Source organism: Rana temporaria, chromosome 8, assembly GCF_905171775.1.
Source record: "Rana temporaria chromosome 8, aRanTem1.1, whole genome shotgun sequence".
Lineage (NCBI taxonomy): Eukaryota > Metazoa > Chordata > Amphibia > Anura > Ranidae > Rana > Rana temporaria.
Window position 1 is genome coordinate 12,448,507 of NC_053496.1, and position 144,179 is coordinate 12,592,685.

The 144,179-nt window shown below is 46.2% G+C and overlaps 1 protein-coding gene across 1 annotated transcript; it reads left to right on the forward strand.

Annotated features, from left to right (window-relative positions):
- The first annotated feature begins 18,426 nt into the window (after window positions 1–18,426).
- Window positions 18,427–63,368, forward strand: LOC120946683 (C-type lectin domain family 2 member D-like). The gene is made up of 7 exons (XM_040361309.1): window positions 18,427–18,617; window positions 41,344–41,403; window positions 46,416–46,535; window positions 50,051–50,098; window positions 52,793–52,962; window positions 55,861–55,967; window positions 62,009–63,368. Exons 1-7 carry the CDS (start codon window positions 18,566–18,568, stop codon window positions 62,145–62,147), a joined length of 696 nt encoding a protein of 231 aa, XP_040217243.1. The 5' UTR covers window positions 18,427–18,565; the 3' UTR covers window positions 62,148–63,368.
- Window positions 63,369–144,179: the final 80,811 nt, after the last annotated feature.

The following is a 144,179-nucleotide window of genomic DNA, read 5'->3' on the forward strand; positions in this document are numbered from 1 at the left end:
TCCCTTAAAGCGGTTGTATTCCCTCATAGCATACTTTCACCTACAGGTAAGCCTACATTAAGGATTACCTGTAGGTGCTTGCAATATCTCCTAAACCCACATGGTTAAGGAGATATTTGCAGAAAAGGGAGCACTGATGTCACTCTGGGTATCATGGCGGAGACAGAGAACGTGTCAGATGACCGCTGCGGGGGCTTCGATCTAAGGTAAGTAATTGATAATGAGCTAGTATGCTAGTCATACTAGCTCATTATGCCTTTGCCTTGCAGGTTTTTTTTTTTAGGGGTATACAACCGCTTTAAACACTTCAATTCACTGTATTATATACTCTGCGCTATATACACTACACTGACTGCACTACATACTCTGCAATGTATTATATATACTACACTGACTGCACTATATACTCTGAACTGTATTATATGTGTAGCACCTGGTTACTTAAAAAGTACCGGTGCTAGTTAAATTTAGAGAGGGATCAGAGTGTTAACTGACTCTGATCCAAGTTTTATGTTCAAAACTGGTCTCTGTCTCATCTTGGCTGTGCTGTGGGCTGTCTATTGTTACTGGGGTGTAGTTCCTACCCCAGGGCAATAGGTGGCAGCAGTGGAGTCGAGGTTTGGGTGCTCTTCCCCAGCAGCCTATCAGGAGGGTTGAGCCTCGCTGTGCATGCTGGGGGAGGGTATTTATGGGGCAGACGTCATTAGTCTGGGTTCTTCTTCGGAGTGCGGCACCCACCTTTAGGGTGACTGCGCATTACGGCGCCCTGGTGTAATGGCCTTCAAGGCCGGGGTGCGCGTGCCACGCGGTGTTCCTGGTTCCAGGACCATGTTGGTCCGGAACATTTAAGCTGTGGCAGGGAGACCAGTAGTCGACTCGGTTCCCAATACTGAAGATCCCAAGCGAGGTAGCTGTTCGGTGGGGAGTCCATCTGAGGAGAGCCAATAAGAGGCTGGCGATCCAATAGGGTCTCGACAAGCCACCGGGGATCAAGGTAGCGGACACTGAGAGGCTGGTCACCTGTCAGTCGGTACCTGAAAACTATCTGAAGGAGATCCAGACGCAATTCTATCAAGGAGGATCATCTCCGTAATCACAATCACAGAGAGGGCCTGTGATTTTCCCTGAGTCCATTTCAGGAGGGTCTGTGGCAGAGACTTTTCCTTCAAGTTCGAGTGATACTCTGGCTGCCAGGTCAGTGAGAGAGGCCTGTCCAGGTACGCTATACCCATTCTGGCTGGAGTGGCGGAGAATACAAAGCATTGTTGGGAGCAGGACTGTTTCCTTATTGTTGCGCCTAAGTCTGCTACTTCTTCTTTTGTTTCACCTCTACTCTTCATCACAAGTTTTTGTGGGCTGGGTAATAAAGAGCACAGAAAAAGACACCTGTCGTGGACATTGCGTTACTGCTATATTCACTATACACCCCTAGGCCGGAGGAAGAGCCACAAGGTAACGTGCCACCCAAAACAAACCAGCAGCTCTTCCGGGGGTAGTGCTACACGTGGTGGTTCAACAGCCAGTTTACTTTGAACTTTACCCTCAGAGTTTTTCATCAGATCAGGTCCTGGGGAGTCCTTGACTTGGGCTATCCAACTATGGGAAAAGAATGATCAAGTAATCTCTAACCTCTTCAACTTTTTGTCCATTTTCCAGCACCCTTTCGAGGAAGGGAGGTGAACTACATCTACTGCCAGCACTCTGTTACATCTCCACCAGGAATCCACCACTTTGAAGCAATACACACTCCAGCTTCACATCTTCATGGCACAGTTAAATTGGAACAGCAAGGCCTTACAGAAAGAATCAGGAATGAGTTAGTGGTAAGAACCATTTCTATGAAGCTGGATGTATTAGTATCTCTATGTAATCAGATCGACATTTACTTTAAAGAAAGGTCCTTGGAGAGGTATTAGAAAAGCTTACTTCTGAGTAATGCTTTAGACGTCGAAACCTAGGCCGATGAATTTATAGCAAATGATTTTTGCCCAGTTCTTCCAGGAAACTCTGAGGTCTAAAGCCTTGTACACACGACCGAGGAACTCGACGGCGAAACACATAGTTTTGCTCGTCGAGTTCGTTGTTAGGCTGTATAGGAACTCGACCAGGCAAATTTCTCCATTCCCGTTGAGGAAAAAGAGAACATGCTCTCTTTTTGGCTCGTCGAGTTCCTCAACAGTTTCCTCGACGAAAATGTACACACGACCGGTTTCCTCGGCAAAAAAAAATCTCCCACCAAGTTTCTTGATGGATTCTGCCGAGAAAACCGGTCGTGTGTACGAGGGCTAATACAAACAGACAAACAGTCTTGCCTCCTTTTGACTCACTCCTTTTGATTCCAATCCACTCTCTGGTTATTTGATCAAAGATTGTATGACTCAGTACAGTGGAAAACAAAGTCTTACTTTGGAAGTTTGCAGTCAGGGTGTCCAAGCTGAGGTGTCCTCCCACACACCAATAGACAAATGGTCATTGAGAAAAAGAAGCAGCCGACAACTCCATATGCTTCTTTTACTCAATGACCACTTTCTAGTTAGGCCTACATTAGTTCTGGGGCCATTGATTGCACCCATGTGGCACTACGGCCCCCCCCCCCGTGCCACCGAACACATATACCGCAATCGTAAGCATTGGCATTCCATCAACGTACAGGTGATACCCGATGCCCAATGCCTCATATGGCACGTCCGTGCCAAACACCCAGGGGCCAGCCACGACAGCTACATATACCGTCAAAGCACCATCCCAACGGAATTTGAACAAAACGTTTATGGGGACAGCTGGCTGGTTGGTAAATGACATGGGAGTCAGGCATGACTGTCCGACCCCATGATGCAGACATCACGAGGGGCACATGCACGACTAACATCCTCCTGTCTTTTCCCTTCCAGGTGACTCTGCATATGCACTTGGACCCCATCTCATGACTCCATTACGGAATCCCCAAACCAGAGGAGAGAGAAGATACAATGATGCACACACACGTACCCGTGCAGTGGTGGAACGCACATTTGGCCCGTTTCCGATGCCTGGATATGTCCGGGGGGACCCTGTTGTATTTCCCAAACTTTGTGTGCCAGATCATCGGTGCATGTTGCATTCTACACAACTTCGCCATGAAAAAGGGCCTGGAGATTGACTCGGAGAGTGTCTGCATATCTGGGAATAAGCTGTTGATTTCTGACTTCTTCAATAAATTCTTTAAGATTCCATGGCTGCCATCCATGCTGATATTATCTGAGATCTGCCATCCATGCTGATATTACCTGAGACGTATCTCTTCCCTGCTCGGATTATGCTGTTATATGCCTGGGATTGACCCTTATGGGAAAGCGATTTTTTATTATCTGTGAGGTGAGCGGCCATTGTTACTATTGGTGGAGGTCTCCTGCTATCCCACGCTACATCACCTGCATGCCTTATATTGTCAGTCACTTATAAGAGGATCACCTGGATGATTTCTATTTGGACTATTACTCTAGCGCTGCACTACCTATTTTACATTGACTTTTCAGGAATTTATAAATTGAATCCTAGTGCACAACTGCTGTTTGTGTTTTACCTGTATATTGCGCTGATTTTCCTTCTATTTTATTGACATACGTGATGACCTGACCCCCGAGCCACACAGTCCCCCCCTAACCGAGGCTACCCAGTCTGCTGAGGGAACAGCAGTCAGGAGATGCCTCACAGTAGGCATGTTTGCATGTTAAACACACACATTCATCATGGCACAAGGAGAATGCACGCATGCACACCACTGGGGTCCCTAGCACACACACACACACATCACATCCACATCATATTGGATTAGCCCAAGTCCACCATTCAGAACTTGGGAGCAGCCACGCCACAACAAGGCTCCAATTATGTTACTGTACATTCATACCACATAATAAAATAATAAGACTCATTACCTGAGTATAATAATAAAATAATAAGACTCATAACCTGAGTATAATAATAAAATAATAAGACTCATAACATGAGTATAATAAGCAAATAATATAACTGGCACTCATTTGCCCTGACGTGGGCTACGCCTAGTGCCAAGGCTCCTGATCCTCTGTTGCCTGGGGGGAGCCACGGGTGGGTCATCGGTAGGAGGATCATCCCCCGGTCTCTCCCTGGCTGGCTGGCTTCCCTCCAAAGCCAGGGCTATGTGTGTGAGGACCGCATTAGTCTGATTCCCCACCGCCTCAATGGTAGCTGTATTGGCCTGTATGGCCACTGCCAGGCTCCTGACCTCTGCCACAAGGGCTGAAGTTGTGGCCTCCAGGTCCCAGAAGCAGGTCACTATCGCTGTGCTGTTTGCACTGACCTCCTGCACACTTTCCGTGATGGCGGTAGTGTAAGCAGCCTGCTGGGTAAGGGCCTGCTGGGCTGCCAGTGTGCAGGCAGTCTGGGTCTGGCCCAAGGAGGCCAGACTGTCTGCCACCCGGCGCATGTCACATGCTACAGAACCAACATGGCGGGTCTGCCTGACCTGGTTCCTCGACAAAGTCGCTTCTAAGGCCTCGGGATCACCCCTCCTCTTCCTCGTAGCCTTCCTGGGTGGAGGAGAGGCTTGGGGCTGTCTGTATGGGGATGCCTTTGAGGGTACTTCCCTTATGGAGGAGGAGGAGGAAGGGCTTCCCCTGATGGTGGAGGCCCTTGGGGGGCTATCCCCTATGGAGGTGGAGGTATGGGAGGGTCCTGGGATGGTGGTCTCGTCCCCAAGGTATATTCCTTCCTCCAGGTCCCTGTGCTCCTCCTCTACTTCCTCTAAAGGAGAGGTGTGGACACTGTCTTCATGGGATGGGGTTGGTCGCCCAGCAGCCGAGGATGGGCCAGCTTCCTCCTGGACATCTGTGGATGACACAAAACATTCACATGTTGGTGGACCCACACACTTGTCACATGTTCCCTTCCACCCCCACACATGCTACACACCAGATAAGAGATAAAACACACTTTCCTGTCCTCAAGGGCTGATCAACAGAATCAAATCCCTCCAGGCCCTCCACCTGCTCCCTCTCCAGGCACCTGGCAATGACCTGCTCATCAGGAGTTAGCGTGATATTCAGGGCTGGTCCACCTCCGGTGCCCCTGCTGTGCCTCCTCATCTTGGCCACCTTCTCTTTCACGAGACGCCGCAGGTCGTTTATTTTCTTGCCTATGTCGTTTGGGGACCGATCCTCATGGCCAAGGGCATTGACCTGTGTTGCAATCTCAGCCAATATCTCATCCTTACGGACCTTGCTGGTCGTGCCACTCTCAGAACCATGGAGGTACTTGTTGTGCCTTGACATGGCATCAATAATTAGAGCCTTCTCCTCTCGTGTGAAATTGTTCTTCCTCCTGTTCCTACGCCTAGGCACTGGTGCAGACATGGCTCTGAAATATGCAAGCAAAAGTTACAACACCAAACCAACAAAAGCTGCTGGTGTACTTTTGCACTCGACGGGCGCATGTCTGGGCGTATTTATGCCCTGGGCGTAAACGGTGGGCCGGCTTATCTTGGAGTTGTGAGCATGCGCAGAGGGAAGCGGGACATGCCATCACGTCACGGCGCATGCGTCGTTCGTTCGACCCTTCATTTGCATGGAGTCACGCTTCATTTAAATGGATCACGCCCACTTCCTTCCCACTTTGAATTACGTCGGCTTACGCCAACGAATTTAAGTTACGCCGGTGCAACGCTGCGAGCATTTGTTCTGAGAATATGCTGCTTGCCTCTCAAAGTTACGTCGGTGTAGCGAATCTCTGATGCGCTACGCCGGCATAAACATGCGCCGAGCTACGTAAATCTGGCCCATTATGTTTATTTTTCTCAAAATTTTCGCTATTTGTGCAAAAAAAGGGGCATACATTTTGTTTGGGAACAGAGTTGCGCGATCGCTCAATTCTATTTTCTCCATTAGTTCATTCCAAAGTAATTACCTTTTTGTATCACCTGAACGCGTCCGTGGGTCAGAGCACCAGCAAAGCCCTACCCCTCCCTCCCTGCCCACAGAATCGCCCACCTATGCGCCTACACAGCCACCTTCACCTGCTTCCCATCACTGGAGTGCCCACATAGGCAGTGGCAGTGCTGCACATGAATTGTATAATAATTTTCTTGTCTGCTCTCATTGGTGTAAAGTGCTGCGCAGACTGTTGATGAAATTATAAATCCTGTACAGTAAATAAATTGATTGATTATTTATTAAAGTGTGTATGCGGACACCTCAAGTTCATTTCATCGGTGTACTACACAGACAGTTGCATTTTTCCTTAAATAAATAAATACATACAAAAATAAATAAATAAATACACACATAAATAAATACAAATAAATACATACAAAAATAAATACCGTATTTATCGCGGTATAGCGCGATCCCGCGTATACCGCGCACCCCTAAAGTTGCCCCGAATCCTGTGGAAAAAAAGTTTTTTTTGTACTTACAGTTTTGGTGTCTTGCGCGGCGTCCATCGGCGGACTCGTCGGGTCCGGCGTCCGTCTGCGGCTTCGGGTGTCCTCTTCGTCAGGTCCAGCATCCTTCTGCGGCTTCGGGTGTCCTCTTTGTTGGGTCCGGCGTCCTTCTGCGGCTTCGGGTGTCCTCTTCGTCGGGTCCGGCGTCCGTCTGCAGCTTAGGGTGTCCTCTTCGTCGGGTCTGGCGTCCTTCTGCGGCGTCCTCGCGTCCTCCCCCCTCTTTTCCCGCGCCGAGTTTGAATACTGCACCGACATATACAGAGCGCAGTACACTTGTGTATTGTCGGCAATGCTCGGCAACTCTCGCGCTGATGTCCTGTACGTCCAGGACGTGAGCGCGGAAGGAGCCGAGACTGCCCGACAATACACGAGTGTACTGCGCTCGGTATATGTCGGCGCAGTATTCAAACTCGGCGCGGGAAAGCAGGTATCGGCGTATACCGCGCACCCACGATTTTGCCCTGATTTTCAGGGCAAAAAAGTGCGCGGTATATGCCGATAAATACGGTACACATAAATATATGATAATAAAAAAAAATCTAAATATCTCATGGTACTCTGACCCGCGGACACCTCGGTTTAAAGTTGCCGCCGCTCAGAGAAGTGGCCTGTCGGCAACAGGCGAGTGATCGGGACCTACCTCCGTCTCCCAGGGACTGTGAAGCAATCTCGACTTGCCCTGAGCAGGCCGCGCTGCCTGTGACAAAAGTCCCGCCCTCCTCCTAGACAAGCTCTTGTGATAGACAGAACACTGCGTCTATTAAATGAGCTGGTCTCTTAACGACTTGCTGTCACAACGGATCTTCCACCTTTGGCAAGTAAATATTGCCCCCACCCCTCTCCTCCATGCGCAGCACCGCCACTGCCTATGTGGGCGCTCCACTCCAGTGATGGGAAGCAGGTGAAGGTGGCTGTATAGACACACAGGTGGGCGAGTCTGTGTGCACGGAGGGAGGGGGGTGGGGCTTTGCTGGTACTCTGACCCGCGGACACCTCGGTTTAAAGTTGCCGCCGCTCAGAGAAGTGGCCTGTCGGCAACAGGCGAGTGATCGGGACCTACCTCCGTCTCCCAGGGACTGTGAAGCAATCTCGACTTGCCCTGAGCAGGCCGCGCTGCCTGTGACAAAAGTCCCGCCCTCCTCCTAGACAAGCACTTGTGATAGACAGAACACTGCGTCTATCAAATGAGCTGGTCTAGGAGGAGGGCGGGACTTTTGTCACAGCGCGGCCAAACTTTTTACACTGAACTTACTCCATGCTTGCTGTGTGTGACGGGAGGAGGGAGAGGAGCGGGGCAGCCATGCACAGCCGCGGCTTACCTCAAACCGGCCCGAGAGCAGGCAGCCTACCAGGGAATCTCCCGGTATCCCGGTAGGCCAGTCCGGCCCTGGGGGGGAGAACAAAAGAAAGGGAGAGAAAGAATAAGAGAAAGAACAAGACGGACGACTAGAGAGGGATGGTGAAAACAAATAAGAAATGAGGATAGAGAGATAAAAGGAAAAGAAAGGAGAACAAAGAGAAAGAGTGGTACATCCTAAAATGTACTATAAGGGGTTTTAATATTGTACGAGTGGAAGGGACTCGGGGAGCGCTAAATGTCCATGGGTTAGGGGTGCAAATTACTTGTGCCGACAACCCACGATAGGAAAATAATTTTACCGTTAGGGGTCCCCACAACTTGAGAAATGTTATCAAGGGGTCACGGCACTAGAAAGGTTGAGAATCACTGCTCTAAATGTACAGTATAACCAAAGTTCCTTTGGGCAAAGAAGCTTTTACTCACCTCTACTATGGCTCTTTGCCTTTCAGCTCTTTGCCATTGAGATTCTGTTGTGGCTTATCTTGATGACATTCTCATCTCCGAAACTCTGGCTTCCCCTAGAACCCAAGTCCACATCATACTTTAGCGTTTTAGAGCTAATATGTCAATATTCTCTACGTCTGAAAAAGTGTTTCTTCTCGTGCCCTGAGTTACATTGTCTCTGGCCTTGGGGGTATCAAAGCCTCACAAATTAGGTTTTGCTAACTACTACAGACAAATTATACAGAACTATTCTACCATTGCTGCACCTATCAATCTCTTATCATTGCCCTAACAAAAAATGGTGCCAACGACAAGGTGTGGCCTCTTGGGACCATTTTTGCATTACGAGACATGAAACAAACTTTCGTTATGGGCCTTTTGCTCAAAATGGGTTATTGAGGTGTGGTGTCACCTCCTAGAAGGTTTTCTTAATTCCATACCCACCATTTACAGTATGGCTCTTTTGTGCTCAATCGAAGTCCTCTACTGCCTGCTGGTCATCAGTGCCCTTGCTTGTTCCTAAAGAACCCTGGTCTTACATAGCCATGGACTTTATCACTGGCTTTGAAAAATTAATACCGGAATTTGAGTCATCATTGATCGATTTTCCAAGATGGTAAACTATATTTAATTTCCTGGCCATCATTCTTCTCTTGCATTGATCCCCCGCTTTATCCAGGAAATCTACTGTCTTCATGGGCGTCCATCCCACATTGTCATTGTGCTAATTTGCACAAACCCTTTTTTGTGTGTGCATGTTCCGATGTAATACTAAAAGGAGAATTCAAGTGTATGCATTTGTGATACATTTGCCTATATGTCTCAGTTAACTGCTCCCTGCTAGCCAGGTTATTGATGTGCTAATGTCCCCTCACTATTTCTAAAGGTTAATTGATCTATTGTGTTGTGTGAAGGAGAGCTGGGTTTAAGTGGCTTGTGTTAATTATTCTGATTGCTTCATTGTGGTAATTATCTCTCTATATGCGGGGTCGAGCGGTCTGGTTGATGTATTCAGTACAGCTAGTGCTCAGCGTCATTGATGTCATTGTCTAAAGAAAATGTGTTTTCAGCATCGGCCCCGTCGTGTCTACCTACTCATCTGTATGGAAGCCCCAGTGTGAGGGGGGCGGAGATTTGTCATTGTAACAGTTTTGGAAATGACATATAAGCTGTGTGTTATACTATTAAAGTCTGTGTTGTTCAAGCAGTAAGCTGGTCTCATGTGTGGCTTTCTGGGCGATTCCAGGGATATCCCTCCTCGTGGAATATTGGGGTGATTTTCGTTATGGGAAGAAGGGAACGTTGACGGGGATATCATACCGATACCGTCACAATTGGTTGGTAGCAGTGGGATTTTTCCCTTCTATTCCCCTTCACACCCGGATTCCAAGCAGACACTGGAAGAACTACTGGAAGTTCGTGGAAGGATTGCTAGCAACAAAACCAAGCGTGTCATCATAGCAGAATCAATGGAGCTAGACCAGGAGGACGGGATTGCAGCAACGCCAGCAGTACAAGAGATGGAGACACCAGTGATTCAGGAGGAGGAATCGCCAGCCAACAAGCTAATGAGAGAGAAGCTAGCGTGGTTCGGCCCGAACCCAACGGCAGATGTGGTGCTGAGAGTGATGGACCTGTTAGCGGAGGAGGCTAAACAAATAAGGGACGCAGAACTACAGTTAAAACTGGCAGCAGTCCAACAAGCAGCCGCACATTCTCCGAACAGTGAGTACAGCACAGCAGACGCAAGGAAGATTCCGTTTAGCGCTTTTAAAGCTTTTGATGAAAAGGACTGTGAGATTGATAACTTCCTGGCGGATTTTGAGCGACAATGTAACCTGCACCGAATAGCTAGAGGAGAGTGGGTTGCAATATTGTCAGGCAAACTGTCAGGCAAAGCTTCTGATGCTTTCCGTACCGTGCCAGATCAGGATATCCATAGCTACGCCCGGGTTAAAGAAGCGCTCCTGGCTCGTTATGCAGTAACCCCAGAGTCCCACCGACAGAAGTTCAGGGACTCACGCAAAACCACGAAAGACTCTTATGCGGAATGGGCATGCCAGTTGTCCCTGTCGGCCTCTAACTGGGTTAACAGCAGCCAGGCCACCACCGCAGAGGACATTTTGCAACTAATGCTCCTGGAGCAATTTTACAATCACATCCAGACGGACGTCAAGAATTGGGTGAGAGATCGCAGGCCCATGACTCTACCAGAGGCCGCGAAGTTGGCGGATGAATATGCAGATACTCGCAAGACGAACCAGGTCACACCACAGGAACAACCTCCACCACAAACGGTGCCCTCACACCCACCAACCGCTAGATACCAACCTCCTAACAGACCGGTGACATCTAGCCCTCGCTATCATCGCCAGGAGGGCAACGAACAACGCTGCTTCCGGTGCAAACAGCTGGGTCACTTCAAGCAGAATTGCCCCATGAATGACAACACCAGGTCAAATTGGTCTCAACCTGGGTACCGCCCACCAGCAGCAGCCCATTGTGTAGACTCGGCTTGGGATCCAAAGGAGCTGGGTCAGGAAGAACCATTGGGCACCCCTTACGAAGCCCTCATGGTACAATCTGTTATTACGGACAACAGGGAACACCATTGTCAGCTGGTCATGGGCGACAGCCCTGAGCCGGAGGGGCCCTGGAGGGAGCTGGGCAGAAAGAGGCACCGCCGGCCACCCTTCAAGAAGAAGAGGTCCTGGAAGCCGTATAACAAGCTGACCTGGGAGGAGAAGAAGCGACTGGAGGAGAGGGAGTCGCAGCGGGCGTCCCAGATGCGTGCCGAGATGTTCGCCAAGGGCCCACCGGTGGCCCCTTACACCACCACCCAGTTCCTGATGATGAAGGACCACGTGGAGAGCCTGCAGGACATGAGCAAGCAGGATCTGATCCGTGAGTACATAGAGCTGGAGGAGTGCATAAGCCGCATGGAGGAGGAGAACAACCACCTGAGGTCACAGCAGCATGAACTGGAGATGGAGCTGGAGAAGCTCCAAGAGGAGAACCGGCGGCTGCGGAGGGAGCAGGGGGTGGCTGACCTTATGGGGCTCTGATTCCCCTCCCCCCCCCCCGGACTCTGAGCACCAGTGCTACAGCATTTCAACAAATATAACTTTTTCTTTTTATGAATCTCCTGGGATTGTCACTTCAGAGCCATAACCTGCCCCCTCCCATAGCGGGACACCTAGACGGCGGCGCACAGACCCATTCGCTGTCTTCACACTGACTTCTGGTGACTTTGCAGATCGCACAAAGACTTGGGGACTGACCGGCGTGTGATCTGACGACCCGGTGACATACCTGAGTCTGAAGCAGTTGCCAAGGGAGGTCAGTCATGCCAAACGGAGTTAACCTCTGACTAATAGCTCTGAACCCGTCAACCCTACTGGACCAGGGAAGGTCCAACCGGGTTTGCCGGAGCAGGGAGCAAAAGGGGGGCCATTGTGATACATTTGCCTATATGTCTCAGTTAACTGCTCCCTGCTAGCCAGGTTATTGATGTGCTAATGTCCCCTCACTATTTCTAAAGGTTAATTGATCTATTGTGTTGTGTGAAGGAGAGCTGGGTTTAAGTGGCTTGTGTTAATTATTCTGATTGCTTCATTGTGGTAATTATCTCTCTATATGCGGGGTCGAGCGGTCTGGTTGATGTATTCAGTACAGCTAGTGCTCAGCGTCATTGATGTCATTGTCTAAAGAAAATGTGTTTTCAGCATCGGCCCCGTCGTGTCTACCTACTCATCTGTATGGAAGCCCCAGTGTGAGGGGGGTGGAGATTTGTCATTGTAACAGTTTTGGAAATGACATATAAGCTGTGTGTTATACTATTAAAGTCTGTGTTGTTCAAGCAGTAAGCTGGTCTCATGTGTGGCTTTCTGGGCGATTCCAGGGATATCCCTCCTCGTGGAATATTGGGGTGATTTTCGTTATGGGAAGAAGGGAACGTTGACGGGGATATCATACCGATACCGTCACAGCATTTTTTTAGGAGAAAAACATTTGTCCGGTGACAATTCTTGAAGTGGTTGTAAACCCTTACATATCACTTTTTGCTACAGGTAAGCCTATATTAAGGCTTACCTGTAGCTATCCTGGATATTTCCTAAACCTGCACAGTTTTGGAGATATCCCCCTGTATCTGCGTGTGCCAAAGACATCGGCACATGCACACTGAAGCAATCGCACGTCGTGCTCCCACTCGCATATGCGGGAGTGACGTCACGCGGCTCCGGCGAATCACAAAGCCGGAGTCCAAGGCCCCTGGAAGGAAGAGGGGCCAGAAGATGAACCCAGCCTGCACAGGGGACAGTGCTGGATTCGTTTGCAGGTAAAGTCTTGTACACACACGGTTTTCTTGGCAAGAACCAGCAAGAAAACTGCTGGCAGAGCTTTCTTGCAGAGTAAACTGAGCGTGTGTACGAGGCTTATGCCACGTACACATGACCATTTTTAATGGTCTAGAAAAAACAAAGTTTTTTTCAACCCGATTCTTGTTAAAGCGGAGGTTCACCCCTAAATTACACTATTTCCCCTTAGATTAATGCTCGTTTTGTCTAGGGGAATCGGCTATTTGTATTAAAATATGAGCCGTACTTACCGTTTACGCGATGCATCTTCTCCGCCACTTCCGGGTATGGGTCTTCGGGAGCGGGCGTTCCTTCTTGATTGACAGTCTTCCGAGAGGCTTCCGACGGTCACATCCATCGCGTCACGATTTTCCGAAAGAAGCCGAACGTCGGTGCGCAGGCGCAGTATAGAGCCGCACCGACGTTCGGCTTCTTTCGGCTACGAGTGACGCGATGGATGCGACCGTCGGAAGCCTCTCGGAAGACTGTCAATCAAGAAGGAACGCCCGCTCCCGAAGACCCATACCCGGAAGCGACGGAGAAGATGCATCTCGAAAACGGTAAGTACGGATCATATTTTAAAACAAATAGCCGATTCCCCTAGACCGAACGAGCAGGAATCTAAGGGGAAAAGAGAAAAAAAAACTAATTGGGTGAACTCCCGCTTTAAGCATGCCTTGCCTACACACGATCGTGAAAAAAATGCTCTAGCAAAGCGCGATGACGTACAACACGTACGACGGCACTATAAAGGGGAAGTTCCATGCGGATAGCGCCACCCTTAGGGCTGCTTTTGCTAATTTCGTGTTTGTAAAAGTTTGGTGAGAGACGATTCAAGCTTTTTCAGTCTCCGTGCTTTTCAGTCTGTTACAGCGTGACAAATGTGTTATCTTCATTACAAACGCTACTTTTACCAGAACGAGCGCTCCCGTCTCATAACTTGCTTCTGAGCATGCACGTTTTTTCACATCGTTAAAGCTCACACACGACCATTTTTTACGATGTTAAAAACAACGAGAAAAATTAGAGCATGTTCTAAATCTTTAATGGCCATTTTTAACATAGCGAAAAATGCTCTGGAGCCCACACACGATTGTTTTTAACCACTTAAGGACCGCCTCCTGCAGATATACGTCGGCAGAATGGCACGGCTGGGCATAAGCACGTACCTGTACGTCCTCTTTAAGTGCCCAGCTGTGGGTCGCGGGCGCGTGCCCGCGGCGCGCACCCGCGACCCAGTCCGAAGCTCCGTGACCGCGGGACTCGCGCACCCGTTCGCCGCTGGAGTCCCGCGATCGGTCCCCGGAGCTGAAGAATGGGGAGAGCTGTATGTAAACACACCTTCCCCGTTCTTTACTGTGGCGCTGTCATTGATCGTGTGTGTTCCCTGATATAGGAAAACACGATCGATGACGTCACATGTCCAGCCCCGCCCCCCTACAGTTAGAAACACAGATGAGGTCACACTTAACCCCTTCAGCGCCCCCTAGTGGTTAACTCCCAAACTGCAATTGTCATTTTCACAGTAAACAATGCATTTTTTGCTGTGAAAATGACAATTGTCCCAAAAATGTGTCAAAATTGTGCGAAGTGTCCGCCATAATGTCGCGGTCACGAAAAAAAAACGCTGATCGCCGCCATAAGTAGTAAAAAAAAAAAATTATAAAAATGCAATAAAACTATCCCCTATTTTGTAAACGCTATAAATTTTGCGCAAACCTTGAACAGACCCTGTCCACCTATGCTGCCTATAACGGGGGAAACATAGTGATAGGTATAGGACCGGTATATATAGGTAACAGGCCACAACGGTTTTTGAGTTATACAATGTAAAAGGATCCAGGGGCCTTTGATTAGGAATATCCCGATATCTCTCGTCCTTGATACCTTAAGCTACTTCCACCTTGGGAGATATGCGATAGTTGAAAGTTTTTAGGGGGTTATTGACAATGCTGTATGACTCTAACCATATATGTTTTGCTGGTTCCTACATCTCAAGCATAGCAATATGTTGTGTCTCTCCTGGAGATCGCTTGTCATATATAAGGTTGATGCTATATTGTCTGTAACACTGTTCTCTTTTTATTCTCAATAAAATCTTTGTGGAAAAAAAAAAAATAATAATTTTGCGCAAACCAATCGATAAACGCTTATTGCGTTTTTTTTTACCAAAACGCTATAACTTTTGTGCAAACCAATCAATAAACGCGATTTTTTTTTAACGAAAAATATGTAGAAGAATACGTATCGGCCTAAACTGAGGAAAAAAAATGTTTTATATATTTTTGGGGGATATTTATTATAGCAAAAACTAAAAAATATTATTTTTTTTCAAAATTGTCGCTCTATTTTTGTTTATAGCGCAAAAAATAAAAACCGCAGACGTGATCAAATACCACCAAAAGAAAGCTCTATTTGTGGGGGGGAAAAAGACGCCAATTTTGTTTGTTTGGGAGCCACGTCGCACGACCGCGCAATTGTCAGTTAAAGCGACGCAGTGTAGAATCTCAAAAAGGGGCCAGGTCCTTAACCTGCATAATGGTCCGGGGCTTAAGTGGTTAATGAGGGAAAAAAATGATCTTAAATGATTTTATCAAATGGCTGCAATATAACAAAGAGTGAAACATGTAAGGGGGTCTGAATACTTTCCGTACCCACTGTATATATATATATATATATATATATATATATATATATATACACACAAATAAATAAAGAAACAAATATTTTATTTTCCACTGAATAACATTGAAAGTTGCTGCTTTGGCTTAATATTTTCTCTCCAGGATTTTACACAGATGGAATTAATCACGTGCATGGATCTTGGGAATTGTATGTAACAATTTCTTTTAGTTTCATTTCTCTGCAGTCTTGTTTCTTCATTACAAAGGACTCTCTATTCACTCAGCACATGATGGAGAATGGAGAATGAAAGCTCTAGCCTGACAACAAGGTGGCAGTAGAGTAGGTCAAACAAGACCCCTTTCACTGTAATCAGAGCAGCTCCCCTGAGTACTTATTCACATGTGTGACAGTGCTTGTCGCTCCTCTAAAAAGCAATATGCAGAGGATCACTTTTCAGAGGACTTTGATAGGCAGGGCCGGCGCTACCACTAGGCAAACTAGACAGCCGCCTAGGGCGCACTGTTGCCTAGCAGCGCCCGACCACTGGTGTTCCTAGTCTTCTATCTGCAGCAAGCAACTTAATCTCAGAATTATCAGGCAGCTGCCGCTCCGTTTCGCACATAGTGTCAGGGGCGGCGGAGGACTGCGCCTGTGTCCCGACTCCCAAATGAATGGAAGCAAGCAAACATTCATTGATGGGTGCTGGTGAGGCTGCATTTGATGGGCACTGATGAGGCTACATTTGATGGGCGCTGGTGAGGCTGCATTTGATGGGTGCTGGTGAGGCTGCATTTGATGGGCGCTGGTGAGGCTGCATTTGATGGGCGCTGGTGAGGCTGCATTTGATGGGCGCTGGTGAGTCTGCATTTGATGGGCGCTGGTGAGGCTGCATTGATGGGCGCTGGTGAGGCTGCATTTGATGGGCGCTGGTGAGGCTGCATTTGATGGGCGCTGGTGAGGCTGCATTTGATGGGCGCTGGTGAGGCTGCATTTGATGGGCGCTGGTGAGGCTGCATTTGATGGGCGCTGGTGAGTCTGCATTTGATGGGCGCTGGTGAGGCTGCATTGATGGGCGCTGGTGAGGCTGCATTTGATGGGCGCTGGTGAGGCTGCATTTGATGGGCGCTGGTGAGTCTGCATTTGATGGGCGCTGGTGAGGCTGCATTTGATGGGCGCTGGTGAGGCTGCATTGATGGGCGGTGGTGAGGCTGCATTGATGGGCGCTGGTGAGGCTGCATTTGATGGGCGCTGGTGAGTCTGCATTTGATGGGCGCTGGTGAGGCTGCATTGATGGGCGCTGGTGAGGCTGCATTTGATGGGCGCTGGTGAGTCTGCATTTGATGGGCGCTGGTGAGGCTGCATTTGATGGGCGCTGGTGAGGCTGCATTGATGGGCGGTGGTGAGGCTGCATTGATGGGCGCTGGTGAGGCTGCATTTGATGGGCGCTGGTGAGGCTGCATTTGATGGGCGCTGGTGAGTCTGCATTTGATGGGCGCTGGTGAGGCTGCATTTGATGGGCGCTGGTGAGGCTGCATTGATGGGCGGTGGTGAGGCTGCATTGATGGGCGCTGGTGAGGCTGCATTTGATGGGCGCTGGTGAGTCTGCATTTGATGGGCGCTGGTGAGGCTGCATTTGATGGGCGCTGGTGAGTCTGCATTTGATGGGCGCTGGTGAGGCTGCATTTGATGGGTACTTCATTAAAAAGGGTATACATGGGCAAGGAAAAGGGGGTGGAGTCAGGGGTGGAGCCAAGGGGGTGGCAAAATGAGGTTTCGCCTAGGGTGTAAAAAATTATTGCGCCAGCCCTGTTGACAGGCAATGTCACCTCCTCAACGCCTGCTTTCACCATTGATATTGCGTTTTGCCACACCGCAACTGCCTTGCATGAGGGGTAGTTGCGATGCAGCCCCATGCACTTGTACAGCGACAGTACCACCGAATGCAACATGCTTTTTACATTTTTGCCACCATTGCAGCATGGCTACAGCCTTGAGCGACTGTATTGCTGTGATCAGGTGGGCAGGCGTGGGGGTGGTAAAACTGAAGCTCAACCACCTGCTTTTATTGCTGTCCATGTGAGGGAGCTCTACGACAGAAGGGGACAAAATCATCGGCCACCGCACTGAAAATCAGAGGCGGCCAGTAATGCAGGGGTGCCGACCCCCTAATCTATGCGTTTGGCCCCCTAATCTACATGCCCTTATTCCAGCTCTAAAACGAAAACTACCTTAACTACATACTCAAAAAAACAATGGGCTAGATTCAGGTACCTTTTGCGCTTTTTTTACGTAGGCGCAGGGCACCGTTTTTGCCCTGCGCCCACGCAAATTTTCTGCGCTACCCGCGATTCACTCCGTAAATTGCGTGTGCGCTCCGGCAAAATGCCCGGCGTAAGCGCGCGCAATTTAAATGATCCCGTAGGGGGCGGGAATCATTTAAATTAGGCGCATCCCCGCGGCGATCGTAGAGCGCATGCTCCGTCGAGAAACTTTCCCGACGTGCATTGCGGCAAATGATGTCGCAAGGACGTCATTTGCTTCAAAGTGAACGTGAATGGCGTCCAGCGTCATTCACGAATCACTTACGCAAACTACGTAAAATTAAAATTTCGCGACGCGGGAACGACGGGTATACGTAACATTGGCTTCCCCTGCTAATAGCAGGGGCAGCCTTACGCGAAAATCGCCGTACGGAAACGACGTAAACTGCGTACCCAGGGCTCGCGTAACGTTGTGAATCGGCGTTAGTATGCAATTTGCATACTATACGCAGAACACAATGGGAACGCCACCTAGCGGCCATCGCAAGAATGCAGCCTAAGATATGAGGGCATAAGAGCCTTATGCCACGCATATCTTAGGCTGCAGTCGGCGTAATGAGGTTCCTGAATCAGGAGCATTCGTTACGCCGGGGCAAGTAAGCAATTGCGCTGTGTAACTATGGTTACGCAGGCGAAATTGCTCTCTGAATCCGAGCCAATATTTACAAGTTCTGCAAAGCAAATTAAGAGTTTATGCTTTGGCGAAATGTTTCTCACATTTTTCTATTTTAATTCAAGGTGTGAATGTTGGGAGAAAGCTGTGCAAATAAAACATAAAAAAAAGCTCAGATTTCTTTCTTTTTACTTCCCTTTGTAATCACTTTGCTGTGTTTTCAGTATCGTTTCTTCATTTCTACGACTCCTACACAGGGGTGGAGTTTGTTTCACCAACTCCTATTACACAGACAGACTGTGACTCAGAGACCAACTACATTCTGTACTCTGTACATCAGTTCTGTAGCAATCACCAATATTTCAAGGCTTTATACCAACCTTTAAGATGCGAATTGGAGAACGCCAGCCAGAGTCTGATGCCAAGGCAGCAGAGGAGGGTAAGCAATTAAGAGTGACAGTTGTCTCAGCTCCTCTAAGACAAAGTACCAATTCTTATGCCGCGTACAGACGGTCGTTTTTTGTGATGAAAAAAAAACAAAATTTTTTAGCATGAAAAAAAAACGACATTTCTCAAACTTCATTTTAAAAAACGACATTGCCTACACACCATCGTTTTTTCAAAATGCTCTAGCGAAGCGCGGTTACGTTCAGCGCGTACGGCGGCACCCTGTTCCATTCAAGCTCCCGTCATGACTTGCTTCTGAGCATGTGCGCGTTTAAAAACGTTGTTTTAAACGTCGTTTTAGCCTACACACGGTAATTTTTTATGACACAAAAAACGACAGCGCAGTTCGAACTCAGCGCAGGACTCAGAGACAGCGCGGGAGGACACCACCGAGGCCGCAGACGGACGCCGGACCGGACAAGGCCGCCGATGGACGCCGGGCAAGACACCGATGAGGGGCATTCAAACTGTAAGTATTTATTTATTTTTCTGAAATTTCCCTTCTAGGTTGGGGGTGCGCGCTATACGCGGGTGCGCGCAATACCCCGATAAATACGGTAATCAAAAAGAATGTAAATGCAAAGGAAAATAATGCTCACAGTTTAGTTAGCTTAAGTCCCATACACACTATTAGATTTTCTGCTGATTTTTGTCTTGAGATTAAACCTTAAAGCCCTGTACACACGATCGGTTTGTCCGATGAAAACAGACCGATGGACCGTTTTCATCGGACAAACCGATCGTGTGTGGGCCCCATCGGTTTGTTTTCGGTGAAAAAAAGTAGAACATGTTTTAAAATGTTCCTATGGATAAAAAAACGATAGAAAAAAAAACGATCGTCTGTGTGGAAGTCCATCGGTCAAAAATCCACGCATGCGCAGAATCAAGTCGACGCATGCTCGGGAGCATTAAAATTCATTTTTCTCAGCACGTCGTAGTGTTTTACGTCACCGCGTTGGATTTTTGACCGATGGTGTGTAGGCGAGACTGATGAAGGTCAGCTTCATTGGATATCCGACGAAAAAATCCATCGGATCAGATTCCATCAGATATCCGATCGTGTGTACAGGGCTTTAGAAGGGAAATGGAAGGAAAAGGTAAGTGAACCAACAATGCACTAGCTTAAAGGAACCTATTGAGAAAATAAAAAAAAAAACCTTTACAACCCCTTTAACCACTTAAGCCCCGGACGTTTAGGCAGCTAAATGCCCAGGCCAGGTTTTGCGATTCGGCACTGCGTCGATTTAACAGACAATTGCGCGGTCGTGCGACGTGGCTCCCAAACAAAATTGATGTCCTTTTTTTCCCACAAATAGAGCTTTCTTTTGGTGGTATTTGATCACCTCTGCGGTTTTTAGTTTTTGCGCTATAAACAAAAATAGAGCGACAATTTAGAAAAAAATTCAATATTTTTTACTTTTTGCTATAATAAATATCCCCAAAAACATATATCATTTTTTTTCCTCAGTTTAGGCCGATACGTATTCTTCTACATATTTTTGGGGGAAAAAAATCGCAATAAGCGTTTATCGATTGGTTTGCGCAAAATGTATAGCGTTTACAAAATAGGGGATAGTTTTTTTTTTTTTTCTACTACTAATGGCGGCGATCAGCGATTTTTTTCGTGACTGCGACATTATGGCGGACACTTCGGACAATTTTGACACATTTTTGGGACCATTGTCATTTTCACAGCAAAAAATGCATTTAAATTGCATTGTTTATTGTGAAAATGACAGTTGCAGTTTGGGAGTTAAACACAGGGGGCGCTGAAGGAGTTATGTTTCACCTAGTGTGTGTTTACAACTGTAGGGGGGTGTGGCTGTAGGTCTGACGTCATCGATCGAGTCTCCCCTATAAAAGGGATGACACGATCGATGCAGCCGCCACAGTGAAGCACGGGGAAGCCATGTTTACATACGGCTCTCCCCGTTCTTCAGCTCCGGGGAGCGATCGCGAGGGGGCGGCTAGAAACAAATAGTCGCGCCCTCGTCCCGGATCGCTTCCCGCGGGTTACCGACCGCCGCATGTACCGGGGGGGGGTCCCGTTCGGACCCGCGGAAAGGCGGGGACGTACATGTACGCCCATATGCCTGTATGTGCCATTCTGTGGACGTATATGTACATGCGGCGGTCGTTAACCGGTTAATATCTGGTGTAACTAAATGGTTTCCATGGTGTAGTGGTACTTACTCCCCCAAGAGACCCCCAATGGGACCTCTTTTATCTCCACAGATAAAATTCTATTGCGATTCTATACAGAAAGCATCGGCTCTGCTTCCTCTAGCGCCGGCTCCAGTGCTGGACTGCGCCTCTAATTACACTACCGGTCGGACGGAGCAGCCGCCTGAGTTGGTTACATGCTGCAGCCTGCAGAGCATGCAGACACGGAGGGAAACCAGTGGGCCGGGCGCCCCTAGGCAGCAGTGCACCCTAGGCGGCTGCCTAGCTTGCCTAGTGGTAGCACCGACCCTGGTTCCAGGCCAGAAAGGGATTTCAAAAGATCCTCTGTTTTGAAAAGGTTGGGAAAGGCTGGGCTAATGAATACAAAAGTGTATAGGAGTCATCGTAATCAGATCATACTGCCTACAACAGAGAACAAGCTGTTTTGTCTCACGACTTATGATATCAAAAAATGCCTGAAGGGCGTGGTTTCCTGGTACGAAAGAAAAAAAACAAAAAACAGCACGTAGACTTCAATTGCTGCCAAGCTTTTGTTGTCTAGAGCAGGGGTCTCCAAACATTCTAAACAAAGGGCCGATTTATTGTTCTTCAGACTCTTGGAGGGCCGGACTTTGGCCAGCGGGGGGTGGAAATTTTCCTGGCATCAGTGCAACTAAACATATGGTATTAGTGGGAGAAATAATGCCCCATTGTTGGTATCATAGGAAGGAATAGTGCCCCATTAGTGGTGTCAGTGGGAGAAATGGTGCTCCACTGTCGGTGTCAGATGTCAGAATAGTGTCTCGTATCAGTGGGAGGGATACTGTCCCAAGGGCCGGGTAAAGGCAAGCAAAGGGCCGCACCTGGCCCTCGGGCCGCAGTTTGGAGACCCCTGGTCTAGAGCTAAGAAATAAGAGACCATTGATACCATATGGTGTACTATTATTTTTCTAAGAGTAATGTCATAGAAACAAAAAACACTTTGTTTCTTCCTTGCATTGTCTCTTCTACCCAGAGAAAAATGCCAACATGTGTCGTTGCCTACTGACAACGTTTATAGCTGAACCCCCAGCAACAAAGTTTTCCTTTCAGTTGATTTCTTAATAACCAGAAAAGGATATACATCCACTTTGTGTGCATCTAATGTCTTTACACATCCAGATATTACTTTTGTAAAAGTAGCAGTGATATTATTTCTGTGCTGTACATAGAGAGGAGTAGAGAGCAGAACGTTGATGATCTCATTATACTAGTTACAGTGGTAATTATAACCAGAAACCAGAAAGTTATTTTTATTTTGGTCTCCCTTTGTGACTTGTCTTGTGATCTGTGGGGGGAAAAAACAGACATGCTATTCATTACTCACAAAACTTCCCCAGGGCGTGATGGTTGTTTTTCACCATTCAGCCTCTTGGGTGTGCTGTAGAGCTCTATTGAACAACAGTTTCAATGTTTCAGTTCCACTGATACCAATGATGGGACACTATTCCTCCTACTGACACCAATGATGGGACACTATTCCTTTCACTGATACCAATGATGGGACACTATTCCTCCCACTAATACCAATGATGGGACACTATTCCTCCCACTGACACCAGTGATGGGACACTATTCCTCCCACTGACACCAATGATGGGACACTATTCCTCCCACTGACACCAATGATGGGACACTATTCCTTCCTCTGACACCAATGATGGGGCACTATTCCCCCCCAATGACACCAATGATGGGACACTATTCCTTTCACTGACACCAATGATGGGACACTATTCCTTCCACTGATACCAATGATGGGACACTATTCCTCTTACTGAAACCAATGATGGGACACTATTCCTTCCACTGATACCAATGAAGGGACCCTATTCCTTCCACTGATACCAATGATGGGACACTATTCCTCCCACTGAGACCAATGATGGGACACTATTCCTTCCACTGATACCAATGATGAGGCACTATTCCTCCCACTGACACCAATGATGGGACACTATTCCTCCCACTGAGACCAATGATGGGACACTATTCCTCCCACTGACACCAATGATGGGACACTATTCCTCCTACTGACACCAATGATGGGACACTATTCCTCCCACTGACACCAATGATGGGACACTATTCCTCCCACTGACACCAATGATGGGACACTATTCCTCCCACTGACACCAATGATGGGACACTATTCCTCCCACTGACACCAATGATGGGACACTATTCCTCCCACTGACACCAATGATGGGGATCTATTCCTCCAACTGACACCAATGATGGGACACTATTCCTTCCACTGATACCAATGATGGGGCGCTATTCCCCCCACTGAGACCAATGATGGGACACTATTCCTCCCACTGATACCAATGATGGGACACTATTCCTCCAACTGACACCAATGATGGGACACTATTCCTTCCACTGATACCAATGATGGGGCACTATTCCTCCCGCTGAGACCAATGATGGGACACTATTCCTCCCACTGATACCAATGATGGGACACTATTCCTCCCTCTGACACCAATGATGGGACTAAAAAAAGAGAAGATAGAAAACAGGAAGGTAAAAACATTTGTTATTGCAGAAGAAATGTGGTTCTGTAATAACAAATGTCCTGGCTGCAATACAAAAAAAAAAAAAAAAAACACGTTAAGCACTGGGCTACAAAAGAAGGAACTTTGAAATTCTGGGCGCGGTTTTTGTTCCAGTGTATGAAGAAGATCCGGCTTGTCTGGTTTGTAACATGAAATTCAACAGAAAATACCAACGCCTGTTATTAGTAGAAACAGCCGCAGAGTAAGCAGGAAACGGAAGAGCTGCCTTAACCACTTCAGCCCCGGAAGGTTTTTCCCCCTTAATGGACATTTTTTGCTATACAGCACTGCGTCGCTTTAACTCACAATTGCGTGGTAATGTGACGCTGTACCCAAACAAAATGTTACGTCCTTTTTTTCCCCACAAATAGAGCTTTCTTTTGGTGGTATTTGATCACCTCTGCGGTTTCTATTTTTTGCGCTATTACATTTTTTGCTATAATAAATACCCCCCCCCCCCCCCAAAAAAAATGTCTTCCTCAGTTTAGGCCGATACATATTCTTCTACATATTTTTGGTAAAAATAAATCACAATAAGTGTATATTGGTTTGTTTGCGCAAAAGTTATAGGGCCGGATTCAGATACCTAAGCGTATCTGTCCGGCCGGCGTAACGTATCTCCTACGTTACGCCGCTCTAACTTTTGGTGCGAGTTCTTTATTCAGAAAGAACTTGCGCCCTTAGTTATGGCGGCGTAATGTCTGTGTTGCGGCGTAAGGCCGTGTAATTCAAATGGGGATGGAGGGGGCGTGTTTTATTCAAATTTGGGTTGATCCCGCGTATTTGACGTTTTGTTTGAACGGCGCATGCGCCGTCCGTAAAATATCCCAGTGTGCATTGCTCTAAATGACGTCACAAGGACGTCATTGGTTTTGACATGAACGTAAATTACGTCCAGCCGTATTCGCGAACGACTTACGCAAACGACGTAAAAAAAAAAAGTGCCGGGCGGTCGTTCGTTTCTGAATCGGCGTAACTCCTAATTTGCATATTCCTTGCGTAAAACATACGGAAGCGCCACCTAGCAGCCAGCCTGAAATTGCAGCCTAAGATCCGACGGTGTAAGTCACTTACACCTGTCGGATCTTAGGGATATCGACCGAGCGCACTCAGAGATACGACGGTGTATCAGGAGATACGCCGTCGTATCTCTTTCTGAATCTGGCCCAAAGCATCTACAAAATAGGGGATAGTTTTATGGCATTTTTATTACAATTTTTTTTTTTTTACTCGTAATGGCGACGATCTGCAATTTTTATCGAAAATGCAATATTGCGGCGGACACATCGGGCACTTTTGACACTTTTTTGGGACCGTCGACATTTATACAGCGATCAGTGCTATAGATAGCCACTGATTACTGTGTAAATGTGACTGTCAGGGAAGGGGTTCACACTAGGGGGGCGATCAGGGGGTTAAAGTGGATGTAAAGCCACTCTCATCCTTTCTAAACTACTGCCATAGTGCTGATCTATAAGGATATAGATGTCTCCTGCATGTATCCTTACCTGTCAAATGTCTCCCCTCTGTCTCTTATAAGACCTGAACAACTGCAGATTCTGTGGGTGGGTTACTCCCCATTTGATAAATGCAGCTAAAATGCTGATATCTGGATTTTGGAAACCCAAAATCCAGTGTGGGTCTGTTGTCTGGAGCTCGGTGGGTGGAGTTGTGATGTCAGCAGACTCCCCGCCCTCCTCTACACTCCCCTTGTCAACATGCATTTTTTCCTGTGTATTCCTTACACTAAATTCTGCTATGATCCCTAACATCCAGTCAAAATCCAGAAAAGTAACCACATGACTTTAGAAAAGGAGTGGGGGTGGGAATTAGAAAAGTAATGCCTGTCTCCAGGCTAGTGCATGAGATATGTAAATCACCTGTCACTCACAGCAAGGGGGCGGAACGGACCGAGGTTTTTCTCTGTAAGTCCGTTTTATTTCACTGAACAATAAAAGAGGATTGCTCAGAGCTGGATTAACTCTGTGTGGCAAGACTGGGCACAGATGATAGGAAATCTTATACTGTACATTGTGACATAAAAAAAAAAACACTTTGGGGCAGATCCACAAAAGAATTACGCCGGCGTATCTATTGATACGCCGCGTAATTTCAAATTTCCCGCGTCATATCTTTGTTTTGTATCTACAAAACAAGATACGACTGCATCTGGGATCGATCTGACAGGCGTACATCTTAGTACGCCGTCGGATCGTAGGTGCATTTTTCCGCCGGCCACTAGGTGGTGTTTCCGTCGAATTCCGCGTTGAGTATGCAAATTAGCTAGTTACGGCGATCCACGAACGTACGTCCGGCCGGCGCATTTTTTTACGTTGTTTGCGTTCGGCTTTTTCCGGCGTATAGTTACCCCTGCTGTATGAGGCGTACTCAATGTTAAGTATGGCCGTCATTCCCGCGTCGAATTTTGATTTTTTTTATGTCGTTTGCGTAAGGCGTTCGCGAATAGGGATTTGCGTAGAATGACGTCACCGTCGTAAACATTGGCTTTTTTCCCGGTATAATTTAGAGCATGCGCACTGGGATACCCCCACAGACGGCTCATTCGCCGTTCAAAAAAAACGTTGTTTACGTCGGGTCACAACGTTTTTACATAAAACATGCCCCCATCACATCAATTTGAATTGCGTGCCTTTACGCCGCCAAAGATACCCTACGCCGCCGTAACTTACGGCGCACTTTCTTTCTTTGAGGATAAAAAAAAAGTAAGTTACGACGGCGTAGTGTATCTTAGATACGCTACACCCGACGCAAATATGCGCCGATGTACGTGGATCTGCCCCCTTAACTGTGTGTCCTAGGGAGTGATTCTAACTGTGGGGGGAGGGGACTACCTGGGGGAGGAGACCGATCGCCGTTCCTAAGCTGTAGGAACAACTGATCAGTCTCCTCTCCCCTGACAGAACGGAGATCTGTCTGTTTACATTGACAGACCTCCGTTCTGTCTCTCTCAGGAGAATCGTGGGTGCCTGGCTTTTTTTCAGTAAAAACGCTCTCTATAATTTAAAAACGCATTTTTTGTTTTAACAGCTCAACAGCCTCTGCTCCTGGATGCACAGGCTGTAATTTTTTTCTACTGCCCCTAAACGTTTATGCCTCCAAACGCCTCTGAAAGTTTGTGTGTGCATGGATATACAATGGCCCGGATTCACAAAGCACTTGCGCCGACGTATCTCCAGATACGCCGCGTAAGTGCAAATATGCGCCGTCGTACCTGTGCGCCGTGCCCACATACTAAGATACGCCTAAAAACAGGCTTCATCCCACCGACGTAACTTGCCTATGCCGGCGTAGAGTGTGCGCATATTTACGCTGGACGCATGTGGCGCTCCCATTGATTTTCTATTCCAATATGTAAATGAGGGAAATACGGCGATTCACGAACGTACGTCCGCCCGACGCAGTGCGCGTAAAGTCATACGTCCGGCGTAAAGTTATGTCCCATAAAGTAGGTGTAACTCAGCAGCATCCATGCAAAGGGAACACAAGCCGACGTATTTTACGTAGTTTACGTTGGACGTGAATATGACTAGGCGTAGGTTACGTTCACGCCGTAGGCAGTGATCCGACGTATCTTAGGGAGTAGTTCCTACGTGATTCTGAGCATGCGCACTGGGATGTGTCCACGGGACGGCGCATGCACCGTTCGTTACATGTATCTGTCTGGCGCTCGGCCCATCATTTGCATGGGGTCACGCCTCATTTGCATGGCTCATGCCCACTTCCACCTACGCCGGCTTACGCCTAGGAAACCCAGCGCAGTTTTGGGAGCATGTCCTTTGTGAATTTCATACTTGCCTCTCTGCGTCAGCGTAGCGTACAGGAGATACCCTACAGCGGCATAAATGTGTCTGTGAATCCGGGCCATAGTGTTTTTGATGTGTGGGAGGAAAGCGGAGCACCCGGAAGAAACCCCACACAGTCACAGGAAGAACATGCAAACTCCCGGCAGGTAGTGTCGTAGTTGTGATTTGAACCAAAAACCCCAATGCTGCTAGGCGGAAGTGCTAACCACTTGGCCACTTTTCTTATCATTTCACAACAGAACTACTTTAAAATTAATATCTCATGAATACATAACCGGGAATTCTTCTTTAAATATTACTCGGTGACATGACTCTTATTTTAGCATCATGATTACACCTAAGTCTATAATATGCTATTAATAATTATATAGTTAAATTCACTGGCCCTTATTCATAGTACTTAACGTGTATAAGCCGTGACACTTCCAGGCTTCCCTCTAAAGAATGTTATTTTATATCAGTAAATGTGAACCTGTAAAAAAAGAATTCTAATTAACAATTACATAAATAAACCTAAAGTGGATTTCCACCCAAAAGTGGAACTTCCGTTTTAAGCACTCCTCTCCCCTTTACATGCCACATTTGGCATTACAGTTTATTTATTTATTTATTTATTTATTTATTAAAATTCTTAAAAGTACAAAATGGTACAAAACGCAGTCAGTTACCCGTAGGCCTCGATGCGCCGAGAACAACAATACAGCAACAACCAAGTAAAAACACACAGGCATCGAAACAGATCAAAATTTTAAATGGTTAGCAGATCAAAGAACTATAAAAACCTATGTAATTCCATAGGCTTGACTGAAAAGCTCAGTTTTTAGAAGCTTCCTGAACTTAAAAAGATCATTCTCAAGCCTTAATTTTAGAGGCAGGGAGTTCCAAAACTGTGCTCCCTGAACCGCACTCATCCTCCCTCCGCATTTTTTCTTTCGAAATTTAGGGATCACCAAAGTTTCCGAATTAGCCGACCTTAAGGTACGGTTGGGCACATACTTGGTGAATTTTTCCTGTAGGTACACTGGCCCCTTGCCATGGGTAGCCCTGTGCACCATGCAACCAGTCTTAAACTGAACCCGTTCCCTCACGGGTAGCCAATGCAGGGCTCTCAGCGATGGCGTGATGTGGTCACAACGACCAACACCCGTGAGTAGCCTCGCAGCGGCATTCTGAATAAGCTGTAATTTGTGCATGATGTTATTAGGTAAACCCAGGTACAAAGCGTTACAGTAATCTAATCGACTTCCGATAATGGCATTGACCATGGAGATCTTATGCGATTCTTCAATGAAGCGAAAAATCGACCTCAGGAGTTTCAAGTGGAAGTGACAAGAACTCACCACCTGGTTTACCTGTGGTCGTAGCGTTAATCTCTCGTCCAAGATGATACCCAAATCCCTGACCTGGGTGACTGGTGCTGGGACCGATGAAAACGAGTCCGGCCAGGTAGGGAAACCGCCCGACCATGGCTGATTGCATAAAACCATGCACTCAGTTTTGGAGCCATTGAGCATAAGATAATTGGCCCCATCCAGGCTTGAATTTCCTCCAGGCAGGTGGCCAGAGTTATCTGTGCCCCCCCATCCTTGGGCAGAGGAATGTAGAACTGGGTGTCGTCCAGGGGAGGGCTGGCAGGGGGGGCAGGGTGGAAATCTCCCCCCTGGCTGGTGACACTATGCACAGCCACCGGCCGCCACTACCAAATGCTGTTTTTGCAGAGCAGGAATATGCCTGCTGGAGCTCTGTTAACACAGGTCACGGCCGCTGCTCACCTCCCACTGTGCAGCCGTGCCTGTGTCAGCTCTGAGGTAGATGGCTGCAGAGCTGAGCTATGTCTCATCTCACACATAGCTCAGCCTCAGCGCACATCAGCGCTGACATCCCCTTCTCTCTCTGCACAGACATGAGGAGAGAAAGAGCTCATCTGCTCCTCCTCCTTCACTTTTCCGCGCTCTATGGGCCACTTGACTGGACTTTCCCCCCAGGCCTAAGGCTGCCAGCCCTCCCCTGGTGTCGTCAGCATAAACATGACGGAGTGGGTGGGTAGTCTAGGCGACTTCTCCTCTCCACCTAGGCGACTTCTCCTCTCCACCTAGGCGACTCCTCCTCTCCACCTAGGCGACTCCTCCTCTCCACCTAGGTGACTCCTCCTCTCCACCAAGGCAGCCCCCTCCCTCTAGGCGATCTCCTGGGACACGTGACAGGTCCCAGAAGATCGCATGCCCACTCTGAGAGTGCAGCGTGACTGCGTGCCCGGCCTTGAAGCCAAAAACTATCACAGTCAGGTGCCCAGAGTGGCAATTGAGGCGCCAGCGGAGAGGAGGGGGAAGAGGAGCGACGTTCCGGACGGCCGAATCACTGGACCGTGGAACAGGTAAGTGTCTGTTTATTAAAAGTCAGCAGCCTGGGACTCCCCTTTAAAGTGTATGTCCATCCCAAACTTATTTTCCTTAGCTTTGAGTGTGTGTGGGTAGTCTTAGAACAGGGGTAGGCAACCTGAGGTCCTCCAGCTGTTGTGGAACTACATTTCCCATGAGGCATTGCAAGGCTGGCAGTTACAATTACTCCCAGAGGCATGATGGAATTTGTAGTTCTGCAACAGCTGGAGGGCCCCTGGCTACCTACCCCTGTCTTAGAATCTCATTAGATCTTTACTGCTCTTTAGGGCTTTGCTAGACAGGAAAGGGTTTGATTTACTAAAGTCAAATTTATTGTGCTCTGTAACCATAAAAAAAATACCTTATTTACTAAGCTCTGGAGCAGCTGCACTTTCGTTTTCAATCGTTTTTATTCAAGTTTTTACAACACAGAACAAAGACCTTGGCATTGATTTTTAACAGTGCAAAGTTTCCGTAGTCTGATAAGCATACATTATAGGCAAGGACATGCCGCCTCCTACGCAATAGAGGCAAGATATCATAATCTTTAGTAATAACATTTCCTTAACTACAATCTTGATTGTTGATCGGTAAAGCAAGCGATTCATTAGACGATCCGTCTTAAAGGAGTTGTAAAGGAAAATGTTTTTTCACCTTAATGCAATCTATGCATTAAGGTGAAAAAACATCTGATGCTGATGCCCCCCCGAACCCCCGTTATACTTGTAGTCAGAGTCTTCAAGACTTCGAGTAAGGGATGCGGTAACCCTAATAACCAATGGCCTGGATTGTGCCCATTTGGCCCGCCGTAGGTACGCCTGAAAGAGGGCATACCCTGAATAAGAAAAAGTAGAATGAGAATATGAGAAAGCTGAGGGAATGGGTGGGTGGGACCCAGAAATCCACCGCGACCCAGCCCTGACCGGGAGGGAGTCTTAAATAGCCTCAGACTCCTCCCACAAATACAGGCTGGCCTGCGGCCAGCCTTCTTACTTGTAGTCAGAGTCTTCAAGACTTCGAGTAAGGGATGCGGTAACCCTAATAACCAATGGCCTGGATTGTGCCCATTTGGCCCGCCGTAGGTACGCCTGAAAGAGGGCAAAAGACCCATATTTAGGTGGAGAGGGGGTAGATGAGCGACCAAGAAGAAAAGCCGCACGCACCCGGATGGCAACCGTAAGCATACCTGATAAGAAGCCGTTGTGACCGGAGAAGCTACTGACTCATGACCTGTGAAAGAAGGAAGCCCCCGCCGAACGCGTCAAGCAGCCCCTGAACTCGACCAATGCCCTGAGAAAGATTGATTCGAGCCTGCTGCCTGCGATAAGCCAGCCGAAAGCCTGAAGCGTTAATGATACAAGGATACTTGGGGCAACTGAACCAGAACTGGCCCGAGACGCCCCTGCAACCATGCCTAACAATGAATACTACAACCGGCCGCCAGACTTAGCTCCGTGAGGAAACCCCCCCAACCCCTGGCCTATCCATGCTAATATGGAAAGTGACCGGGAGAGTTGCAAAAATTGACAACTGGCAGGAGCCTGAAGTGCTGGATACCTAATGGATAACTTGACGGAGCAGAAGGACGAGGCCCATGCGCTACAGCAGCAACCTGACCTGGAACCATGACAACACACGAACCCGTTCCTACCTGATAGCCTTGGCTGAAAGTACCCAGAGAAGGGACGTCAGAGAATCAGGGATGGGAGATTCCACCACCACCTCCGACAAGGAACACCCATGACACAGACATAAACCAGAAGGTCTGCTAGACCGGACCCAAGGGGATGATGAAATGACCGGCAGAAATGGAAGAGCAGGAGCTGGGGATGCGCAGACACAACCTAGACAATACAGAAAACAGACATGCAACAACAACACCCTATGAGCCTACCTACGTATGAGCAGAACATCAAGACCGCTGCGCATGAAAGACCCCGATGACACCCCCACCCAGTGTGACTGGCATGTGAGCCTGAGTAACCTGCCGCGCAGAGACAGGCAATTTAACTGAACACTCAAGGCTAGTGTACCCACGGACGGTGGTGGGTAATCGTATAGGTGTAAGAATGAACGTGCACGTATGACGTATGTAAACAGGCGAGAAGATTGTGGTCAACAATCAATTAAAAACGAAAACCTCAGCCTGTAAGAATCTGAAGACGTGACAGATCCTGAGATGTGAGCACTAGCTAAACAACCCAGATGCAACGTGGACAACGTACAATGAGACATAGTCACCACGGAGATGACAACACCAAGACAAACAAACACAGACAGGAATCGTGGGGCAGCCACACTAAAACAGAAATCGTGGGGGCAGAAATGCTATGACAGAAATTGAGGGGGACAGAAATCGTGGGGGCAACGGTAATGCTGAGACTGAAACTTATGGCAAACCTGGGGCAGAAATGGTATGGGAGACCCGCTGAACCTGAATGCTGTGGCAAAATAAATGGACAAAGACAAACCTGGGGCATGAATGTATGAGAGCGACACTGAGCCTGAAATGCTGAGACAGAAACGCAATGACAGACAGAAATAAGACAAAACGTGGGGGCCGTAGTGCCCAGACAGAAAACGTGGGGGCCGCCGTGCCCAGACAGAAAGCGCAGGTGGCCGTAGTGCCAAGACAGAAAGCGTGGGGGCCGTAGTGCCAAGACAGAAAGCGTGGGGGCCGCAGTGCCAAGACAGAAAGCGTGGGCAGAAAAGCTATGGCAGAAACGCTAGACAGTAACCCTGGGGCAGAAACCCCTGTGACCGAAACCCTGGGGCAGAAAACCCTGTGACCGAACCCTGGGGCAGAAAACCCTATGACCGAAACATGAGGCAGAAAACCCTATGACCGCAACCCTGGGGCAGAAACCCTATGACCGCAACCCTGGGGCAGAAACCCTATGACCGCAACCCTGGGGCAGAAACCCCAAGACCGAAACCTGGGGCAGAAACCCTAAGACCGAAAACCTGGGGCAGAAACCCTAAGACCGAAAACCTGGGGCAGAAACCCTAAGACCGAAAACCTGGGGCAGAAACCCTAAGACCGAAGACCTGGGGCAGAAACCCTATGACCGAAAACCTGGGGCAGAAACCCTAAGACTGAAGACCTGGGGCAGAAACCCTATGACCGAAAACCTGGGGCAGAAACGCTATGACAACAAAACCCTGGGGCAGACACGCTATGACAGCAAAAACCTGGGGCAAACGTAATGACAGAAACCTGAGGCAGAATGGTATGATAGAAACCCCAGCCTGGAACGCTGAGGCAAAATCTGGCAGAAACCTGGGCATGAATGGTATGAGAGAAAGCTGCGCCTGCAACACTGAGGCAGATATGTAATGACAAATGTTGAAACAGAAATTGTGCGGCCCGAACACTATGACAGCAAACCTGGGGGCAGAAACGCATGATACTAGCAATGTAATTGCATGTGCGACTACCATGAGAACGCATGAGCACCTACCATGAGAGACGTCACCAAATGACCGACTACCATGCGAACCGCAACGTATACGAAAATGCCATGAGCCACGTGAATGCATGAGAACGTCATCGCATGAGCAACCACCATGAGAAACGTCATCGTATGTGAAACGTAATCGCATGAAAAACGTCCTCGTATGTGAAACGTAATTGCATGAGAACCGTCATGAAAAACGTCATCGCATGAGAAACGCCATGAACCAGGGACAGAAACGTAATGACAAAACAAACCAGGGACAGCAACGCAAAAACCGAAACCAGGGACAGAAAACGTAATGGCAGACATGAATGTAAACCCCCCCCCCCCCTGTGAGAACCGTGATCGCATGGGAACCGTCACACCTGAGAACCGTGATCGCATGAGAAACTACCATGTGAAATGTGATGGCATGACCAATTGCATGAGACACAAAATCGCATGAGAAATACCATGTGAAACGTGACGCATGAGAACCGTAACCGCATGACAATCGCATGAGACACTGAATCATATGAGACAACATCGCATGAGACAATACCACGTGAAACGTGATCGCCTGAGAAACGTAATTGCATGAGAATACCATGTGAAACGTGATCGCATGAGAACCGTAACCGCATAACAAAATCGCATGAGACACTGAATCAATTGAGACAACATCGCATGAGACACAAAATCGCATGAGAATACCATGTGAAACGTGATCGCATGAGAAACGTAATCGCATGAGAATACCATGTGAAACGTGATCGCATGAGAACCGTAACCGCATGACAAAATCTCATGAGACGCAAATCGCATGAGACACGAAATCGCATGGGACACGAAATCGCATGAGACAATACCATGTGAAACGTAATCGCATGAGAAACGTAACCGCATGAGAAAATACCATGACACAAAATCGCATGAGAAACATAATTGCATGAGAAACGTAGTCGCATGAGAAAAAACCATGAGACACAGAATCGCATGAGACACAAAATCGCATGAGAAACGTAGCCGCATGAGAAATACCATGAGACACAAAACGCATGAGACACAAAACCGCATGAGAAAATACCATGAGACACAAAATCGCATGAGACACAAAATCGCATGAGACAATACCATGTGAAACGTAATCGCATGAGAAACGTCACCGCATGAGAAACTACCATGACACAAAATCGCATGAGAAACGTAGTCGCATGAGAAACATAGTCGCATGAAATACCATAAGACACAAAATCGCATGAGAAACGTAGTCGCATGAGAAAAAATACCATGAGACACAGAATCGCATGAGACACAAAATCGCATGAGACAAATCGCATGAGACACAAAATCGCATGAGACACAAAATCGCATGAGAAACGTAGCCGCATGAGAAATACCATGAGACACCAAATCGCATGAGAAACGTAGCCGCATGAAAAAAATACCATGAGACACCTCGCATGAGACACGAAATCGCATGAGAAACGTAGTCGCATGAGAAAATACCATGAGACACAGAATCGCATGAGACACAAAATCGCATGAGACACAAAATCGCATGAGAAACGTAGCCGCATGAGAAAATACCATGAGACACAACTCGCATGAGAGACAAAATCGCATGAGAAACGTAGCCGCATGAGAAAATACCATGAGACACGTGGTCGCATGAGAAAATACCATGAGACACGTGGTCGCATGAGAAACAATGTCACATGAGAACAATGTCGCATGAGAAACAATGTCGCATGAGAACAATGTCGCATGAGAAACAATGTCGCATGAGAACAATGTCGCATGAGAAACAATGTCGCATGAGAAACAATGTCGCATGAGAAACATGAAGGCATGAAAACATAAGCAACCAGAAACCTGAGACAGGGGGAGAAGCATGACACATTGACAGTAGTGAATACAAAGCTGGATGTGAAGTGCATGGGTGACTACCATGTTCCCTGTGTGTTACTATTACAGGTTTCATACTGCATGCGATATAACAGTTGTAGCTAACCCTATGCTACTCAGTGAGCACGTGGACAAACCAGCGGGCGGGCGGTGCGAGAGGACCCGGACTAGCACCGGAGAAACCACGTGACCGCCGGCGGCGGAAGAAGGGTGTCTGACCGGCTGGAGATACAGGCAGGCAGATAGGTGGAAAGATCTGGACCCCGGGGGAAGGAAACAATCCCCTAACAGACCTGCGGCGCATGGATGGCTTGCCGGCCGCCGCCGCCCCCCCCCCCTCCTCCCTCGCTCAGCGTGAGTTGAGAACTGACAGAGAGGAGGAGCGGACGGCCCCCGCAACACGCCGGTGAGTGCTCGGAGGAGTGGGAGGGAGGTTGGATGGCCCCCCTCGTGTACCCGGAGAATTGCAGCCGATAGCCCAGGGTGGAAGGCGGCTCCCGCTCCCCCCATACCGCCAGGTACTGGCCCAGAGAGACGCTGGTGGGTCAGATCCACATGTGGAGCAGCCATGAGCGAGCGGGCGGGCGCTCGGACTACCCCTCCCTCCTCCAAATCCGACGGCTGAATGGCGTCTGCTGACGCTGATATGACACGCCCCCCTCCTACCCAGAAATCCACCGCGACCCAGCCCTGACCGGGAGGGAGTCTTAAATAGCCTCAGACTCCTCCCACAAATACAGGCTGGCCTGCGGCCAGCCTTCTTACTTACCTGACCGCCCGAGCCTCCAAAGTCCCGCACGGTCCCGATATCCTCTTCGCCGCTCAGCCTGGCCACTGATTGGCTAAAGCGGATGGATTGAGAGCAGCGCATCCATTGGCTGGCGCTGCTATCAATCACATCCAGTGGCGCTGGGCGCCGAGGGGCGGGGCCGAGTGATACAGCGATCGGCTATGGCGCTCACTGTATCACGGGATCGCGCCCACAATTACTCACCACCATGAGAGCTCTCGCATGACTGTGGTCAGGACCAAGACAGCCGCCGAGGGACCCCAGAAGACCGGGTTAGGGGACACTCTGTGCAAAACGAACTGCACAGTGGAGGTAAGTATAACATGTTTGTTATTTAAACTGAAACATTTTTTTTCCTTTACTAACCCTTTAAGTTTCTCACTATACCCTGTATCATTATGTCAACTCTATTGTATGGGCTCCAGAGTATGCCATCCATGCAGGGGCGGATCCAGAGTCTTGTATCGGGAGGGGCACTGCCAGAAAATACGATTTTTTGTGGGCAATTTATCTGGGAAATGGCTGGTGTTGGCGCTTCAATCATCCCCGTACTATGGTTGTTATGGTGTCAGGATGATTGAAGTGCATTATTTCTATTATTACATTGTTATAGAAAATGAAATAGTTCAACTCACCATAATGCAGAATCAATGGGAGCCCTGAGTGTGTCACTTGCCACGTCGCATGCCACAAGTTGCGGATTGTCACTTGCCACACGTTGCGGATTGTCATTTGCCACATCACCTGCCACATGTTGCGGATTGTCATTTGCCACGTCGCCTGCCACACAATGCGGATTGTCACCTGCCACACGTTGCGGATTATCACTTTCCTGCTAACATGGGGATTGTCACTTCCTGTGTCCCAGAGTCAGGCAGCAGAGAGATGATGCAAGCTCTCTGCTTCCCACGGCTGCCTGCACAGTGAGTGAGGGCGGAACTGCAGGGATGCAGGGTGGGCCCCGGGTGGTGAGAGATGATGTCATGATCAGATTGGCCACCTCACCCACCGAACCTCCCAGCTGCCCGTCTGCTCTCTCACCTGCCTGCCCAGCTGCGTCCGCTCTCTCACTCACCCGTCAAGCCGCCCAGCTGCCCGTCCGCTCGCAAGTCACATCAACTGTGCGAGCGGACGGTAGGGTGACCACGTGTCCTGGATTGCCCGGGACAGTCCCGCATTTTGCAGGTCTGTCTCGGGCACTTTCATTTCAGGACAATACAGTGTCCCGGAATGAAACCGACACAGCCACCCCCCGGGCCAATCTGATGCCCCCAAAAAAGGTCGGGAATGCCGGGAATGCCTGGAAGAGCACAATCCCGCCCCCTGTTTGTGATTGGAGAAATCATAAATCCAGCCTCGTGTGTCCAATCACTGTGCTGTGATTCGTTACACCACAAGCTGAATTTTGGGAAGGGGGGGGTGTCCCTGAATTGTAGTTTGGAAATGTGGTCACCCTAGTGGACGGGCAGCTGGGTGGCTCGGCGGCTCACCCACCGCACACTCACTTGCCCACTGAGCCACCTGCCGGCTCACCCACCATGCCGCCCGCACACTTATTCGCTGACTCACCTGGCCACAACTAGCTTCTCAGGGTGGGCAATAGCCCCGTTGCCCCCCCTGGATCTGCCCCTGCCTCCACACCGAGAGGCGTGTCTCCACAACAGGTAGTCGGGGATACGCCACCTTCCAAAACATGGAGGGACCCAATCCAGGTTCCACAATACCCGGGTCCCAGAGGAAAAGAAAAGGATATGAAAAATGAGTAAGGGAAAAGGAAATCAAAGCGTAAGAGAGGCGGGAAGAGCAACTGCACTTTCAAAATTGCACCGTCTATTTGTCTTTAGTAAATCCACCCCTGAAATGAAAGGAACTCTCCAACATCCCCAGAAACCACTAAAAACCTAACAAGAGTTTTTATACTTCCCCGCTCTACTTCAAACTAGGAAAAAAAATATTTGTCAGGATTTATTTTTTAGCATTTTTCACATATTATTGAGAGTATTTACACCGATTATTAGCTTGACCATTTAGAAAAGACCGTCTACTTTAAACTTCATGGAAACAAAGGATATATAGAATACAAATATGGCAGCTGAACCTTTGTATGTCATATGATATTTGTGGAAAACATTATGACATTGGATCCGTGCTTGTGTAAATATATTCAGTACTGTATGTGCGTTTGGAGATCAGGTACGCTCCGGTTACCTTTGTTTGTAGAGGTTGGGAGCAGATGGCGTCTGAATAATGAACACATAACAAGACAAGTTAGAACCTGAGGGAGTGCAATGCGCTGCCCTTTATAAGAAGCCTTGCCTCAGTAGCAGAATTATAATAATTATCCATGGAAAAAATAAAAGAAGACTTATTAGAGAAAAAAAAAAACTGCCAATCTTCAATAGGTTCTTCAATAGGCACTATACTCCATGAATTAGTTGTCCTTTGTTTCTCCTCCTCTCTTTCTGTACATTGATGCACTTCTTTTGGTTTCTTCTTTGATTCTGTTGTCTATATATTATGGGCTAGATTCACAAAGAGTTACGCCGGCGTATCAGTAGATACGCCAACGTAACTCCGAATCTAAGCCCCTCGTAAGTTTAAGTGTATGCTCAAACTGAGATACACTTAAACCTACCTAAGATTCGAAGGCCAGCGCCGTCGTATCTTAGGGTGCAATTTTTCCGCTGGCCACTAGGTGGCGCTTCCGTTGATTTCGGCGTAGAATATGTAAATGACTAGATACGCCGATTCACAAACGTACGCTTGCCCGTCGCAGTAAAGATTCGCCGTTTCCATAAGAGATACGCTGCGTAAAGATAAAGCTGCCCCCTAGGTGGCGTAGCCAATGTTAAGTATGGCCGTCGTTCCCGCATCGAAATTTGAAATTTTTACGTCGTTTGCGTAAGTCGTCCGTGAATGGGGCTGGATGTAATTTACGTTCACGTCAAAACCAATACGTCCTTGTGGCGTACTTTGGAGCAATGCACACTGGGATATGTACATGGACGGCGCATGCGCCGTTCGTAAAAAATGTCAATCACATCGGGTCACCAACCATTTACATAAAACACGCCCCCTCATCCTCATTTGAATTAGGCGCGCTTACGCCGGCCCCATTTACGCTACGTCGCCGTAACTTAGGAGGCAAGTGCTTTGTGAATACAGCACTTGCCTCTCTGATTTACGGCGGCGTAGCATAAATTCGATACGCTACGCCGCCGTAACAATGCGCGTACCTGAATCTAGCCCTATATCTCTCTGCACTGCTAGTCTATAGACGTCCACCTGCTTAGCTGAGAATCTGTCTGATCCCCGCTGAGCAGGTAGGTGGCTGGTCTGTGTCCCCTCCGCTTATGCAGAGAGAGAGTCCACTCTCTTCTCCAGGCGGCCGGATGGAAATGGACTGCCTGTCCGTTTACACCCAACTACAATCTGATCTTCTACACAGGGTACAGATCCCCCATCCAGGTACAGGATCAGATCGGATGTCAGCGGACACATGTCTGCCGCTCCATAGAGGAGTCTGGAGGGTCCGATCGGTCCGCCTGAAAAACTGACAGGCGGGCCCTATAGGTCTGCCCATGTGAATGGACACCTATTCTCAACCATGAAACCCTAAGGTTCCTCTTGAGATTGATAGGGGTAACTTGAGCAATGAGCAATTTCTGTTCTCAAATATGTAGGCAAAAGAAAGAGGACCCTCACCTTGCCAACATCCAAATTTAGTAAAATACGTAGCCACTGACATCAATAATCATATTAGCAATCTGTAAGGAGAGATGTTAGTTACGGACCACAAATGTAAAGCCGCGTACACACGATCAGTCCATCCGATGAGAATGGTCTGAAGTACCGTTGTCATCGGTTAAATAACCGATCGTGCCAGAACGTGGTGATGTAAAACACAACGACGTGCTGAAAAAAACAAAGTTCAATGCTTCCAAGCATGCGTCGACTTGATTCTGAGCATGCGCGGGTTTTTTAACCGATGGTTGTGCCTACTAACGATCGGTTTTGACCTATCAGTTAGGAATCCATAGGTTAATTTTAAAGCAAGTTGGCTTTTTTTAACCGATGGTTAAAGAACCTATGGGTCCCACACACGATCGGTTTAGACCGATTAAAACGGTCCATCAGACCGTTGTCCTCTGTTTAACCTATCATGTGTATGAGGCCTCAGGGGGATTTATCCTACTGATCATAATACTTTTTCTACCATGAGCTGTAGATAAAGTAGTTATTATCAGGGGTTACCAGAGACCAAAAGGTTATTTCAAGGGTTCCCCTGTGTTAAAGGGGTTGATAAAGGCTCCTCTAGATAAACTAAATGACCAGATGACTGTGGACACCTGACCATCACACCTGTATGAGCTTGTTGGAAATCCCATTCCAAAGCCATGGCCATTAATTTGGAGTTGGACTTGCTCTCTGTGGCTATAACAGCCTCCACTCCTCTGGTAAGACGTTCAATAAAATTTTGGGGTCCACCTTTGGGAACTTGCACTCATTTCAATTCATCCCAAAGGGGTTCAGTAGGGTTGAGGTCAGGGCTCTGTGCAGAATACTTGAGTTCCTCCAAACCAAACTATTCGCACCATGGGCCGGATTCAGGTAGGTTAGCGGATCTTTAGATCCGCGTAACCTATCTGATTTACAATCCGCCGCCGCAAGTTTTTGGGGCGAGTGCTTAATTCAGAAAGCACTTACCTAAAAACTTGCGGCGGCGTATCGTAACTCCCCCGGCGGAATTTAAATTCTGCGGCTAGGGGGAGTGTACTATTTAAATCAGGCGCGTCTCCGTGCCGATCCAACAGCGCATGCGCCATCCGCAAATTTTCCCAGCGTGCATTGCTCCAAATGACGTCGCTAGGACGTCATTGGTTTTCGGCGTGAGCGTAACTTGCATCCAGCTCTTTTCTGAATCGACTTACGCAAACGACGTAAAAATTCAAAACTCGTGCGGGAACGACGGCCATACTTAACATAGGATACCCCTCACATACCAGGGGTAACTATACGCCCCGGAAAAAGCCGAACGCAAGCGACGTAAAAAAAAAGCGACGGGCGGGCGTTCGTTTCTGAATCGGCGGAAATGCTCATTTGCATATTCGACGCGTAAAAGACACGGAAGCGCCACCTAGCGGCCGGCCTGGAATTGCAGCCTAAGATCCGACGGTGTAAGTCACTTACACCTGTCGGATCTTAGGGATATCTATGCGGAACCTGATTCTATGAATCAGCCGCATAGATCCGACCGTCGGAACTCAGAGATACAACGGCGTATCAGGAGATATGCCGTCGTATCTCTATCTGAATCTGGCCCCTTGTCTTTATGGAGCTGACCTTGTACACAGGGCCACATTGGTATTGGAATGGAAAAGAACTTTCCCCACAGTGTAAGCACAATATTGGAAGAGCACAATTGTCTACAATGTTTTTGTATGTGTCAGCATTAACCACTTCACTAAAAGGACCAGAACGCAATTATTTGGAGGGGTGTCCACAAACATTTGACCATATTGTGTAGCTGTACACTTTATTTGCTGCTCCTATACTGTACATTGATATATTGGTGTCCTAAGAATAGATGTATAAAAATGTTTTTTCTCTCTGTACAGGATGTTTAGCACCCCTCACAAACAAGGACTCTGAAAAGTCTGCAGATAATCCTAAAGAAGGTATGAAAAAACATACAGATGTACGACTGTGTACTGTACTGAGCTGTATTGCTGTTCCTTTATTGGATGTTTTATAGCTTGAGTTGGTGTTTGAACTCACCCATGACTTTGCATTGACAACTTGTAATTTAGCATTCAAATTGTACCTGTATAAACCCGTCCAAGAGACATGTAAAGCAATATATTGTGTGATCACATCTCTCTCTGTGATAATGAAAAAAAGCAAATTGTCAATTTGCATTTTAAGTTATGGCTCATCACATCACTTTGCACTGCAAATTTCTGCCTGGTCATAGAAGATTTCTGTACAACAGCTCAGCCTGTCGTTCAAAAAGTGAAGTGAGTATCAGCAGGTTGGAATGGAGGGCTTGTATGTGGAATAATTCAGCTATGGGGTCTGATGCACTATTGCACAGTAGACTACTCATGGTAATTAATTAGCTTGTGTAAATTAGGTCAGGTCCCGGAGTCAGTGTGTCTGCTAAGAGATGTCTTGAGGATGATGTGTATTGGGGGGCTCGTTAGGTAACCATTGTGTGATGTTGTGGGTGGAGTTGGGCCATTGTTCATTTGGGTACTGCTGTATTCCTTTGGTGTATATAAGAGCCTGCTTTCTCAATAAAGACTGTCAGACCTGCTTGAACCTCATACAGAGCTGTGTCTCGTATCTGGGGAAGAATTATTCTTATGGGTCTCGTTCGCCTGACTGTGGAGTGTCGGTAGCTGCCTTGTGTTCGGAAAGGGAATATCCTAAACGGCTTTAACTCCTTTCGCATTTGGGGTGCCGTTACAATCAGGACAACCAGCACCATGATGAACAGGAATCAGAAACTTTCAGATGTCACATGGAGACAAGTGAATTGGGAAAGGGTCCAGGATACAGAGCAGCTCACCAGCTTATCCTTGAACCGTTGTGAGTGTGCAGCCATTAAAAATAATACATGCAACACACAGAGAGCTAGGAAGCTGCTGGAGTGGGGCACAGTGTAACAACAGGGAAAGCTGCCAGCAGTAACTGGGAATAACAGCAACAGGTTTCCGGGCATCAAGACCCTTTCTTAAGCCTTGGGGAACACAACTACAGGAGAAGATTTAAACTCTAAATAGCAAGAAAACCAGGAGAATTGGTGGCCAGATCACCAATAAGGGAAAAAAATTAACATTTTTTAAAAATATATATATGTAGAAAATACACAAAGTGATGTAAAATGGAACTTATGAAGATTAACAAGTTATAAAAATCACTAAATGTACAGTATGTATCCTGGGTCTTAGAAATGTTCACCAGAAGAGGGAGTGCAAGTACATTGACAGCAATATGCCACATAGACACATTGAGGGTTATTTACGAAAGGCAAATCCATTTTGCACTACGAGTGCAAACTGCAAGTGCAAAGTGCACTTGAAGTTGCACTGAAAGTGCACTTGGAAGTGCAGTCGCTGTAGATCCGAGGGGGACATGCAAGGAAAATAAAAAACAGCATTTTAACTTGCACATGATTGGATCATAAAATCAGCAGAGCTTCCCCTCATTTCAGGTCTCCCCCTCAGATTTACAGCGACTGCACTTCCAAGTGCACTTTCAATGCAATTTCAAGTGCACTTTACACTTGTAGTTTGCACTTGTAGTGCAAAGTGGATTTGCCTTTCGTAAATAACCCCCATTGTATCAAAAAAACATTCACTAAAACAAAAAGATAAAAGAAAGTGGAAATAATTATTATTATGGGGAAAAATGCAAGTGGAGCCACAATAAAAAGAAAGTGCAATCAAATAAAATACGAGTAAGTGATAAATAACAAATACTACACAGAAAACGAAAAAAACTGATGGATGTTGCTAAAATTTATTTGAATGAATACCCTATTAAAATTGTATTATAATTCTGATAATAATAATAGTATAAAAGAAGATATAATTTTTTTTTTTTTTTTTTTTTACAATACTGTGTCGAGCTCAGAACTCTCATTGAGACCTTTAGGAGAACATGTATGAAGCTTGTATATCCCTAAGGTCTCCCAAAGTTTGTGAAAACGTTCTGCAGGGGGGAGACTGCTTGGTATGACTTCTATGATCCATCTCCTTAGACTCAAAGCAGAACTGCCATGCTGGAGAGGGATGGAAATGTCCCTCCTCTGACTTATTCAGCTGTATGTGTTCTGATTTGCATGTCAAATTACAACCCATTTTTTAGCATAGTAGAAAAATTATTTAGCAAATGTGGATGAGAACTGACTGAAAAGCAAAGAGGAGACAGAGCGGAGGAAGTCACTGCGAATCTCCTAAATATGCTGGGCCCCTGGCTGTCTGGCAGACCTTTTGTCTTCAAACCAGAACAATGAAGAAGTACAGAGACCAGTTTTGATCTCACTGGCTTCATGCTTGTCTTCAAAAAATGGATACAGCTAGGAAAACAGCATTTTCAGAAGGTGGTCAGCAATGCAACCCCTACTTCACCTACTGAAGGTTTCTATGAAGCAATAAAGTGAAGCTCTGGCAGCATGCAAGTGATTTGGCTGCAATGGATGAGAAAAGCCCAGGAGACAAAACATTGTGTGATTAGATTGTCACTATGCCAACCTCTGCTCTGGGGAACAGTGTGCAGATTCATACGTGCTAGACTCTAACATTTTCCTTCCCACTAAGCTCCCTTAAGGCTAAACAATAGAAATGTATGACACAAATTATTGCAGATTTCCATTTATTAAAGGGGTTGTAAAGGAAAAAATTGTTTTCCCTAAATAGCTTCCTTTACCTTAGCGCAGTCCTCCTTCACTTACCTCATCCTTCCATTTTGCTTTTAAATGTCCTTATTTCTTCTGAGAAATCCTCACTTCCTGTTCTTCTGTCTGTAACTCCACACAGTAATGCAAGGCTTTCTCCCTGGTGTGGAGAAAGCCTCTTGAAGGGGGAGGGGGCGAGCAGGCAAGTCAGGACACTCTCTACTTTGCAGATAGAGAAAGGAGCTGTGTGTTAGTGGGCGTCATGACACTCCTGCTCGCTAGGGTGACCACATTTCCAAACTACCATTCACGGACACCCCTCCCTTTCCAAAAATCAGCTTGTGCTGTAACGAATCACAGCACAGTGATTGGACACAAGAGGCGGAATTTATGATTTCTCCAATCACAAGTAGGGGGCGGGGATTTTGCTCCTCCCGACATTCCAGGCCAGGACAAGTATTGTCAGTGAGAAAAGCGACAGCAATTTTTGGGGGCATCAGATTGGCCTGGGGGGTGGCTGTGTCAGTTTCATTCCGGGACACTGTATTGTCCTGGAATGAAGGTGCCCGGGACAGACCTGTAAAATGCGGGACTGTCCCGGGCAATCCGGGACACGTGGTCACACTACTGCTCGCCCCCTCCCCCTTCAAGAGGCTTTCTCCACACCAGGGAGAAAGCCTTGCATTACTGTGTAGAGTTACAGACAGAAGAACAGGAAGTGAGGATTTCTCAGAAGAAATAAGGACATTTAAAAGCAAAATGGAAGGATGAGGTAAGTGAAGGAGGACTGCACTAAGGTAAAGGAAGATATTTAGGGAATTTTTTTTCCCTTTACAACCCCTTTAAGGCCTCGTACACACCATCAGATCGAAATCCGCGAGGAATATATCCGCGGTGACGTGTCGCGCCGTCGCCGCGACGACGTGCGCGACGCTGGAAGGCAACTACTTCCACGCATGCGTCGAATCATTACGACGCATGCGAGGGATGGGAGCGGACGGATTGATCCGGTGAGTCTGTACAGACGACCGGATCAATCCGCTGGACACGATTCAAGCGGATAGATTTCTTAGCATGCTAAGAAATTTTTATCCGCTTGAAACCGATCGGCCGGATTTTAATCCGCGGGGAAATGTCCGCTCGGCTGTACACACGACCGGATCTATCTGCTGGAACTGATCCGCGGATCAATCCCAGCGGATAGATCCGGTCGTCTGTACGAGGCCTTATACGTTGTTAAAACAGTGTTCCAGACGCAATTTTTTTTTTAAGTCAGCAGTTACAAACACTGTAGCTGCTGACTTTTAAAAGGACACTTACCTTTCTAGGGAGCCTGCGATGACGGCCCCCCCAAGGCCGATCCGTCCATTGGATCGGGTGCCGACGCCGCCATCCTAACGAAGGGAAACAGGCAGTGGAGCCCTGCGGCTTCACTGCCCGTTTCCTACTGCGCATGCACGAGTCACGCCGCGCTTTGTAAATAGGTGGCTGTCTTCTGGGACACACACAGGTCCCAGAAGACATGGTGTCCCATTCCCCAAGAGGCAACACAAGGAGGAGGACAAGACCGAGGAGCACCGCGGACTAGGAAGTAGGCAGATTAGGACGGCTGCCTAGCAACGGGCTCTTTCAGACAAGTAAAAAAAAAATGTTTCAACAAGGAAACTACTGATGTGAATTTTGTTTAGGGTGGACCTCCGCTTTAAGTGTATTTCCTTAAAGGAAAGAAATGTAAATATCTGAATTTTACCTGGTATTAGCCTCTTAGCGTCCCTGCACATCAGAGCTAGGACTGTGAGAGGGAGAAGTAAAACAATAAGCCAATCAGTCGTTCTCATGTGATGAAAAGAAATAAGCTGATAGGAGGAGAGAGCAAAGTGAGAGATGAGCTCATAGGCCCACTGCTTCTCCATTCATTGTCCTGTCACTAGCTGGAGGGGAAAAGGCAAGACCTGTAAGTGCAGGTGTGATGTCCTGGCACTAGAGAGTAATGAGTGCATGCTTGCTGTTGAGGAAAAGTAGTAACATGGTGGGGAGCCAGAAACTATTGCAGGTGGTGGTTACATGCCTCAGGAGGGGGTGGCTCACTGGGTGTCTCCCATCCTTTAGGCCCCATAGCAGCTGTGTAGGTTGATTTTCTCATGTGTACCATACAAGCAGTGGACACTGATCTCCATTCACTCTAAAGTGTTCATCCGTGACTCTTATGTTCCATCTGATTTCTACACCAATAATGATAAATATCAGATTTTATGTCCCTCTAATGTCTCATGTCTGTATTGTTTTTAGGATTTTGGCAGAAACTCAGATCATCCACAGTTACTTTGCGCTATGTTGTAGTTGGAGCACCAATATTAGTAACTGTGATCATCATCCTCATCATCCTCACTGCTCGTTCGTCTGTAAGAGGTTAGTCCTAAATTTTACTAATAAGTAAACAAGGCAGAATCTGAAAAAAAAAAAATCAATGTTTCAAAAAGCAGTTCCAATCCTTACAACCCTGATACATATAATAGTACACAGTGGGCCAGATTCACAAATTACTTACAAACTACTGATACGCCGTCGTATGTCCAAATGAGCGCTGTCGTATCTATGCGCCTGATTCTTAGAATCAGTTGCGCTTGAATTCGGCCAAGATACGACTGACGTAAGTCTCCTACGCCGTCGTATCTTGGGTGCATATTTACGCTGGCCGCAAGGGGCGCTTCCGTATATTTCCGCATTGAATATGCAAATGAGCTAGATACGCCGATTCACAAACATTCTTATTAAAATACGCTGTTTACGTAAGGCGTACGACCGGCGTAACTTTACCCCTCATAAAGCAGGGGTAAGTCATGTTAAGGTATGGACATCGGAAAAGTTGGAACAGCGTCGTATTTTACGTCGTTTGCGTAAGTCGTACGTGAATGGGGATGGGCGTAGGTTACGTTCACGTCGACTAAGCATTGAGCCGGCGTAACTTAGGGAGAAAATTCGACGTGATACTGAGCATGTGCGCGCATGCGCCGTTCGTTAGGCGCGTCATTTACGTGGGGTCATGATTCATTTCCATACAACACGCCCCCTACCAGCCTACTTTGAATTAGGCGGGCTTACGCCTGCCCATTTACGCTACGCCGCCGCAACTTACGGAGCAAGTGCTTTGTGAATACTGCACTTGCCTGTCTAAGTTGCGGCGGCGTAGCGTAAATAGGATACGCTACGCCCGCACAAAGATGCGCCCAGGTACGTGAATCTGGCCCTGTGTATGTATATCCTTGTGTGTGTCTGTTTCCTCCCACACTCCTAAGACACGCTGGTAGGTTATAGTGTATGTAGTATATGCATGACTATGAGTTAGGGACCTTAGATTGTAAGCTCCATTGGGGGGGCTGATGTGACTGTATAATATATGTGAAGTGATAAAGAATATGGAGCAGCGCTAGGATAGGGTGACCAGACATCCCCAGTTTCAGGGGACAGTCCCCTGATTGAGGACACTGTCCCCGGACCAAGTCTGTCCCTGGTTTTGTCCCCAGATTGGATTTAATACAGGGCAGGGGAATTTCAAAGACAATCAGTGCAGAATTAAAATAAAATAAAATAGAATTACATACCCCCGCTCCGCCGTGCCTATTAGCATAGGGGGGTTGTATTTTTCCCATTATCTGAGCCCCCTCCTGATGATCATGTGCTGGTAGGAGCGGAGGGAATATTTCTTCAGTTTCGGGCGCATGCCCATTCAGCTTCGCACGCATGTTCTCCTGCCTTGGCTCAAATCCTGGCCAGCCACCTGCCTATCTCCTTGCCTTCCCTGGGGGAGTGATCTTCCTCCGCTCCCCATCCTGTGAGGCGGGCAGAGAGTGGCTGATTGTTGCCATTACTAGTAAAGAAAAAATATGTCCCCGGATTTCATTTTAAAAATCTGGTCACCTTACGCTAGGAGTCTGTATCAAACAGTACACATTCTAATGCTGAGTGCCCAATATATCAATGTGTTTGTGACATAAAACAAAACAATATATTGTACACAAAATCTATAAAGTGCTTCACTATACAGTAAAGATGTAAGGTGACTCCCCCTTTGGTGACCTCACTCACCAGAAATAATAGATCCCGTACCCAGTGCTCTGTGTATTATGCATTTCTGTGCCCAGTGCTCTGTGTATTATGGAGTCCTGTATCCAGCACTCTGTGTATTATGCAGTCCTGTGCCCGGCGCTCTGTGTATTATGCAGTCCTGTGCCCGGCGCTCTGTATATTATGCAGTCCTGTGCCCAGCGCTCTGTATATTATGCAGTCCTGTGCCCAGCGCTCTGTATATTATGCAGTCCTGTGCCCAGCGCTCTGTATATTATGGAGTCCTGTGCCCAGCTCTCTGTATATTATGCAGTCCTGTGCCCAGCACTCTGTGTATTATGCAGTCCTGTGCCCAGTGCTCTGTGTATTATGCAGTCCTGTGCCCAGTGCTCTGTGTATTATGCAGTCCTGTGCCCAGTGCTCTGTGTATTATGCAGTCCTGTGCCCAGTGCTCTGTGTATTATGCAGTCCTGTGCCCAGTGCTCTGGGTAATAGGCAGTCGTGTGCCATTTGGCAATAAAAAAAATAATATGTCCCCGAAATTCATTTAAAAAATCTGGTCACCGTAAAATAATCCCAAAAACTAAAAAAAAAATATGAATATATTGCAGCTTTCTAGTTCTTGAGTGTGAGGCTGTATTAGTTTTTTTTTCTTTTACTTGGTGATCCTGGGAATAACACTCTCCCTGACACTTCATGTCTAGGCTTATCCTCCATTGTAACTGTAGCGCTCCCCCCCCGAAGGAGCCACTGGTTGATTTTTGGAATCGGCCTTCTAAGTTACCCTGGCGGTGTCTAGGGGTGTATTTGTGAGAACAGCGGTAGTGAGCGAAGGTCCAGACAGCCAATAAAAGGTTTTCAATGCTTTATTGTCCAGGCCAAACACGGCCAACATCAACACGTATTGGGAAGGTCAAGATTGATGAAGGAAAAAGAAGAGAACCTTGCGGTATTAGGCCTGGATATTAAATGGAGCAGTCAATACTGCTCTGTATAGTACCAATTGTTGTAACTCGTCGCCGCTCTACTTGGAGTGGGTGAAGTGCCCCCGGACAGACCCCTATAATAGGCCTGGCAGCCGAAGCACCACTCTGAACTAGCTGGGAGGAACAGGTCTCCCTCACAGACCTGGCTCTAGGGCCTCTGCCACAGGCCAATTTCAATAAAGGACTTAGGTGAATAAAGAGAGCGAATCCTCCCAGCAGACTTTTCTATATAGACCCCGGATGACAGCAATCATACCTGTCAGTGGTCCGGACGCCCGATCCCAAACTGGGATTCTTTCAACAGGTCATGGAACCCAGTGGAACACTGGGATCCCTTTTCTCCTCAGGATGAGGTTCGATGCAGCTTTCAGCTTTTCAGCTTTGGCCAGGTGGGCCACGCTGGCGGGGTCCATGGATGCGCGCACCCTGAAGGTGGATACCGCACCTGGAACGGGGACACCACGAAGACTATTCAACACATGACCCCTGTCACAGATATACTCTCCCCAAGCATGCCCCGCGAGGGAAAAACTCCTCCAATTGGCTGCTGGGGAAAACTTGCTCTGCCAGAACCCCTATGGCGCCAACTGCTGGCAAGGGGTGGTATTGCACCCCTTGATCACAGACTGACCCAGTGGACATTTCTGGGATGACTGAAGTCCCAAATTTAGACAAACCACGAATGGGAGCAAAGTAACTCTCCCATTCCCACTAACTTTAGCGTAGCGCCTATGCTGAAAGCAAGGGGACACTACATAACTATAGAAGGAGACACGGTGGTCATACAATACATAGTGGGTTGATGAGGCTTGTAGTGCACACAATATACCATTTTGCACGACAGACATAACATTCTTTGTTCTTTTTTAACAGCTTCTGCAGAAAGTGACGAGGTCCTCACATTTCTGGAAAAATCAACAGGTACTTTCACAGTTTGTACTACTTGAGCCCACAACAGACACAGTGTGCCTGATTTATAGATTTATTAAAGGAAAAGGGTGTGCCCACTTTTAAATTGAGTTTTCACTTATCTTAATGAATGAGGTGGAATAAAGTGAAGAATCACTTTGGAAAGAACACCCAATCATATACAAAGAAAATATAAAGTTACTGGATTTTGCTTGAATGTGATGTAATGCCTTCTGAATGGGTGATGTGACATGTCAGCATCTCCTCTTAGCTGAAATATTAGTTGTAGGGGGACTGACTAGTTAACATGTCACCTTTTTATATCAAAACGATGGAAATTACTGAGCAATTCTCTCAGGGAGAGCCCCTCAATAATGGGCATTTGTAATACTATAAGTACAATTTTTTTTTATTGTTTTAATGGTGCAGTCCTGCATTTCAGGAAGTGCTTAATATTTTATTACTTGTATTCTCTCCCTGTCAAGGTAGGGGGTGTCATGCTAAGTGTCAGGCCTCGTACACACGACCGGTTTCCTTGGCAGAATCCATCAAGAAACTTGCTGGGAGATATTTTTTTGCCGAGGAAACCGGTCGTGTGTACATTTTCGTGGAGGAAACTGTCGAGAAACTCGACGAGCCAAAAAGAGAACAAGTTCTCTATTTCCTTGACGGGAATGGAGAAACTTGCCTTGTCGATTTCCTCGACAGCCTAACAAGGAACTCGACGAGGAAAACGATGTGTTCCGCCCGTCGAGTTCCTCGGTGGTGTGTACGAGGCTTCAGACTGTTAGGCCCCCATGGAGGCTGTCCTTTTTCTGCCTGAGTTTGCTGCTAGTTGAAGATACTGAAAAACCTCATAGATGCTGTTAGAATTTCATGAAAGAAAGCTAAAGGTTTAATTAATTTAGTTTTACCATTCTCCAGCAGCCTGGATGATGTCAGTTATCAACTCTGAGCTCTGACAAGAGACCCTATGGGGACCCTCTATTAGACTCTGGGCTGACAGTTCTGCTCTGGCAAGGAGAAAATACCAATACACAGCACACACACCCATCACTGAGAGTTCAGACTGCACTAGCATCACTAATTAGAAGATTCCTATTCCTACATATACCAACAGGGCTGCTTTACCATGGGGCCCCGTACAACCTTCCTGCCAGGGTCCCCCAATCCCACCTCTACCTCCCAAGATGCAGCAGAACCGAAGTACAGGCATACCCCACTTTTAAGTACACAATGGGACCAGAGGATGTATTTAAAACGAAAATGTACTTAAAGTGAAACAATACCCTTTTTCACTTCTAGGGTGTAGTGGGGGATCAGGGGGCTGTAGTTGAGGTCTCAGGGGCTGTAGTGGGGGTGTCAGGGGCACACTGGAACAGGGCGGGCTATGCTCTCTGAGCTTCAGCTCCTTCTATTGTGGCTGCAAAATGTCTGTACAGTACTTGTGAGGCCCTTTACATTCACTCACGGGTATGTCCTTACTCGCGAGTGTATGTAAAGTGAGTGTACTTAAAGTGGGGTATGCCTGTACTGATCTTATCTGCCTACACCTTGGAAATTAATAGAAAGTCCCTCCTCTGCTCCCTCCTCCTGGGCCCCACTGTTGATAGGACGGGGCCCAGGGAAATGTAATTTAAGCCCTGGTAAGCAAAGTAGGAGTAGGGGTATAGAATAGTAATTTAGGCTGAAATAAACAACAACATTGCCCTGGGTCCCCCCTGTTTAGCTGATAAGGACTGGGCCCAGTACTACAGGACCAGTTGTACTGCCTTATCAGCGGCCCTGTAGACCAATCCCAGACAGTTTTTCCTTATGTTGGATTCACACTATTGCTGCATGCGGCTCACAGCAGGGATCTGGTGCGTCCTGGTTCACCATTTCAGGTGTGATTTTAGCCTGAATTTTTGGCTGAATTCAGACTTGAAGCGAACCAAAAGGCGCAAAGGAGTCCTGTGCAATTCGCAGCGGAGCCGCATCGGAGATATGTGAACCAGCTCCATAGAGAGCCGGTCGAAATCTCCTACTATTGCGAAATTGGATGCGGGGACCCCCCATCCAATTCCCAATAGTGTGAACCCGGCCGTAAGTGTATTTATCTACTTTTTTCCGTTCAGTGTTAGAGTCAAAAAGAGTTAATATCCCTGTCAGGTTAACTTTGTTTTTCCACCTGTGTTCCATTGGGGATTATTTCCTTCACTTCTTGTCAACAGACACATGAAAAGAACTGAGAGGAAATCTCTGCAATGTGAGAGGAATTTCCCTCGTAGAGAGAATAGGGGTCACTTGGTAACATTTCACCTCATCTACTGCTCAACAATTATGCATTTCCCAAAACTTCTGTCCCATCAATAATGTTACTAAGACAAACATTTCCCAATGGGAGAAATAGACAGATATAAGACTGTCCTAACCCCTTGTTACTCTACCCACAATCGATGCATATACTGTATAGTATCGATCTTTACTGAAGGCGACACACCCCTAGTATTTCCATTACTACTTTCTGATTAGAGGTGAAACGCCCAATCAAGCCCAATTTTTCTATCATCTCATTATACAATAATTATTTGTTGTTTGGTATTTCTGTTTGTATTTTTGTAATATCCTATTTTCTTTCAATAGTTTTGTAATTTTCTAATAACATTAGTCTATTAGTTCATAAGTAAAAGATTTGCTAAAATAAACAATTTCATCTATTTGTAGGAGAGACAACAGAAACAAAAGTGGTAGAAGTTCGGTGTGAGGATGATTGGATCTTATACAGAGGAAAATTTTACTATATCTCAGACCAGATTGCTACATGGACGGACAGCCAGAACTTCTGCAAATCACACGATTCATCCCTGGCAATTATTCATAATGCAAAAGAAAAGGTGAGTAATAATAAATTTATTTCCACCCATCACCTCACACTCACCATGATCAATATACAAATCTGTTATACCAGAATATAACCAACCACTGGACATGATCATAATACAATTCTATTACACTCTATACATAGAACACTACGCCCCCCAACATGACCTACCACTGGACATGATCATCATACAATTCTATTACACTCTATACGTAGAACACTACACCCCCAACATGACCCCCCACTGGACATGATCATAATACAATTCTATTACACTCTATACATAGAACACTACACCCCCAACATGACCCACCACTGGACATGATCATCATACAATTCTATTACACTCTATACATAGAACACTACACCCCCCAACATGACCCCCCCACTGGACATGATCATAATACAATTCTATTACACTCTATACATAGAACACTACACCCCCCAACATGACCCCCCACTGGACATGATCATAAGACAATTCTATTACACTCTATACATAGAACACTACACCCCCCAACATGACCCCCCACTGGACATGATCATAAGACAATTCTATTACACTCTATACATAGAACACTACACCCCCCAACATGACCCTCCACTGGACATGATCATAATACAATTCTATTACATTCTATACATAGAACACTACACCCCTCAACATGACCCCCCACTGGACATGATCATAATACAATTCTATTACACTCTATACATAGAACACTACACCCCCCAACATGACCCCCCACTGGACATGATCATAAGACAATTCTATTACACTCTATACATAGAACACTACACCCCCCAACATGACCCCCCACTGGACATGATCATAATACAATTCTATTACACTCTATACATAGAACACTACACCCCCCAACATGACCCTCCACTGGATATGATCAATATACAATTCTATTACATTCTATACATAGAACACTACACCCCCCAACATGACCCCCCACTGGACATGATCATCATGCAATTCTATTACACTCTATACATAGAACACTACACCCCCCAACATGACCCCCCACTGGACATGATCATAATACAATTCTATTACACTCTATACATAGAACACTACACCCCCCAACATGACCCCCCACTGGACATGATCATAATACAATTCTATTACACTCTATACATAGAACACTACACCCCCCAACATGACCCTCCACTGGACATGATCATAATACAATTCTATTACACTCTATACATAGAACACTACACCCCCCAACATGACCCCCCACTGGACATGATCATAATGCAATTATATTACACTCTATACATAGAGCTCAATATCTTCAACCTGATTGACCACTGAACACTATACCATAAATGCACTAAATATAATACCATCAGAATAAAATATCCTGACAAGGGGATTCCTCCACCCACCTTGCTTGTGTGGATGGATGAATATGTTAGTTATTTTGGCTGAAGAAAAAGAAAAAAAAACTACCCATCTATGGCCAGCTTTAGACCCTTTATAGTGTGTGCTTGTCTCAATTAAGAGCACTCATACCTCGTACAGACGGACGGACTGTCCGCTGAAAACGGTCCACCGGGCCGTTTTCATTGGACATGTCCGCCCAGAGATTTCTGTCTGATGGTTGTACACACCATCAGACAGAAATCCGCGCGTACACGATACGCGATGACGTGCGCGGCCCTGGAAGTTCAAAGCTTCCACGCAATCACTTTGACGCATGCGAGGGATGGCGGCCGATCGGACATGTCCGGTGAGTCGTACAGACGACCGAACACGTCCGACGGACAGGCTTCCAGCGGACATGTTTCTTAGCATGCTAAGAAATTTTTGTCTGCTGGAAAACGGTCGGCTGGACAAATGTCCGCTGGAAACCTGTCCGGTCGGCCGTACACACGACCGAACATGTCTGCTGAAACTGGTCCGCGGACCAGTTTCAGCAGACATGTTCGGTCGTGTGTACGGGGCCTCAGTGTAATTTCTGTCTGCTGCTTCATTCCTCTGTTAGGCCTTCGTACACATGATAGACAGAGGACAATGGTCTAATGTACCGCTTTCATCTGTCAAAATCAATCGTGTGTGGGCCCCATAGGTTGTTTAATCATCGGTTACAAAAAAGCCAACTTGCTTTAAATTTAACCGATGGGAAAAAAAACGATCGTTAGTAGGCACGACCATCGGTTAAAAATCCATGCATGCTCAGAATCAAGTCGACGCATGCTTGGAAGCATTGAACTTCATTTTTTTCAGCACGTCGTTGTGTTTTACGTCGCCGCGTTCTGACACGATCGGTTTTTTAACTGATGGTGTGCACGACGGACCATCAGTCGGCTTCATCGGTTAACCTATGACAACGGTCCATCAGACCGTTCTCATTGGATGGACCGATCGTGTGTACGCGGCTTAACAGCATGAATCATTTCATTTCTGGCAGGTTTTCCTGACACCAAGAGATAAAAGGTGACAGGGAAGGGAGCTCCAGCACACAACCTGTGGTTGACAGCCTCAGCTCTGTTCCTGTGTGTTGTGTGAAGGTGGGTGTGTCCCTTCCCTCCAATCAGCTCTCAGAACTCTCCTCACTGAGCTCTGCAGAGTATAACTTCAGCGCTCTGTCCGTTTTTCTGAACCAGCTTTAAAATTCATCATTTTGAATGGATCTAGAGAAGGTGCAGATAAACAGGTACAACTTATGTAGGAGGATTTATGTCATGTCTGTGTATCGCCTGCAGCCAGTCGCTTCATTGGGTGCATGTAAGGGTGTACAACAACTTTAAAGTTCGATGGATACCTATAATGTATAAATAACCTACATATGTAAAGAAACACTGGAGTTCATTGCAGTTCAGTATAATGTTCCAAGCAGTTTTTTATGGAAAAAAAATGTCAGTTATTTTAATTATTTGTCTTTCTGTTTTGCAGAATTTTTTAAATCTCCTGAACTCTAACAATTACTGGATTGGACTGAGCAGGACACAAGATGACTCGGGCTGGGTCTGGAATGATGGAACATTCTACTCAAAAACAATGTAAGTTCCTCACCTAAAATGTAAAGCTCAGCTTCACCTAAAACTGATATTTCAGGTTTGGTTCTACATTCGTTTGTTGAATCATCCCTCCTTGTACAACGTATATTTGCAGTATATTGGAGTGTGTGCCAAATCTTTGCTTATAGCCTCCCCAGTGCATCACTAATGGCCCGTAACACACGATCCGAATATCATACGAAAACGATCGTCCGAGGAAGAATCTTACGATTTTCGGATCATGTGTACACTACTTTCGAGAGCCGATCACGACAGTTCATTTTTTTTTCTGTCGTATGAGAATTTTCGTGACTTTGATAACCCATTAAATTTCTACTTGCAACTATTAAGCGAAATAAGTCGTACGATCCGTCGTACGAAATTCAAATTGTGTGTACGGGCCAAAAGTGAGCAGTGAAACCAGTACAAAGTCATCATTATTAGACCTACTGGTCCCAGTCTGGCACTGGTGGGAAACTCATCATCTCCACTGCAAAAAAGAGAGTGGCTACATACGACTATTAGGCCCCATACACACGAGAGGATTTATCCGCGGATACGGTCCAGCGGACCGTATCCGCGGATAAATCCTCTCGAGGATTTCAGAAGATTTCTATGCGATGGCGTGTACACACCATCGCATTGAAATCCGCGCGGAAATCCTCTGGCGATGACGCGTCGCGCCGTCGCCGCGATTATGACGCGGCGACGGGCGCGACGCTGTCATATAAGGAATTCCACGCATGCGTCAAATCATTACGACGCGTGCGGGGAATCCCTTTGGACGGATGGATCCGGTAAGTCTGTACAGACGAGCGGATCCATCCGTTGGAATGGATTCCAGCGGATAGATTTGTTGAGCATGTCAGCAAATATCCATCTGCTGGAAATCCATCCCAGGGAACATTTATCCGCGGATAAATATCCGACGGAGTGTACACACCATAGAATCTATCCGCAGAAACCCATTTGCTGGGATTTATCTGCGGATAGATTCTATGGTGTGTATGGGGCCTGAATCACAGGGATACTATTAACTACAGTAGTTCCCCTTCTACAGCATTTTTTTTAATTTTTTGTACACTTTTTAAAATAATTTTTACCTATACAATAACTTAAAGGGGTTGTAAAGGTTCAGGGTTTTTAAAAAAACAAACATGTCACACTTACCTCCTTATCTGGGATCCCTCCGCTGTGCTCTAGGCTCCTCCTCTTCTTGAGTGTCCCGTCGGAGAAGCGATCTCCTTCGGGACACCCGTGTGGGCATGCTCCCGTGTCCTGCTGCTGTGTCCATAGACACAGATAGCAGGACTCGGCACCGCCCCTCGGTATCCGTGTCATTGGATTTGATTGAGGAGCCAATGGCTATGCTGCTATCAATCTATCCAATCAGGAAACGAGACACTGGCCAGTGCTGGTATGCTCGTTCCCGTTGCGGGAAACACAGGGCCTCGGGTAAGTATAAGGGGGGCTGGGGGGGGGGGGGGGGGTCTGCTGAATGACAGGAGGTTTTTCACCCTAATGCATAGAATGCATTAAAGTAAAAAAAACTTGAGGGTTTACAACCCCTTTAAACTTCATGCATTATATAAGAAGAAACTAGAAGCTGCAATTTTTATGACACAAGTTTTGAGCAGCGGTTTATCAAAACAAAATTTTCAGGAAAAAATACATTACATTAAAATGTATTTTATTGCACAGAAGCACAATTTAATCCCCAATTTGGTAAATAATATTTTTTTTAGAGTGAATAGATACCAAATGTGTGAAGCTTCAAAATTGCATGGACCCACAAAATGGCAAAAAATTGCGTTACTTAAAATGATCAATATAAGACACTAATGCCGCGTACGCACGATCATTTTTCGTCATGATAAAAACGTTGTTTTTCAAAAACGTCATTTAAAATGATCGTGTGTGGGCTACACATCATTTTTCAGGTTCTGAAAAACGAGAAAAAAAAAATTCGAACATGCTGCTTTTTTTAACGTCGTTTTAAACAATGTCGTTTTTCGGGTTGTAAAAAATTATCGCGTGTGGGCTAAAATGACGTAAAAAACCCGCGCATGCTCAGAAGCAAGTTATGAGACGGGAGCGCTCGTTCTGGTAAAACTACCGTTCATAATGGAGTAAGCACATTCATCACGCTGTAACAGACAGAAAAGCGCAAATCGTCTTTTACTAACACGGAATCAGCTAAAGCAGCCCAAAGGCGAATGGAACTTCCCCATTATAGTGCCGTCGTACGTGTTGTACGTCACCGCGCTTTGCTAGATCATTTTTTAAAAACGATGGTGTGTGGGCAACGTCGTTTTAATGATGAAGTTGGGAAAACGTTGTTTTTTCAACATGCTGAAAAACGATTTTTTTTTTTTCATGCTGAAAAATGATCGTGTGTACGCGGCATTACTTTAAAAGCCTTTACAGATTATGGGGCAGATCCACAAAAGAATTACGCCGGCGTATCTATTGATACGCCGCGTAATTTTAAAGTTCCCGCGTCGTATCTTTGTTTTGTATCTACAAAACAAGATACGACTGCATCTCGGATCGATCCGACAGGCGTACGTCTTAGTACGCCGTCGGATCTTAGGTGCATTTTTCCACCGGCCGCTAGGTGGCGTTTCCGTCGAATTCCGCGTTGAGTATGCAAATTAGCTAGTTACGGCGATCCACGAACGTACGTCCGGCGCATTTTTTTACGTCGTTTGCGTTCGGCTTTTTCCGGCGTATAGTTAAAGCTGCTATATGGTGGCGTACTCAATGTTAAGTATGGCCGTCGTTCCCGAGTCGAAATTAGATTTTTTTACGTTGTTCGCGAATAATTTCGTTGTTCAAGTTTAATTTTGAGCATGCGCACTGGGATACCCCCACGGACGGCGCATGCGCCGTTAAAAAAAACTTTGTTTACGTCGGGTCACGACGTATTTACATAAAACACGCCCCCATCACATCGTTTTGAATTGCGCGCCCTTAGGCCGCCAAAGATACACTACGCCGCCGTAACTTACGGCGCAAATTCTTTGAGGATTCGAAAAAAAAAAGTTACGGCGGCGTAGTTTATCTTAGATACGCTACGCCCGACGCAAAATTACGGCGATGTACGTGAATCTGCCCCTATCTGTTTAGAATCAACTGTGATTGATGGGCCTAATAAGTTGCTCCCACTTTGACTTTCATTGTGATATATAACATGTGGGGTGCAATCACAGTTTACATACATGTGCACACCCTATACACACATTTGCATTTGCAGGAGTATGCGGGGTGACAAGGTTACTTTCAGTTGTTTTTTTTAATACTTTATTATTATTTTATTTGTTTTACTTTTTTTTCATTTAACTTTTTTTACTAATAAGGCCACTATGCAATAGCATTGGGCTGGTGACAAGCCATCTTTATGGATATATCAGGGGTTTGTTACATCCCAAATATCTCCTTTGCCCTCCATTCAAGCTAATTAAGCACAGATCATGCTTGATTAGCTGCTCCCCTGGCTGTAGAGGATGGAATGACAGCTCGGAAACCAGAAATACTCAGAGCTGAGCGCTTCTGGCTTCATAGACAGCAGAGGAGATAGGGAAACTCCTCCCACTTGATATTCTCAGTACTTTTACATGACATTGGGTGCTGGCTGAACAAAAAAATACGCTCGTGGCTGCTACTTGTTAAACTCTTCACTCTCTGGAGTATGTAGTACGTCCAAAGAGCTTAAAGCGGAGTTCCGGCCACAATTTCACTTTTTAAATATAAATACCCCTGTAATACACAAGCTTAATGGATTTTGGTAAAGTTAGTCTGTAAACTAAAGTCGGTTTTGTTAGGTTGTTACAGCATTTAGACACTTTATAAAATAGAAATTGACTGGGGCCATCTTAAGTGTGGGCATCATGAAGCCAGACTGTATGACTTCCTGGATTTCAGCCTTGCAGATCTCGCACATGCTCAGTGCTGCACAAGCAGTGTAATAGGTTTCAGATCAGGTTTCAGCACCTGTGCTGTCCAAGTCACATGATTCTTCGAGACTGGGGAGTGCACAGACTCCTGGAAAGTTACACCCACTACATTCCCAGGAGTCTGTGCGGTGTAGGTTAGGAAGCTTAAGCACCTAGGTGCAGGAAGAGGGAAGATTAACTATGCTGCCTAGCAACAACACGTTGAAGGCATCTAAAAAAAACTAAGGACTAATGACATTTTTTTAAAACTACTGATGTAATGTTACATTTATGGGTGGAACTCCACTTTAACAAAGAACTATAGGCAAAACTTTTTTTTTTTAAATTGGGATAGAGCAATGGAGGGTTACGACCCCTGTCAGATTTTTTGTTTTGTTTGCCATCTGTGTCCTATAGCCAAACAGTAAAAGAGAGGAAACCTCTGCAAAGTAAGGGAATTTCTTGGGGACCCCCAGGTCACCAGAACTAGTGTCCCCATTGGAAGATTTTCCATCTATTACTTTTCTGGGGACAACCCAAAATGTGGGATTTTCTTTTACTTTGACTTTCAACAATAATAGTAATCAGGAAAAATAGAGAGGGTGAACATCCTTAATAGGGGACACAGACAGCACTAAAAACTGACAGGGGGTCTAATCCCTCTACACTCCATCCAAAACTTAGAAAAAAGTTTGGTTATACTTTAACCAGTTCCCGACCGCCGCATGTAAATGTACGTCCACAATATGGCACGTACAGGCACATGGGCGTACACGTACGTCCTCGCCTATTAGCGGGTGGGGGGTCCGATCGGGACCCCCCCGCTACATGCGGAGGTCGGGTCCGCTCGGGGAGCGATCCGGGACCACGGCGCGGCTATTTGTTTATAGCCGCTCCGTCGCGATCGCTCCCCGGAGCTGAAGAACGGGGAGAGCCGTGTGTAAACACGGCTTCCCCGTGCTTCACTATGTCGGCGCATCGATCGCGTCATTCCCTTTATAGGGAAGACACGATCGATGACGTCATTCCTACAGCCACACCCCCCTACAGTTGTAAACACATACTAGGTGCACCCTAACTCCTACAGCGCCACCTGTGGTTAACTCCCAAACTGCAACTGTCATTTTCACAATAAAGAATGCAATTTAAATGCATTTTTTGCTGTGAAAATGACAATGGTCCCAAAAATGTGTCAAAATTGTCCGAAGTGTCCTCCATAATGTCGCAGTCACGAAAAAAATCGCTGATCGCCGCCATTAGTAGTAAAAAAAAAAAAAAATAATAAAAATGCAATAAAACTATCCCCTATTTTGTAAACGCTATAAATTTTGCGCAAACCAATCGATAAATGCTTATTGCGATTTTTTTTACTAAAAATAGGTAGAAGAATACGTATCGGCCTAAACTGAGGAAAAAAAATGTTTTTATATATGTTTTTGGGGGATATTTATTACAGCAAAAAGTAAAAAATATTGCATTTTTTTCAAAATTGTCGCTCTATTTTTGTTTATAGCGCAAAAACTAAAAACCGCAGAGGTGATCAAATACCACCAAAAGAAAGCTCTATTTGTGGGGGGAAAAAGGACGCCAATTTTGTTTGGGAGCCACGTCGCACGACCGCGCAATTGTCTGTTAAAGCGACGCAGTCCCGAACTGTAAAAACACCTTGGGTCTTTAGGCTGCATATTGGTCCGGGGCTTAACTGGCTAAGTGATTTTTCAGAGATCTATGATCAAGACTACAGATGGATTATCCAAAATCTGTTGTCAAGAACATATATTAGATCTGCATTTTCAGGGCCGGATTTATATTTTTTGTTAGAGATCTGAGCTCTGTAACTGGGCTTCTTCTGGCACAGTAGATAAGGATGAATGGTTAAGCGTGTAAAAAGAGACTACAGCACCACCTGCTGGTTTTATATGAGCATACAAATATTCACATGCTATAGCTCAGATTCACCTGATAGAAAGAAATATTATTTTTTTTTAGTTCGGACTATAAAAGGCATAGAAAGAAAATATTTGGAAAACCACTGTATACAGTATGTGATGATTATATAATAACAGCAACCTTTTTATGTAATGTTATGTTTTGTTCCTTTTTTTCCAGATTTGATATTCATAGAAGGCCAGTCTCCCCTGGTGAATCAGAGAATGTTTACCTGAATGGTGATGGATTTAAAAGTGATAGTGGAAGATATCCAAAGAAATGGATTTGCAGCAAGAGTTTTTTAGGTCATTCTCCCTAATACACAGGGAGGATTCCAAAAAAGGTCTTATTACATCCTCAGAGCATCTTACCTGCTCTATGAGATCACCAAATCCTGGAGTGCAAACAGTAACAACGGATACCTGGTCATGCTCTTGGCTTCCTCCTCTTTGGAGTGGGGGTAGCAATAGATTGAGTTCTCCAGATGTCAGGGCATGGGATCAGGCTCAGAGGAATAGGAGGAGTCGTTTTAGTTCTCCCATAAAGATGAGTTTGTCACCCATGGTTGAGATGCAGGACCTTTCATTCTATGAATAATGTAGAACCCACTGACAATGGGGTACTTTGACGCAGTAGTGGGCTTAAGCACTGTTTGGCCATATAGTGTGACCAAATCCCCATCTTTATGTTGAATATGTTCAGGTGTTTTAAATGTCATTTTTGTATGTGTGCTCTATAATGTATTGTTCTGTTTGTTGGTCATATAGCAGCACCATCTTTAATGTTATGAATTTTAGGGTGTTCCCCCTAGTTTGTTGTTTGTACCTTATATTCAAAACTCCCAGGATTCTCGGAGGCAGGCAGAGGCAGGGCGCGTGGGGGCAGGGGAGGCGTCAAAATTGTCACGTGACTGGCTCAGGCTGGACGCTGTCTGGAGTAGCTGCAAGCGAGTGCAAGCCAAGTTGAAAATAGTTTTGAGGAAAGGAGATAAGAACTGACAGAGCAGCCAACTTACTTTTAGTGAGAGGAGCAGCTTACCCCTCTACTACATTCCCGGAGTCTTTGTACTGGAGACAGGCAGAGGATGGGAAGAAGAAAGCCAGAGCATGGCCAGGTAACGGTTGTTATTTGCACTCAGGTTTTAGAGACCTTGGAGAGCAGTGAAGATGACCTAAGAATGCATCATGTAACTGTTCCATGGACTGGAGGAAATTGGAAAAATATTTCACATAAGTATAAGAAAAAATGAGCACATTTTACTTTACACCTCAAAAGCTAGTGCTGTGCTGTTCCCAAAACACTGTCCTCTTGGTTGGTGAGACTGTGGACAAAACTGATCCCTTTACCATATCTGATAGAACTTTCCGGCATTGTCACTCTTCTGGAAATAAATTTCATTTGATTGCTTCTGTCACCCACATCTCCTGTATCCCCAACCAAGCTATGGCACTATTTAGCATTAAAATCAACACATGGCCTCCACATACAAGATACTTTGATAGCAACAATACTTTTACTGGTAAGATCTTGTAAAAAAAAATGAAGCCCCCTAATTGTCCTCAATAGTCAGCATATTTAACATACACACCTCCTTTGAAAGCATGTTATCCCATATTCACTATGTATGGCCCGAATTCCAGGACATATGGGCTGATGGACACTAGGGGCCAGATTCACAGAGCAAGTACGCCGGTGTATCCACTGATACGCCGGCGTACTTTCAAATTTCCCACGTCGTATCTTTAGTTTGAATCCTCAAACCAAGATACGACGGCTTTTGGCTTCGATCCGACAGGCGTACGGCTTCGTACACCTTCGGATCGTAGGTGCAATACTTCGGCGCCCGCTGGGTGGAGTTTGCGTCGTTTTCCGCGTTGGGTATGCTAATTAGCTTTTTCCGTCGATCCACAAAGGTACGCGCGGCCGTCGCATTCTCTTACGTCGTCGCTAGTCGGCTTTTCCCGGCGTATAGTTAAAGCTGCTATTTTGCGGCCTATAGATAGACTTGCCATGTTAAGTATGACCGTCGTTCCCGCGTCGAAATTTGATTTTTTTTTTTGCGTAAGTCGTCCGTGAATAGGAAAGGACGTAACTCACGTCTAAGTTCAAAAAATGACGTTGGTGCGACGTCATTTCGCGCAAAGCACGACGGGACATTGCAAAACGGAGCATGCGCAGTTCATTCGGTGCGGGGACGCGCTTCATTTAAATGAATCACGCCCCCTACCCGCCAATTTGAATTACGCGCCGAGAGATACACTACGCCGCCGTAACTTAGGTGCAAAATCTTCCTGGATTCGACTTAGAGCCAGGTAAGATACGGCGGCGTAGTGTATCTCTGATACGCTGCGCCTTTCTAAAAGTATGTAAATCTGGCCCTAGATTTCCAGGATAATACAGTTTCTAGGGAAACTGTATTTTTTTTATTTTTATTATCTAATATTCTTGAGTAATTATTAGTAACTTCATCACTTTTGCCAGGTATGTCATTTTGTAGTATACAGTATGTACCTTAATTATGATCTGTATCATTCTTCTTCAATATTAATAGGATGGTGATGTCTTTACTTTGTTAAATTTAAAGTTTTCATTTCCAGTCTCTTTTTTTCCCCCCATTACCCAACCCCTCCTTGTCCTTTATTCCTATAGGTAAATTCCAATACTACCTCAGTAATTTATATTCATATTAACCCTATTTGTTGTAAAATTTATTGCAGATTTCTCAATAAAGAACAATGGGGGAAAAAGTAGCATATTTTAACTCAAAACTTTGAATGTAGTATTGCATGCAACAAACACTCTTCACGGATCAATAATCAGAGGTATAGCGTATAGCCAATATCTGAAAGTAATAGGAAATCGTACATTGGTGCAGAATGTCAAGATTGAAATCACAATGCTATGGCAGCATTTTCCAAATCAAGGGAAGTATTTTGGAAAGCCCTATATAAAAAAGTATATCTAAAAATAGTGATTCTATTCTAACAGTTTGGAACAGTGGTCTCCAAACTGTGGCCCTTTGCTTAACTTTACCTGGCCCTTGGAGCACTATTCTTCCCTCTGATACAAGGCACGATTTCCCCCCCACTGACGCCAACAATGGACCATTGTTCCTCCCACTGACACCAATGATGGGGAAATATACCTCTCATTGACACCAGCAATGGGGCACTATTTCTCCCCTTAATACCCAAGACGGGTCTTATGTACTCTTCTACGAATGGTCAGAACCCGGCCCCTCCAAAGTCTGAATAACAGTAAACCGGCCCCTTTGTTTAGTAAGTTTGAAGACCACTGCTATAGAACAATACCCCATGTTGTAAAGAGCTGTGCAAACTGTTGGAGCTATATAAATCCTGAATAATAATATATGACATATATTAATAATATATGACAATAATATATAAAAAAAATGTCAGCTGGACTACCTACAAAATTGACAGAACAGTGTGAAAATATTTTTTTTAATTTGTTGGAACAGAACCCAGACATAGTATGGAAACATTTTTTTTTCTAACAAATCATATTTAGGAGGAAGGAATCTGTGATTGAACGGTGTGAAAGCTGACAGATTGTAGTTAAGTTTGGTTAAAAATGATTTTTAGCCCTATAGCTTTTGTGGCCTAACTTACCCTTAATAAAGGACTCTGTAGAAATCTTCACTGTAGGGATGCTCTGTCCTCTTCCTGTTTCTGAACTTCCCACAATGTAATGGTGAATAGATTCAGGTCTCTGGGTTGAATTATAAAAAACTCCCAACAAAGACCTGTCCTCTCCTCTCTCTTCATTTATTGGGGAAAAAAATCTTTCATTGCTTGCACTGCTTGCAACATGATCAATGAAAGGGGAAAAGAATCCTTGCATTCATTTGACTTCCCTCATCCATAGATCATGTTGCAGGCAGTAAAATGAATAACTTATTTATGGATGAGGAGGGGATGGGTCCTCATCTGGAGCTTTTCTATGGAATTCAGCCCAGAGACCTGAACCTATTAACCATTGCATTACCAGAAGTTCAGAGAAAGGAAGAAGACAGGGCAACCCCACAGTTAAAATATCCCTTGTATCCAACTGCCTGCACAATCTGGGACATACCTCCACTAGAGGCAAGTTGGATCACTAAATCTGTAGGGCTGAAAATCATTTTTAGCTAAACTTCAGCTTTAAGACACTGACTGGAAGACATATGAGCACAAAAGAGAAATTGAAGGGGTTACATTTTCGCTAATATGATTTGTGAATATGAGGGATGTAAAATGTGCACTTTTTGGGGTGTCTGGCTCCCAATAAAAGGACGACTTATTCATAAGTGCTGGAGGTGGGTGAGCCTGTCTCCTGGGATTGTCTGGTGTCAGCATAGACTGTCAGAAGCAACTCATGCAGATAGCAGAAAAAGATAAAGCTCTACACTATAGAGGTGATGTGCTTTGATCATTTTTTATTGCAGAGGTTCACAACCACTTTAAATAATGGGGTGCATTATATACATTTTTGATACAAGCTGTAATGTGATGCAAAATGTAAACACATATGAAGTGCAAGATATAAAATAGAAATAGTAAACTAATGATATAATCCTGTATGAAACAAAATAACATTGAAATGTGCATTGGATATAACGTGGCCACAGAAATTTAATAGCAGAATTAAAGTGCCATTGGCGCCCGCTGCCACCGATCACAGATATTGAGTCAATGAGCAGAGAGAGAGGGCGGGCCGAGCAGCAGCTCTGTGTGTGTCATACAGAGTAGCGGCTTGGAAATAATCCTGCTTGGGTGCCCCCAGCAGGGCCGGACTGGCCAACCGGGATAGCGGGAAAATTCCCGGTAGGCCGCCTGCTTTTGCCTGCTGTCACTGCCTGTCAGTCAAATATAATCAGCGGCGGGCCGCAGCCGCGATCGCCGCGGCCGCCGCTGTTTTCAATTGTGCAGAGGTGACGGCTGCACTGAGTTTCCTGGGGCTGCTTTTTCATACCTGCAGACTGCGGTAGTTAAAAGCAGCCACAGGCCGGCAGGTTGCGGCCGCCATGCTCGTCGCCTCACTTCCCTGACTTGAACTAGTCCTGACGTTTTTTTTTCTCCTGCTCGGCTCCTCCCCGTAGACACATGATCAGTGATGCTGCTCACTGATTAGCTAGGTAAGAACTTACCTAGCTAATCAGTGAGCAGCATCACTGATCATGTGTCTACGGGGAGGAGCCGAGCAGGAGAAAAAAAAACGTCAGGACTAGTTCTATCGTCCCGTGCGGCGCCAACACCAGCTCCTAGTACAATGTCTCTGCAGTGTCTGCCCGGTCACGAGTGAGGGGAGAAGTGAACGGCGTCGCCACCCCTCAAGGTGAAGAAATACATTTAAATTCAATAAAAACGATTCTCTATCTTACCATATCTGCACCCCCCCGCCCCCCCCCCCTTCTCTCTCTGTCACCTATCTTTGCTGCCCCTGCAATAAGATTAAAATCTGTATAATAATTTAAGAGAGGAGGGGAGGAGGGGGGGGGGGGTGCAATGCCTCATGAGAGAGATTATTATACAGGTTTAGGTTACAATTTGCACCCCCCCCCCTCCTCTCTGTCACCTTGCTGCCCCTGCAAATTGTAATAAAAAAAAAAAACGCCCAAAAAATTCCCACCTGTCCTCCTGCGGCTGCCTCCCGCACTATAGCCCCGGCGGTACGGCACTTTACCTGAAAAATTTGGTTACTTAAAGTGGAGGTTCCCCCTAAAAAAATTCTAACAATACATTGAGAAGACTGATTACACTGCGGGTATGCTGTTGTTTTTTATTCTCGTACATACCTCGTTATCGCCGTTTCATCTCTTGGCTTCCGGGTATGATTCTAGTGGGGCTGGGCGTTCCTAGTTGATTGACGTTCCTCCGACCGACGCATACTTGACGTCACGACTTTCCGAAAGAAGTCGAACGTCGCTGCGCAGGCGCCGTATAGAGCTGACTCTATACGGCGCCTGCGCAATGACGTTCGGCTTCTGTCGGAAAGTCGTGACACGCAGTATGCGCCGGTCGGAGGAACGTCAATCAACTAGGTCTTCTCAATGTATTGTTAGATTTTTTTTTAGGGGGAACCTCCACTTTAACTGATGGCAGTATGGAGGAGTGTGACAGGCACTCCCCATGCTCATTTACGAGTGTGACCGGCCACTCAGCCAGATTGTCATTTGTTTGACTGGAGATGGCTCCACCTAAAGTGTCAGTATTTTAGCAGCGCTTTACTGTCATTTTTGCGGCGCTATTCAGCCGCTAGCGGGGCGCCTCATAGACTTTGAGCGTCCTGCCAGCACAATGCTAGCGACCCAAAAGGATAAAAAAAACGTCCGCAAAGCGCCGCTGCAGCAGCGCTTTGCTGGCGGTTCAGCACTGCTGCCCATTGATTTCAATGGGCAGGGGCGCTTTAGAAGCAGTGTATACACCGTTCCTACAGGGCCTCAAAGATGCGGCTAGCAGGACTTTTTTGAGCATCCTGCCAGCGCACTACTCCAGTGTAAAAGCTTTCGCATTGGAGTGAGAAGAGAGGCTCTTTCAGGGCATTTTGCAGGCGCTATTTTGTAGCGCCTGCAAAGCGCCTCAGTGTGAAAGCGGTCTAAGACCCCTTTCACACTGAGGCGCTTTGCAGGCGCTATAACGCAAAAAATAGCGTCTGCAGAGCGCCCTGAAAGAGTGGTTCCACTCCAGTGTGAAAGCCCAAGTGCTTTCACACTGGAGCGGTGCGCTGGCAGGACATTAAAAAATTTCCTGCAAGCAGCATCTTTAAGGCGCAATAGGAGCGGCTCCTAAAGCGCCCCTGCCCATTGGAATCAAAGTGACACTTTGCGGCCATTAAAAGCACCCCGCTAGCGGCTGAATAGTGCCACTAAAAATAGCGGCGCTTTACTGCTGATGCCCCAACCGCCCCAGTGTGAAAGAGGCCTTAAAGTCATTATCATGTGCGATTGTGCGTGTGTGCTAAGCAGACGGGGCCGCTGGTGATCCTACTTCCTCTCTCCCCCTGTACAGTGTCAGAGGCACTGGCGCAGCATTGGCAGAGGACTGTATCCATTACAAGGAAACACCCCCTGCACTGCTGCGTGTCCCTGACCATCACAGTGCCAGTGAGTGTGACCTGTCTGTGTACCACTGCGTGCAGTCACTCTCTGATGTTCCATTCCACTCTGCCTTTCTGCCCAGTGCTGTGCCCATGATACACCGCACGATTCCTCTGCATTTAAGGGTGCTGATATTACTGCATTTATGGGTGCTGATATTGCTGAATTTTTGGGTGCTGATATTGCTGAATTTTTGGGTGCTGATATTGCTGCATTTATGGCTGATATTGCTGAATTTTTGGGTGCTGATATTGCTGCATTTATGGCTGATATTGCTGAATTTAAGGGTGCTGGTAAGGCCATATTTATGGGTAATGGTAAGGCCGCAATTATGGGTGCTGATATCACTGCAATTATGGGTGCTGCTATTACTGCAATCTTGGGTGTTTTTTTTGTTATGGTTATCTGAAAGATGGGTTTCAAATGTTTTGACAGGGGCACAGTTTCAGTGCTTGCCATAGGCGCCATTTTCACTAGAAATGCCTCTGCTCTCGCCGTTGCACCCTCTCTCTCTCTCTCGCCGTTGCACCCTCTCTCTCTCACCATTGCAGCCTGGCCCCTCTCTGGCTCTCTCATGGATTTCTCTCTTTTTTTTGGGCTGGTATATTAATGCTGTGGGGCTGGTATGAAATTATTTCCAGGGCTGGTTTTCATTCCCAGTCCGGCCCTGGCCCCCAGAGCAAGTAGCAGGAGGGAGGGGCCAGGAGTGTCGGCAGAGGACCCAAGAAGAGGAGGATCGGGGCTGCTCTGTGCAAAACACAGGGCAGGTAAGTATGACATGTTTATTATTTATTATTTTAAAAATGTTCTTTACTATAACTTTAATTTTATACTGTAGACAATATATAGTATACTGCATCGCTTACTAAACCAGCACCACTTACAGCATGTAAATGTTTTTGGTCATGATGTCTTCACGAGGATTGATAAATAATCCCAGGATAGGATTCATAAAAATGACAGACTACACCCCTTAAGAAACGGTATCTGAATTCCTAGTGTGATTGGTACAGAGAAACACGTGTGGTTACGATGGATGGACCAGTAAGCAAGTTTGTTTATACAATTGTGCTCAAAATTTTGCATCTACTGGAAGAAATGGTGAACTTTTGGCGCTAATATTGAAAATCTGACTGATCATGCCAAAATCTGTTTTCTATTTAAGGATAGGGATCATATGAAGCCATTTATTATCACATAGTTGTTTGGCTACTTTTCAGTCATAATAATAACAGAAATCCCCCAAATGCCCCTGGTGACAAGTTTCCATCCCCTGGAATGTTTGGCCTTAGTACAGACACACAGGTTAACATGGCTATTAAAGGTTAATTTCCCACATCTGTGGCTTTTACATTGCAATTAGTGTCTGTGTATAAATAGTCAATGAGTTTGTTAGCTCTCACATGGATGCACTGAGCAGGCTAGATACTAAACCATGGGGAGCAGAAAAGAACTGTCAAAACACCTGCATAACAAGATAATGGAACTTTATAAAGACGGAAAAGGATATAAAAAGTTATCCAAAGCCTTTACTATTCCAATTAGTACTGTTCAATCACCTATTAAGAAGTGGGAGGTTTGGGGATTTCTTAATACCAAGCCATGGTCAAGTAGACCAAGAAAGATTGCAGCTACAACTGCCAGAAGAATTGTTTGGGATGCAAAGAAAAACACACTGGTAACCCCATGAGAAATACAGGTTGTTCTAGAAAAAAATGGTTCAGTTGTTTCAAGGAGCACAATACAATAACACTTGAACAAAAGTTAGCTACATGGTTGAGTTGGCTGAAAGAAGCCTTTACTGCGCCAATACCATAAAAATGCCCAGGTTCCATATGACACACTGTCATATGGAATAACGAGACCAAAATAAAAGTTTATGATCACAGCCATAAGCACTATGTTTGGAGAGGGGTCAACAAGGCCTATAGCAACAAGAATACCATCCCCACTGTGAAGCATGGTGGTGGCTCACTGATGTTTTGGGGATGCATGATAGAAAGATGAATGCAGCATGTCAGCAGACAATTTGCATTCTTCTGTAGCAAATCTGCACATGGGATGCTCTTGGATTTTCCAGCACAACAATGACCCTAAGCAGGCCAAGTTAACCCTCCAGTGGTTACAGCAGAAAAATGTGAAGGTTGTGGAAAGGCCATCACAGTCTCCTGACCTTAATATCATTGAGCCACTCTGGGGAGATCTCAGACGTGTGGTTCGTGCAAGACAACCAAGGACTTTGCATGAGCTGGACAAGACATCTTTTGACAAGATGAATGGGAAGCTCTACTACCTGCAAGAATTCGGGGGCCCCATAGACAACTATTACAAATGAAATGGGTTTTGCTGCTCACACAGGTTTTATTTAAAAATGATGCATAATGTACATAACAATTCTCCAAGGGGAGGCAAACTTTTGAGCACAACTATAACCCAACTAAAAACAAAATACCCTGGAACATGCTTCATAGTAAAATAAGCCTTGAAATGGAATGGACCCTTTGGACTTGGCATGACCTGGATGTCTATTGGCTATCATCCCCGAACATTCAGTACTACAGCAATGATATAGACTTGTGGAAATGCAATAAAATGACCACATTCATGACCTCCACCCTCCATACCTGCTGGACTAGCTGAATTTATGTAAAATACATTGCCTTGGTGGGGGTTAGGCATAAAAAACAAAGACATTGGCCCGGATTCTCGTAGAGTGGCGCATCTTTCTGCCGGCATAGCGCATCTCATATGCGCTACGCTGACGTAACATAGAGAGGCAAGAACAGTATTCACAAAGAACTCGCTCCCTACGTTGCGCCAGCGTAATGTCAATTATTCGGCGTAAGCCCGCCTAATTCAAAGTAGGTGGACGGTGGGCGTGATCCATTTAAATGAACCGTGACCCCATGCAAATGATGGTCCGAACGAACGGCGCATGCACGCGCATGCTTAGAATCACATCGAAGATACTCCCTAAGATATATAATTGAGCGCACTCCCAATGTGTACCTATATGTAATACATACTGGGGAGGGGGGCGAAAAAGGAGGAGGAGTGAGTGGTGAAATGACCAGAGTCCAGATAAAATGTTAGTGGATATGCATTAGTCCATATCAAATGTCCATAACACTATAATAGTAAAACTTTGCTAAATGGCAGCCAGCTGACAGATGAAGCAATCTGTAGAACAACAAAAGAAACACAAAGCGGCGCCTTCTAAGCGTAGCAGGTGAAGAATTTATTTTAAAATTGCAAAGGTATATAAAAAACCTACTCACAAAGCGAGTGTTAGGTCAGGCATAGAAGCATATGAGCTGTCATCCGCGGGAGTCCCGGTGGGGACCGAACGCTCTCGGAACCAAAGAGAAGGGAGCTGGTTTCCACAGTGTGCTGCGTGTCTGTCGTCACTTCCGGGCGCGGGAGGGTGCGCGCGTTCAAGACATTCGTGTCTCTTCATCAGGCATAGTATTGGCCATTTTGGTGAAGGGCAATATAGCCACTAATCGGCCCACCCATTACATTCCTATTGGCTAGATCATTGCAGTGAAATACGGATGCCACCCATAACAAATACATGAAATGATAACCCAAAAATTGCTAAATCCCACAGGCGGCCTGTTTACTAATAATAAAAAGACGAATACTGACATAAGCCCATGGTAAAGGGTAAACGATTATACAGGCTAACATTGATGAAAACACACAATCGCTCAATACGAGGCGCGCATGGACAAAGCCACAGGCGCATAAATAGGTGTCATATTGTTGCGAATCTGAAACACAAACCTCATACAAAGTTATGACATAATATAGATAGTACAATATGTATTTATAGCTAGCTGGGGTCATCCTTGAGTTAAAACATATACTCATGTTATCACCACCCAAATTTAACTAATAGTACTAATCTATATATAAAAGGAATAAAGGAGAAATGATTAGTCTATGCTGTGAACATCATCAGAACCTAGCAGTGGTATATGATAACGTAAAAAAAAAAATACATATATATATTTTTACATTAATATTTTACGTTAAATGGTATATAAAATATAAATGGACATATACATATATATAAAAATATCTAAAAATATATATATAAAAAAATCCATTTATATGTATTAAAAAATGCCATGGTATAAAAGCAGGTACACATAAGTACTATAATAAAATATTAATTTCTATGCCCTCATTTAGGCCACCAGGCGAGAGGCTATCAAGGGTGTATATCCAGTAATTCTCCCTCTCGCATAAGCGCTTATAGCGTTCTGCTGAGGGGAGATATCTGGAGATGGCCTCTAAGACCCATACACGGAGAGCAGCAGAGGACTGCTCGTGATGTTCTTTAAAATGGCGGGCTACACTATACTTCTCTAATCCCTGTTCCACAGTATTTCTATGCTCGCCGAAACCTTTTTCGGAGAGCACGTATGGTGCGGCCTACATAAAAGAGCCCACAGGGGCAGGTGAGGCAATACACGACGTATTCAGATCCACATGTAAAAAACTTGGGTATAATATATTGTTTGCCCTTACATATGAAATGTTTTTGTCTATGATTGACAAATTTGCAGGTAAGACACCGTGGTTTCCTGCACTGGTACATACCCTTAATATGAAAAAACGTAAGGGAAGCACTAGCTTGGGGCCTGGTATTCTTAATTTTACTAGGTGCTATTAAGGTTTTTATATTCCTAGCTCGACGGTAACTAACCAATGGATGATCAGAAATAGAGGGCTTCAAATGTGCATCCTCCATTAAAATAGGCCAATGTTTTCGTAGGATCTGCTCCATTCTACGGAACTGATTGTGGAATTGGGTAGTAAACCTGACGGGTTGTTGATGGTTGTCGGACTTTTTGACTATAATTTGTTCAGCATCAGTATGAAGGTATTTTTGAAATGCGCCTTCCACTAATGGTTCAGGGTAATCTTTATCAGCAAATTTGTTTTTTAGTATATGCCCATGTGTAATGTAATCATCTGAACGGGTACAGTTATGCCTAAGCCGGCAAAACTGGCTTTTTGGGATATTGTTGACCCAACTCGGATGATGACAACTGTTGTAATTTAAATAAGAGTTTCCCGCTGTAGGCTTGATGTAATTTTGGGAATGAATGGCATTGTCATTGTCGTGAGACAGTTCTAAGTCCAAAAAAACTAAGGATTTTTCATCTGTGACAAAGGTGAATGATAGACCCATATTGTTAGAATTACAGTACTCTACAAAAGGTGGGATGGAACTATCAGGACCATCCCAAATAATGATAATGTCGTCGATATAACGACCAAAAAAAATGAGATGTGCAGCGAAAGGGTTATTGAGCCAAATATTACATTTTTCCCAGTAGCCCATCGTCAAGTTGGCGTAACTAGGAGCAAAGTTAGCCCCCATGGCCGTTCCTTGTGTTTGGATGTAATATTCACTATCTATTTCAAAATAATTATGAGTAAGGCAAAATTTTAAGAGATCCAAGGGGAAGTGTGCTTGTCGGCAATTTAACATGGGGTCTTCGTTAAGGTAATGTTGTGTTGCCAGGAGGCCTATATCATGTGGAATTGATGTGTACAAAGATACCACATCTAGTGAAAGCCACCGATAGGTGTCTTCCCATCGATATTTTTTCAAAGTATCCAAAAGTTGGATTCCATCTTTAATATAGGACAGAAGAATGGCCACAAGGGGTTGAAGAAAATGATCGATGTATATGGAAAAATAGCTAGTCACACTTTCCATGGCGGCGACTATTGGTCTACCTGGAGGATTCTATGAATTCTTGTGGATCTTGGGAAGGTGGTATAACTGTTGTTATTTACATTACAACAGTTGTCATCATCCGAGTTGGGTCAACAATATCCCCAAAAGTCAGTTTTGCCGGCTTAGGCATAACTGTACCCGTTCAGATGATTACATTACACATGGGCATATACTAAAAAACAAATTACCCTGAACCATTAGTGGAAGGCGCATTTCAAAAATACCTTCATACTGATGCTGAACAAATTATAGTCAAAAAGTCGACAACCATCAACAACCCGTCAGGTTTACTACCCAATTCCACAATCAGTTCCGTAGAATGGAGCAGATCCTACGAAAACATTGGCCTATTTTAATGGAGGATCCACATTTGAAGTCCTCTATTTCTGATCATCCATTGGTTAGTTACCGACGAGCTAGGAATATAAAAACCTTAATAGCACCTAGTAAAATTAAGAATACCAGGCCCCAAGCTAGTGCTTCCCTTATGTTTTTTCATATTAAGGGTATGTACCAGTGCAGGAAACCACGGTGTCTTACCTGCAAATTTGTCAATCATAGACAAAAACATTTCATATGTAAGGGCAAACAATATATTATACCCAAGTTTTTTACATGTGGATCTGAATACGTCGTGTATTGCCTCACCTGCCCCTGTGGGCTCTTTTATGTAGGCCGCACCATACGTGCTCTCCGAAAAAGGTTTCGGCAAGCATAGAAATACTGTGGAACAGGGATTAGAGAAGTATAGTGTAGCCCGCCATTTTAAAGAACATCACGAGCAGTTCTCTGATGGGCTCCGTGTATGGGTCTTAGAGGCCATCTCCAGATATCTCCCCTCAGCAGAACGCTATAAGCGCTTATGCGAGAGGGAGAATTACTGGATATACACCCTTGATAGCCTCTCGCCTGGTGGCCTAAATGAGGGCATAGAAATTAATATTTTATTATAGTACTTATGTGTACCTGCTTTTATACCATGGCATTTTTTAATATATATAAATGGATTTTTTTATATATATATTTTTATATATATGTATATATCCATTTATATTTATATTTTATATACCATTTAACATGTAAAAATATATATATAATTTTTTTTTACATTATCATATACCACTGCTAGGTTCTGATGATGTTCACATCATAGACTAATCATTTCCCCTTTATTCCTTTTATATATAGATTAGTACTATTAGTTAAATTTGGGTGGTAATAACATGAGTATATGTTTTAACTCAAGGATGACCTCAGCTAGCTATAAATACATATTGTACTATCTATATTATGTCATAACTTTGCATGAGGTTTGTGTTGCAGATTCGCAACAATATGACACCTATTTATGCGCCTGTGGCTTTGTCCATGCGCGCCTCGTATTGAGCGATTGTGTGTTTTCATCAATGTTAGCCTGTATAATCGTTTACCCTTTACCATGGGCTTATGTCAGTATTCCTCTTATCAGGCTCAAAATTTTAAGTCCTGAGCTACTAGCCAGGCCTCAAGAGTTACTCGCCACCAGCTGCCCCACCTAATTCATACACTGCCCTGCGCCTAATTGCACCCGTAAACACGCCCTCGTAGATTATATCATGGAATGACAATGTTTTATGCAGAATCAAGTTCCAAAATTAAATATTACCAACAACAACTTTAACAAAATGGGACAGGGCACTGGGGGCAAACCAGAGGGACAGGGCACTGGGGGCAAACCAGAGGGACAGGGCACTGGGGGCAAACCAGAGGGACAGGGCACTAGAACTGGGTCTCTTCCCCATTCTCTTGCTGTCTCCTCTGCAACTCCCATCCATCCCCTCTTTCTCTCCCATTCATCTCATCATCAGGAGCCTGTGTGTGCGGCTCCACGCTTGCATGTCCCCACTTCCCCCTTTTATTCAGGCTTGCAGAGAGGAGAGGAGCTGCAGCACAGCGGGAGGGAGTACAATTCAGCGCTGAGATCCACACAATTGCACAGCCATTGACACCATAGCACAGCGCACACTGACAGCACACAGCACACATTGAGACCAGTCTGTTCACAGTACTCAGGCTAAACTTACATAGAGCACAAGGAGAAGAAAACTGCACAAACTAGAAGGCTGCCGCTCTCATGTCAGGGCAACTTTCAGTGAGCTCTGCACCGGAGTGGTAATTTTGGCAATCCTCCACCTCGCTCATTACTTTCTGCTCTCCAGCTACATTGGTCGGGGCCCGGGGGAGGGGGGCAGGCTCAGAGAGGTCATACTGTTGGGTTGGCTTAATGAGAATTGTAAGTAGAGCACCTGTGTACTGCTCTGCCTGTGCGCGGCTCACCAGACTACTTTTCCCGAGAATGTACTTTTCCTCTTCGGCCGCCAATCTCATCGGGACTCTAAGTGTAGGCACAGATTGGAGGGAGATTGGTCATGCAGCCCTGTCATCACTCACCCCCAGCATAAATGCTAGTAGGCGAGTGGAAATTTTGAGGGCTGCTCTTATTATTAGTAATCAGGCCACCTGTGGGATTTAGCTATTTTTGGGTTATCATTTTATGTATTTGTTATGGGTGGCATCCGTTTTTCACTTCAATGATTTAGCCAATAGGAATGTAATGGGTGGGCCGATTAGTGGCTATATTGCCCCTCACCAAAATGGCCAATACTATGCCTGATGAAGAGACACGAATGTCTTGAACGCGCGCACCCTCCCGCACCCGGAAGTGACTACAGACACGCAGCACACTGTGGAAACCAGCTCCCTTCTCTTTGGTTCCGAGAGCGTTCGGTCCCCACCGCCGCTGCCGCTTGTGGCAAGGATACAGCTACTTTCAGCACGAGTGACGACTGCCTCCACTGGGACTCCCGCGGATGACAGCTCATATGCTTCTATGCCTGACCTAACACTCGCTTTGTGAGTAGGTTTTTTATATACCTTTGAATTTTAAAATAAATTCTTCACCTGCTACGCTTAGAAGGCGCCGCTTTGTGTTTCTTTTACAACGGCTCAATGCCTACCACGTGAACGTAACCTACGCCCAGCCCCATTCACGTACTACTACGTAAACTACGTAAAATACGACGGCTGTTCCGTCGTCCATTGTAAGGTACCTGTAAAAGGTAGTGTCCGAAGTGGAAGTAGTGTGCTTGAGATCCAGGCAAAGCGTCGTCAGGCAAATAGTTCACAATCAAAATCCGGAGAAGAGTCAGGCAGGCTAAGGTCATTCACGATCTGGCGGCAAGGTACAAAATCAGCAGGCTGTAGAATAGTCGGGATATCAGGCAGGAGTTCAATACAAGGAAGATCACTGAAGTCAAAACACCCAGGGAAGAAATCCAAATAAACGGGCACTGAGTGATGACCTCACTTCCTATTTAAAGGCTGTCCAGATTGAGAATTGTCCACAGCTGGCAGCAGGTGGAGCTAGAGAGTATGATGTAGTGTTGAACACAGTAAGGACATTCCCAAAGTGTAGATCTCTTCTGTAGCACAACAGGTAAGGCTATGGTTTAAGAGACCAGGAAGATCCCGGTTCGAATACAACCCGGGTCATGACAGGGCCCCCTCCCCAATGGACCCCTCCGGGGGCCTAGCGGGGCTTAGTGGGAAACGAGGTATGGAAGTCTCGTATAAGAGAAGGGGCATGCAGATCTTTGGCTGGAACCCAGGAGCGGTCTGTGACAGGATACCCCTTCCAATGAACCAGATACCGAAGGCCACGGCCCTGTCTTCTGGAATCAAGAATCTTGGAGACTTCAAACTCATTTTGTCCATCAACAAGAACAGGAGGAGGTAGCTGTTGTGATCTGGAGTAGCGGTTGAAAATAGCTTTTTTGAGGAGTGAAACGTGGAACACGGGATGTATCCGGAGAGAAGAAGGTAATCTTAAGCGATAGGAAACTGGTCCAACTCGAGCAATGATCCTGTAAGGACCAATGAATCGAGGGCCCAATTTGGTAGAAGGTTGTTTCAGTCTCACATACTTGGTTGATAGCCAAACTCTGTCCCCCACCACATATGGAGGTATATGGCGTCTTCGTCTGTTGGAAAAAAGCCTGTACTTGCCTGCTGACTTCCGTAGTAATAAACAAATCTTCTTCCAATGTAGTAGAATATTTTTCACCCGCTGATCTGCTGCTGGTACACCAGAAGAAGGCTGAAGTAGGGGAAAAGTCTGAGGGTGATAGCCTAGGGCTGCGTAGAATGGTGTGGTATGAAGAGCACTGTGCCAACGGGAATTTAGGGCGAACTCAGCTAAAGGCAAATACTCAGACCAGTTGGAGTGTAAGGCATTGACATAATGTCGAAGGTAGGTTTCTAGGGTCTGGTTCATGCGTTCGGTTTGACCATCAGTTTGAGGGTGATGTGAGGTAGAGAGTGAGAGCGTTACTCCCAGTTTCTTGCAGAACGCTCTCCAGAATCGGGAAACGAACTGGGATCCGCGGTCTGAGATGACATTGGTAGGTATGCCATGATGTCTTACAATATGGGAAAGGAAAAGAGTGGACAGTGCTTTCGCTGTAGGTAATCCCGGAATCGGCACAAAATGAGACATTTTGGAAAAGCGATCCACTGTGACCCATATAGCAGTCATGCCCTCGGACTTGGGTAAGTCTACAATGAAGTCCATGGTCAAATGGGTCCAAGGCTGGCGAGGTGCCGGAAGTGGATGTAACAGTCCAGCAGGTAATGTGCGGGGTACTTTATTAGCAGCACAAGTTGGGCAGGAAGCCACATAGTCAGTAACATCCTTTTTCATACGAGGCCACCAGACATGACGCTGCAAGGTCTTAAGAGTGATGGTGACACCAGGATGACCGGATAACACGCCATCATGTGCCCAGAGGAGTATAGGTTTTCTGAGACTAGGGGCTACGTACAGGCGACCTGGTGGTATCTTCAATCCCTGGGGAACACGATTCTGGGTTTCTTGTAGCTGTTGGGAAAGGGCCGTAGAGATCTGTGCGACAATTTTGTGAGGTGGGATTATATACTGCTCGGCTGGTTGATCTTCTTCAGAGGAAGCGAACTGTCTGGAAAGAGCATCGGCTTTTTTGTTTCTATGCCCTGGAACGTAAGAAAGGACAAAATTAAAACGGGAGAAAAACAGAGCCCATCGAGCCTGACGTGAGTTCAGACGTCTAGCAGTCTGAAGATACAGTAGGTTTTTATGGTCAGTGAGGATAGTAAAAGGTTTGGAAGCCCCTTCCAGAAGATGTCGCCATTCAGACAATGCCAATTTGATGGCCAGTAGTTCTCGATTCCCAACATCATAATTCATCTCTGCCGGAGAAAACTTTCTAGAGAAAAAAGCTACTGGATGGATTCTACCAGACTTTGGCTGTCTCTGGGAGAGTACGGCACCTGCTCCAACCTCAGAGGCATCAACCTCAACAATGTACTGGAGGTCAGGATTTGGATGCTGAAGAATTGGAGCTTTAGTGAACATGTCCTTTAATCGCTGGAAAGCTGATTTTGCTTCTGAAGACCACGCCTTGCAATTTGTACCCTTCTTAGTCATGGCAGTAAGGGGTGCCGCAATGGAGGCAAAACTCTTAAGGGGTCTGTAGTAATTTGCAAATCCTAAAAAGCTTTGGAGTCCTCTTAAAGTGGTCGGTTGGGGCCATTGCAAGACAGCGGAAAGTTTTTGAGGGTCCATTTGGAAACCGTCAGCACTTATGATGTACCCAAGGAAAGGAATACAGCTTTGATGGAAACTGCATTTCTCGATTTTTGCATAAAGATGGTTTTCTCTAAGCCGTTGTAATACCTGTTTCACATGCGAGATGTGCTCTGGAAGAGTCTTGGAAAAGATTAAAATGTCGTCCAAGTAGATGATCACAAAACGGTTGCTGAAATCATGAAAAATTTCATTCATGAAACGTTGAAAGACAGCAGGTGCGTTACACAAGCCAAATGGCATGACCAAATATTCAAAGTGTCCATTACGAGTGTTGAATGCTGTCTTCCACTCGTCCCCCTCATTAATTCGAATCAGGTTATAAGCCCCTCGTAGGTCTAGCTTGGAGAATATAACAGCCCCCTTAAGTAGATCAAATAGTTCAAGAATGAGTGGCAAAGGGTAGGAGTCCTTTACGGTGATTTTATTTAACCCCCGATAGTCTATGCATGGTCGAAGGCCCCCATCTTTCTTTTCAACGAAGAAGAAACCTGCTCCTACTGGAGAAGAAGAGGGTCGGATAAAACCTCTTTCCAAGTTGTCTCTTACGTATTCCTCCATAGAGTTTTGTTCGGGCAGAGACAGGGGGTAGGTCTTTCCTTTGGGAAGAGGTGCTCCGGGAATCAATTTAATTGTACAGTCAAAAGGACGATGTGGAGGTAACACCTCTGCCTTTTGTTTGCAAAATACCTCTGCAAAGTCATGGTATTGACGAGGCAAGGTAGGTGGGATAGTCACAGGAGCCAACATGCAAGCAGAAAGTCTTTTGGGTTGAGACAAACAGCGAAGGCGACAGGACGATCCCCAGGAGGTTAGTTCTCCATTTTCCCAATCAAAAGAGGGGTTGTGAAGTTGTAACCATGGGTAACCAAGGATGATAGGCAAGGTAAGGGGAGAATCAATAAGAGACAAGACAACTTCCTCTTTGTGGAGGAGGCCTACCTGCAGGGTGATTGTCGTAGTCTCGAATTTCACAATACCATCTCCCAAGGGCTGTCCATTCAGGGTGGTAATGTTCAAGGGTCTAGACTTAGGAACAAACGGGATGTTGTTCTTTCTTGCAAAAGTGTAGTCCAAGAATATACCCGCAGCTCCGGAATCCACAAAAGCCTCACAGAAAACAAGCTTAGAAGATAAATGGATAGTAGCCGGGACAGTAATCTTGGTCTTGGAGGATCTACCTGTAAGGTCTAAGCCAGCTCCTCCAACACTGGTTAGACCCTGCCTTTTACGGGAGGGGCAGACAGATACTAAATGTCCTTTAAGTCCGCAGTACAGGCATAGGCCCAATGAACGCCTCCTTTGTTTCTCTGACTCAGTTAGGTGGAGACGGCTCACCTCCATGGGTTCCACAGGTGTCTGGGGTTCAACAGAGGTTTCAGGTTCTGGCTGAGGTGGTGCTTGGAAGTTAGGGGCCAAACGGTAAACTGGCCTAGGAAACTTGCGGGTTCTAAGTCTCTCTTGGCACCTTTCATGGTACCGGACATCCAGACGAACACACAGCTCTATGAATTTCTCAAGGTCTTCTGGGAGATCCTTATAGACTAATTTGTCCTTGATGCGATCCGTAAGACCTTTTCGGAAGGCTGCGCGTAATGCCCTTGAGTCCCAATTTGTTTCAGCAGCAAGGGTGCAGAACTCAATAGCATACTGTGCCACAGATCTGGTGTCTTGTTGTATGTCCAAGAGGGAGTACTCAGCTGCAGAAACTCTACCTGGCTTGTCAAATACAATCTGGAGAGAGGCCAGAAATTTTTCAGCATCTTGGAGTACAGGATCGTTGCGTTCCAAATAAGGAGAGACCCAGGCCAGGGCCTTCCCCTTTAACAAGGAAATTACAAAAGTCACTTTGGCAGACGAAGTGCTAAAAGTCGCAGGGTTGTTGTGGAAATGCAAACGGCAAACATTTAAAAAGCCTCTGCAGTCCTCAGTATCACCACCAAACTTGTCAGGCAAGGGAAGTTTTGGTGGTACAGAAGAGGCGGGTTGGACCGTAGCAGGAGTAGGATCCGGAGTCTGAACCGTTGCAGAGGAACCAGGCAAACAAGATTTGAGCATGGTGCAGAGTTCATCTAACTTGGCGTCCAGGGAAGAAAGATGCTGTTCATGAGCTCCGATCAATTGTCCCTGACGTGTAATCGCCTTAACAATCTCAGCAGGGTCCACTGCCATTGTGGCCCGTTTATTATGTAAGGTACCTGTAAAAGGTAGTGTCCGAAGTGGAAGTAGTGTGCTTGAGATCCAGGCAAAGCGTCGTCAGGCAAATAGTTCACAATCAAAATCCGGAGAAGAGTCAGGCAGGCTAAGGTCATTCACGATCTGGCGGCAAGGTACAAAATCAGCAGGCTGTAGAATAGTCGGGATATCAGGCAGGAGTTCAATACAAGGAAGATCACTGAAGTCAAAACACCCAGGGAAGAAATCCAAATAAACGGGCACTGAGTGATGACCTCACTTCCTATTTAAAGGCTGTCCAGATTGAGAATTGTCCACAGCTGGCAGCAGGTGGAGCTAGAGAGTATGATGTAGTGTTGAACACAGTAAGGACATTCCCAAAGTGTAGATCTCTTCTGTAGCACAACAGGTAAGGCTATGGTTTAAGAGACCAGGAAGATCCCGGTTCGAATACAACCCGGGTCATGACATCCATACCTTTGCATGGGATGCGCCTCCTATAGGTGGAATAACTTTACGCCGGACGTACGCCTTACGTAAACGGCGTATATTACTGCGACAGGCGCAAGTACGTTCGTGAATCAGCGTATCTCGGTCATTTACATATTCAACGCATAAATCAATGGAAGTGCCCCTTGCGGCCAGCGTAAATATGCGCCCAAGATACGACGGCGTAGGGAACTTACGTCGGTCGGACGAAGCCATATTTCAGGCGTATCTTGCATTAAGAATCAGGTGCATAGATACGACGGCGCATCTGTGCACTTACGCTGCGTATCTCAAGATACATCAGCATAAGTGTTACCTGAATCCAGGCCATTGTTTATATTACACAGTGCACCTTTAAATTATAAAGTGTCTTTCCCAATGTTCACCATACATTAACCACTTGGGATCCGCCTGCCGTCAATTGACGGCTACAGTGCGGATCCCAAAAGCCAAACCGCCGTCAATTGACGGCCGCCCCTTTGGGCGTTCCCCGCGCGCGCTCCAGAGCGCGCTGCGGGGAAAATCTGTGTTGGCCGTGTCCCTCGGACACAGCCAATTACAGATCGCCGCGAACGGCCAATCAGAGTGGCCGTTCGCGAGGCGATCTGTGCGGCCAATGAGAGAGGATCTCATATGTAAACATATGAGATCATCTCTCATTGCCGTTTTACACAGAGACAGCGGTGCTGTCTCTGGAGAGGAGACCGATCTGTGTCTCTTGTACATAGAGACATAGATCGGTCACCCCCCCTCCACCTACAGTTAGAACACTAAGCAGGGATACATTTAACCCCTTCCTCACCCCCTAGTGTTAACCCCTTCAATGCCAGTCACATTTATACTGTAATTAGTGCATATTTATAGCACTGATCGCAGTATAAATGTGAATGGCGCCAAAAATGTGTCCGATGTGTCCGCCATAACGTCGCAGTCCATTAAAAATCGCAAATCGCCGCCATTTCTAGTAAAAAAAATAATTAAAAAAAAATAATTCTGTCCCCTATTTTGTAAGCGCTATAACTTTTGCGCAAACCAGTCGCTTATTGCGATTTTTTTTTTTTTTTGTTTACCAAAAATATGTAGAAGAATACGTATCGGCCTAAACTGAGAAAAAAAAATGTTATTTTTTTTTTAAATTGGGATATTTATTATAGCAAGAAGTAAAAAATATTGTATTTTTTTCAAAATTGTCTCACTTTTTTGTTTATAGCGCAAAAAATAAAAACCGCACAGGCGATTAAATACCACCAAAAGAAAGCTCTACTTGTGGGGAAAAAAGGACGTCAATTTTGTTTGGGAGCCACGTCGCACGACCGCGCAATTGTTAGTTAAAGCGATGCAGTGCCGAAAGCTGAAATTTCACCTGGGCAGGAGGGGGGTATATGTGCCCAGTAAGCAAGTGGTTAATACGTAGTAAACCACGTAACATTGGTCTATAATTAGTATACACTAAACCATATATCAATCACAAAAATTTAAAAAAATGTCCATGCAAACTTGAAAGTTCTTGCAGTATGCTCTTATTTTATCACCTTTTTAATTGGGCAACTTCACCCATGTGTCACCACCATCAACAATCCAGAGAACTCTCCATAAACACAGGACCCCTCGATTTGAGTGGGTCACAATGCGCACTATCCCCTCTGAGGATCACTCTTCCAGGAACTGGACCAAATATGCACTCTCCAATGCCATCAAACAACCGGGTGAAAAGAAGTGCTCCAATAGTGTAAAACACTAAACCATGGCATAGTGACATCATCATAAAGAAACGTACATCGATATAGAGTGATAGGAAGTGACATCAAACTGCGCGAGACACCCAGAAGTGGTGAGAGGCCTACATTGATCGGGTACATGTCCCACACTCACATGATACAGTGGAGTGGGGACTGCAATGCAATAGAATAGAATGTGTAATGCCGGGTGTAAGGAAGATTGCACTATATAATGTAAGCGGTTAAGATGGTAGCTTTATTATGGTGATTTTTATTAAAATAGAAAGGTTTTAAATTATTGGAGCTTTTTTTTCCCCTGGTTGTTTGAAGGCATTGGAGAGTAAATATTTGGTCCCTGGAGGGGATAAGGTGCATTGTGACCCACTCAAATCGAGGGGTCCTGGGTTTCTAGTGAGTTCTCTGGATTGTTGGCGGCCAGTGGCGTACCTAGGGGGTCCGCCCTGGGTGAAAGACATGGGGGTATCAGGCACTGCCCAGGGACCCTGGTGCATGTGGAGCCCCTGGGCAGTCCCTGTCATTGCAGCTTTTTAAAAAATTGATCTGAGAAGCACAGAGCTCAGCGGTGTGGGAGAGGCTGTCAGTAACTCCCCTGTCATCTCATCTCAAGTTAGGCTGTCCCTTGGGGATGTTCACGATCTCCCGAGGCAGCTGGAGTTGGTGGGCGAGTTCGGGGTGTGGCTTCCTCCTCCACTGCTCCTACAGACTCCTCCCCTCAGGCAGGAGAAAGAGGAGGAGAGACCACAGCAGCCCGGGAATCTTCATCACTTGACATGTTGTAAGTGACTGTGCAGTGCATATTGTCACAACATGCAGACCTAATCTGTGTCTATATATCACCCTAACTTGTCCCTATATACCATCCTAACCTGTCGCTATATATCACTGTTCTGTCTCAGCAATCGGTTGTACCTGTGACAAGCTTCTTGTAGACCCAGTCTGTAAGGATGTATGCAGCAGGTTGAATGATGACTTTAACAGACAGTTTACTCAATGAATAAAGACTCCAGAGGTGTTTTCCAATGCTTCTTTATGCTTCAAGGTAACAAGGATATGAACATAGAGGCTTTTTCATAGGTAAATTTCCAATGAAGTTACACAGCTCCCACACTCTGCAGACTTTCAAAGCAACTAAAGCAAAATGGAGTTTAGAGCAGGAAATGGAGGGTGGGAACAACCAAACTAGCCAGAACAGCAGGGGGGTAAGGATCATACCAAATAACATAGTAACATAACATGAAATAACAACTGCTAGACAGTAAAAGCTGCGTGACAGCACACTCCCCGCCTGGTATCGTGAGATACCACTATACTCTACATTGTTTTCTTTTAACATACTATTAACATTGCATACAGTAACATGCTATCTAACCTTCTTAAGTCTAAAAGCTAGCTATATTATATGTCTTAAGTGGCTCCTTCACATAACGCTGATCAGAATTTTTGGAAGCAGGCATTATTAGGACTGTCTCTGTGACTGGTCTCAGGAAGGTTTTTGAAGCCCCATCCTTAACGATCCTGACTTCCACACTTCGGACTCTTCCATCATCACTGGTGATGGCCTTTGTAATAAGTCCAACTGGCCACTGGATCTGGTGAGCTTGCTGGTCTTTTAGCAGGATCAGATCCCCTTCCTTTAAGTTTGGCTTCTGGGTTTGCCAATTTTTACGTCCTTGAAGAAGTGTGAGGTATTCCTTCCTCCATCTGTCCCAGGAACAACCTGCAAGGTATTGAGCGTATCTCCACCGACGTCTATATATGTCCTTTTCATCGAAGATACCCTTTGGCGCTGGAATCTGTCCAATCTTCCGGCTCAATAATGTAGCTGGAGTTAAGATAGTCAGAAATTCTGGGTCTGTAGATACTGCAGTCAACGGTCTTGAGTTGATTATTGCTGCAACCTCAGCAAGAAATGTGGTGAGCACTTCATGGGTAAGGCGTGAAGAACTCACATCAAGCAACATTGAATCCAGTATGTGCCTTGCCATCCCAATCATGCGTTCCCACGCTCCGCCCATGTGAGAAGAGTGTGGTGGGTTGAATTTCCACACGCAGCCTTGATCACTCAAATAACTTCCAACTTGTTGTCGGTCTATCTGTAACTCTCTACAAGCACCAATGAAGTTAGTCCGATCTCAACATCTTCACGGGACCTCTTAGAGCAAGAAATCTCCTTAGAGCATTGATAAAACTTGAAGTGTCCATTGATTCGATCACTTCAATATGTACAGCTCTAATGCCCTGTACCCACGATCACTTTTTGTGATGAAAAAAAATGTCATTTTTTATCATGAAAAAAATTACATTTTTCCAACTTCATCATTAAAAATGATGTTGCCTACACACCATCGTTTTTGAAAAATGATGAACAAAGTGACGGCACTCTAAAGGGGAAGTTCTATTCGCCTTGAGGCTGATTTTAGCTGGTTACTTGTTAGTAAAAGACAATTTGTGCTTTTTTGTCTGTTACATGAATGTGCTTACTCCATTATGAATGGTAGTTTTACCTCCCGTCTCATAACTTGTTTCTGGGCATGTGCGGGTTTAAAATTACATTTTAAAAAATGACATAAAAAATTGAAGCATGTTCTAATTTTTTTTTTGGTCGTTTTTCAGAAGACAAAAAATTATGTTTTGCCCACACACGATCATTTTAAATGACATTTTTAAAAATGTCATTTTATTTCATTACAAAAAGTGATCGTGTGTACAGGGCATTACACTTAAGCAGGTGAACATTACAGCCCATCTTTTGCTATTGACTTGACCACCACGAGTTCTTCTTGCCGTTACTGTCCATGGACCAAATATATCGATTCCGACATATGCAAAGGGTGTATATTCACTCAGTCTGTCTGCGGGTAGGTCTGCTATCTGTTGACTCTGCTGTCTGCCTCTTAACTTCTGACATCTATCCAGAACCCTGCAACTCTAATAGCACCTTCTGTGTAGTGTCTTCCTTGATGTCTGATTCTCTCGTGGTAATGCCGAATAATCAAGGTTGCCAAATGGTGGCTTCTTGGTACTATCAAGGGGTTTTGTTCTCTCTTTAGCAAGTTTGACTTATTTAGTCATCCACCGACTCAAAGCATGCCTTCATTGTCGATTATTGGGTTCAGTTTGAGTAGTGGGCTACTCTTTGAGACTGGTCTATTGTCTCTCAAGCATTTAATCTCTTCTGCAAAGACTTCTTCTTGCACAAGACGTATGACGAACAATTCTGCGTTCTCGTACTCTAACGCATTGGGTGACTTCTTGCAAGTGTGCCATCCATGACAAGACGATGTCTGATTGGGCTTGTGGAAAGTCTGGGCAATATGTCTCAATCTTGCTATAGTCTTGACCAATCTTTTCCAAGAAGAGAAACGTTCAAAGCATCTCGCTTCCAAGTTTCTTCTTGAGCAGATGTTGGAACTCAATGTTATCACTTCAGGGCGGATTTCTGGATCAGTATCTGGATCCACCAGGTGGAAATCAATATCTTCTGTTGAATTTGTAGAAGACTGGTCCGATAAAAACTTGGGTCCTGAAAACCAAATGGTTTGCGTGAGGACAACTGCTGGCACTGACATCGTTGCAATGTCTGCGGGATTCAAAACAGTCGGGACATAGTTCCATTGTTCAGGTCTACTGACTTTTCTTATTCGTTCTACCCTGTTAGCCACGTACACATAGAACCTCCTTACACTGTTGCATATGTAGCCAAGTACGACCTTGCTGTCAGTGTAGTACTTAACCTGATCAATTTCAGCGTCCATTTCATTTTGCAGGAATTCTGCGACGTCGACGTTCTAGGGTTGCGCCACACAATTCTAATCTTGGAATAGTGTGAGCAGGTTTTGGAGCTAATTTGGCTCTTCCTAGTAGAAAACCGACATAGGATCTCCCGGAGGGATCTATGATCTTGAGATAGGCCACAGCCGCTATAGCCTCGGTAGATGCATCGCAAAAGACGTGAATTTCCTTCCTCAGACTTCTTGAAGTTGAAGTGGGTGAATAGCAGCGCGGGATATTAAGTTCTTTCAGCACTTTCATGGAGTTTCTCCATTTCTCCCATCTAGGCAGCAGGTCTACTGGCAGAGGGGCGTCTGTCACTCGCTCAGTAAGCTGGCGAAGTATGGATCTCCCTTGGACGGTAACTGGAGTCACAAAGCCTAGGGGATCGTAAAAGCTATTAACAGTTGACAGGACTCCTTGTCTGGTGAATGGCTTCTTGGAGTCAGATACCTGAAAGGTGAATGTGTCTGAAGTTATATTCCAGAGAAGACCGAGACTCCTTTGAGTGGGTAGGAACTGAGTGATTGAGTCAAAGACTATTCTGATTTGCCCCGGTTTACGAGGATGGTAGACTCCAAAGGATGGAAGGTACCAGCATTCTTCACCTTCCTTAAGGTCTGGTGCTGGTTCAGCATGAAGGTTATCTAAAATCTTCTGCATAAATGCTAGAAAATGCTCTTGCATCTCAGGTTTGTTACAGAGAGTTTTCTTAAGTGAAGCAAATCTGGTTAAAGCGTGTCCTCGATTGTTAGGGAGAGTAGGCCTTGGTACTCGGAAGGGTAATGGAGCTACCCAACTGTTGGAATTGTCCTTGAAGAACTCTTCATCCATAATCTTGATGAACTCCTTGTCTTCGACTGAAGGGGCAATCTTGTTGTCATCGCAAGTAGTCTGGTACACTGAATCATCAAGGTCCTTCTGAGAAGTGAGCTTGCAGTTTATACCTTGGAGTGCTTGATATGGAACTTCGTTTTTAAAAATCAAGTCTTTCCTTCACATAATAATGCAATGGACATTTCATCGACCGATAGGCAACATTGGTTTTGTAGGAAGCTACATCCAAGAGCTTGTGAGATTGATCTAAACAGACTTCTCCTATTATCACCCATCCAAGATCTAGTTTCTGGGCCTGAGGAGCATCGTCTGGACCGTTACATAACTCTCTTATTTTATGGACTCTAGGGCCCAGATTCAGAAAGGACTTACGACGGCGCAGCGCCATGTACGTCGTCGTAAGTCCTAATCTGAGCTGTCGTATCTATGTGCCTGATTCTTAGAATCAGTTACACATAGATATCCATTAGATCCGATAGCCGTAAGTCTCTTACGCCGTCGGATCTTAACTGCATTTTTTTTTACCGCTAGTTGGCGCTTCCGTCGAATTCCGCGTCGAGTATGCAAATTAGCTAGATACGCGAATTCCCGAACATACGCGCGGCCGACGCAGTACAGATACAAAGTTTACGTTAGGCTTTTCCCGGCGTAAAGTTGCCCCTGCTATATGAGGCGAAGCCAATGTTAAGTATGGCCGTCGTTCCCGCAACGAAATTTGAAATTTTTAAGTCGTTTGCGTAAGTCGTCCGTGAATGGGGCTGGACGTCATTTACGTTCACGTCGAAACCAATGACGTCCTTGCGGCGTACTTTGGAGCAATGCACACTGGGAAATTCCACGGACGGCGCATGCGCCGTTCCGTAAAAACTTCAATCACGTTGGGTCACAGTTGTTTTACATAAAACACGCTCCCTGATCCAAATTTGAATGAGGCTGGCTTACGCTGGTCGATTTACGCTAAGCCGCCGCAACTTACTGAGCAAAAGCTTTGAGAATACAGCACTTGCCTGTGTAAGTTGCGGAGGCGAAACGTAAATCAGTAAGTTGCGGGGCTGTACGTGAATCTGCCCCTAGGATCGTCTCTCCCTAGTAGAATCAAAATCTTAACATCCTTGTTAAGTGGTGGAATGTAGTCAGCAATGTGGCTTAAATAGGGGTTATGACGTGCAGCCTCTGGTGTGGGGATTTCTTATCTGTTGTTCGGCAGCTGATCACATTCGATTAGAGTTGGAAGAGGAAACTCTATGTCCTCATATTCTGATGCCACTATGAAGCCATGGGCTCTTCTTCCAGAAGTATTGATCGTTCCTGCACATGTCTGCAAGGTATAGGACCAGGCCTCTCCATGAATGTTGAATAGGTCGAAGAATTCTCTGTACTGGCCAATGAACGATTGCTCTGATCATCGAGTATGGCATACATTTTTATGGAATTTTGTGTGCATCCTTCAGGAAAAACCCATACAAGACATATCTTGCTACAAGACTTGCTATGAAGCCCTTCTCCACATACCTCTGTACACCTTGTGGTTACAGGGTTGGCATGTTGCTCAGTTCTCTCCCTGCCATCATCTGATGTAGGGTTGGAGTTGCTGCCGGGTGAAGGTTTCCTTTTGAACAGGTCTGAATGAAGAGCGTCCACATGTTTGGCACTGTTACACAGAGAACATCTGATGGTGATCTTACAGTCTCTTGCTAAATGATCGGAGGATGCACAACACTTGAAACAGATATTATGCTCTTTGAGAAATGACTTGCGTTCTTCAATAGGCTTGTCCTTAAATGCATGACATTTGGAGAGAGAATGTGGCGCATTATGGATAGGACACTGTTGTTTGAGATTGTTTGCCTTAATGCCTGTAGCCAAGACGTTGGATGCTATCTCGGTCTTCCTCACGGCAATAGGATGCTTTAAATCCTTAATCCTTTACTATTGGTGGCAATGCCCCTTGAAGTGGTTAAAGGAATGGTGGTGGTATCTGGATAGAAGAAGCTTGGGTCAATCTTGGATTTTGCAACGTTCCGGATGACCTCTGCAAAGTAATAAAAAGGAGGGAAGGAAACATGATGTTCATACTTATATTTTGATCCTACACTAGTCCACTTTCCCTGAAGATGACTAGGCAACCTTGCTACAATAGGATTTACGCCCTGAGCAGTGTCTAAATAGCTAAGACCTGGTAAACTAGGATCTAACTTAGCAATTTCAAGTTCATGAAGGAGGTCACCTAACTCTCTAAGCTTATGATTGTCTTTAACAGAGATCTTAGGAAAATCGTTTAGTCTCTGGAATAAGGCAGATTCAATGACTTCGGGACTCCCATAGTCCTGTTCCCAGGCAGCATCAAGGCCTGCTTTAAATTTATAGATGTAAACAGATTTAAGTCTCTTTACTTGTTCTGAAGATTGTCGCCCCAAATACTTTATTAGTAAGTCGAGTTCTGATTGAGGTTGAACGCCCAAGCTCTTGATTACCGCCTTAAATGTAGATCTCCAACTCCTGTAGTTCTCTTGGCGGTCATCAAATCTAGACAGTCCAGTTGTAATCAATTCTCGTAGAGCCATACACTTGCTGAGCTCCACAGCGTCGATGCTTTCAGTTTTTATAGCCACGGGGGATACTGATGGTGCGCCAACTTGGACCATGGTTGGTATCTGATGTTGGCTGGTAGGTGGAGCGAAAGGTGTTGCAGATAGGTTTAATCTGACGTCTGAAGGTCTCCTTTTGAACAGGTCTGACGTCTGAAGGTCTCTGAGCATTTGAAGTTGAAGAGAGCTGTATCACAGGGGTCATAGAGTTCATCCTGTAGTATTTTGCTGTACCCTTGTAATCTCTATTCGCATAGGGTTGCGGTGGCACCTGAGTCGCGTAGGTTGACTCACTTTATTTTGTGACATTTGGTAGTTGCGGAGTGTCTCTGTTAGCAGGTGGGTCTAGTTGACCAGCTTGATTTGGTGACACGTTGCCTTCTGGTCCACATGCTGGATGATTATGAGAAAAATCTCCAATTGTAGGTGGGACTGTAATGTTGTGGTTCTGGCTTAAGACGAACTGTAGGGTCATTTCAACTGGGTCTTGACAAGCAGCCAAGCTGGGACAAGCTGCTCCTTCTTCTTCCAATAGGGCTTGTTCCAAGACGGATAATTCCGCCAATGCTACTTCCTTTTCTTTACTCTTCTGAGGGATTTCTAGCTGAGCCTCTGTTTCTGCTTGAATGCGTTTTAGCTTCTGCTTTGATGGCTGCTTCTCTTTCAGAGCAGGCGGCTTGAACCTGGGGTGCTGCGACCTTCTGGCGAGCTTTGACTATTTGGTCGCTCAGTGTTGACCTTACAGAGCAGGACCGCAGTGACTTAGAAGAGGATTTATGATAGGAGCGGGCAGATCTAGAAGATATTCCTGAGTGTCTGGAAGAAGCAGATTTACAGGATTTAGTTTCATGTAGCTGTTCTAATCTACCCTCTATCTGTGCCTTTGCTTCAAGATATGTGCTATGCCTCTGCTGGTCAGTAGAAGTAAAGTCCTTTAATTCCACTGCGGCTTCCTCAATGATGTAATGCGACAATAGGGAATAGTACTTCTCAGAAAGTCTTTTATAATTCTCAAATGCCTTCTTAACCCTTGAGAGAGCAGTGTTCAATTGCTCAGGATTGTTGCTAGTTTCATTACTGGTTGTTATACAACTTAAAGTCTTATCCCATAATGCAGTCAGGTTACTAGATGTTTCTTCCTTACTTGCTTCATTAACCTCCCTTGCCTTCAAGGATGGATGAGGGCCTCTAGCAGGATGAGCAGAATGAAGTAAGGAGTCTGCTTTATCTTGATTAAATGCAGGTAACTCTGTGGGATCTCTGTCAGACATAATGACAAGTGCTGTAGTTTTGGTGTCTTGTTAGAAATCTGCCAGAGCTGAGCTCTGTAGGTGGTGACTTCTGTTGTTAAGCAGATGAACTGAGGAGCTGGATGTTTGTGACAAAGAGCCAGCTAATGCTGCAACTGGTTCAGACTGGATAGCTCAGCTCAATGCAAAGTTCACTATCACTTTATACAGGCAGGAATATACAGTTATTTCAGTAGATTCACAACCAAAACAGCTTGACAATGATGAATCCTAGGGACTTGATATAGCTATGAAACACAGTCCTTGAGCAGTTCAAAAGGTACTTATTGCTCCCTAATAAAGGTAAAACTTATTTAAGCTGGTATTACTAGAGAAGTGGGTCTACAGCACGGACCAAAAATCCCTGGCAGTGAAGTCTTTAACAGTTATGGAGCATTGAGTAGGAGGCTGGCTTCATACACAGAGTAATGCTTCTGGTGGCTTCAGGAGTCACACACAGGCCCAACTCTCAGAGCACAGCCTGCAGATGGTATCCTGTCTTAGGATGTTTGTTCTTCACACACACGTGGTTACTCACGTTTCTGAAGCTGCAGAGATAGCTGTGTGATGGATTCTTCTGGAAATGTACTGTTCTGTCTCAGCAATTGGTTGTACCTGTGACAAGCTTCTTGTAGACCCAGTCTGTAAGGATGTATGCAGCAGGTTGAATGATGACTTTAACAGACGGTTTACTCAATGAATAAAGACTCCAGATGTGTTTTCCAATGCTTCTTTATGCTTCAAGGTAACAAGGATATGAACATAGAGGCTTTTTCATAGGTACATTTCCAATGAAGTTACACATCTCCCACACTCTGCAGACTTTCAAAGCAACTAAAGCAAAATGGAGTTTAGAGCAGGAAATGGAGGGTGGGAACAACCAAACTAGCCAGAACAGCAGGGGGGTAAGGATCATACCAAATAACATAGTAACATAACATGAAATAACAACTGCTAGACAGTAAAAGCTGTGTGACAGCACAATCACCCTAACCTGGCACTGTATACCACCCTAACCTGTCTCTAGATACCACCCTAACATTATATACCACCCTAACCTGGCTCTATATGCCACCCTAACCTGGCTCAATACAGCACCCTAACCTGGCTCTATACAGCACCCTAACCTGTCTCTCTCTCTATATATATATATATATTGTGATGGTGTGACTCTGTCCTACATGAATGATGGCGGGTTTTCGCCATATTTTGGAGAGACAGACACCTTTATTACACAGCTGTGTGGTCAGCTTTTTAAGTCTGACCTGAACAGCATTCAGGGCCCCACCCCACAGACCAGAGGTCTGTGCTAAGGAGTCAGGTGACTCCCAAAGCTCTGTGAGAGAAGTCACAGAGTGAATGCATCTCTGCAGGAGGCATAGGTCATTAATATTGGAGCAGCAAGACGTAAGCTAGATGTGTGCTTATCTTTGGAACTGGTAGTTCTGAGGAGCAGAACTTGGGGCCTAAGCTAAAGGCCTGAAACAGCAGGACGGCTAGTGTGAAAGCCGGGAGGCTGAACTGTTGATTCTTTTTCAAGATACAAGAATGATGGAACCCCTGCGAGGGCTGCTAATGTATATGTGAACTTTTGATGATTTTAAATAAAAGTGGGCTAACAAGCCCTTAAAAAACGCACCTACCGTTGCAGTCTGTTCCCGCAAGGTTACATATGGTGTCAGAAGTGGGATTGGCTGCGGGCAGTTTGGAAGAGTTCCAGATCCATGCATACCAAAAACAGTGAGTAAAAGAAACTGTGGGCCAGATTCAGAAAGATCAGCGGATCTTTCTGCTGGCGTAACGTTTCTCATTTACGCTACGCCGGCTCAAGTTTACAGGCAAGTGCTTTGTGAATAAAGCATCTGCCTGTAAAGTTGAGCCGGCGTAGCGTAAATCCCCCGGCGGAATTCAAATTCCACGGGTAGGGGGCGTGTAGCATTTAAATCAAGCGCGTCCCCGCGCCGGACGAACTGCGCATGCGCCGGCCGCGACTGAATCCCAGTGCGCATGCTCCAAATGACGTCGGGAAATCGTCATGTTTTCGATGTGAACGTAAATTCCGTCCATCCGTATTAGCGAACGACTTACGCAAACTACGTAAAATTTAAAAACTCGGCGCGGGAACGACGCCCATACTTAACATTAGCTACCCCTCATATAGCAGGGGTAACTATACGCCGGAAAAAGCCGAACGCAAACGACGTAAAAAAAAAGCGCCGGGCGGTCGTTCGTTTCTGAATCGGCGTAAATCCTCATTTGCATATTCCTCGCGTAAAACATACGGAAGCGCCACCTAGCGGCCAGCCTGGAATTGCAGCCTAAGATCCGACGGTGTAAGACACTTACACCTGGCGGATCTTAGGGAGATCTATGCGTAACTGATTCTCTGAATCAGTCGCATAGATACGACCGGCCGGACTCAGATATACGACGGCGTATCAGGAGATACGCCGTCGTATCTCTTTCTGAATCCGGCCCTTTGTGTTTTGCAGCAATGCTGTGTGGCAGCCAGGCGAACTACATTGCACAGGAGTTCAATTGAAGGACTGTGTTGCATACAGGTGCTGTACCTGTGGAAGTGAATCCACTTGGGAAGCTCCAGTGAGTGGATGGTTCGAGCGGAATCGCAAAGCGTGACGCCTGCTTGTGAAAGGGTGCTGTTTGCAAGTCTTGGAGTCAGTACGCCAAAATTTTCCTGTGTAAAAAAACAACTGTGTTAAAGAAACACTTGCCCTTTTGCAGTGATGGGGAGGTCAAAACGCAAAAAGGAAGCAATGTTTGCTGACATGAGAGTTGGTGTTGTTCCCAGCAACACAGCTGAAATGAGTGCACAAGTGATTGCGAGTATGGAGAAGACACCAGGGTTTGAGGCTGCAGTGGATTGGTGCAAGCAAGTAAGCAAGAAACAAGTGTGCTGTTTGCGGGGCAGTGAGTAGGGGAATGAAGTTTCCAAATGCCTTTTGTCGCAAGCTTCAGCAAAACAAAGGTATGAGAAGTCTGCTCTAAGTGTAAAGAGTAAGCAGATGGGTGCAGTTGCCCATAGTGACGTCTATGATGTCAGGTCAGTGGACCGCAAGACAAGGATATTGCCGACAGAGGATCGTGGCAAGTTGAAAGCAACAATGCTTCAAGAAACGCAAAGTCCCTGCGTTTGGGAGAGTCGCCTGGCACCGTGCCTGGAATGTGGTCAGCTGGGGCACGGCATATTTTCTTGCCCTAGATTCTGGGGTACAGCTGGAGGGGATGCTAAACAGTGGGAGATGCCGGCTGTAATTTAATCCTGTGGCCACCTGGGGGAGTTGGCCAGTGATTATGCAACTGAGAGACAGCGCACTCAAGTGAAGATCGACTACGGAATATGGTAAGACTTTTGCAGTTTCTGTTTCAAGTGAAGTGTGTCCGGTGAGGAGATCGGCAGAAGTTGTAAAGATGGACTTGCTGCAGTGTGTTACCCAGATCAGTGGGGAGACACAGGTTAAAGCCCTGCTTGCAGCAGGGTCAAGGTCTGAAATGGACTATGGGTGCACCTAAGGTAGTCCAGCAGAATGTTGAGAGAGATGTATTAGGGGTGACCAAAACAGTTGGTGTGTCATGTTCCCTAGCGATAGAGACAGCTGCTGCGGAGTTGCCAAGGGAAACCGCCAAGGAGCCTGTATTGGTAAGGCAAGGGGTTTCCCAGGACAACTGTGAAGCCGCCCTAGTGGGCAAAATAGTTCCTTTGGAGAGGAAGGGTGATGTGATGAGTCGCATGCAGGTTGCCATGCATTCTAACAAAAGTCAATCTGATAGAGATTATAAAACTGCTATGTTTTTGAATGCTGATGTTGAATATATTGCTGGTGATACTTGTACTTATGGCATGGCTCAAAATTTCAAGCCCTAAGCTACTAGCCAGGCCTCAAGAGTAACTCGCCACCAATTGCCCCACCTAATTCATACACTGCTCCACGCCTAATTGCGCCCCTAAGCACGCCCTCGTAGATTATCTCATGGAATGACACTGTTAAACGTTTTATGCAGAATCAAGTTACACAATTAAATATTACCAAAAGCAACTTTAACAAAATGGGACAGGGCACTGGGGACAGACCAGAGGGACAGGGCACTGGGGGCAGACCAGAGGGACAGGGCACTAGAACTGGATCTCTTCCCCCATTCTCTTGCTGTCTCCTTTGCAACTCCCATCCATCCTCTCTCTCCCTCTCCTATTCATCTCATCATCAGGAGCCTGTGTGTGCGGCTCCACGCTTGCATGTCCCCACTTCCCCCTTTTATTCAGGCTGGCAGAGAGGAGAGGAGCTGCAGCACAGCGGGAGGGAGTACAATCCAGCGCCGAGATCCACACAACTGCACAGCCGTTGACACCATAGCACAGCGCACACTGACACTGCACAGCACACATTGACACCAGTCTGCTCACAGTGCTCAGGCTGAACTGCTGGACACCTACATAGAGCACAAGGAGAAGAAAACTGCACAAACTGGAAGGCTGCCACTCTCATGTCAGGGCAACTTTCAGTGAGCGCTGCACTGCCTACCTTGGACACCTGGAGTGGTAATTTTCGCAATCCTCCACCTGACTCATTATTTCCTGCTCCCTGCTCTCTGCTCTCCAGCTACATTGGTCGGGGGAGGGGGGCAGGCTCAGAGAGGTCATACTGTTAGGTCCCATGGCTTAATGAGAATTGTAAGGAGAGCACCTGTGTACTGCTCTGCCTGTGCGCGGCTCACCAGACTACTTTTCCCGAGCATGCACCTTTCCTCTTCGGCCGCCAATCGCATCGGGGCTCTTAGTGTAGGCACAGATTGAAGGGACATTGGTCATGCAGCCCTGTCATCACTCGCCCCCAGCTTAAATCCACTCGCCAAATGCTAGCAGGCGAGTGGAAATTTTGAGGGCTGACTTATGGTAATGTGAGGCTTAATAAGGTAGGGGTGATCGTCAAGCAGGATATGTGATTCCCCTTAGCAACGGTAGATAAGGCTGCAGAGTTGTCCTTAGAAACCTCCAGGAAGCTCTGTGTGTTGGAGTCAGAGGTTGCCGGGGACAACTGTGGTGCCGCTCTGATGGATAAGAGGGTACTTGACCCTGGTGATGAGGAAAATGGTAAAACTCAAATGTTTAAAATTACTTGTAGTGATAATGGGTTATTGTGATCTGTCACTGCTGGCAGGAAAAGTTCTCATGAGTTTAATGAAGCGCCAGCTGAGCAATGTGGTGTAGTTATGTTATTGTAGCCTGCTGTGTTTAAAAATGTGTTTGTAGTGGATAACTGTGAAGTGGACACAATTTCTGCTGTGCTAAATGGAGAGACTGCAGGGCCGGTAGACACAGGTGCGTTGGCTTTTGCAGAAGTTAACCCTCTCCCATTGGAAGGATCTGAAAAGGGCGCGTGCATAACAGAGGTTTTGTCCACAGCCAAAGAGATTAGGAATGTTGAGCTTCAGGATGATCGGGTAATGGATAGCGATTTGGAATCGCTCAGTGTTGCTGAAAGTGAGAGGATGAGTGTGACACGTGCGATTTGCAGTGCTCAGGGGAAGCCGCAAGTTTGTCAGTTGCCTCTGAGGTAGAGGTCTCTGTAAATGACTCAGTCTCTCACGCTTTAGCAAATGAGCCCCTCCACATCGTTAGTTAAGGAAAAGTTCCTAGAGTTCTGTGTTTAGATGTGGCATGCCTAGAAATAACTGAGGCCTCGTACACACGACAGAGTTTCTCGGCAGAATTCACCGAGAAACTCGGTCAAACCCGGATTCTGCCGAGAAACTCTGTCGTCTGTACACTTTTGGCCCGATGGAGCCGCCGAGGAACTCGTCGAGAAAATAGAGAACATGTTCTCTATTTTCTCGTTGTTCTATGGGAGAAGGCGGCCCGCCGAGCTCCTCGGCGGCTTCATCCCTGAACTCACCGAGGAACTCGACGTGTTTGGCACGTCGAGTTCCTCGGCCGTGTGTACGGGGCCTGAGATGTTGCAATTGGTGAAAACCTTTCCGATGTACACCTGCATGTATCCACAGCAGAGGAGTGACGTGGTACTGCATAGTACCAATCGGTGGACACAGGGGGTACAGGCGTTGTTAGCCAGTGTTGATGAAAATTGGTTGCTGTACTGTTGGTTAATTTTGTGTAAAGTTGTCTCAGGCCTCGTACACACGACCGAACATGTCTGCTGAAACTGGTCCGCGGACCAGTTTCAGTGGACATGTTCGGTCGTGTGTACGTCCGACCAGACAATTTTCCGGCGGATCGGACAGGTTTCCAGCGGACAAATGTTTCTTAGCATGCTAAGAAACATGTCCGCTGGAAGCCTGTCCGTCGGACATGTTCGGTCGTCTGTACGACTTACCGGACATGTCCGCTCGGCCGAAAGCCCTTCCAGGGTCGCGCACGTCGCCGCGTCATCGTCGCGGCGACGGCGCGGCCAGGACACCGCATATCCTGTCCGCGGGGATTTTGGTTTGATGGTGTGTACAACCATCAGACCAAAATCCGGCAGCGGACATGTCCGATGAAAACAGTCCGACGGATCGTTTTCATCGGACAGTCCATCCGTGTGTACGAGGCCTCACAGTTCTCTTCGAGAGTGCTTCCAGCGGCGGTTGTGTGCGGAAGGCGCTCAGGAGAATTGTTAGAGAAATCAGAAATAATAGACATAGTGAAAGTCTCTCCGTCTGCTGATATAATGGGGTGCATTCCTACTGGTGCGGTCCGAGGTACGGCTGAGCAGTGGTTGGTACAGGGCGCGCATACTGTCTCACTCTCTAGACCTCATGTAAAGGAAGGGCTCGGAATGGACGTGACAGTAGTGGGAATTCAGTCCATCTCTCACAAAGAGGTGCAGTTTGAGGTACCCGGAGACACGTTGACAGGAAATAACAGTAGTAGTAACTGTAACGAAAACGTGTGTGAGAAGCACTGTAGAGCACTGTCAGACAATTCTGAGCTATTGTTTGAGGTACCAATGGACACAAAAGTGGTTAAAGAGAGTGGTATGGAAAAATGTGCGTTGGTAGGACAATTGCTATCGGAGTGTTGGACAACAGGGGCGATGTGAAACTGCGTGACTGTCCCAATACGGATTAACTGCTTGCCTGTAGGTGGTCCCTCCATAGACACTGTACTAGCAAACAAGGGGACAAGAGGTCCCAATGACTATGTTGAGTTGAGTAACCCTTTGTGGAACAGTGCCAGTGAGGTTACACAGAAGGGTGTGGTGTTGATCTCAGATGGTTTGGTTGTCAAAGGTAACCACGTGGGGGTTAGTAAACCTGAGAAACAAATGTTGTTAGTTAATGTTGAGTCAGGTAGTGAGAGCGGTCAGTCCCTGACAGACCCCATGGAAGTAGGTCCCCAACAGTCCCAGGAGAGTAGGTCCGTGGGATGAAAAAGAAGGATCTTGAGGCCAGCAGATAGAAGGGCTAGAGACATTAGTGGGAGCCCACGGTTCAGGAATAAGTGCTGGTGGAAGCACACCTGGAAGAAGAGGTGGGTGGAGTGCTCCTTTAGAGAAAAGGTTGGGTAGATTAGGACTCCTGCTGCTGATAGCTGGCACAGAGGCGCCACAGTGAAGTGTTGGTGGAAACATACCCGGAAAAAATGGGCCTATGCAGCCAAGGGCTGGCACAGAGGTGTCCCATTTCTGATGATAGGTCTATGTGTTCCTCCCTCCGGTTCGAAACAAAGGGGGAGGGTATGTGATGGTGTGACTCTGTCCTACATGAATGATGGCGGGTTTTCGCCATATTTTGGAGAGACAGACACCTTAATTACACAGCTGTGTGGTCAGCTTTTTAAAGTGGAGGTTCACCCGGAAATAACATTTTTTAACCTTAGATTCCTGCTCATTTTGTCTAGGGGAATCGGCTAGTTGTTTTAAAATCAAAGCTGTACTTACCGTTGTAGAGAGCTATCTTCTCCGCCGCTTCCGGGTATGGGCTTCGGGTCTGGGCGTTCCTTCTTGATTGACAGTCTTCCGACAGGCTTCCGACGGTCGCATCCATCGCGTCACGATTTTCCGAAAGTAGCCGAACGTCGGTGCGCAGGCGCAGTATAGAGCCGCACCGACATTCGGTTTCTTTCGGCTACTCGTGACGCGATGTATGCGACCGTCGGAAGCCTGTCGGAAGACTGTCAATCAAGAAGGAACGCCTAGACCCGAAGACCATACCCGGAAGCGGCGGAGAAGATCGCTCTCTACAACGGTAAGCACAGCTTCGATTTTAAAACAACTAGCCGATTCCCCTAGACAAAATGAGCAACAATCTAAGGGTAAACATTTTTTTATGGGTGAACTCCCGCTTTAGGGCCCCACCAGCCACCAGCATTCAGGGCCCCACCCCACAGACAGGAGGTCTGTGCTAAGGAGTCAGGTGACTCCCAAAGCTCTGTGAGAGAAGTCACAGAGTGGATGCGTCTCTGCAGGAGGCAGAGGTCATTAATAATGTTTTTAAATAAAAGTGGGCTACCAAGCCCTTAAAAACGCACCAACCGTTGGAGTCTGTTCCCGCAAGGTTACACCAGGTAAAGATGTAAGCCCTGTCAGTGGTGACAGCGTGCCACTGGAGGGCTTCAATTTAAGGTAAATTTCACATAATGTGCTAGTAAGTGATGCATACTAGCACATTATTACATTGCTTTGCATGTTTGTTTATTTTTTTTTTAAATGGCAGTTTACTACTGTTTTAATAATAAATAATAAAAATGGGGTACTCAAGGGGTTAAATATGTTCTTGTCCTCCAAAAGCTAAAAATATCTTGTAACACTGTTAAAGTGATACTTAGCAATGTCCTTTTTTTCTAATAATAACCCATACACATCCAATACTAAGGGCCCTATAATACATTTTTCAGTAAATTGTTTCTTCTTGTGTTTTTTCTGCCTCCTTGTAACATGCTCAGTGTGCTCTTCTTTTCCCTCTCCCTACCTTTTGTTTGGCGATATGTTAGTTGTGGTCATGTACACTGCTCCATGTACACTACAAATCCCACATTCCATAGTCCATCTCGGGAGCGAGCAAGAGAGAGTGGCTATATTCCCTCTCCATGGTCCCACCCTCTCACATGAAGTCAGATTAAAAAAAGTGATTTGGAGATTTGGAGAAGGCTGAGAGCAAAAAAGGGACATTTCTGTGTTAAGAATACATAATTTAATAGAATTGTATTTTTCAAAATCGAAGTTTACTCTGATTGTCACTTTAAATCATTTGAGGATACCATGGCCCGGATTCACGTAGCACTTATGCTGACGTATCTACAGATACGCCGCGTAAGTGTAAATGTGCGCGGTAGTATCTATGCGCCGTGCCCATAGAACTATAGGCTTCCTCCGACCGACGTAACTTTCCTACGCCGGCGTATCTTGGGCGCATATTTACGCTGGCCGCCTCATTGCAAATATGCAAATGAGTGAGATACGCCGATTCACGAACGTACTTGTGCCCGGCGCATTCCTATACGCGGTTTACATAAGTCGTAAGTCCGGCGTAAAGTTAAGCCTCATAAAGCAGGTGTAAGTCATGTTAAGGTATGGACCAGGGAACAGCCATCGTATTTTACGTTGTTTACATAGTAGTAAGTGAATAGGGCTGGGCGTAGGTTACGTTCACGTCGTAGGCAGTGATTCGACGTATCTTAGGGAGTATTTCCGACGTGATTCTGGGCATGCGCACTGGGATGCTTCCACGGGACGGCGCATGGGCCGTTCGTTTGGCCAATCATTTGCATGGGGTCACGCGTCATTTAAATGGATCACGCCCACTTCCACCTACTTTGAATTAGGCCGGCTTACACCGAAGAATTTACGTTACGCTGGCGCAATGTTGGGAGCAAGTGCTTTGTGAATACTCTGCTTGCCTGTCTGTGTTACGTCGGCGTAGCGCATATGAGATGCGCTACGCCAGCAGAAATATGCGCCGATGTATCTGAATCCGACCCCGTGTGTGTGTGTGTGTGTGTGTGTGTGTGTGTGTGTGTGTGTGTGTGTATATATATATATATATATATATATATATATATATATAAAAAATAAATGTCCTACAGAAAAGTGTTACAAAGTCGTTTTTTTTTATATTTTTGGTATATTCCTATTTTAAAAATCCAATCCAATATGTAGCAATATTTTAGGCATGTTACAGAAGTATAGCTTGCAGTATACAGTATCTTTGTAAATATACAACTGAAACTAGAAACACATTAGACAGGTTCCCTTTTCTGACTAATGGTGAATGTGCTGGATTAATATTTTTTTATTTATATACATCATATACCTGTTGTGTTGTGTAGCAATACCCCGAAGGAGCTGCTGGTTTGTTTTGGGTGGCATGTTACCTCCGTATCGCCGCCGTCTAGGGTACTTGATGAGAGTTGTAGTAAATGGAATGTCCACACAACAGGTGTCTTTTCTGTGCTTTTATTACCCAACGGGGTAAAATGGTAGAACTTGGTGGAAGGTGAAGAGATAGCAGAAATGGTGAATGACAGATTCAGGTGTAACTGGATAGGGAAACAGTCCTGCTTCCAACGACAACTTTTACCTCACCATTCTAGCCAGAGTGGGTACAGCAAACCTGGACAGGCCTCTCTCACCAGCCTGGCAGCCAGAGTGTCACTCGGAATTTCGGGGTTAAGTCTCTGCCACAGACCCTCCCAAAGGTTGGAGACAATAGCGGTCCGGAATCCTCTTTAGTAGATTCAGCACCCGGATTTTCTTCAAGTAGCTTTGGTCAAATTAGCGACTAACAGGTGACCAACGTCCAGCCTCTCAGTACCAAGTTCCATCCTCCGATGAATGGACCGGCCCCTCCTGGGACACCAGCCTCGGTATCTTTTGGACGGACTCCCCATCGATCAGCTTTCTCCAACTGGACGGACAGCTCAGGACCTCCTTCAGATTGGGGACCCAGTCGATCAATGGGCCCACGCAGTAGACTAATTGCTCCGGGCCAACGTGGTCCCAGAACCAGGAACACTGCGAAGCACGCACACCCTGAGCCCGGAAGGCTATTTTGCCGGGGTGTCGTGGAATGGCTACCCTGAAGGTGGGCGCCAAGACGAGAGCCCAGAATGATGGCGTCTGCCCCCTAAATACTCCTCCCAGCATGCAAAGCGAGGAATCCTCCTCCTGATAGGTTGCCAGGGAGAAACATACAACACGCTTGACTCCACTGCTGCCACCTGTCGGCCTGGGGTGGAATCAGTACCCCAGACAACGAACAGCATGAACACACAGCACAGCCAAACCTGGGACAGGGGCTCCAAATTTAAACAGATTAAACATGGCCAGAGTCACTTAACTCTCTGACTCCCTCTAAATTTACATTAGCACCGGTTCTGAAAGTAACCAGGCGCTACAGTTGCTTTTGTGAATACATTTGTAGTGGCCTGCCCCTGTTGGGCTGGCGCTGCTTTAAATTTAGGTGGAAGTCAGAGAGTTAATTGACTCAGACATGTGTGATTTTGAGCAAATTTGACTTCTGTTCCAGCCATGGCTGTGCTGTGAGTGACCACTATTGTTCGCCTGGGGTGTCGTTCATACTCCAGGCCAAGGGTGGCAGCAGCTAGGTCAAGGTGATTGGAGTATTTCCCCTCGGCAGCCAATCAGTGGGGTTGATCAGCCCGCTGTGCATGCTGGGGAGGGGTAGTTAAAGTGGTAATAAACTCTGTACTACCACTTTAACCTACAGGTAAGCCTATAATAAGGCTTACCTGTAGGTATAAAGAATATCTCCTAAACCTGTAAGGAGGACACGTCAAGGAAAGATGACATCTCCCTCGGCGTGGACCAGGTAAGTTCCTCTCACCTCGTTCCAAGGTAAGTATTTCATAATCAGCTAGTATGCGGTGCATACTAGCTGATTATGGCCTTTGCTTTTCAAGTTTAAAAAATAAATAAAAATGACAGCGGGTATACAACCGCTTTAAGGGGCAGACGTCATTGGACAAGGGTCATCGATCCTGGTCTGTCATCCCACCACCCAGTGTGTGGCCCTCCTGGCCGGGGGTGCGTGTTCCTGTAATACTGGCTTCGGATCACGTTGGTCCGGGGTTCTGATCTGCTAAGTAGGCCCAGTAAGCTAGGGTGACCAGACATCCCCGGTTTCAGGGGACAGTCCCCGGATTGAGGACAAGTCTGTCCCCGGTTTTGTCCCCAGATTGGATTTAATAGGGGGCAGGGGCAATTTCAAAGACAATCAGTGCAGAATTAAAATAATAAAATTAGAATTACACACCCCGCTCCACCGTGCCTACTAGCATAGGGGGGTTGTATTTTTCCCATTATCTGTGCCCCTTTCTGATGATCATGTGCTGGTCGGAGCGGAGGGAATATTTCTTCAGTTTCGGGCGCATGCCCATTCATCTCCGCTCGCATGTTCTTCTGCCTTGGCTCAAATCCTGGCCAGCCACCTATCTATCTCCTTGCCTTCCCTGGCGGAGTGATCTTCCTCTGCTCCCCACCCAGTAGTAGCCGGGGCCCGAAGAGTAAGACTTGAGAGGCTGTGAGGCGGCGGCTACGGGCAGAGAGTCGCTGATTGTTGCCATTACTAGTAAAGAAAAAATATGTCCCCGGATTTCATTTAAAAAATCTGGTCACCTTACAGTAAGCAGATTGGGTCTATGTTTTCGGGGGTGATCCTGTGCTGTCTGTCCTGAGGGAGGAAGCCGCTTGATGAAGGACCTGTTTTGGAGAGGACCGAGCACAAGGCTGGTGTCTCAAGAGAGGCCTTACACTTCTTCGAAAGATGCACCGTTTACTGAAAGGCTTGATGGTGGTCGCCTGTCAGTTTCAAGTTCTGCAAGAAGTTAATCTGGTGAGATCCGGGTGCTGAATCCTGTGCTAGGAGGATTCCGGACCAAAAGTGTCTCCATCTGTGGGAAGGTCTGTGGCAGAGACTGTACCATTTTCCGTGCGACATTCTGGCTGCTAGGTTAGTGAGAGAGGCCTATCCGGGTGCACAATACCCGCTCTGGCTAGAGTGGCGACGAAAGCTGTGTTGCTGGAAGCAGGAGTGTTTCCAGAATGAAACTACGCACCTTAACCTATTACCTGTTAGCCTTCCACCTCTTCAATCACTTATTTTATTCTTTTACCAAGTTCAGCAAATAAATCTTTAAAAAGGAAGTGTAAACTGTGGACATTGAACTCTCTCTACACTCATCCATTACCCTGGACGGCGAGGAAATAGAGGTAACATGCCGCCCGAAAATATCCAGCAGCTCCATCGGCGGTAGTGCTACACATTTTAAAATTACAGTTCTGAACATAGATTGGTTGAATAATAGTGATGATATTGGATGTAATCTTCCTCTATTACTCTGTATTGTGGGTGATCTGTGGTCTGTACAGTGTCTGTATGTTGGGAGGAATCTGTCAGATCTTCAGGACTCTCTTCTGACAAATCCAGCTGTGTTTGGATTGACAGGGATCCTTATTATATACAGAACCTGTTCCCAACCATACACAGTCTCCTGAGTATTCCTCTGATATTTTGAATCTGTGTAATAAATAACAATGAGGAGTTATGAGGATCTTTTGTTTTCTGGATGAACAACATTCATATTCTCAGTGTAGATGAAGAGTCACTTACAGGCTGGTATTATAGAGCCGACCGTCCACCCATCTCCATCCATCTCCATCTCTGTGCAGACCCATCCAGAACCTTCTATCTGTGTGTTGCTTGATGGATCTGTTTATAAACTCCTGGAAGAACAGAACAAAGTATGTTATAATACAGCTTAGAAGTATACATTAAGCAAAAACTCCCCTCACACATTGACACAGATATAACAGAACAATCTTTTTATTCAATCTGGATTTTTATTCTTGTCAGGAAAATACTAAGCTTACAGTGACGAGGAAGACTAGAGGAAGGAGGCAGTTTTTGTTACTGCTCCTTCCATCAGACAACATGGCGCAGGTAGATAGGATATTAGCCAGGCTCAGGGCGAAGGCAGCGGAACAGGGGCCTGACTGGCTGGAGGCCAACGTGGGGGGCCTTATTGAGGATCAGTAGGGGGGGGTCACAGGAGGAAGCCATTCCACGCGCTCTGCGGTTTCGGCTGCCGGTGAGTTACTCGCCGGCACCTTCCGGGCGAATTCAGCGGCAGCCACAGAGCCCGATGGCGGACCCGTCGCCCCCGCCGGCTAAGCAGTCGCAGACTTCTGCTGGGGGGGAGGCAGGAGAGCACCCTCGTGGACGGGGGAATCCCGGGGTTCACGGCCTCCAGGTCTCCATCGCCTGCAGGGCTACACATGCCAATTGTGACGGCCGAGGGAGATCGATCCGAAGGAGAAGTGTCGGAGATCGAGGGAGAGGACGGCAGCGTGATTCTGCCAGCGGTGGATGTAGCGTCTGCGGCTGTTGGAGGGGTTCCCAGGCAGCTAGGTAAGACAAACTCATTGCACAATGTTGATTTGTCTAATGCATTATGTAGTTTGTTGGGGGGTGGGGGGTGTGGGGCTGGGGGGTACCAATGTGGTTAGGGCCGCAGTGGTTACGCACGGGTCAGGCCCAACCGGGGCTGCGGGCAGCTTGCCTGCCACGCCAGGGGCACCGGGCCAGCTACAAGACCTGCTTGAGGGGCTGCGGGACCTGTTGCAGTGCTTTGCTGGGGGTCCTGCGGTGCCACCGCAGGTGGCCCTGTGGGTAGGGGGGGCGAGTGGGGGGGACGCAGTTACTCCCGCGGCGGTGGTGGTCGACCCCCTCGTCAGCGGGCCGGTGGCGGTCCCGGCAGACAGCACAGCGGGGGACAAGAGTAAAGAACAGTCAGCTTCCACCAGAACCGATATAGTTAGGATTGCGGATGTGGATAAGTGTGAGGTTTATGTCTGTATCTATTTATATATGGAGGTGAGAGTTCTGAGAGATCAGACACGCTGGGGATCAAACCACTTCTTCGTTATTTTGGGCTTACAGATCAACGGACATCTATTTTTCCATTTATACATTTATATTCTTCGTTTTTTCAGCAGTTTATCGGCCTTATATATATGGATAATTTTTTGGTGTTAAGAAGAAAACTGGGGTTGGGACTTTAAATGAGGCGTATGAAAAACACACGCCTCCAGTGGCGTCACTAGGGTTGGTGTCACCTGGTGCGGTAAAATATGGTGTCACCCCCCCAATAACATTTTTCAAATATTTTTTACCCTACTGTTTGCTCTCTGTTCTCCTTTCTTCCCCTTTTCTCTCTCTCCCTATCCATATTTCTTGTTTGTTCTATCCCTTCTTCTTTCTCTCCATTTTTCTTTGTCCCCTCCCCCCACCTCTCTTTCTCCAGGACCGGAATTCACATCTCAGGAGCCTATAGGCCAGGGGCGTACCTAGAGCATTTGGCACCCAGGGCGGATCCAATATCTGGCACCCCCCCACGTTAAAATGTAAAAACACCCCACTGTGCCCCCTGCATCCTTCAATATCTTTTTGTTACTACTGTGTACCCCCTCTCCACAACTGCACCTCTGGACCACTTTACATTGCACAGCACCCTGCATCACTGGACCCCTTTATATTAAACAGCCCCCTGCATCACTGGACCCCTTTACATTACACAGCACCCTGCACCTCTGGACCCCTTTACATTACACAGCACCCTGCATCACTGGACCCCTTTACATTACACAGCACGCTGCACCTCTGGACCCCTTTACATTACACAGCACCCTGCATCACTGGACCCCTTTACATTACACAGCCCCCTACATCACTGGACCCCTTTAAAATTACACAGTACCCTGCATCACTGGACCCCTTTACATCTCACAGCCCCCTTCACCTCTGGACCCTTTTACATTACACAGCACCCTGCACCTCTGGGCCCCTTTACATTACACAGCACCCTGCACCTCTGGGCCCCTTTACATTACACAGCACCCTGCACCTCTTTACATTACACAGCCCCTGCACCACTGGACCCTTTTACATCACATAGCCCCCTGCACCTTTGGACCCCTTTACATTACACAGCACCCTGCACCTCTGGACCCCTTTACATTACACAGAACCCTGCATCACTGGACCCCTTTACATTACACAGCACCCTGCATCACTGGACCCCTTTACATTACACAGCACCCTGCATCACTGGACCCCTTTACATCTCATAGCACCCTGCATCTCTGGACCCTTTTACATTGCACAGCACCCTGCATCACTGCACCCCTTTTACATTACACAGCCGCCTGCACCTCTGCACCCCTTTACATCACATAGCCCCCTGCACCTCTGGACCCTTTTACACTACACAGCCCTCTGCACCCCTTTTACATTACACAGCCACCTGCACCTCTGGACCCGTGCATGTTACACAGACCCCCCTTCAGTGCAGACACCCCCTCAGTGCAGACACCCCCCCCTTAGTGCAACCCCCCCTCAGTGCAAATCCCCCCTCAGTGCAACCCCCCTGAGTGCAAACCCCACTCAGTGCAACCCCCCAGTGCAAACACCCCCCCCTCTTAGTACAACCCCCTCTCAGTGCAAACCCCCCTTAGTGAAAACCCCCTCAGTGCAAACACCCCCTTAGTACATCCCCCCCACCCCTTCAGTGAAATCCCCCCAGGTGCAAACACCCCCCCTCCCCATTCAGTACCTCAGATCATCGCAGGCAGCGCCACGGCACATGGACACAAGGTCCCCTCGGCCCCTCCCCCTCTGTACACACAAACAGGGAGGAGGGGGCTGTGCCTGTGTGCCGACTGCCGACCACCGCTAACAGCCCGTGGCTGTGAGAGGAGGGGATGGATGGTGCTGCGGTGTCACCCCGCAACCCCCCCTCCTCTTGTACCGCGGCGCTCGGCGCTCCCATTCCGCGGCGCTCATCGCTGCAGTCGCGGGGGGAGCCGCCCCCCCCCCCCCCACGTCAGCTTAAAAAAAAAAAAAAAATTTTTAAATCGGGATGGTGTCACCCCTTTAGCGGGTGTCACCTGGGGTGGGCCGCACCCCCCGCACCCCCCTAGCAACGCCTCTGCACGCCTCCATCCCTATTGAATACAAAAAAAAGTTTTTTTTGGGACTTTAAATGAGATGCGTTTTTAAACAAACAGTAGTATAAGTAAAATAGTGAACGTTTAAGCACTACAGGTTTCATTTGTCTTTATGAGCACATATATAACCATTCCGCACCCAAGCCAGAGGAGCCCTGGTCAAATGAGCGGCCGGATGAAACCCCGAGCGGGTGGCCCCCCATGCCCAATGAAGCCCTGGAAAAATGAGCGGGCGGGCGGATGGACACCCCCCCCCGTGCGGGCGGCTCCCTCCTGCCACGTGGATGGATGCAGACAATCCGGCTGGGAATCCTGAGGAGAGCACAGTAGACACCTGCAGCAGCAGCAGCAGCTGCCGCCATTGCTCTGGATGGAAACAGGAAGTGACGTGCCAACCCCACACACCAGAAAACCGACGCCCAGAAGGAGGAAGGAGGGCGGGTTTAAATACCTCCCGACTCCTCCTACAAATACAGGCTTCCCTGCGGTCAGCCTTACAACATATTGATCTAAATTAGGGTGAACCATGATACCTAAATATTTAAATGTATTCACAACTTTAATCTGGTCAGCAATCTGCGGCAAAGGTCCCAAGAGCGGCTCCAGTGGAAGGAGGTTGGACTTATCCCAATTAATTTTAAAACCGGAGAAAGTTCCAAAAGTATGGACCAATTCCATAAGATGGTTCAGGGATGCAGACGTGTCACCTAGAAACAACAGCGCATCATCTGCATATAATGCCAATTTGTCCTCTAGTTCTCCCCGCTTAAATCCCTGTATTTCTGGATTCCCCCTTATAGCCGCCGCCAAAGGCTCTAAGTCCAAGGCGAAAAGCAAGGGGGACAGAGGGCAGCCCTGCCTCGTTCCCCTATGTAATTCGAAGGCGGGTGAAAGGGTGTTATTTATTAGAATACACGCTTTAGGTGCCTTATACAGTAGCTTAATCCAAGAGATAATATTCCCACCCAGTTTAAACTTCTCCAACACTTTCCATAGATACTCCCACTCCACACTATCAAAAGCCTTAGCGGCATCCAGCGAAAGTATCGCTCTGTGTCCATGGTTATCAGTGGGAATCTGCATATTAAGAAAAAGTCGTCGCAAGTTATTTGCCGTAGATCTATCTGGTATGGAACCGGACTGGTCCGGGTGCACCAGTGCAGTCACCACCACCGAAAGTCGCATAGCGATTACTTTCGTGAGGATTTTCAAGTCCGTATTCAACAGTGAAATAGGCCTGTATGAATCGTTTTTTTCAGGGTCCTTCCCCGGTTTCAATATTACTACCACTACAGCTTCATACATAGATCTAGGTAGGGCACCCGAGTCAAATGCGTTGTAACGGCTACCCACTGGTAGTGAGGGGTATCGGCCGTTGGAGACGTCCTTTTTGCTGACAAGTTATGATATGCAGGTACCGCCGGTATATCCCATCGAACGCCCTTCCAAGAAACGAGACGGGCTACGTTTGAAGGGTCAAACAGACTGACTTTATTTGGCATATTTCACCTGCTTATATCTGCTTACAACGGTTACAAGAACAATGACAGTTTCCGCCCCCCCCCCCCCTTCACCCAGTAGGGGGCTTCAACACAGACCCCCTGAAACAATGACATCTCCTTGAATTAATCACTTGACCAGTCTCTAGACGCTTCGGCACCGCAAACCACTTAACATTTTCTGGCCAGGCACATTCCTTTCTCAATAGAATTCAATTAACCTTTAAAACAATTATCACTCACACATAATCCCCATCAGCATACACCTCACAGGGGGCTGTTACCTACACAAGAGAGAGTTCATTAGCTATGCGAAGGGAACATTAGCATTCAGCAATGAAAGAGACTTTTCCAATTAACCCTTTGAGCTCAGAATACAATGTGGTACATCCAATTGTGACAAGCCATGCAGTTCCTTGTAGTCCTCCCTGCACGAAGATTATAACTGTCCCGGCAGCATGCATATGTCCGTTACACTACTCCCCTTTTGTGGAACACTCCGGCAGACCCGGATTGATCTTTTTCGGATCAACTTGGTGATGTCCGGTCTGCTGTTAGGGTAAAAGTTCCGTTTGCCTGGACAGTCCGTCGGCATTCCCATTGAATCTGCCAGGGCGGTATTGGATAGAAAAATTGTAGGGTTGTAGGGCCAAGCTCCATCTTAGCAGGCGCCCATTATCTCCGGCTACCCGGTTCAGCCATACTAGGGGGTTATGGTCCGTGATCAGGGTGAATTCCTGACCATACAGGTAGGGTGTGAGCTTCTTTAAAGCCCAAACCAGGGCTAAACATTCCTTTTCCACGGCCGCGTAGCTCACTTCCCTGGGTAATAGTTTTCTACTCAGGTACGCGACAGGGTGTTCTCCTCCATCCTCCCCGATCTGGCTTAGAACTGCCCCCAGTCCGTACATGGACGCATCTGTATGAACGACAAACCTTTTGTTAGGGACGGGGGCAGATAGAACAGGTGCGTTGATCAATGCTTGTTTCAAGGTTTGGAATGCTGTTTCACAGGCGGGAGACCACAGGACTACTCTAGGCAAATTCTTCTTGGTCAAATCCGTCAGGGGTTTGGCAATGGTACTGTAGTCAGGGACAAATTTTCTGTAATACCCCGCTGTCCCTAGAAATGCCAGTACCTGGGTCTTAGTGTGGGGTGTTGGCCAATTGGCTACAGCCTCAACCTTAGCGGGTTCTGGTCGTTGTTTCCCACACCCCACTCTGTGTCCCAAGTACTGGACTTCTGCCATCCCGAAATTACATTTTTCTGGTTTCAGGGTTAGGCCCGCGGCCCTAATCTGATCCAGTACAGCCTCAACATGCCTCAAGTGTTCCCCCCAAGTCTCACTATAGATCGCAATGTCATCCAGGTACGCGCAAGCGAAATCCTGGAAGCCATCAAGGAGGCGGTCCACTAAGCGCTGAAATGTGGCTGGGGCGTTCTTCATCCCAAATGGCATGACCTTGAACTGGAATAAGCCAAATGGGGTGACAAATGCCGACTTAGGGATAGCCTCCTTGGACAGGGGAATCTGCCAATACCCTTTGCACAGATCGATTGTGGTCAGATAACGTCCCCTGGCAATACGATCTAATAGCTCGTCTACTCGGGGCATGGGGTAGGCATCTGTCACGGTTTTGTCATTGAGGCGTCGGTAATCGACACAGAATCGGGTTGTTCTGTCCTTTTTGGGTACTAGGACAACGGGCGAGGCCCAGGGGCTGTCAGATGGTTCTATGATCCCCAGTCTTAACATTTCTTGTATTTCCTTCCTCATCTCCTCTTTTACTGCCTCCGGGATTCTGTAGGGAGTCTGTCTGAGCGAGTTTTGTCCTGGGGTCTCTACGTAGTGAGTCGCTAAGAGAGTGTACCCGGGCTCCTGGGAAAATGTCAGTCCTTTCTCAGTTATCAATTGTCGCATCTGTCCCTTTTCTGCGGGAGGTAACCGCTCCCCTAGCTGTATCGTATTGAGCAGAGTCTTAGGTTCCGAATCTGCTAATAGATCTGGGATGGGTAAGCTGTCAGGGTCTTCAGTGGCTGGAATACATATGGCTGCTACATCCTCTGGTCTTTCCTGATACTCTTTTAATAAGTTTACATGAAAGGACTAGTGTTGAGCAGAATATGCCATATTCGATTTCGCGATATATCTCGAATATATATTCGAATATTCGAGATATATTCGCTAAATTCGAATATTCGTGATATTTTATCGAAATTAATTGAATGCGATTTTTCGCTATTGCGAATGCGAAAATAATTGCGATTTTTTTTAATAACTGCGGTAGGAGCGCTCTGATTGGCTTAGAATATTCGTGATATTTTATCGAAATATCGCAACATGCGAATGCGATATTTATTGCGCAATTTCGAGATATGCTGGAGGAGCGCTCTGATTGGCTCAGAATATTCGTGATATTTTATCGAAATATCGCAACATGCGAATGCGATATTTATTGCGCAATTTCGAGATATGCTGGAGGAGCGCTCTGATTGGCTCAGAATATTCGTGATATTTTATCTAAATATCGCAACATGCGAATGCGATATTTATTGCGCAATTTCGAGATATGCTGGAGGAGCGCTCTGATTGGCTCAGAATATTCCTGATATTTTATCGAAATATCGCAACATGCGAATGCGATATTTATTGCGCAATTTCGAGATATGCTGGAGGAGCGCTCTGATTGGCTCAGAATATTCCTGATATTTTATCGAAATATCGCAACATGCGAATGCGAAATTTATTGCAGATATTTCGAAAACTGCTGTAGCAGCACTCTGAAATCGAATATGTATGATATTTTAACCAAAATACATATTGCGATTGCGATTTTTCGATCGCGCATGCGCAATTGCGCGAACAACACGCGACCATTTCCTGGAGCCTTGCCAGTTTCCCAATATTACAGCAACATGGTGGGAAGCAATTTCACAAAGTCTGAGGAAAAGTTGCTGATTTGTGTAAGTATTTTGACCACTGTTATTTCATCATCTTCAACTGCATTTAAGTCTAGTTTAAAAGTTAGTATATATGATCAGATATTAGTATTTAACCAAAAATGTGTCTCCTGCTTTTACAAAACTACAAGTCCCAGCATGCCTGGACAGCTGCAGACACCCTGGTTGGCAAATGTGTATTTAGGCACTTTTCCTTGTTATTTAGCATAATGAATTTAAAATTTTTTTGGACATAGGACGTATGCGAACGTCCTGACTTCAGTGTCCTCAAGGCCCAAGGACGTTCGAATACATATTGCCCTTTAGATGTTGCAGAACTACAACTTCCAGCATGCCTGGGAATGCTGGCACTTCTAGTATTGTAAGTTCTGCAGGCCCACATTTTTCAGGCCTTTATGCACGGGTCTCTAAACTGTGGCACCCTAGATGCAGCAAAAGTAAAATTCTTAGCATGCACTGAAAGACCGTGGCTGATGGGAGTAGTAGTTTTGCAACAGCTGGAGGTGGACTGGTCTTGAAACCCAGAGTTAGGTAACAAACCCGTAGTGTTTTGCAACCATTCTGCCTCCAGCTGGTTATTTTCTGTTGAAAAGCCTGTGGCGTGCAAAACACAACCCAAAAACTCCACCCGGTGCAAGGAAAAATTTGCACACACCTAAAGAGTGACATCACAAAAAACTGCGACGGTTGCATACGTCAGTGGTCCTCCGAAAAGGTCCCGTCTCTGACCCCCCGGGGCGTTAGGCTCCTAGGCTCCTGACAGGGAAAAGAGTTACTGTGGTCCATACAGCCGAAGCCATATGGACCCATCTCGGTCCAAGCAGCGCAATCAACACGCGAACAACACGCGACCATTTCCTGGAGCCTTGCCAGTTTCCAACTTATGATCGCAGCGCAATCACACAGCAACATGGTTGGAAGCAATTTCACTAAGTCTGAGGAAAAGTTGCTGATTTGTGTAAGTATTTTGACCACTGTTATTTCATCATCTTCAACTGCATTTAAGTCTAGTTTAAAAGTTAGTATATATGATCAGATATTAGTATTTAACCAAAAATGTGTCTCCTGCTTTTACAAAACTACAAGTCCCAGCCCAGCCCAGCATTTAAGTCTAGTTTAAAAGTTAGTATATATGATCATATATTAGTATTTCACAAAAAATGTGTCTCCTGCTTTTACAAAACTACAAGTCCCAGCATGCCTGGACAGCTGCAGACACCCTGGTTGGCAAATGTGTATTTAGGCACTTTTCCTTGTTATTTAGCATAATGAATTTAAAATTTTTTTGGACATAGGACGTATGCGAACGTCCTGACTTCAGTGTCCTCAAGGCCCAAGGACGTTCGAATACATATTGCCCTTTAGATGTTGCAGAACTACAACTTCCAGCATGCCTGGGAATGCTGGCACTTCTAGTATTGTAAGTTCTGCAGGCCCCCATTTTTCAGGCCTTTATGCACGGGTCTCTAAACTGTGGCACCCTAAATGCAGCAAAAGTAAAATTCTTAGCATGCACTGACAGACCGTGGCTGATGGGAGTAGTAGTTTTGCAACAGCTGGAGGTGGACTGGTCTTGAAACCCAGAGTTAAGTAACAAACACGTAGTGTTTTGCAACCATTCTGCCTCCAGCTGTTTTTTTCCTGTTGAAAAGCCTGTGGCGTGCAAAACACAACCCAAAAACTCCACCCGGATGCAGTGAAAAATGTGCACACACCTAAAGAGTGACATCACAAAAAACTGCGACTGGTACATACGTCAGTGGTCCTCCGAAAAAGGTCCCGTCTCTGACCCCCCGGGGCGTTAGGCTCCTGACAGGGAAAAGAGTTAGCAACGCATATCTCCCCTATACGTGTATCCTGTGTTGTTAATAATATATTCATAATTATGCAAATGATAATGGCTGCTATATTTATGCAAAAAAGGTGGCGACCGAAATGGCAGGATATAAAATCTTTCATGTTACCCCTGTCATTGATTAATAAGGCGAGAATGCTTCCAATTGTTGAATAGCATACATTTACGTCATATATCCATAAGGCTGTCAACAGAAGTATTACAATATACTTTGTTCTTCATCTTGCAGAAGTTCCTGGAAACAGGATACGATGAGCTGCGGCGGCAGCCACAGAAAAGGGCTGTGGTCAGCGCCCTAATCGCTGACTTTGGCGGCCAACATGACCACAAGGCCATTGTTAAGAAGTGGTCTGACCTGAAGAGGCGCCAAATGGGTAATGTCAGACGTCTTCGGGCTAAATATCATCCAGGTAAGTTATTGTTGACAGTTATGTTTTTTTTTAAAAAAGTGTATTTTGTGCGTGAACTCGAAAGAGAGAGGAGCCGGCCTGCAGGAGTTGGGAGGCCTCCCCCAGAGGCAATCTGCCACCTTTCTCCATGCCCCGGTTGGCAATGGCGGGTGTGAGGGGGTCCTCCCAACCCAACCTCGCATAGCACACCCACCAGTGGCGGGGCTGAGACCACCAAACTCAATTCACAGGTAGCCGAGAGCGGGATCCGAACCCCTAGCTGCAGAGGTGAATCAGTTGTCAGTGCAGTGGCAATCGCGTGGAGCCACCGCAGCTCCTTTGGTGACAGTTATGTAAGGTCATATGTAATTCATGTAAGGTCAGATGTTGTTAACCAAGATGCCATGTTGTGCTAACATATATCACCACCGGCCAAGGTATTCATAGTACTGTTGAAAAAAGACATGGGGCAGCAGACAGGAACACAGAAGTTATGTGGGAACATAATTTTCCCATTGCTTTGCATGGGACTTTAAAGAAAAACCCCGACCATGGCAAGTGGGGGTGGGTAAGGTTTAAACCACCTATCCTATGTTTGTGGCTGACATATAAGTAACCTGTGTGCCAAGTTTCATATAAATATCTTTAGCCGTTTGTACGTGATGCTGGAACATACATACATACATACATACATACATACATACATTTATGCACACACACACATGTTGAGTTTTATATATATAGATTACCACTAAATTCCTGTGTTAGGAGTGGGGTTGTTATAGTAATCCCGTGTGCTCCATCAGGCCCTTTTTTTAACATGAGATGGTCTGAACAAAACAAAGTAGACAAAAACAGCTCATTTTAACATGGTTGCATCCCAGCTCACGCTCAGTCCCCTGTAGTGCCCACAAGACCCTTTAATATAACATTGTCCCATTGGTTAACTGTCTATATAAATCAATTTGTATTCATATACAATACAGCAGAGTACACAGAATTTGCATACGTCATTAGAAAACATTTTTATAATATATGAACATTGTGTTATTATAGGAGCTCCAATGCCAGTTATCCGCGCCAAGCGCAGAAGGCGCCAGGCCGATGAGGAGGAGGAGGAGGAGGATGCGGCAGAGGAGGATGCGGCAGAGGAGGAGATGGATGAAGAGGAGCAGCCAGGGCCCTCCCACTCCCCAACCCCAGCTCCTGCTGAGGAGCAAGCTGAGGAGATTCCCCCCCCCACCACCCCAACTTCTCAAGCGGAAGAGCAGGAGGAAGAGAGCGGTCCTGTGAGCCTCGCTCAGGAAGGTAAATATGTGCACAATGATTAATAACATTTCAACAACAAAATGTAGATATAAAAATGGACAACATATAAAGCGCACCTGTCAGATTGTAGAACCATAATATGGTATTGATGCTAGAAGTATACAGGTAGTGCATAATTATTAGGCAAGTTGTATTTTTTGAGGATTCATTTTATTATTGAACAACAACCATGTTCTCAATGAACCCCAAAAACTCATTAATATCAAAGCTGAATTTTTTTGGAAGTAGTTTTTAGTTTGTTTTTAGTGTTAGTTATTTTCGGGGGATATCTGTGTGTGCAGGTGACTACTATTACTGTGCAGAATTATTAGGCAACTTAACCAAAAAATAAATAGATACCCTTTTCAATGATTTATTTTTAACAGTGAAACCAATATAACATCTCAACATTCACAAATACACATTTCTGACATTTAAAAACAAAACAAAAACAAATCAGTGACCAATATAGCCACCTTTATTTGCAAGGACACTCGAAAGCCTGACATCCATGGATTCTGTCAGTGTTTTGATCTGTTCACCATCAACATTGCGTGCAGCAGCAACCACAGCCTCCCAGACACTGTTCAGAGAGGTGTACTGTTTTCCCTCCTTGTAAATCCCACATTTGATGATGGACCACAGGTTCTCAATGGGGTTCAGATCAGGTGAACAAGGAGGCCATGTCATTACTTTTTTTTATTTAATACCCTTTCTTGCCAGCCACGCTGTGGAGTACTTTGACACGTGTGATGGAGCATTGTCCTGCATGAAAATCATGTTTTTCTTGAAGGATGGTGACTTTTTCCTGTACCACTGCTTGAAGAAGGTCTCTTCCATAATCTGGCAGTAGGACTGGGAGTTCAGCTTGACTCCATCCTCAATCCGAAAAGGCCCCACAAGCTCATCTTTGATGATACCACCCCAAACCAGTACTCCACCACCACCTTGCTGGCGTCTGAGTCGGACTGGAGCTCCCTGCACTTTACCAATCCAGCCACGGGCTCTTCCATCTGGCCCATCAAGACTCACTCTCATTTCAGCAGTCCATAAAACCTTAGAAAAATCTTTCTTGAGATATTTATTGGCACAGTCTTGACGTTGCAGCTTGTGTGTCTTGTTCAGTGGTCATCGTCTTTCAGCCTTTCTTACCTTGGCCATGTCTCTGGGTATTGCACACCTTGTGCTTTTGGGCACCCCAGTGATGTTGCAGCTCTGAAATATGGCCAATCTTGTGGCAAGTGGCATCTTGGCAGCTGCACGCTTAACTTTTCTCAGTTCATGGGCAGTTATTTTGCACCTTTGTTTTTCCACACGCTTCTTTTGTTTGATGATCACGCTTCAGAAGCTTTGCAACTTTAAGAGTGCTGCATCCCTCTGCTAGATATCTCTCTATTTTGGACTTTTCAGAGTCTGTCAAATCCTTCTTTTGGCCCATTTTGACAAAGAAAAGGAAATTGACTAATAATTATGCACACCTGATATAGAGTGTTGATGTCATTAGACCACACACCTTCTCATTACAGAGTTGTACATTACCTAATATGCCTAATCTGTAGTAGGCTTTCGAGCCTATACAACTTGGAGTAAGACAACATGCATAAAGAGGATGATGTGGTCCAAATACTCATTTGCCTAATAATTCTGCACTCCCGGGATGTGTTAGACACATAACAAGTGTATACACATGATAATGATTGATTAATAAGCAAAAAAAAAATTTTATTTATTTGGTAACGTTATTTTAAATCCAATTTTTTTTTTTATTATATCCTAACAGTATCAGGAAAGATGAGGAGGCAGACCGCGCTGATAAAGACAACCCACCAGAGGATCCAGGCAAATCAGCGCCAGATCCGCTACCTTATTCAGCAAAATGTGCTGCTGGAGCAGCAGCAATTAAAAAATATTGAGAAGCTGGAGCGCCTTCAGAAGCTCAATCAGAGTTATATCTGAAATTATGTTTTTATTAATAAATATTATTTTTTGGAAATGTTTCATTTCTTTTTGAGATAGATTTGTAGGTTTTTCAACACATCTAACTTAACATCAAACAAATCAACATCAACACATTTAACTTCATAATAAGCAAAAACATTTTATACTATTATTTTATTTAACAGTAACCTAGGACAAACTAAAGCACACGACACAGACACGACGAACACAAAATAAACAGTTGAAAAATGAACATAACAAAAGCAACAATATATATATATATACAAAGAGAGAGAGAGGGAGAGCAAGAAAGAGAGAGAATGCAGATGAGCTCTTGCAGACAGCCCAATGGTTGCAGTATAAATGCCGCAAAACAGTGTTTAACATAAGGTTCATTGTTATAGTTACACTTGCTGTTTAGATCCGGTCTGGTAGCTTGTAGCGGAGGCTGTTGGTGGATCCGCTGTGCCAGAGAGGTCATGAAGCTTTACTCAGCATGGAGGCAGCAGCAGGAGTATTAAAATATAATATAACTAGACAATGCATTTCCTGAGGAAAATGCGAGTGGGAATGCTGAATAGCTTAATTGGTAAGCCCCTTGCCAAAGACATTCACCATAACCACTACACTATCTTTAGGACACACAGCTTCTTTCTCTATCTGCAAAGTATAGCGTATGCTGACTTCCTGGTCGCCCCTCCCCCCTCAATAGGTTTCCCCTCCCCCCCAGGTCAGTGAGGAGGAATATTGCACTGAGGTCAGGAAAGTGATTTATAGAAAGAAATAACATTACAAACGCTTTTAATTCACAGATCTAATACATGATTTAAGCCTCCAAACAAAGCTTAATAAATCCTCAAACGTACATGCAATTGATACAACGACTACACCGTTTGAAATACACGGCCCTTGTAAACGCATCGATATGAAATTTATGTAGATAAACTTAAAAATGTGGCCATGTCTGCGATTTAGAAAAGAGCGTCTTTGTGAGTTCTGCAGCAACATTTTTTAGATAATTTAACATGAGAGTCTATGAGACATAATTTCTGGCTGTTGCTCCAATAACTAAAACTAAAATACGTATCGCAGACTTGATCACATTGCCATAAACCAGACAAGCATAGCTACGTTTTGATCTAAAAATTGTGTATGAAAAGTAGATCTTGTGGGCGTGAGACCAATTTGTTTCCCCTTTTTGTAAAGATATTTTTAATTACAAAGATCTAGAATGTTAAGGTCACATGACAGACTCTAAATCCCCTCCATAGGATTACATTATAACCTATCGCATTTTTGTGAAAAATTCGCAAAACGTAAATTGCGTTTTCACCAAAAAATTGTAAACGCTAACTATCTGAAAAGTCATAGCCGGATAGCTAAATATTTTGTGACCGCTTTACAGTTTTTTCAGTGTCTGTAAGTGAAAGTATGAAGTAGCTGAAACTTTTGGCAGGGCATGTGAATTCAAAGGGGAAAAGGATGTTCTCATTGACTTCAATGTTAAAAAAAGGGTCTTAAAAGCTAAAAATTTATAAAAGTGTAAAAAGTAGGAAAAAACTTGAACAAGTCCCATCATTTGCTGAAAGAGACGAACATTTTTACAGTTGAATGGTCTCAATAGCTGAAAGTATGCCGAAGTTACGCTGAACCAAAAAACGTAAGGAATAATAAGATTACTAAATTTACGGATATCAATACTGGAAATGTTTATTAAAGCATTCACACTAATTAAGATTAATACATTTACGGGTATCCATACTAGGAATGCTTATTAAAGCATTCCCACTAAGTATCACACAGGCACGATTTACAAGCAGTAGTGGTAATAGTAATACATAGCATAAAAACACTTGGGGAATACTTTACAGCATTAGTAGTGGTCATAATAGTCAATAGTGTACCAAAAAATTGGGACACAGGTGTCTTGACTGAGCTGTAATAGTAGTAGTAGACATTGACAATACAGTGTCAAATCACTCGGGCAAGAGGTGCCATGATGAACAGCAGTCTTAATAAGAGTATATAGGGTGTGAAATAACTGCTGACATAGGTGTCTTGACTGGGCAGCAGAAGCAGCAGTAGTAGTATTAACAGTAGTAGTTGATACAGAGTCATATCACATGGGCAGGAGGTGCCATGATGTACAGCAGTCTTAATAAGAGTATATAGGGTGTGAAATAACTGCTGACATAGGTGTCTTGACTGGGCAGCAGAAGCAGCAGTAGCAGTATTAACAGTAGTAGTTGATACAGAGTCATATCACATGGGCAGGAGGTGCCATGATGTACAGCAGTCTTAATAAGAGTATATAGGGTGTGAAATAACTGCTGACATAGGTGTCTTGACTGGGCAGCAGAAGCAGCAGTAGCAGTATTAACAGTAGTAGTTGATACAGAGTCATATCACATGGGCAGGAGGTGCCATGATGTACAGCAGTCTTAATAAGAGTATATAGGGTGTGAAATAACTGCTGACATAGGTGTCTTGACTGGGCAGCAGAAGCAGCAGTAGCAGTATTAACAGTAGTAGTTGATACAGAGTCATATCACATGGGCAGGAGGTGCCATGATGTACAGCAGTCTTAATAAGAGTATATAGGGTGTGAAATAACTGCTGACATAGGTGTCTTGACTGGGCAGCAGAAGCAGCAGTAGCAGTATTAACAGTAGTAGTTGATACAGAGTCATATCACATGGGCAGGAGGTGCCATGATGTACAGCAGTCTTAATAAGAGTATATAGGGTGTGAAATAACTGCTGACATAGGTGTCTTGACTGGGCAGCAGAAGCAGCAGCAGTAGTATTAACAGTAGTAGTTGATACAGAGTCATATCACATGGGCAGGAGGTGCCATGATGTACAGCAGTCTTAATAAGAGTATATAGGGTGTGAAATAACTGCTGACATAGGTGTCTTGACTGGGCAGCAGAAGCAGCAGTAGCAGTATTAACAGTAGTAGTTGATACAGAGTCATATCACATGGGCAGGAGGTGCCATGATGTACAGCAGTCTTAATAAGAGTATATAGGGTGTGAAATAACTGCTGACATAGGTGTCTTGACTGGGCAGCAGAAGCAGCAGTAGCAGTATTAACAGTAGTAGTTGATACAGAGTCATATCACATGGGCAGGAGGTGCCATGATGTACAGCAGTCTTAATAAGAGTATATAGGGTGTGAAATAACTGCTGACATAGGTGTCTTGACTGGGCAGCAGAAGCAGCAGCAGTAGTATTAACAGTAGTACTTGATACAGAGTCATATCACATGGGCAGGAGGTGCCATGATGTACAGCAGTCTTAATAAGAGTATATAGGGTGTGAAATAACTGCTGACATAGGTGTCTTGACTGGGCAGCAGCAGCAGCAGAAGCAGCAGTAGTAGTATTAACAGTAGTAGTTGATACAGAGTCATATCACATGAGCAGGAGGTGCCATGATGAACAGCAGTAGGAATAGGAGTATATAGAGTGTCAAATAACTGCTGACATAGGTGTATTGACTGGGCGTCAGCAGCAACAGCAGAAGCAGCAGTAGTAGTATTAACAGTAGTAGTTGATACAGAGTCATATCACATGAGCAGGAGGTGCCATGATGAACAGCAGTAGGAATAGGAGTATATAGAGTGTCAAATAACTGCTGACATAGGTGTATTGACTGGGCGGCAGCAGCAACAGCAGAAGCAGCAGTAGTAGTATTAACAGTAGTAGTTGATACAGAGTCATATCACATGGGCAGGAGTTGCCATGATGTACAGCAGTCTTAATAAGAGTATATAGAGTGTGAAACAACTGCTGACATAGGTGTATTGACTGGACGGCAGCAGCAGCAGAAGCAGCAGTAGTAGTATTAACAGTAGTAGTTGATACAGAGTCATATCACATGGGCAGGAGGTGCCATGATGAACAGCAGTAGGAATAAGAGTATATAGAGTGTTAAACAACTGCTGACATAGGTGTATTGACTGGGCGGCAGCAGCAGCAGAAGCAGCAGTAGCAGTATTAACAGTAGTAGTTGATACAGAGTCATATCACATGGGCAGGAGGTGCCATGATGTACAGCAGTCTTAATAAGAGTATATAGGGTGTGAAATAACTGCTGACATAGGTGTCTTGACTGGGCAGCAGAAGCAGCAGTAGCAGTATTAACAGTAGTAGTTGATACAGAGTCATATCACATGGGCAGGAGGTGCCATGATGTACAGCAGTCTTAATAAGAGTATATAGGGTGTGAAATAACTGCTGACATAGGTGTCTTGACTGGGCAGCAGAAGCAGCAGTAGTAGTATTAACAGTAGTAGTTGATACAGAGTCATATCACATGGGCAGGAGGTGCCATGATGTACAGCAGTCTTAATAAGAGTATATAGGGTGTGAAATAACTGCTGACATAGGTGTCTTGACTGGGCAGCAGCAGTAGCAGAAGCAGCAGTAGTAGTATTAACAGTAGTAGTTGATACAGAGTCATATCACATGAGCAGGAGGTGCCATGATGAACAGCAGTAGGAATAGGAGTATATAGAGTGTCAAATAACTGCTGACATAGGTGTATTGACTGGGCGGCAGCAGCAACAGCAGAAGCAGCAGTAGTAGTATTAACAGTAGTAGTTGATACAGAGTCATATCACATGGGCAGGAGGTGCCATGATGAACAGCAGTAGGAATAAGAGTATATAGAGTGTTAAACAACTGCTGACATAGGTGTATTGACTGGGCGGCAGCAGCAGCTGAAGCAGCAGTAGTAGTATTAACAGTAGTAGTTGATACAGAGTCATATCACATGGGCAGGAGTTGCCATGATGTACAGCAGTCTTAATAAGAGTATATAGGGTGTGAAATAACTGCTGACATAATTGTCTTGACTGATCCAAAGGAGTCATGGGAGAAAATCATGTGGTCAGATGAGACTATAATATAATTTTTTGATCATAATTTCACTAACCGTGTTCGGAGGAAGAATAATGATGAGTACCATGCCAAGAACGCCATCCCTAATGTGAAGCATGGGGGTGGTAGCATCATGCTTTGGTGGTGTTTTTCTGCACATGGGACAGGGTGACTGCACTGTATTAAGGAGAGGATGACCGGGGCCATGTATTGCAAGATTTTGGGCAACAACCTCCTTCCCTGAGTTAGAGCTTTGAAGATGGGTCGAGGCTGGGTCTTCCAACATGAGAATGACCCAAAGCACACAGCCAGGATAACCAAGGATTGGCTCTGTAAGGAGCATATCAAGGTTCTGGCGTGGCCTAGCCAGTCTCCAGACCTAAACCCAATAGAGAATCTTTGGAGGGAGCTCAAACTCCGTGTTTCTCAGCGATAGCCCAGAAACATGACTGATGTAGAGAAGATCTGTGTGGAGGAGTGGGCCAAAATCCCTCCTCCAGTGTGTGCAAAGCTGGTGTAAAACTACAAGAAATGTTTGACCGCTGTAATTGCAAAGAAAGCCTACTGTACCAAATATTAACATTGATTTTCTCTGATGTTGAAATAGTTATATTCAGCACTGTAAATACATCAGGTCCGGGGCTTCATCAGGGAATGCATGGCAAGGGACCCTTCAGCGCCCTGAACCGACGACGGGTGCCAGAAAGTCACCGCCGATCCAGGACTCATTCATCTTTATGAATGTGAGTCTGTCCACGGAGTCTGTGGACAGACGGGTCCTCTTGTCCGTGACCACCCCACCTGCCGCGCTGAATGTCCGCTCAGATAGTACGCTGGAGGGGGGGCAAGACAATAACTCCAGCGCATACTGAGCGAGCTCGCGGCAGGTGTCCAATCTGGCAACCCAGTACTCCATGGGGTCGTCGGTGCTCATACTGTCAGAAGCACCGACGGACGCCATGTAGTCTGCCACCATGTGGGCCAGCCGCTGGTGGTGACTGCTGCTGCTGCTGCTGGTGGTGGTACTGGGTCGCTCGGTTTGGAAGAACATCCTCATCTCTTCCATTAGGTCCCCTGCTCGGCTGCAGCTGGGTGCAGCCACCTGCTGGGTGAGATGAGGGGGGACAACTGGAGGCCGGGGAGTTGCCTGCTCCAACCGTCTGACAATGGCTGCCTGCAGTTCCTCCATCCGGTGCTGCCTCCGGCTGGCTGGGATGAACTGCTCCAGTTTCCCCTTGCACCTGGGATCCAAAAGGGTGGCCATCCAGAAATCATCCCTCGTCTTGATGGTCTTAACCCGGGGGTCCCTCCTGAGGCATCTCAGCATGTGGGCAGCCATGGGGAAGAGCACAGCCCGCTGTGACTCCTCAATGCTGGCCAGGTGAATGAGGTGCGACTCTTCTTCCCTGAGGCGCTGCTGGTCAAACTCAGACATGCCCAACCCCCGGACTATCGGTGCCCCCAACACCGGCTCTCCCTCCTGACCAGGCCCTGACTCCGGGACGACACCAGCAACCACCTCCTCCTCCTCTTCATCATCATCCTCCTCCTCCTCCTCCTCCTCCTGGTCCTGGCCCTGGTCTCGGTGGAGCATTGCTGACTCCTCCTGCTCCACCAAGGCACTCTCCCCAGCCTCGAGCAGGCGATCTAGTGTCCTCTCCAGCATGAACAGTATTGGCAGCACGCTATTGAGGCCAATTTGCTCACTGCTGACCATCTTGGTCGCCTGCTCGAAGGAGGACAACACTTGGCAGACCTGGTTTATCTGCCCCCACTGCGCACAGGCGATGAAAGGGAGTTGTGGTGAAGCCCTCTGAGTGCCTAGTTCCATCAGGTACTCCCTCACCGCCCTTTGCTGCTCCCACAACCTCTTCAGCATGTGGAGGGTGGAGTTCCACCGCGTCACACTGTCCACAATCAGCCTGTGAAGGGGCAGATTGTACTTCCGCTGCAATTTGGACAGGGACGCGGTAGCGGTTGGGGAGCGCCTGAAGTGGCTGGCAATCCTACGCGCCTTTGCCACAATGTCACTCAACCCTGGATAAGTGCGCAGGAACTTCTGCACCACCAGGTTGAGGACATGTGCCAGACAGGGCACGTGCGTCAGACTGCCAGCATGGAGGGCGGCGAGTAGGTTGCTGCCGTTATCGCAGACAACCATACCTGGCTGGAGCCTTCGGGGTGTCAGCCACTTCTGGACCTGAGCTTGAAGTGCTTTCAGCACTTCTTCTGCAGTGTGTCTCCGGTCCCCTAAACTAACAAGCTGGAGCACGGCCTGACAGCGCACGTGCCCCACACTTGAGTAGCTACGGGGGCGCTTGCTGGGAGGCTCAGCAGCTGCGGAGACAGTGGCTTGAGGGAGACCAGCAGTTCTCCCCTGGACACCCCGGGGCGGCACCACAAGATCGGTTGCCGACGATCCCTCACCGACGCCTCGGAGGGAAACCCAATGGGCCGTGAAGCTGATGTAGCGTCCCTGCCCATGCCTGCTGGTCCAGCCATCCATTGTCAGATGAACCCTGTCGCTGACAGCGTGATCCAGCGACAGGGTTACATTCTGCACAATGTGCTGGTGTAGGGCAGGGACACCAGTCCTGGCAAAGAAATGGCGGCTGGGGACACGCCATTGGGGTTGGGCCTGCTCCAACATCTGCCTGAAGGGGTTGCTGTCAACTATGTTGAAGGGCAGCAGATGTTGGGCAATAACCCTTGCCAGGAGCCCATTGAGGGAACGCACACGTCGGTCTCCAGGGGGGAAGGGAGTGGTGCGGTCAAAGGCGTCTGAAATCGACGCCTGGCGCCGGACGGCAGTGCGGGACACAGACGTGGAGGGTGCTGTGGAAGTAGAGGTCTGGCTGCCGGTACCAGTACCTCTACTAGAGGGAGCGGGGGGGCATGACCTGCTGGAAACAGATGAAGATGTGGCAGGGGCTGCTGTACCCTGCTCACTTGTGGTGGTGGCGCTGCTACCACCACCACGCTTCATCTCCTCATACAACGCCCAGTGGTTTATCCTCAGGTGCTGGTTCAGGGCTGTGGTACCCACCCGAGCCAAACACTTCCCTCTCTTCACCCTCACTTTACAAATCCGGCAGATGGCCACGGTAGGGTTGTCTGCCACCAGGGTAAAGAAATTCCAGACAGGTGACTTCAGCACCGCCCTCCTGTCAGATGGGGTGACGCTTACTTGCACCTGCTGGGATTCGGTGCGCACAGGTGGAGCTGCCTGCTGCTGCTGCTGCTGCTGCTGCTCCTCCTCCTGACACCTCCTGCTGCCATCACCAGTGGAGACCCTGACGATGGTCTCCCTGGTGGTGACCTGGCGCACCGTTTCACCAGGGTGCCTACCTTCCCCGTCGTCACTGACGTAGTGAGCCGACGCGTCAGATGGCAACCATGATGGGTCACCCTCTTCGCCCCCAGAGATGTCAGACCAAGGGCTGAGATGTGTTGGTCTGAGGGAACCACGTGACATGGAGCCTCTAGCCTGGCTCCGCTGTCCCCTCACCCACGCCTGGGTCTGACTAGGTGCTGCTGTTTCCTGCACCAAAACAGCAGCACCAGTTTGAAGGGATGTCTCTGGGATACTGCCAGCAGGTATCCCATCCTCCTCATCCATCCCTTCAAAAAGGTCCTGACCATCAGGACAGAGCTGGAGGTCTGCCTGATGCATGGCCTCCCCCAAGAGATCCCTATCACTGTCGCTGTCGAACAGTAAGATGCTGGACTCTTGGGGGCTGGGGGGGGGTAGTACAGGCAACGGTGTAATGGTGGTACTACTGTGAGTCGGGACCGACGACTCAGTGGCACTGCTGTGCCCCATGTAGTCCACCACTACTTGAGCCTGAGATGGCAATATCGGGCGGCTGCCCGATGGGAAGAACTCCCGGATCAGGCGTACTCCCCTTGCACCCGATCCTCTACCACTAGTAGGGGCACGAGAGGTACCCCGTGCTGGCAGCGATCCAGCACTGGGAGTAACTCCCCTACCCCTACTGCCACGGCCACGGATGCCGCTCATAATTGCTGATATGTGTGTGGGGGGGTTAAACTTTATTGGGGGGGAAAATGTGAACAAAATGTGTTTTTGTGTTTTTTTTACAAGACAGGCACGCAGACAAAGACGTACACAGACAGCTACTAAACTATAAGAAAAGTAGTACACCAGACAAGGACTACAAAATTAAAGAAAAAAAAAAAAAGCACTAAACAAACACTAACTTTTTTTTTTTTTTTTTTTTTTAAACACAAAACACAGACACTAAACACACACTAAGCTAAGCTAGATGAAATAAATGTACACTAACAGTGTGTACACTTACTACACAAAATTTAACTAAACTGAACACAAAACTTAGCTTTTATAAAAGCTCTTTAGGGAAAACTAAACAAAATTTGAACTGAGATGCCTATCAAATATCACTGAACAGCGAACCTGCAAGATCTGACAGTAACACAAGATGAACAAAACTTAGCTTTTAGAAAAGCTCTTTTATAAAGCTCAGATCAATATGTGTTCTGAAATCTCTTGCAAATATAACTGAACAGGGAGGATTGCAGGATCAAACAGTAACACAAATGAAAAAAACAGCACAAAACAGCACAAAACGTAGCTTTGAAAAAAGCTCTTGGGTCTATTGCTTTGAAAAAAGCAGTTGATATACTGGAAAAGATCCACTGGAATCACTAAATAGCAATGCTGGTGATGATCTAAATCAATCAAGAACAAAGACACAGGAAACCAGGAACACAGAAACAGCCTCCACACTCTATAGCCAGCTTCTGAATCTGCAATGAAATGGTGCTGGGAGTGAGCTTATATAATGTCCATGCAGGCAGGTTCCTATTGGTTGCTAACCTGTGACGAGTGTGGAAGGAGAACTCTGATTGGCTCTGATGCAAAAGGGCGGAGCAAATAATCGCGCAATATTCCTATTGCCGAATATTCGCATTGCGAATATTCGGCAATATAAAATGATCGCTTCAGCTACTCGGCCCAATGGCTCTAATCATACCAGCAATGCTTTCAGACGTCTATGGAGATCACTAGGATGTGATCTGTTTTAAAAATGAAACTGTAAAAATCGCTCTGATGCGGAAGATCGGGGCGAGGAAAATAATCGCGCGATATTGCGTTTGCCGAATAATCGCATTGCGATCTTTCTGGAAAATTCAATGAACGCTTCAGCTACTCGGCCCAGGGTCTCTAATGATACCAGCAATGCTTTTAGACGTCGATGGAGATATCTAGGATGTGATCTGATTCAAAAAAAAAATTGTAAAAAATCGAATATTCGGAATTGCGAATATTCACCGCGAATTTCGAAATATAGCGCGATTTCTCGAATATGCTATATTCGAGTCGAATATTCGCAATGCGAATATTCGTGAGCAACACTAGAAAGGACTTCTGGACCCTTTCATCTTGGCTGCTGGCGATTACATATGTAGTATCGCAGACTTGCGCTACCACTTTGTAAGGGCCCTGCCATGAGGTCTGGAGCTTATTCCCTTTGACAGGCCTAAGCACCAGCACCTTCTGGCCCACTTGAAACGTTCTCTGACGGGCGCCCCGGTCGTACCAGTGTTTCTGTCGTCCCTGGGCCGTTTGGAGATGGTCCCGTGCCATCCGAGCTAACTGTTCCATGCGGTCCCGCATTTCCAGCACATATGGCACAATGGGGACACCTTCATGTTCTGTCTCGCCCTCCCAGTGCTCCCGGATGAGGTCGAGGGGGCCTCGCACTCTCCGTCCATAGAGCAGCTCGAAGGGGGAGAACCCTGTGGATTCCTGTGGTACCTCTCGATAGGCAAACAAGAGGTGCTGCAAAAATCGCTCCCAGTCTCTGTATTCCGCTGTAAAGGTCTGCAGCAATTGCTTGAGGGTACCATTAAAGCGTTCACAGAGACCGTTGGTCTGAGGGTGTTACGGTGAACTAAGCAGGGTCTTAATACCGCAGACCTTCCATAACTGTTGGGTTAGGTCTGCAGTAAACTGGGTCCCTCGGTCAGACAGGATTTCCTGAGGGAACCCCACTCGGGTGAATATCCCGACGAGCGCACTGGCAACAGTGTCCGCCTGAATATTCGTCAGAGCGACGGCCTCCGGGTAGCATAGTCTACTACGGTAAGAATGTATTTCTTACCTGAGGGACTGGGGTTAGGTAGAGGTCCCACTAGGTCGACTGCTACCCTGCTAAACGGTTCCTCGATAACGGGCATAGGTGACAGTCGAGCCTTAGGGTGGTCCCCTCTTTTTCCTGCCCGTTGGCATACGTCACAGGTGCTGCAGTAACGTCGCACATCCTTCGAGATCCCCGGCCAAAAGAAAGTCTGGGTGATCCTGTAGGTGGTGCGGTTGCCCCCTAGGTGCCCTGCCAACGGAATGTCGTGGCCGATTCGGAGAAGTTCCAACCGGTACTTTCTGGGTACCACTAGTTGGCGCTTTTGCGAAGGGACACCGCCTCTCTTTCTGCTTTCAGTCAATCTGTATAACCTGTCACCATCCCATATAAAACGTTCCCGCTCATCCCCTCTACTGTCTGCTAATTCTCGATACTTTTGAAGGGTGGAGTCCTCCCTAGTTTCCCTCCCAAATTCCTCTGGGGTGTCCCAAGCTATGGGTCTCTCTAGTGGGGTTACATGTCGGTTCTTGGCTTACCTGGGTCTCCTGGCCTGTTGTAGGATCATCTGTGATACGGGTCTGTGAGCGGGTGGTCACGGGGCAAGCTGCATCAGGTGTAGGTAGATACGCCGAAGTCAGAGGGCCAATGTCGTTGCCCAGCACAACCTCGGCCGGTAGGTTGTCCATGATACCAACGGTGGTCTTTCCTGACCCGACTCCCCAGTCTAAGTGCATCCGGGTGGTGGGTAAGCGGAATACAGCGCCCCCTGCGACCCGGACGGCAACTGTACGAGTGGAGACGTTCTCTGGCTTTACCAGATGTTTTTGAACCAGAGTGATAGTGGCCCCGGTATCTCTTAAGCCTTGTGCTACTTGTCCATTCACCCGTACCTCCTGACGGTGATGCTGACGGTTATCTGGAGAGGCAGCTTGTATTGGGTCTGCCTCATACAAAATTCCCAGACATTCCTCCGGGCCCCCCTCGGTCTCCAGGCAGTGGGCCGCAGAAGGACGTGATGGAGTGACTTCTGTGTTGGGTGTTGTACGTCTCCAGTTGTTATTTGTAGCTCTTAGAGGGCAATAACGAGCAATATGTCCCGTGTTGCTGCAGTGATGGCACGTCACCCTAGACGAATCCCGGGGGTAGTTGTTAGGCATAGGGAGGCATGTTTTATGCAGATCCAGAGAAAGCTGCACCGGGGAGTGGTCAGACAACCCCCTAGCCAAATATGTTACCGCTGGGTCGAAAGAAAGCGTTAAGTCATTACCCAGGGCAAAATCTATACGAGACAGCGTGGAATGAGTCAGGGAGTGACAAGAAAACTGGGCGTGAAGAGGGTGTTTACATCTCCACAGATCTACCAATCCCAGCTCGGTTACAAATCTGGCCAGTGAGGTATACTCCCTAGGGCCCTGTGGAGAGAATTTTTTTGTATATATCCAGAGAGATATCCATTGCACTATTAAGATCTCCCAGAACATATACAGGTAACTGCGGATGTTTGGCCAGAAACCTGGCCAGACATTGCAGTACTGTTAACGTGAAAGGGGGCGGTACATATATATTAGCAATAACACATAGACAAGATTCCCACTTCCCCATTAAAAAAATAAACCTGCCCTCGGGATCTACTAATGCATCTTGTTTAATGAATGCCGTGTTTCTAGAGAACAATGTACTAACCCACCTGGAGTATCTAGTATGAACCGAATGTTATTGCACAGGGTATTTAGTCATACTTAACAATTGGGTAGTATCGAGGGAGAGATGGGATTCCTGCAAGCATATAATTGTAGGATTTTGTTGCAAAAAAAAAGAAAATAAAGCAGACCTTTTTCTAGAATCGTGCAAACCCCTAATATTCCAGGATAAAATTGTATCTACCTGCTTACCCATAGAAAAAAATGGTTAATTGTACATAACATCCTAGATCTTATCTGCATTATTCTATTCATTAATTTATATCATTAAACAGTCTATGCACCATGATGTATATATGCATCTTATAGCCTTTAGAAAATGGGGTAGTTCCCTCTTACACCGCTTAGTGCCCTTAGTATACTCATACTCCTGTGTCTCTATACACGTGTTATATATATATATATACACATCCACATTATACCCATACATACATGTCTATTTACTGTCTCTTTCCCCAAATGTGCTATTAATTTTTCCCTATTTCGATTATCTATGTGCTCTATCATTATTTTATGTGACATCTATATATACTCCTGTTGGGTCTATTGTCTGAGTTGATTTACCTTTTACCCATATTTGTGTCATTTGTGTATGTGCATATTTTCCTCTCAGTGTAGTCAAACCCTTCTGTTTTCCCACATGTATCCCCCTTAAATACTCCCCCTCCCTTCTAATCTCCCTCCCTACTCCTCTTCCCTCCCCACACCCCCTAGGTAATCCCTGTGGGCTTTTATTGTGACTAGTTCATCCATACTCCCCCCTCCTCCCCACCCCCCCATACTATCCTCACTCTAGATCTTTTTGTGCTACAATCCATTCTCACTCTGTGTCCCCTATACTATATGTGTCTCCCATTGTCCAATCCTATTAAAGTTCTTGTTATTCCTTAGATTCCCCATATCTATTTCTTTAAGCTAAATGTTCCGTCATTTTAATACAAGCTGGTCTTTTTTATCCTCCAACCATATCATCGCATCCTCTGCAGATTCAAAAAAGAAAGTCCCATCTGGTGCTACGACTCGCAAACGCGCTGGATATAGTAAAGCGTATATTAGTTTAAACTTTTGCATTTTACGCTTGACTTCAATAAAGCTGGCCCTCCGCTTCTGTAGGAGAGGTGAGAAATCCGGATACAGTGAAACCTTCGATCATTCCCACATAATGTTCCCCGTCTCTGCTGCTTCTTCTGAGTAACATTACTTTGTCCTTGAAATTCAAAAATGTCATTAATATTGATCTTGGGCGCCCCCCTGATGGAGGGGGTTTGGCAGGGACTCTATGCGCTCTTTCTATTAAGAACTGTGGTGAAAAAGATTCTCTTCCAAATAACTTTGAAAACCAGCTTTCCAAGAACTCTGTTGGATTAGTCCCTTCACACTTTTCCGGTAATCCCACCAATCTCACATTGTCCCTGCGGTTCCTGTTCTCCATTTCATCCAGCTTTTCCTCAAACTTGCTCATTTGTTCTTTCATTGTTTTAACCTCTTGTTTTACCGGATACAAATCATCTTCTATTTGAGTTATTCTTCCCTCTGCCTCAGTTATCCGTTCATTTGTCTTCTGAAGCTCCTGTCGCACAAGGGCCAGCTCTTCTTTAACGCCCTTCATCTGATCGCACAGCTCCCCCAAAGTCTGTTTGCATACATTGACCACCGAGAATATATCTTTTAATGTAGGGTCCCCTTCCACCGTGGGGGCTAATACTAGATCTATCTCAGTTCCTTTATCAACTGTGGGTGTATTCTTGTTAATAGCACTTTTACCAGTCCTTGGCTTTTCCTGTCAGTTATTTTAGTCTGGATTAATAACCCTACTTTGACTGGGGTATGATCTTCTGTATGCCCATATTTCTCTAATTTAGCTGCTGCACTAGATGGCCCACTTTTATCTTTTTCCTTGTCCTTAGCAGAATGTAATGATTGTGGGCCTGACATGATTATTTCTTCTTTCTTGGTAATAGCAGGGAGTTTACACAAGCGTGAAGAAGTAGCACTTACTGAACACTCAAGGTGCTATTTATGTACAATCTTCAGTGTAAATAGCAATATGGTAGCATTAATAATTAAAAAAAAAAAAAAAAACAGTCAGTCAGTCAGCAGATACAAAATTCTCCTTTCTCTTCCCTTCTCCTTTCCTCCCCTGTCAGCAGCAGAAGAAAAAATTCTGTATTCAACATTCCATTCGTTTTGGCAGCTGTTTACTCATTACTCACATGACCCTTCAGTCTAGGGGGAGAGCTCCTTAAGTCCAGGGCATACAACTTGACACCTGTTGCTTGAATAGTACACAAACAGTGAAAATAGGCTTTAAAGAAGATTGTGCACACTCTGCTCTCACAGCTGTTCGTATCTTCAGCTCACCGCTCCTCCTCAGGAATTTCAAGAATTTCCCAGCTCCGGACCATCACATTTCATGGCAAATCGCAATTCATGGCAATGCACCGGCATACAGCACACTGTGTCATAGAGCAGCTAAACTGTGAAGCTCCATAAACTCTCCTCCGCCCGTACTCTCTACAGCATCCGACACCCTGCGGCACATATACACTCTCCTTCTTCCCTTCTCCTTAATTTGATGAGCCCTCAGAGCGCCAAGGGGTTGTAAGGTTATAGGGGTATGCAGTGGTTCCTCAACTGCCTTATAGTACTCACGGAGATGAGAAGGCGTTCAAAAAAGATGGTCAGCAGTCAGATGTCGCATGGGATACCATAAATTGCTGAATGCAAATTTTATACAGTTTATATACAGTTCAAGAATTGTGTAGTTTAATTTGGTTCAGTCACTTTCAAAAATATTTCTCCCCAATCAAGGGAAAGATCCGCTCTCTTTCACCCACTTCCTTGTGCTATGATAGGGGGAGATAAAATGCAGAGCGCCAGTTTTGTGTAGTTTATTAGTCACTTTCAGTTAACCAAGATGCTGCTCAGTCGCCAGTACACCAGTACACGACTCCGTTCACAGTTCACAGTGTATACTCAGTTCCATGTGTTACTCACTATGTCCTTTCAGCTTTCAAATCCTCTTCCTTCAGGCTTCACGCTCTGGCTATGGCTCTCTATAGCGGCTCCAGTTACAGGGACAGCGCAAGAGTCCTCACGTCCTCCCACTGCTCCCCCGCTCTCCTCCCCTCACTCAGGGGGTGCGGAGTGTGATGGAGAGGCGCCCAGGGGAGACCTCCGATAGCCGCTGAAGCCAACACCTCCTGCAGTAAGTTCAGACACGGGCTTCCCTGGGCCGATCACGTGTCTCCCGTCAGCTGACCACAGTCCACCAATCCGCGAGTCGTATGCCCCTGAATACGAGTCTGCAGCCAGACCTTCACGGAGACCCCCGATCCACCGGAGATATTTGCACGGGACACAGGGAGACAGGGACACCGCAGCACAGCACCGCCCCGCACCAATAGAAGTCCAGATGATCTTAGTAGCGGTTTTAGCAGCGGGCTCAGTAACAGCAGTCTCGGATTTTAGCAACAGGCTCAGCAGCGGCAGTCTCGGAATTCAAACCAGGCAAGAGGCATATATTTTAGGCTGCATGGATAAGGCATGGTTAAGGGATGGAGACACATGGGAGACACACACCTCTCCCCACTCCTCACATCTCTCTCACGCCGCACACCTGTATCCGGTCACGCCCCGAAGTCCCGTTTCTGATGCCTGGATAAATCGGGGGGACCCTGTTGTATTCCCCAAACTTTGTGTGCCAGATCATCGGTGCATGTTGTGTGCTGCACAACTACGCCATGAGAAAGGGCCTGGAGATTGACATATGTGATGACCTGACCCCCGAACCACACAGTCCCCCCCTAACCGAGGCTACCCCATCTGCTGAGGGAACAGCAGTCAGGAGTTGCTTTGTGGAACGCATCTTTGCACATTAAACACACACATTCATCATGGCACAAGGACAATGCACGCATGCACACCACTGTGGTCCCTAGCTCACACACACCACATCCACATCACATTGGTTTAGCCCAAGTCCAGCCTGGTTTAGCCTCGGGTGGGGGGGCATCAGGAGGAGGATCATCCCCTGGTCTGTCACTCCTGGCAGATGCTGGCTGCCTGCCCTTCAATACAAGGGCGATGCGGGTGAGGACAGAGTTGGTCTCCGCCTGCATCCGCAGCTGGCGGGTGGTGGTCTGCCGCTGGTGGCACCTGGTCTGCCTTCCCTCCGCCTCGATGGCAGCAGTATTGGCCTGGATAGCCTCCCCCAGGCTCTTCACCTCCGCCACGAGACCTGCTGCTGTGGCCTGCAGCTCACCAATTGCCCGGGTAATGATGCTCTAGGCTGGCCTGCACATTGGAGCCCTGGTCACTAGATGGTGAAGGACCCCCTGCCACCATGTGGTGACTAGGGATGAGCCGAACATAACCGCGTTCGGTTCGCACCAGAACTTTCGAACGGACCGAAGGCTTGCGCGAACATTTAGAACCCCATTGAAGTCTATGGGACTCGAACGTTCGAATTCAAAAGTGCTCATTTTAAAGCCCAATATTCAAGTTATTGTTAGAAAGCGTCTTTGAGAACCCGGGTCTTGCCCCAGGGAACATGTATCAATGGAAAAAAAGTTTTAAAAACTGTATTTTTTAAAAAAAATATCAAAAATTTCTTTAAATATCGTACCTGCTGGGTGTCTATAGTAGTGGCACGTGTTTAGAAATTTCCCTGCACAACATGAGATTACTATAAGAAAAAATAATTTTAATACTGCTTGCGGCTTTAATGTAATGTTTGGTCCCTGCAATATGGATAAAAATCATTGAAAAAAATAGCATGAGTTTCCCCGCCACCACTCCCCCAGGTCATTACAAGACCCAGTGCCGATCCTGACCTCCCTGGGGCCCTAAGCAAAATGACATGGCACATTAAAAATGAGAATCGGGGGGGCGCTGACGACAGTGACATGTCACATTAAAGAAAGTTGAGAAGCGGGGGGAGGGGGTGTTCTGCTGTCGTAAATGACTCAGGCCAGCCAGCGAGTTTAGAAGCGGGGAGAGGGTGCGAAAATGAATTCTCACCAGGCGGGGCCTCTAGTAATTTGGGGGCCCTTTGAAGCTTTGCGGGGCCCTAAGCGGCTTGCATAGTGAGCCTATAGCGAGGATCAGCCCTGACAAGACCTTTTGGCCCTATATACTTTGAACAGCAGTATACAGGCATTGCAAACAAGATAAGGACTGTAGGTTTGTTAAGTAGAATCTGAACCATGTCATACTTTGCTCCTGCATATTGCACAATTTCCTAAAGAGACCCTCAACAAACTACATGACACTTGTGCCTGATGAGGCCACTGATGTTCCAGTGGTGGTGGCCTGTGAGACTGTACATACAGGCTTGGCCCCCCAAAGCGCACGCGCTGTGTGGCAACTGGCAACAATATGTTGATTATTTTAGGGTTGGGGGGGCCATTACAATGCCAGATCTTGGCTGAATACATTTTTTTTTTTGGGAAATAAAAATTCTAGAAAAAAGGGGGGTTGCCATCCGGGGCCCCCTTCGAACAAATTCTGTGAAGAACTCCTGTTCTCTGAAGGCCTCCATTATTCCTGAAAGTCAAAATTAAGCAAAAAAAGCTAATGTCAGTCAAGCCTTAGCTTCCTCCCCATATCTAACCCACAAACTCATCCACTGATCATAAAGTCCAAAAATCAAGTTTCGTATTGTCGTACTGCACGATCGTTTTTCCGACGCTTTCTACCGACTGTGAACGACGTTCTCATTCACGCAATATCCCTTTATGCACTGCGCATGTGAGAAGCTCCGCACGTTTCCCCGCCCATGACGGTCGTTCTAGTGATTGCCATGCCCCTTTTAAGTCGGTCAATGCAAGGTGGTGAAGAGTCTGAAGACATGATGGAGGAGAGACAGCAAGCTGCAACCTGGCAGGAGAGAGGCCAGGCACACACCAGGAGGAGCAAGAGGTACAAAGCCACCAACATGACCTTTCGACGAGATGGTTGAGATGGTGGCTATTCTTAAAAAGGAGGACTACGACTGAAAAAAAGGGCCTTACAAGAACCCAAATAAAGTCAAGGCCCAGATCATGGAGAAGGTATGGAGGATTATCCATGCAAAATTCGGGGTGCAGAGGTCCAGGGAGCAGTTGCGCAAGAGATGGTCTGATTTGAAAATCAGAGAGCCGGACCAGATGGAGAGAATTCGAAGAGTCATCAGAAGACGTAAGTAATTTTCATGTGTACTCTGAATATTTGTTTTTATTATTTTGCGGCATGTGCTTTTTCTTTCAGGTTGTGTATATATACAGTTCAAGAATAGATGTCTCAAGGTTCATGTTTGTGGGCATAATATTTGGTTGTTCATTCTATTTAAGATTTTTTTATGTGAGACCAATTTTTTATTTAATGTCGATGTGTTATAAACTAGATTTAAATAATCCAACTTAAGTCAATATACAGTAAAAGGAGAGTATGCTCAGCAGTTTGTTACACATATGGACTCAGTAGCAGAAGTGTTGGCATGGCCGATCCACCCTATAGGCTCACTATGCAAGCCGCTTAGGGCCCTGCAAAGCTGCGAAGGGCCCCCCAAATTACTAGAGGCCCCGCCTGGTAAGAAGTAATTTTCGCCCCCTCACCCCGCTTCTCAACTCGCTGGCTGCAAAAAAAAAAAATAGATGTAGACAAGTATTTCAAAGCAAAAATATATTTCTTGACAAAAAAAATAAAAAATTAAAGAATTTCTATTAAGATATTTAAAATATATATATATATATATATATATATATATATATATATATATATATATATATATATATATATATATATAATAAACAAATTAAAGAATGTATATTAAGATATTTTTGGAAAAAATAAAAATGACACATTTTAAGTGTGAAACAATAAATATTTTTGGATACTCAATGTGTGGCTTCTTATTATATCAATGCTGCCTAAAAGAACAAATCTAGATTTGTGGTGTTTACATTGACAATGATGAGTATTTAGTACAGGAAAATAAACATGACACTATGATAACGTAGGAGAAAGCTAGAATGAACTCAAATTAGAAAAGAATCAAACAAAGAAAAGTACTAGAACAGGGGCAGAAAAATTGGGCCTTAGGCACTGGTGGCGGTGTCACAACACTGCAACCCCTCACAGATAATGTAATTGGAGCTCAGCAAAGAGCCACATGCAAAGTATTGCATCAAAAATTGTTATTAGACGCCCCTGTTAAACAGGGGCAGAAAAGTTGGGCCTTATTGGCACAACACAACACTGCAACCCCTCACAGATACTGTAATTGGAGCGCAGCAAAGAGCCACGTGCAAAGTATTGCATCAAAAATTGTTATTAGATGCCCGTTGTGGATTCTAATTCCTCCTGACCTCCCAGCAGCTGTGTGTGTGTGAATTCCTGTACCCTGTAGTGCACTGGATTAGTGCACTTTTTAAAGGGGAGTTACACCCTATTTACGCCCTTTAAAAATGCACAGATGACAATGAACCCTCAATAAAAATATCAGTACAGCGAGAACTTGGACTTTTAAATACACTGAGGAAATGTGTCAATTGTAATAGAAAATAAATAACACGGTAGTGTATTTAAAAGTCCAAATCCTCGCTGTACTGATATTTTTATTGAGGGTTCATTGTCATCTGTGCATTTTTAAAGGGCGTATTGATGACAATGGCAGTACATAAAAACACACTGAAAATGCACATTAGTATATTTTAAAAATCCACAATAAAATGCATAAAAACATGCATTAAATGGTGACAATCCAGCCTAAAGTGGGGTGCACACTATAAGAAAATCAGGCAAATGTATTTTCCTCATTGTTCCCTCCAATCATCCTCTGTGCGCAAAACAGCATGTAAGTACAGAGGAGGAGGGGGTGCTGTGATCCGGGGACACAGGGGGGGTACGGGCTAGAGATGTACAGAACTGTTCGCGGGTGAATAGTTCGCAGCGATTTTCGCTTGTTCGCATTCGCCGCCGCAGGCAAACATATGCGATGTTCGATCCGCCTCCTATTAATTAACATTGAGCAAACTTTGACCCTCTACCTCTCAGTCAGCAGACACATTCCAGCCAATCAGCAGCATACCCTCCCTCCCTGACCCTCCCACCTCTCGGGCAGCATCCATTTTAGATTCATTCTGAACTTGCATTCTTAGTGAGAGGAGGGACAGAGTTGCTGCTGCTGATTTTATAGGGAAAGTGATAGCTAGGCCAGTGTACTCCAGTCCTGAAAGACTCATCTGATCTCTGCTGTTAGAACAGCACCCCAAACAGCCCTTGTTAGGGCTAATTAATCAGTCTGCTTTTTTTTTTCCTCTGTAATCTGTGCTGCGTGGTTTACAGAGAGAGAGAGAGAGAGAGAGAGTGTAATTTTTTGGAGTTAGATAGAGCAGGCAGGCTAGTCAGTTAATGTTACAGGGCCAGATTCAGATAGAGATACGACGGTGTATCTCCTGATACGCCGTCGTATCTCTGAGTTCCGTCGGTCGGATCTATGCGACTGATTCATAGAATCAGTTACGCATAGATCTCCCTAAGATCCACCAGGTGTAAGTGACTTACACCGTCGAATGTTAGGCTGCATACTCACGCTGGCCGCTAGGTGGCGCTTCCGTTTGTATACGCAACTAATATGCAAATGAGGAGTTACGCCGATTCAGAAACGAACGACCGCCCGGCGGGACGCGCCTGGTTACAATTTTAAACGCCCCCTAGCCGCGGAATTTGAATTCCGCCAGGGGATTTATGATACACCGCCGCAACTTTAGAGGCAAGTGCTTTCTGAATTAAGCACTTGCCTCAAAAACTTGCGGCGGCGTAACGTAAATCAGATAGGTTACGCGGATCTAAAGATCTGCTAACCTATCTGAATCTGGCCCATAGTGTGTAGAGGATATATATACACATCACCAGGAGTTGTACATATATTTATACACTGTATAGTTTAGTTAGATTAGAGGTGCTGTGCAATATAAAGGGGTCCAGTGGTGCAAAGTGCTGTGTAATATAAAGGGGTCCAGTGGTGCAGTGCTGTGTAATGTAAAGGGGTCCAGTGGTGCAGTGCTGTGTAATGTAAAGGGGTCCAGAGGTGCTGTGTAATGTAAAGGGGTCCAGTGGTGCAGTGCTGTGTAATGTAAAGGGGTCCAGAGGTGCAGTGTTGTGTAATGTAAAGGGGTCCAGTGGTGCAGTGCTGTGTAATGTAAAGGGGTCCAGAGGTGCTGTGTAATGTAAAAGGGTCCAGTGGTGCAAAGTGCTGTGTAATATAAAGGGGCCCAGTGGTACAGTGCTGTGTAATATAAAGGGGTCCAGTGGTGCAGTGCTGTGTAATGTAAAGGGGTCCAGTGGTGCAGTGCTGTGTAATGTAAAGGGGTCAGTGGTGCAGTGCTGTGTAATGTAAAGGGGTCCAGTGGTGCAGTGCTGTGTAATATTAAGGGGTCAGTGGTGCAGTGCTGTGTAATGTAAAGGGGTCAGTGGTGCAGGGTGCTGTGTAATGTAAAGGGGTCCAGTGGTGCAGTGTAATGTAAAGGGGTCCAGTGGTGCAGTGCTGTGTAATGTAAAGGGGTCCAGTGGTGCAGTGCTGTGTAATGTAAAGGGGTCCAGTGGTGCAGTGCTGTGTAATGTAAAGGGGTCCAGAGGTGCAGTGCTGTGTAATGTAAAGGGGTCCAGTGCTGTGTAATGTAAAGGGGTCCAGTGGTGCAGTGCTGTGTAATGTAAAGGGGTCCAGAGGTGCTGTGTAATGTAAAGGGGTCCAGTGGTGCAAAGTGCTGTGTAATATAAAGGGGCCCAGTGGTGCAGTGCTGTGTAATATAAAGGGGCCCAGTGGTGCAGTGCTGTGTAATATAAAGGGGCCCAGTGGTGCAGTGCTGTGTAATATAAAGGGGCCCAGTGGTGCAGTGCTGTGTAATGTAAAGGGGTCCAGTGGTGCAGTGCTGTGTAATGTAAAGGGGTCAGTGGTGCAGTGCTGAGCAGTGGACATCTTTCCTGGACTCTCGGCTGACACTTCTGCTGGTCAGTCCTGTGATCGCTTTAATTGGTCAAGAGAGATGGGGGCGTGCGGTGTCTACAGCACTGGCCATCTTGGGCACTGTGACCCGGAGTGGCTTTTTGTACTGTGTGTTGTGGGTTGATATGATACCCATCCGCCTCAGCAGCCAGTCATAGGCGCAGCTGCAGCGGCTCAGATTTGTCACAGACAACTCCATGTGTGCAGTGTGGCTCAGCCCCGCACACATGAATGATACGCAGCTGGTGTCGCCCCTCTGGCGCGTGTCACCCCCCCCCCCCACACCCTCATGGCGACACCACTGCGACACCACTGCAGATGTCCACCCATTATATGATAATACCTGCTGTTCCCGGTCCTCTATGACCAGTAGATGAGCCCCAATCTCTTCACACTCTTCCCGACTCTCATTCCATGTTCTGTATTCTACATCAGATGAAATGTAATAACAGTTCTCTCTGTGCCGCAACCAGCCATCGGGACACACCACACACCCTATAAGAAAATGTTTTTAATACATTTTTTGTAAAATCTTTATAAAATAACACTGAAAACGTATAATTAACCTCATCATTCCAAAGTTCAATCAGAATTGTAATCACAGAAGAAAACTAAAAACATACAGTATATGTCAAACTGTCATATTTGCAGTGTTGGGGTTAATATTAAAGCGGTAGTGCAGGTTAATGGCAAGTATTCTTAACCGATTCCCATCCTTAGAATGTACCCGTACATCAGGGGTGGGCAATTATTTTTTCGATGGGGCCACATGAGAAACTAAAAATATTTTGGAGGGCCGGGCCAAAAGGCTAAACTCAATACTGCATAAAATCAATTGTATTTCTTTATAAAAAGCAGTAAATATCATTGTTGGACAACTGGTACGAGTACTTGTTATAGTTAAACAATGAAAAAGTGAGGTTGCCTTACAAGAATTTTTTTTTAATTTATTAAACAAAATTTCCCAAAACAATGAAAATTTTTCACTATTTGTGACTCATATTAGTGAAAATTTCCAGAGAGGATCAGAGACTGCGGACATGATACCAGAGAGGATCAGAGACTGCGCACATGATACTAGAGAGGATCAGAGACTGCAGACATTGTCCCCATAAAGTCCTGCCAAACGACAATGTATGCCGTGTCATAAATTATGGTTTATGTATGTCTAAGGCCCCGTACACGACCAAACATGTATGCTGAAACTGGTCCGCGGGCCAGTTTCAGCATACATGTTCAGTCGTGTGTAGGCGCGAGCGGGCCTTTTCCCAGCAGACAAATATTCCTGGACGTGTTTTAAAACAGCCCGCTGGAATCCT

What these genes read in the sequence shown, in the direction of transcription:
- LOC120946683 (XM_040361309.1), top strand. Translation starts at nt 18,566, where the DNA reads ATGCGAATTGGAGAACGCCAGCCAGAGTCTGATGCCAAGGCAGCAGAG. An exon ending in TGCCAAGGCAGCAGAGGAGG is followed by an intron (nt 18,618 to 41,343) that starts GTAAGCAATTAA and finishes CTCTCTGTACAG; the next exon opens with GATGTTTAGCACCCCTCACA. An exon ending in TGCTCGTTCGTCTGTAAGAG is followed by an intron (nt 46,536 to 50,050) that starts GTTAGTCCTAAA and finishes CTTTTTTAACAG; the next exon opens with CTTCTGCAGAAAGTGACGAG.